Source organism: Ovis aries, chromosome 1 (assembly GCF_016772045.2).
Source record: "Ovis aries strain OAR_USU_Benz2616 breed Rambouillet chromosome 1, ARS-UI_Ramb_v3.0, whole genome shotgun sequence".
In the NCBI taxonomy this organism is placed as follows: Eukaryota; Metazoa; Chordata; class Mammalia; order Artiodactyla; family Bovidae; genus Ovis; species Ovis aries.
In genome coordinates, this window is record NC_056054.1 from 143,800,439 (window position 1) to 143,944,264 (window position 143,826).

General features: G+C 37.7%; 1 protein-coding gene across 1 annotated transcript; it reads left to right on the forward strand.

Annotated features, from left to right (window-relative positions):
• The first annotated feature begins 13,552 nt into the window (after positions 1 to 13,552).
• On the forward strand, positions 13,553 to 69,974 carry LIPI (lipase I). Its single transcript, XM_027959102.3, has 9 exons — positions 13,553 to 14,870; positions 17,575 to 17,683; positions 23,829 to 23,930; positions 35,482 to 35,571; positions 36,662 to 36,829; positions 38,552 to 38,656; positions 46,001 to 46,112; positions 50,657 to 50,833; positions 69,508 to 69,974. The coding sequence occupies exons 1-9, from the start codon at positions 14,559 to 14,561 to the stop codon at positions 69,584 to 69,586; spliced, it is 1,254 nt and encodes a 417-aa protein (XP_027814903.2). The 5' UTR covers positions 13,553 to 14,558; the 3' UTR covers positions 69,587 to 69,974.
• Positions 69,975 to 143,826: the final 73,852 nt, after the last annotated feature.

Here is a 143,826-nt window from a genome sequence, read left to right on the forward strand (position 1 = left end):
AAGTAATATCATTTACTACTTTAGGTAATAAATAGTTCAGTAGAACTACTTGTTCTACTTTATGATAATAAGTAGCAATTTTACAAATCATAATGAATAGTTTTCTGTAGAGATTTTGCCAAAGAAGGCCATTTCCTTTGTTTAAAAACCTTTTAAAAAATTTGTTGAATGCATACTTGAATAACCTTAAAATATCAACTAAAAATTCAAATTATTTCTTGTTTCTTTTCAATTGTATATGTGAGCTTAAAAATAAATTCTGGAAATGTTTGTTTTATATTCAAATAGACTTTGAATGGTAATAATATACAGTTCATCATTTATATTTTACTTACTTGGAATTCTTTTGATAGATATTTTATGTTTTTGTAATGTACAGTGAATGTGAAAGTGAAAGTCACTCATGTCCTAGTCTTTGCGACCCCGTGGACTATACAGTCCATGGAATTCTCTAGGCCAGAATACTGAAGTGGGTAATCTTTCCCTTCTTCATGGGATCTTCCCTACCCAGGGATCGAACCCAGGTTTACCTAATTGCAGGAGAGCCAGCTGAGCCACAATGTACAGTAGTGGTACCTTAATTTGAAAGAATTCTGAAGTATAGACTCCTATCCTTTGTGTTATATCATAGTTGACATCATTCCACATCAATATCATGGTAGACTTTCTCAAATTGTTGCTTTGATTAGTAGATAGGAAGTTGTTCTCAATTGAGAAAACACAGATATAATTATAAAGTGTGTTTCTGGCTCTGTCAACAGAAATAAAATATCAGATCTTTTAGATATGAATAACAATAAATAAAAAATAAGAAAAATTAAAAGATTTGCTAAGTATTAGAATCATACTTAACCCATGCAAGTGTGCTCTCATTTTACATAAGTTCCTACATACCTAGGATATTTTGTGGAAATTTCAGTAATTTATTTCAGATAAATATGTTTTTATTCAATTATACATGCTCTTCCCTTCTCCACTAGAGGTTCTGAAATATATTTTTCAGAGAGCATTTCTTACACTCAACATGAGAATCATTACATCTGCCTTCAGAAATGGAAAAACATCCTGAAAAACTGGGATTAGTTAGATCATTTCAAAACTTTTAAATAGAATCAAATAGAAGTCGAGAAGTAGCTGAACAAACTACTGTATATACAAATATATATGTATATGCGTATATATTTAAATTATATGCACATGTGTTCTTAGTACACTTTTGAGTCCTAATATCTGCTGAAATGGTGGTTGTGGCTGTAACCATTATTACTATAGCAAGTATCAGCAAATATTGCTGTAAAGGGCCAGAGAGTGAATGTTTTAGGCTTTGAGGGCCCTACAGTCTTGATTACATCCTTTCAACTCTGCTATCATGGCATGAAAATAGCCATAGACAGTTCATAAACCAGTGAGTCTGGCTGTGTTCTAATTTAAATGTATTAATGGACACTAAGGGCTTCCCAAGTGGCTCAGTGAGTAAAGAATTTGCCTGCAATGCAGGAGATGCAGAAGGCACAGTTTTGATCCCTGGGTTGGGAAGATCCCCTGGGAGGAGGACATGGCAACCCATTCCAGTATTCTTGTCTGGAGAATCCCATGGGCAGAGGAGTCTGGCGGGCTACAGTCCACGGGGTCACAAAGAGTTGAACACGACTGAAGTGACTGAGCACGTATGCACAATGAGCGCTAAAAGTTGAATTACCAAAATTTTCATGTCACAAAATATTCTTTTTTTAAAAAATTTTTTAAAATTGTAAAATCATTCTCAGCTTGCTGGTCAGATTTAGCCCACAGGCCATAGTTTGTCAACTCCTATGCTCCAGTAAGTAACTAACAGAAGAGATGTTAAAGATAGATTAGTTCATCTTTCTCATTTCACAGGTCAGGAAAATTGAGATTCGGAAAGATGGAGTCATTTTGTTAAGATGATAGAATTTACAGCCCTGGACTTCTGGACTCCTGGGCATTGTGTTTAAAAATGCAGATTCTTCTTCACAGGATGGAGGGTGAAGCCCAAGATTCTGCAATTTTAATTCAATCCCAGTTGATGCCCATATGCATGCAGACCACATTTTTAGTAGTAAGAGTATATTTGTAGAACCTTACTGAGTGGACTGTCTACAGGGCAATAGTCATTCCAAAAGCCATGGAATTCTGAGCCCACTGACTCAACAAAGTCATCATTATTTTTCTCTAAACTTTATAAAAATCTTTCTGATGTGACTAGCAATCTATTTCTATTGATTTACTAACATCAAATGTCTACAAACAACTATGTAATTTATAGTACCAAAGTTTCTTTCAGGGTGTTATGAAAGAAGCTGGGATTTACAGTTAAAAGACTCAGATTCAAGTCTGGTGGATGTTCTCCCAGGCCAAATCATTTAACCTCCCTGAGCATCAGTTTCTTCATTTTTAAGTGGAAGTAAAATTTATAATACCATTTCAGTGCATTTTCAGGCTCAAAGGAGATAACATAAATGAGTGATTTGGTCAATTATAAAGCAATATAAATTAGGTTAGAGTAATCTACTGTTTTCTTGCAGATGCATTTTCTCTTTAATTCTCTAAGATTGATTTCCAGCTATAAGACTTCATGCTGTATCTACCCATGTACAGTTATGGTAGACTTGTATGTACTATGTATATCAGAATTCCCTGAGTTGTGCCTTTAAAAATATAGATGTACCTTCCAAATCAGAATCTCTGGGCATGGCTCAAGAAACCACATTTGAATAAACTCTTCTTGTCATTTTTTTATACCCATTTTTAAACTCATGCTTAAGAATTCCTGATCAAAGTCTTATCAGTCACCTACTATATTTTGCTTGTTTGGTCAACTGTTAGTGTATTTTCAACAGCTTTTCAAATATTTGCACAGTTGAAAAGTTACTGATTGAATATCTTGATTTCTTATTACATGTTAAATAAATGTAGTTTTAAAATGTGCTTTGTTTGCTCCAGAATCATAAAATTAAGCATACTGTGGCACTCTCTCCTGGAAGCCTTCAGGGGTTTTAAAGTTCTGCCTAAAATTTTGTGTCTCAACTGGCTCTATAGCCATGTAAACCTCTGACTTCAGTTTGGTCAATTGGCTCATAGTATCAAGTCGGTGATCAGTCATTTGTATCTGGAATTCTACTGGCCCCTGAAAGCCTTCATTCTTATCACACATGAATAAATAATCAAGCTAGTGAACTCCTGGTAGAGTTTTATTTATGTTGCTCGACAGTTTACATAATAACTTACACCATAAATAAGCTCATGCTTTTCAGATCTCTCCCACAAATGTTCTGTTGCTTCTGTATATTTGTAGTATATATACAAATTTACATTTGTATATAACCTTCCACAGGTTATTTAATCTTTTAAAATTTCACTTTCTTGAGGAAAAAGATAGCAAATATAAAACAGTACAGTGCCTGGCATGGAGTGATTGCTGAATAACCGTAAACCATCATTGATATTATTGATGTTATTGTTATTGCTGTTAACAAGTACAGTTTTGCTTTTAGAAATGAAGAAAGAAAAAGAAGTACACTTTTCTTTTAGAAATGAAGAAAGGGAAGGAAGGAGGTTTTCATGCAGGTTTTTTGGGATGAATGTAGGTTTCAGAGGATTATCAGAGGAAGAAGTAAATCTTTACAGAGTGTGTTTGGATTGGTAGTTTTTTATGACTGGGTTTTGAGGACTCTCTGTTATTCATTTTGTCAGTGCTTAAATTAGCACTGTGTGCAAGTGGGTTTGAAATCAAAGAATATTAGAATAATAGAAGTCATAGGGGACCATTTATTTCAACTCCTTCCATTTAAAGAAACCAAGGCCTATAAATGAGAGCAGAAAAACATTTGCTCAAATTCACAAGAGAAGTTGGAAAGAAATTGAAGACATTTGGGTCTCAGTGGTCCATGTCCAAGGTGCTGTTCACACCTCTGAACTCTGTCGGTTTGGGTCTCCTTATTCTCTTCTTCACAACCATTGCAACTATAATGGAAATATACTTCAGTTAGAGCCGAACAGCCTAGAATCATTATTCCTGATGTCATATGTCTTTGATAGTTTTTAAAAATTTACTGCTTCTATAATTTGAAACCTAGGAAGATTTTCAGAATTCTTTCTCAGTGCACTGCTCTGTTGAAATTATTGCTAGAGTCATTATCTTTCTACATATTTGATAATGAAATCCAGTATTGTGCCCTTGCTACTGAATTTCTAATCGGAGTAATTTAGACTAGTCCCAAGAACCTCAATTTGTTAAATTTTCAAACAACATCAATACTTATTTTTCTGTTCTAAATATCTTTATCTTTCAGCCAATAACATTATTTGTTATCATTTTTTAATCAACTCCAGTCTATTTAAACCATTTCTCCTCCTTATAACACTCACAAATAAGTATGTTAGATTTAAAACATTGAGAAAATATTAAAATTCAGGGGGGAGAAACAGAGAAAATATAAAAAGACAGACAAAAAATCTAATATTACCATCACCACAAACTACAATTATGATAGTGGTTTATTTCCTACCAGTTCTAATACAATAGATATGTGTGTATGTGCACAAATGTGAGTTAGAGTTTACTGCATATATACTATTATAGCTAAAATTAGGACTATATGTATATATTTATAGACTATATAGATTTCTTACTTGCTGCATTACTATGGATACATCATAATTTATAGACTCTGCCATGTATTTAGTTGATTCCTAAATAACCACTTTAAAAATGATGTGATATACCTCAGTGTTAATGGTCATGGTATAATGGTAAAAACGATACAGTGATGTTATTTGAATTAATCTTTACTAGTTTTTAAGAATATTGAGCACATTTTGATGCATTTATGTTTGAATATTTAATTTTGTAAAATGTCTTTATATTCTTCACTTGGTGTTCACTTGGGGCATTCTTTTTCTTCATTAATAGTTCTATATGTATATTAATTCCTCTTCTACTTTGTATTGAAAATATTGTCCTAAGTTTTTTTTTTTTCATTTGGCTAGTTTATAGTGTTTATGTTGTTGTTGTTTAGTTGCTAAGTCATGTCCAACTCTTTTGTGACCCCACAAACTATAGCCTGCGAGGCTTTTCTCTCCATGGCGTTTTCCAGGCAAGAATACTGCAGTGGGTTGCCATTTTCTTCTTCAGGGGATCTTCCTGACCCAGGGATCAAACCTGCATCTCCTACATTGGCAGGTGGATTCTTTACCACTGAATCACCAGGGAAACCCATAGTGTTTATGTACAGAATTTTTAAATTCACCTGCTGTGAAATCTGTTGGTCTGATACTTTATGGTTTCTTCCTTTTTTTAATGCTAAAAAGTCATTCCTCAATCTGAGATGATATATGTATACATTAATTGTATTCTTCTTCTAGTTCACATAATTTTACTTTTAAATGGAATGTTTTTATATAACTCAAATCAAATAATTATTGTAGTAGTTATTATATTTAAAAATCCATTACCTTTGACTACTAATGATGTTGAACATCAGTTTTGAGCCTAGGGGCCATTAGACCACTCTTTCTGTGAAGTGCCTTCAATTCTTTTGTCATTTTTTTTAAAAGTAACTTTTTAATTTTACATATATGTATATGTGTACTGGAGAAGGAAATGGCAACCCCCTCCAGTATTCTTGCCTGGAAGATCCCATGGATGGAGGAGCCTGGTGGGCTACAGTCCATGGGGTCGCAAAGAGTTGGACACGATTCTCTATGTGTATACAGGGCTTCCTAGGTGGTGCATTGATAAAGAGTCTGTCTGCCAATGCAGGAGACACAAGAGATGCAGTTTCGATCCTTGGGTAGGGAAGATCCCCTGGAGTAGAAAATGGCAACCCACTTCAGGATTCCTGCCTGGAAAATTTCATAGACAGAGGAGCCTGGCAAGCTACAGATCATGGGGTTGCAAAAAGTCCAATATGACTGAGTGACTGAGCACACACAGCCCATATGTGTATACATACATAAAACATATGCACATAATATATATAATATATATACACACACATACATACATACACATATTTATTTGGGATATAGGTACTTTTTCATATGTACATTTTACAAACCTGAACATTCACATTCTTATCTGTGTCTTTTTAGGAGCAGACATTTTTCACTATGGCAGTTTCCAATTTATTATCTTTATGTTGCGTGCTTACTGTGTCATATCTGAAAAATCTTTGCTTACCGCAAGATTATTAATATTGTCTCTCAATATTTCACACGTTGTCTGCCAGAGAATGAAGCCAAATCAAAGCAAGCAGAGCTGAGAGAATGAGGAGAAAGGATGGGCCTTAGTTCTTTTTTAATCTAGAGCTAGTTTAGCTCCATTGCAGTAAAGTCTGACCCTTCTAGAGTCTCCACTGAATGTATGTGATATTCATTACGTTTTATCTACTCTGGCTGGTCAGAACTGCAGTGCCTCCTAGCAGGCTGTGGCCTTTGAAGTTGTTGAGCTTACTGCTCTTTGTGGAGTTTCACCCTATGTAGGCACAAGTTTGTCTTCAGCAGTGGATTCGAAGGGACTCCTCTCAGAGTTTGGAGCTCAGTCTCTGCATAGCCCCCTCCTTTGTGGGTACACTGTGATACAAATTCTAGTAGATACAACTGTTTCAAACTCCAGTCTTTGTCCCCAACTTGGCAAAACCGCCATGTTTTGTTGGGTTCAACCCTCCTGCACTGAAGACTGAAAACTGCCTCCAGGTAGAAAGGTATTAGATACAGGGTTCAAACCATTTGTTTACCTTTGTAAAGATACCGTAGCTGTATGCTTTTTGTTGTCCAATGTGTAAACTTTTTTTTCATATTTTTTTTCAAGTGTTCTAGTTGTTTACAGAGGTAAAGTAAGCCTGGAATCAGATATCCATATTATAATGATGGGAATTGGATTCTGTAAGATGTTTTTGTTTTATTGTGTGTGTCTGTGTGGTCACATAGTCATGACCAACTCATTGTAATCCCATGGCAGGTCACTCATTGACCCTATTGGGCTTCATTGACCCCAGTGTAGCCCTCCAGGCTCCTCTGTCCATGGGATTTCCCAGGCAAGAATACTGGAATGGGTTGCCATTTCCTTCTCCAGGGAATCTTCCCAACCTAGGGATCAAACCCCGGTCTCCTATACTGGAGGCAGATTCTTTACTATCTGAGATACCAGGGAAGCCTTTTCTATTTTGGTAAGACATGTATTAAAAATTACCATTTTAAGTGTATTTTAGTGAAGTCACTCAATCGTGTCCAACTCTTTGTGACCCTGTGGACTGTAGCCCACCAAGCTCCTCCGTCCATGGGATTCTCCAGGCAAGAATACTGGAGTGGGTTGCCATTTCCTTCTCCAGGGGATCTTCCCGACCCAGGGATCTAACCCGGTCTCCTGCATTGCAGGCAGACGCTTTAACCTCTGAGCCATCCTCAGGCCCGTGTTCCCCGTCCCCCAGTGGATACTGTGGCCACGCCGTGGCACAAAAGAATTTCAAGCGACTTCTCCTTAGAGCTAGGGGGTCGAACAGCTTCCAGTTATCAAGGATGCATCTCAAGGGTGTTTGCCGGGAAGTGGATTGGTTATTTCCCATCTTAACTGGAGGTCTTCTGGGATCTGAGACTGGGCCGTGTGGGCTTTCCGCTGTTCTGGTTTCTAGCACGATGGGCCTTCCCCTGCGCTGGATTTTCTTCACATTCCATCTCTGCTGTGGGAGCTTCGCTGAGTTGGGCTCTGGCTGTGTTTGGCCTCTTCCACGAGGAGGTTGTTTCAGCCAGGTTATATCCGAGTCATGGCACCATAGATGTCATGCGAGTGTATGTTCCTCGATTCTTTGTCTCGTCACAACAAAGGTTTGGAGAGATGGACATTAAAGCCCCCTCGGCGTGTCACAGCTCTCAGGCCTTGCATAGACCATGTTGTAGCTCTCAGGTCTCAAATGGACCATGTTATAGCTCTTAGACAAATCAGTGTTACAGCTCAGTGTTACAGCTCTATTTTATTTAGAAGATAGCAGGAAAATCCATCTGTGAGGCGTGAGGGCACTTTGATCTAAAGACACGAGGAGAAGAGTGCCCCAGTGCGCGGGAGAGAGAGTATATTTAAGTGTATAGCTCAGTGTTATTAAGTGTATTCACACTGTTGTGCCACCATCACCATCACCCATCTCTAGAACATTTTCATGTTCCCAAACTGAAAATCTGCACCCCATTAACTCCACATTTACCACTTTTTTCATAGCCCTTGGCAACCATTGTTCTACTTTATCCCTTGATAAATTTGACTCCTTAGGTACCTCATTTTAATGAACCATATAGCATTTATATTAATATTTTTGTGACTCTCTTATTTCATGTAATATGACATATCTAAAGTTCTTCCATGTTGTTTCATGTATGAGATTTTCCTTCCTTTTAAAGGCTGTGTAATACTCCGCTGGATATATACACCAGGTTTTGTTTAGCCATTCACCTTTACTGGATACTTTTGGCTTTTGTGAATGATGCTGCAATGAACACAGCAGCTGCAGCTTTCAGCAGTGCACACAAGGTCCAATTTCTCTACATTCTTGTCAACAAATATTTCCTGTTTTTCGCTGTTTTTTTTTTTTTTCAATAGTAGCCATCCAAATGGGTTGGAAGTGTCATGTCTTCTTTATTTTTAGTTGATTGTTTTGTGCTGACACATTTTGATCTCTTTATCTTTTTTGGCTGTGTGTTCTATATATTGTATTTATCACCGGGATTATGTATAACATCTGAAGTTATGACAATCTATCTTAAATTGATACTAATTTAGCTCCAATAATGGCAATAAAGACTTCAGTAAAAACTTTCACTTAAAATACTCTACTCCATTAAGCTCTACTTCACTCATTTTATATTATTGATGACACAGTTATATCTTTATATATTGCATACCCATTGACATAGATTTGTAATTATTTCTATGCATGTGTCTTTTAAATTCTATGGAAAATAAAAAGTGGAGTTACAAATAAAAATTTCAATAGTATTTTTTATATTTGTTCATAATTTGCCTTTACCAGAAAATTTTACATTTTATATGATTTCAAGTTATTGTATAACACTCTTTCATTTCAACTTGAAGGGCTCCCATTTGCACTTCATATAGAGCAGTTATAGTGTTAATGAATTCTCTCAGCTCTTGTTTGTCTCATTCACACAAAAAATGTGTTGGTCGCTCAGTCATGTCTGACCCTTTGCAACCCCATGGGCGGTAGCCCACCAGGCTCCTCTGTCCATGGAATTCTCCAGGCAAAAATATTGGGGATCTTATTTTGGGAGGAGGATCTTCCCAACCCAGGGGTCAAACCCCTGGGTCTTCTGCATTACTGGCAGATGCTTTAATGTCTGAGCCACCAGGGATGTGTGTCTGGGGATGTCTTAATTTCTCTCTTATTTTTGAAGAACAGTTTTGCCTGATATAGAATTCTAGGTTGAATGTTTTCCTCTTTAACTACTCTACATATATTATCTTACTGCCTTCTGGTTTGCAAAGTTTTTGCTGAGAAACCCACTGATAATTTTATTGAGAATCCCTATAAGTATTACCTTACCGACAAAGGTCTGTCTAGTCAAAGCTGTGGTTTTTCCAGTAGTCATGTATGGATGTCAGAGTTGGACCATAAAGAAAGCTGAGCACGAAAGAATTGATGCTTTTGAACTGTGGTGCTGGAGAAGACTCTTGAGAGTTGCTTGGACAGCAAGGAGATCCACCATTCCATTCTAAAGGAAATCAGTCCTGAATATTCATTGGAAGGACTGACACTGAAGCCGAAATGCCACCTGATGTGAAGAACTGACTCATTGGAAAAGACCATGATGCTGGGAAAGGTTGAAGGCAGGAGAAGGGGATGACAGAGGATGAAATGGTTGGATGGTATCACTGACTTGATGGACATGAGTTCAAGCAAGCTCCAGGAGTTGATGATAGACAGGGAAGCCTGGCGTGCTGCAGTCCATGGGGTCGCAAAGAGTTGGACACGACTGAGCAACTGAACTGAACTGAACTGTTAAGTATTTGATTTCTAAAACTTTATTATTTTTTTTCCTATAATCTACCAGAGTTGAATCAGTTTGATATTCTTTAAGAGCTTTACAGTATACTAGTTTGACTTTTTTGTATCATTTGAAAAGTTTTGTTTTTCTTTATCTGATATTAATATTATTAATGAAATTGACTGTGTGCCTACATGTTAAGATGCTTCAGTTGTGTCTGGCTCTTTACAACCTTATGGACAGTTGCCTGCCAGGCTCCTCTGTCCATGGAATTCTCCAGGCAAGAATACTGGAGTGGGTTGTCATGCCCTCCGCCCTGGGATCTTACCAACCCAGGGATCAAACCAGCTTGTCTTATGTCTCCTACATTGGCAAGCAGGTTCTTTACCACTAGTGCCACCTGGGAAGCCCAAAATTGACTATACAATGTCACAAAAAAGCTAGACAAAATGAAAAACACAGACCCTCGGTAGTGTTTAATGTAATGTAGCTGCTACATTTATGGATTCAGGTGGGAATTGTACAGGCAGTGCTCTTCTTTGTTGGGTTTGCTGGCATGTTTGGCTTTTAATTGGGTGTCACTCAACTAGGGAGACTAGTACAACGTAGCTCTTTTACACCTGTCTCTCCTTTTCTAGCAGGCCAGACCTGGGGTATTCTCACTGTGATGGCAGAAGTGTGGGATGCCCAGCTCCAACGTGCAAGCCAAGTTCAGCATCTGTTTGCATTACATCACCAAGGTCCTACTTTCCAATATTATAAGCTGTAATACTTGCACCCATATCAAAAATTGGAGCAAGTCATCCCGCTTGTGATGGAAGAATACCTCAGAGTTACAAGCCGAATGACATAGATTCAGGAAACAGTGATGTTTTGGAGCCATGATTGCATCTAGTATATCAACCTAGTTTGTCTTTATTTTACTTGTGTGGAGTATACCTACCTATCCATTTATTTAAAATTTCCTGTGCACTTCTTTATTTTATAGCTAAGTTTCTTTTTTATGAAGCTGATTTTTTAATAGGAAGACTTTATTACAGTTACATAGCTTTATCTTTTGTGTAAGTTTATCATTTTGTTTGGTGCTTTCTACTTTCTATATTTTTCATTTTCTTTGTATTTTTTGTATATATACACATTTGCTATACTTTCATATGTTTTAGTGTGTAGAAAGTCATGTCTATTGTTTTACATAATATAATGGTTAACTGTTAAGGTAATCGATATTTTTTAAAACCCATAGTTATCTATTTATTAACATTTTTTAAATGGACATATTCTGAATCCCCCAGTTAAGGAATTTTCGTACCACTTTATCTATACCCCTTTTAACATGAATTCCCATCTTATATTAGTATACGTTGAGGCTTCCCTGGGGCTCACACAGTAAAGAATTTTCCTGCATTGCAGGAGACCCACATTCAATCCCTGGGTCAAGAAGATCCCCTGAAGAGAAGGCTTCCTACTCCAATTTTCTTGCCTACAGAATTCCATGGAGAGAGGAACCATCTAATTAGTATATATTGACTTATACTAAACATTCTTATTAAACATTTGAATAAGAATAATTTCTGATATTGCATTTATGTTTTACTCTGCTTTATACTGTTTACACTTAATTGGTATCTAACTTGTTTCTATGCTCACTTTCTTTTTTACTGTGAGTTTCTATGGATTTTGTCTTCAATAAATCTCTCATTTATTTAATAGTGATGATGTCAGGAACTTTACTTAGTCAACTTTGGGTGGTGTACTTTAGGAAAAATATAAAATTATTGGGCCACAAACTTTTGTACTTATAGTCTTCATTTATTATACTTTTATATGTCTGATGTATTATTTTGGAAGACAAATCTGAAGTCATCATAAATTCATTCTTCTATCTGCAACCTGGATTTTCTGCCTTAATATGTTTAGGATATTTTTCTTTTTCATTGAAACCAAAACTGATTCTAGGAGGTCTCTTAGTGAGTCTGATGAACTAAGTTTCTCCAGATACTGGTGAACATTTTTCAGTTTGCATACCCTGGTATGCAGATATTTCCTTAATTGTTTTAACTGCTACCCTCTCTCTCCCCATTTCCTCCCTACCTGCCAAGGGAATGATGATTTTTAATTTGAATCTTTACTTTCTATCCCATGTCTATGTTTACCTTCATAATTTAAATATCTTTTCTCCTTCATGTCTTACTATATATAAGGTGAGATTTTCATGTTTTTGCATCTGTAAAATGAATTTTTATTCTGCAGTTGCATTTTTCCTTTTTGTGAATTGGAGTATATTTTTATTCCATTTTAACCTTAAGCTGTTGTTTTTGCCTCAGTAAATTTTCTCTTAATGCCCTCCTGTTTTTGAGATGTGTTTTTTCCTTGCATTCTAATGAGAGTTCTAAAGCGTTTCCTGCAATTACTTCTGCAACTGATAATAGACAATAGACTTTTCTGTTGTTTGTTTTAGGTGATTTCTTTCCCTTGTTTCATTACAGGGATTTTGTTTATTTATTACTCATTCCAGGGCCAGGTAAAACCTACCTTGGCTTTTAGTGGGCCAGCAGTTTGAATATATCAATTGCATTTTGAATTCTCAGAGTTCCAGCTGGTGGGAAGTTGGATAAGCACAATTGTCTACCCTATTTGTACTCTGTTAAGCATTGATATTGCCTTGAGTTTTAATTTATTCCTCCTCTCCACTTCCTCATTCCTTTGTACTTAGAACAAATGAGGTATCAGTTTTTCAGCTGTTAATCTGGGAATTCAATTTCACTTCCTTCCTTCTTTGTCTTCTTCTGAATAATTATGATAATATCACATATATAAGCTCCCGACAAGAATGATTGCAACTAGTGCATATTATTATGTCTTTTCCAAATATATTTGTGTATAAATAGATGTATCATTTTAAATGTGTATTTATAATTGTTAAAAGAGGTACTTAAATTTATCAAATACATATAAATGTATGTAATGACTTGAGCACATTATTTCTGGGCATTTAAATTACCTCTATTTCTCTAATATTCAAATAATACATATTCATTTTTTATGTATTTTCAGACTATTGGTGTAAATTCTTAGACGTGTAATTACTACATAAACTTTACTAACACTTTTGTGAATTTTTGCTATGTATTGACAAATTTTCTTCCAACTCTTCTTACCAAGTTAAATTTCCAGAAGCAGTATAAGCATATGCTGTCATTAAAAAATATTTTGAGATTGTATCCTCATTTAAAAAAAATTACAATTCTTAAAAATTATGAAAAGATAAAACAACCATGTTTCACTGCCTGGTAATCACCCTTGCATTGGTTTGGCTTAGATATTTCATTTTCTGCTCTGCTTTCATCTAGGATGGATGGATGGATAGATAGATATGTAGGTATATAGATGATAGATAAATAGGATCCACAGATTGATGAAATTACATATGATGATAACTAAGGTGTTTTAAATTTTTGTGTGATTATGCATAACCCCATAATTAATATATTTATATTTAACACAGTGCTCATTTCATTAGTGTAACTCTAGCAAGAAAATCCGGAGAAGGCAATGGCACCCCACTCCAGTATTCTTGCCTGGAAAATCCCATGGATGGAGAAGCCTGGTAGGCTGCAGTCCATGGGGTCGTTAGTAGTTGGACATGACTGGGCGACTTCACTTTCACTTTTCACTTTCATGCATTGGAGAAGGAAATGGCAACCCACTCCAGTGTTCTTGCCTGGAGAATCCCAGGGACTGGGGAGCATGGTGGGCAGCCTTCTATGGGGTCGCACAGAGTTGGACACAACTGAAGCGACTTAGCAGCAGCAGCAGCAAGAAAATCAGGAAGATTAAATATTTTTAATATTTTGTATGTGTGGTATACACATACACACATACAATTTCAAAATGAAGTATCAACTTTTGCTCTGAGCATCCATATATATGAATCTTTGTTACATTTACCCTTATAAATATTACATATTAAAAGGATTTTTTCATTGTGTTTAATTTGATAGGAAGAAGTTGATATATTTTTGTTTTTATTTGATCACTATTCAGGTAAAATATATTTTTCCTGATGCTTATTATCTATATCTTGATATTCTTCTACAAAACTGTTAAAGTTCATAATCAACTTGTGGACTTTTATTGGTGTGTATAACACTTTCCTTATTAACAGTATTAATGATTTCAATCACATCATTGCTATTTTGTACTGATAAAACTAATTCTTAATTTTTAGCCAGCCACATTCATTTCTATATTTTATTGTAATTTTTGAATACATCTACTTCAAAAAGTCTACTTAAGTAATCAATGAATTACTTTCAACATTGCAGATGCTCAATATGTTAAACTGCTAATAAAATGAAATACTCCACACCCTCCAAGTTCAGTTATTTCCTTTGCAGCAGTGACAAGAATAGAATCAAATAAATACTATCCCAATACTCAGCTTGACTGACTTTTTTTTTTTTTCAATTTCAGAGAATAAGGCACCATGCCTTGAATTCTCTCATCTAAGTTTAAAGGATTCCTTCAGAGATCTGTTTAATCCCAAAATGGAGATATCTTTGATGTTGTATACAAGGAACAACCCAACTTGTGCTGAATCACTGTTTGAGAAGAATGATGCACTTAACGTTAATTTCAACACAAGCAAGAAAGTAGTCTGGCTGATTCATGGATACAGACCACTGGGCTCCACTCCTTCATGGCTTCAGAACTTTGTGAGGATTTTGTTGAACCAAGATGATATGAATATAATTGTAGTAGACTGGAACCAAGGAGCTACAACTTTTCTTTACATTAGGGCAGTTAAAAATACCAGGAAAGTTGCTGTCAGTTTGAGTAGGTACATTCAGAATCTTTTGGTAAGTCTGGAATTTTATGGGTTATATATGTTATACAATAAATGGCGGTTTTATAATACTACAAAATGGTGATAAAGTAAATACTATTTACTTTATTAAGACTTTGTTAATCAAGAATTACTGCACAAGTGTGAAGAATTACTGTGTTGATGTGCTTCACATATGCAGCCATTTTTCTTTTGTGTTAATGGATAATTCTATACCTAGACATGACCTATCTTATTTTTTAAAGCTATCTTAAAGACTCAATTATCATATTTTATCTTAAAATATTTTAAGATTTTTGTTTTTTTAACTCTGCCTATGCTGACTTCAGGATTAGTTAGTGATTTTATGTGGAGAGAGGAAATAAACTATTTAATTATTAGACTTTTTAGATATATTTTCTAAGATATGTCTAAAATGACAAAGTGTACATTGGTCAAAATGAAAAACAACTTGAAAAGTAGCATACTTGCACCACCTTGGAGGCAGGTCCCACTTCCTTTTAGGCTTATCCAGTTTAAATGAAGTCCAGTTAAGTAAATTCAGGCCAGTTCTAGGTTCATCTGTGTTTCAAATGATCTTTGAGTCAATGTATATGGAGATCTAGAGATCTATGTCTGTTATAGAGAGAGGTCATGGTAATGGTGCTCGAGAGAAAGAAAGGTGATAAAAGACTTGGGGTCATTCTTGAGCTTGAAGTCCACCTTCGAGTTGTATTTGCTGAACTTCCAAGCCTCTGCTGAAATTCAGCAAGCATCATAGATCCAAGAAACCGTTGTGTGTAGTTGTTAGAAGTCAGACTAGAGGGATTCAAAGACCACCATATCCACACCACCAGTGTGAGTCTGAGCAATAGCTTAACCATTCTGCTTCATTTCTGTCTATTCATTTGGGATAACAAAACTTTATAACAATATTTTATTTAAGTGTTATGGAAAATTAATTCTTAACCAGTGCTTGTTATGTAATAACCTTTAAATGAAATCAGCTGTCATTATTATTTTTACATCTACAAATTTGGACAACACCAAACCATCCCTCTGGAGACAGAAGGCTATTGATTCACTTGTTCTTACTGATAGCCTGAAAATTGCATAATTAGTTTTTCCTTTTTGCAGTGGTCTTTTCTATACTTAATACATATGTACTTCAAAGTGTGGAACTTGTGAATATTAAATACAGAAGTTTAGGAAAAGTCTAATGTTAGATAAATTTCTAACAGTGCTTTTCCTTGCAATGGCTCCATATTAATAAGGAAGGATGAAAAATTCAGTAGCACTAAAGTTGACAGTAATATTCCCTGGAGGTTGCAGGTACTAGTCTGAGAAATGTTGAAGAAAGTTATCACCCTATGCCTGGGAAATCAGAATCTAGTTTCTCATTAGAATAAATGTTCCACATCTTTCTATCAGCCATCAGATGTGTGATTGTGCGGACTGGACCATGACCTGCTTCCTGAGAGTGTAAGAGAATATAATAAGAGAAATTCTCCCTTGTTTAAGCTCCTAATGTCCCCATACCCCTCTCCTGGGCTTCGAGTCTAGGAGGTGATCAAAACTTGGGCTTTAAAAATTAGACTCCATTGCTCTCCAGTTTGTAATCAGGCTAAGTCACTTAAAATCGCTGCATCTCATATTATCATCTCTAAAGTAAGAGTGGATATTCACATTGTTCAGTCTTCTTCAAGTTTTTGACACAATTTACAGATAAAACAAAGAAGCAGGTTAGTTTATATTTTGAAGTTAAATAGACCTGGACTTGAAGTCTATCTTTTTCCCTTAGTCAGTTCAGTTCAGTTGCTCAGTCATGTCTGACTCTTTGCGACCCAATGAATCGCAGCACGCCAGGCTTCCCTGTCCATCACCAACTCCCGGAGTTCACTCAGACTCACGTCCATTGAGTCCGTGATGCCATCCAGCCATTTCATCCTCGGTCGTCCCCTTCTCCTCCTGCCCCCAGTCCCTCCCAGCATCAGAGTCTTTTCCAATGAGTCAACTCTTCGCATGAGGTGGCCAAAGTACTGGAGTTTCAGCTTTAGCATCATTCCCTCCAAAGAAATCCCAGGGCTGATCTCCTTCAGAATGGTTGGATCTCCTTGCAGTCCAAGGGACTCTCAAGAGTCTTCTCCAACACCACAGTTCAAAAGCATCAATTCTTCGGTGCTCAGCCTTCTTCACAGTCCAACTCTCACATCCATACATGACCACAGGAAAAACCATAGCCTTGACTAGATGGACCTTAGTCGGCAAAGTAATGCCCCTGTAGTAATAAGTATATATGACTTTGGGCAACTCACTATAAAACCATATTTATTAAGCGTTTAATAGGTGCCAGGGAAAGTTTTAGGCAATGGATAAAAATAAATAGCTCATAGGACTTTGTGAATATTAAGTATGAGATTTATAAAGCACTTATCAAGGTCACTAGCACAAAGTATTCAAATATGTTTTATTTTTATTATTACAAAATACTTAAGTATATTATTTTACACCTGCTTTTCTAGATAAAAATTTAATGGTATTAATATGTAAAGAAAAATCAGATATTTTATTAAAAAGTTGAATGAAGATATGGTTGTTTGAAATTATAAAATTGTATTCCCTGTCTCCCAGAAGTGGACTAAACCAGAAAAAATAATGATTTTTAGAACAGTGATGCAACGAGGCATAATTTGTGACTTTCTGAAATGAAAATTGTAACACTGCATTTTGAATTGCAGAAGCATGGAGCATCTCTTGATAATTTTCATTTCATAGGTGTGAGCTTAGGGGCTCATATTAGTGGATTTGTTGGAAAGATATTTCATGGTCGAGTTGGAAGAATAACAGGTAAAATATTTTAAATTATATTTATTTATTTTAAATATTTTTGATAAAATTAATGTTTTAGTATACTTTTAAGTTTCAGAAATTGTTATTTTATTTAACAGGGGCAATATTTAAGCAATGGAAACTGCACGAACGTTTATCATTTTTCTATCTTATATTCAAAGGCTGGTCTCTGTTTTAGTTAGACTCTTAAGTCTTACTTATTTCTTAACCAAACTTAAGTTACCCATATAGAAATGGAAGGGAAATGATTTATTTTTGCATGTGAATTAATTTGCATGTGAATTTTAAGGAGACAATTGTAACAGTTGTAACAATCCTGAGGAAAGTTTTACCCATTAGAACTTTTACACATGCAAAACTTTTTTCAAGTATTAACCAATAATATAACGTGTTATCATATATTTAATTTTTAGAAACTTTGATATAATTTAATTCTTTTGAATTTATTTTTCATTTTTTAAATTGAATACCTGAAGAGAGAATCAGGAGTTGGTATTTATACCTGGGAGATTCTGGACCCCAGTTCTCATTGTATTTCCTTAACAAAGTTATTGCCTTCACAAAGTTTAGTAACCAAATAATGCTGACATGGATTTTCAGGCCTCCCTTTAGGAATGGCAGTGATTTTAAAACTAGAAGGATAATATCCTTTACCAGTTAATTTAGCTTTATAGAATTATTGAGATCTATTCCAAGAATTATAATAATTTCAAATATTAATACTAGAGTCTTAAGCAAAGGGGGAGGGGAGAAGTAAATAAATTGTTTATAGATATTTTACTGCAGCCATGAAATTAAAAGATACTTACTGCTTGGAAGAAAAGTTATGACCAATCTAGATAGCATATTGAAAAGCAGAGACATTACTTTGCCAACAAAGGTCTGACTAGTCAAGGCTATGGTTTTTCCAGTGGTCATATATGGATGTGAGAGTTGGACTGTGAAGAAAGCTGAGTGCCAAAGAATTGATGCTTATGAACTGTGATGTTGGAGAAGACTCTTGAGAGTCCCTTGGACTGCAAGCAGATCCAACCAGTCCATTCTGAAGGATATCAGCCCTGGGATTTCTTTGGAAGGAATGATGCTAAAGCTGAAATTCCAGTACTTTCGCCATCTCATGTGAAGAGTTGACTCATTGGAAAAGACTCTGATGCTGGGAAGGATTGGGGGCAGGAGGAGAAGGGGATGACCAAGGATGAGATGGCTGGATGCCATCACTGACTCGATGGACATGAGTCTGAGTGAACTCTAGGAGTTGGTGATGGACAGGGAGGCCTGGCGTGCTGCGATTCATGGGGTCGCAAAGAGTCAGACATGACTGAGCTACTGAACTGAACTGAACTGAATTGAGTCTTTAAAGAACTTAAGTATACCTTACTTGCTTTGATCAGTCTTAATTTTATCTTCCTTATAAAGGATGTGAAAATTGAGGTTAACTGAGTAAATTCTGGAAGGTCAAGAATTTAGTAACATCTAAGCCAGGACTTATACAAAGATCTCTGGCATCCAAAGCCTATTCTGTTTCAACCACCATACTAGTGCAGTTTGAACAGTTGGTCAGCCTACTTTATTTTAAGATGTGTTTATTCACATATTAGATTAGTTAGAATGGCTTCACATGCCAAGCAATCATCAGGGTTTAAAAGCCAGCAAATGTGTTGGATCTACATCAGGGCAGTTTACAGGAAGAGAGAAATTTCTGCTTCATTCAGTCATGTCGGATCTAACAACCACTGGATCATAGAAAAAGCAAGAGAATTCCAGGAAAACATCTACTTCTGCTTCGCTGAATATGCAAAAGCCTTTTTCTGGATGGACACAATAAACTGTGGAAAATTCTTAAAGAGATGGGAATACCAGACCACCTTACCTGTCTCTTGTGAAACCTGTATGCAAGTCAAGAAGCAACAGTTAAAACAAGACATTGAACAACAGACTGGTTCAAAATTGGGAAAGGAGTACGTCAAGGCTGCATATGGTCACCCTGCTTATTTAACTTATATGCAGAGTACATCATGCGAAATGCCAGGCTGAATGAATCACAAGGTGGAATCAAGATTTCCATGAAAAATATCAACAACCTCAAATATGCAGATGACACCACCCTTATGGCAGAAGGCAAAGAGGAAGTAAAGAGCCATTGATAAAGGTGAAAGAGGAGAGTGAAAAAGCTGGCTTAAAACTCAACATTCAAAAAACTAAGATTCAAAGATGGAGAAGCTCTATACAGTCAGCAAAAGCAAGACTGGGAGCTGACTGTGGCTGTGATCATGAACTCCATATTACCAAATTCAGACTTAAACTGAAGAAAGTGGGGGAAACCACGAGACCATTCAGGTATGACCTAAATCAAATCCCTTATGATTTACAGTGAAAGTGAGAAATAGATTTAAGGGACTAGATCTGATGGACAGAGTGCCTGATGAACTATGGACAGAGGTTTGTGACATTGTACAGGAGACAGGTATCAAGACCATCCCCATGGAAGAAAAATGCAAAAAATCAAAATGGCTGTCTGAGGAGGCCTTACAAATAGCTGTGAAAAGAAGAGATGTGAAAAGCAAAGGAGAAAAGAAAAGATATAAGCATCTGAACGCAGAGTTCCAAAGAATAGCAAGGAGAGATAAGAAAGCCTTCCTCAGCAGTCAATGCAAAGAAATAGAGGAAAACAATAGAATGGGAAAGACTAGAGATCTCTTCAAGAAAATTAGAGATACCAAGGAAACATTTCATGCAAAGATGGGCTCGATAAAGGACAGAAATGGTATGGACCTAACAGAAGCAGAAGATGTTAAGAAGGGGTGGCAAGAATACACAGAAGAACTGTACAAAAAAGATCTTCATGACCCAGATAATCACAATGGTGTGATCATTCACCTAGAGCCAGACATTCTGAAATGTGGAGTCAAGTGGGCCTTAGAAAGCATCACTACTAACAAAGCTAGTGGAGGGGATGGAATTCCAGTTGAGCTATTTCAAATCCTGAAAGATGATGCTGTGAAAGTGCTGCACTCAATATGCCTGCAAATTTGGAAAACTCAGCAGTGACCACAGGACTGGAAAAGGTCCATTTTAATTCCAATCCCAAAGAAAGGCAATGCCAAAGAATGCTCAAACTCCTGCACAATTCCACTCATCTCACATGCTAGTAAAGTAATGCTCAAAATTCTCCAAGCCAGGCTTCAGCAGTATGTGAACTGTGAACTTCCAGATGTTCAAGCTGGTTTTAGAAAAGGCAGAGAAACCAGACATCAAATTACCAACATGCACTGGATCATGGAAAAAGCAAGAGAGTTCCAGAAAAACACCTATTTCTGCTTTATTGACTATGCCAAAGCCTTTGACTGTGTGGATCACAATAAACTGGAAAATTCTGAAAGAGATGGGAATACCAGACCACCTGACCTGCCTCTTGAGAAACCTATAGGCAGGTCCGGAAGCAACAGTTAGAACTGGACATGGAAAAACAGACTGGTTCCAAATAGGAAAAGGAGTATGTCAAGGCTGTATATTGTCACCCTGCTTATTTAACTTATATGCAGAGTACATCATGCGAAATGCCAGGCTGAATGAATCACAAGGTGGAATCAAGATTTCCATGAAAAATATCAACAACCTCAAATATGCAGATGACACCACCCTTATGGCAAAAAGTGAAGAGATGCCTCTTGATGAAAGTGAAAGTGGAGAGTGAAAAAGTTGGCTTAAAGCTCAACATTCAGGAAACTAAGATCATGGCATCCGGTCCCGTCATTTCATGGGAAATAGATGGGGAAACATTGGAAACAGTGTCAGACTTTATTTTGGGGGGCTCCAAAATCACTGCAGATGGTGATTGCAGCCATGAAATTAAAAGACGCTTACTCCTTGGAAGGAAAGTTATACCAACCTAGATAGTATATTGAAAAGCAGAGACATTACTTTGCCAACCAAGGTCCATCTAGTCAAGGCTGTGGTTTTTCCAGTGGTCCTGTATGGATGTGAGAGTTGGACTGTGAAGAAAGCTGAGCACCGAAGAATTGATGCTTTTGAACTGTGGTGTTGGAGAAGACTCTTGAGAGTCCCTTGGAGTGCAAGGAGATCCAACCAGTCCATCCTAAAGGAGATCAGTCTTGGGTATTCATTGGAAGGACTGATGCTGAAGCTTTAACTCCAGTACTTTGGCCACCTCTTGCGATGATTGACTCATTGGAAAAGACTCTGATGCTGGGAGGGATTGGGGGCAGGAGGAGAAGGGGACGACAGAGGATGAGATGGCTGGATGGCATCACCGACTTGATGGACATGAGTTTGAGTGTACTCCAGGTGTTGGTGTTGGTCAGGGAGGCCTGGCTTGTTGCGATTCATGGGTCGCAAAGAGTCGGACACAACTGAGCGACTGAACTGAACTGACTTATGGCATCTGGTCCCATCAGTTCAGTTCAGTCACTTAGTTATGTCTGACTCTTTGTGACCACATGGACTGAAGGATGCCAGGCCTCCCTGTCCATCACCAACTTTTAGAGTTTGCTCAAACTCATGCCCATCAAGTTGGTGATACCATCCAACCATCCTATCCTCTGTCATCCCATCCTATCCCCTTCTCCTCCCTCCTTCAGTCTTTGCCAGCATCAGGGTTTTTTCCCAGTGAGTCAGTTCTTCACATCAGGTGTCCAATGAATATTGAGGGTTGGTTTCCTTTAGGATTGACTGCTTTGATCTCCTTACAGTCCAAATGACTCTCAAGAGTCTTCTCCAACACCACAGTGCAAAAGCATCAATTCTTCGACACTCAGCTTTCTTTATAGTCCAACTCTCACATCCATACATGAATAGTAGAAAAACTATAGCTTTGACTAGAGACCTTGGTCAGCAAAGTAATGTCTCTGCTTTTTAAAAGGCTGTTTACGTTGGTCATAGCTTTTCTTTCAAAGAGCAAGCATCTTTTAATTTCATGGCTGAAGTCCCCATCTGCAGTGATTTTGGAGCCCCCCAAAATAAAATATTTCACTGTTTCTCATCACTTCCTGTGATCTGGTCCCGTTACTTCATGGCAAATAGATGGGGAAACAATGGAAACAGAGACTTTATTTTGTGATTTCCTAAAGGAAATCAACCCTCAATATTCACTGGAAAGACTGATGCTGAACCTGAAGCTCCAATACTTTGGCCACATGATGTGAAGAGCTGACTCATTAGAAAAGATCCTGATGCTTGAAAAGATTGAGGGCAAGAGGAGAAGGGGATGACAGAGGACCAGATGGTTGGATGGCATCACCTACTCGATGAACATGAGTTTGAGAAAACTCCCAGAGATGGTGAAGGACAGGGATGCTTAGTGTGCTGCAATCCATTTTGTCTCATAGAGTTGGACATGACTGAGTGACTGAGCAACAACAACTGTTCAATCATGTGGGCCAGATAAACTAGGGTTAATAGAAGATTGAGATAAGCAACATTATATTTTATTTTAAAAATATCTTTTTAAGATAATTATTGCCCTATTGAATAGATGTTCTCAAGGCATTTCATTTCATCTCTTCCTCTGCCTTTTTTTTACTCTGCAGCAGATCATGAGCTTAGAATTTTATTTAGAATTCTGAATACACTAGAAATAATATTATCTAACACTTTTAATATATTTTTTTCTTTTTTGTGTGCAGTAAATTATTCTGAGAAATGAATGATAAGCTAATAATATATATGTTTTATCCCACAGCTCAAATTGCACTTAAAATCATTTTAGACCTTTCAGTAGACCTAGGATGAGATGGTATGGAATGAGGTTGTAGATAGGATCAGGATAATATTTATTATTTTTCCCCCCTCAGGAGGAGTAGTAGTTACTTTCTATTAAATAGAATTTTACTACCAGCATATTCATAATTACTTGTTAAATGAATGTCCTAAAGAAAGCCACAATATTTTGTCAAGGTATGTGTAGTGTGACTTAACACTGCATCATTGATAAACTCAAGATTGGGAATAATGTTATTCAAATAAAACAGATACTTGCGATTCATCAAATTCAATTTATCTTTAGATATGTTTTTTGACAGGTTGAAACTTGTTATGTTTATAATTAATAATAATGCAAGTGTGTGGTAATAACTCTGTAATATAACTTGATTAATATATTAATAATTTCTTTCTTGAATTTCAGGTCTTGATCCTGCTGGGCCACAATTCTCTGGAAAACCTTCACATGGCAGATTAGATTACACTGATGCAAATTTTGTGGATGTCATCCATACTGATATCAATGGTAACAACGCAGGATTTATTTCTTACTTATTTGAAAATGCAAAAAGTGATGTGGACACTGGGGAAGAGGAAAAGGAAACAGTAGTGGATGAAGTGTTAAGTCTGAAATTATATGATTATTATATTTCCCACAAACAACATTTCTTAGAGTTAGTTTATTCTGTGGTGTAAAATGATACTCTGCCCTTAGTTTTTAGGAACTGTCAGATCATCCTAAAAAACGGAAATTTGATAAAAAAAATTATACTTCATCCTTTCATTCTATTACCAATTTTATTGATTTGATCACAATTTCCCCCATGCTTAATATACCTGATATATTTAGGTTACTCTTCTCTCTTCTCATTTTATCACTTTGTTGTATGATAACTCAAACTGAGCACATATATTGAAGCACAGAGAAACAATAATTTTCCCTAAAGATTTTAAATTATTTTTCTCTAAATGTCTAACTCACTATTGATAGTTTTGCCCAGAGTACCTTGGACAAACACTTTCCAGAAATATTTTAGATGGCCCTGCTCTCCTTCCTGTATTGAAACTGATAGTGAGTACTTCCTATATACTAATCACTTTCAATTATTTATGTGGATTAATTTTGGAATGTTCCTAAATCCCCATGAAATAAGTAAACATTCCCCCTTTCTGCTAATGGAGAGGCTCGGGTCTAAGTGACAAAGTCAGTAAGAGGCAGTCACAATTTGAAATAGTGTCTTTTGATTCCGATATCTTCACCTCACCAGTATGTTGCTCAGATTAACTAGTAATTTACATGTGTTATGGTTGGTGGCATGGGAAAGATATAGTGCCATGATACAGACAGGAGAAACTGACCCAAAGATGGTTCCCAATTCCCTATTTCTTCAGGTCGATTTTCCCTTTGACCCAGGTAATTTATTTTCTCCTATATTATCCTGAATTTACTCTAGGAGAATCGATATAAATGATTTTGTGAGATATAAATACCATTAATGCAATAGGGGACAAGTTTTCAACTTCTATGCCTATATACCAGTGTGCTGAGCCTATAATTAGAACAATTATGCTCTTTATTTGGAGAAGGCAATGGCAACCCACTCCAGTACCCTTGCCTGGAAAGTCCCATGGATGGGGGAGCCTCGTAGGCTGCAGTCCATGGGGTCGCTAAGAGTCAGACACGACTGAGCATCTTCACTTTTACTTTTCACTTTTATGCATTGGAGAAGGAAATGGCAACCCACTCCAGTGTTCTTGCCTGGAGAATCCCAGGGATGGGGGAGCCTGGTGGGCTGCCATCTATGGGGTCGCACAGAGTCGGACACGATTGAAGTGACTTAGCAGCAGCAGCAGCAGCAGCAGCATGCTCTTTATTTGGAATGTAAGTTCATCTACATCATACAGAGTCATTGTCTAAAGTTTCATAATTCTAATATGATACCCTCAGCCTTTTATGTCTTCCTAATCTCGAGCCCTTGATATCACCTTAACGTTTCCACACACGACAACACACCTAGTGCCCAGGTACTCTGCAGTTTTTTTGAAATTCCAGCTTCAGTTCTGCTTATGGCCTTTTGAATTAATGTTTCATACAGTTTATTGCTTTTTGTTTGCATTTTTTAGTTTTCTTAATAAAATTTTTGGATTGTCTTATATTCTTAGTATCTTTTGATGACTCAGTTTATCAAGTACGACTTGCCACTAGGTGCCATAAATTGCCACCTTTAATTGATCTTTGTATGACTCTCACCAATGAGGAACACAGATTTTTGATACTGCATATTCACTGGTTTCAAAGAATCCCTGAATAAGATATTTGAGGTCAGCACATAAACCTGACAGATTTCTCTTTCCTGAAATACTAACCCACAAGTGCATTTTCTACTTGTCAGTAATTCTTGTCTTTATTCAGATGTTAATGTTAGAGAAGCTATGTTGCCTTTCATAATTGTTGATTAGATAAGCTGAATAAATATTCTTTCTGGGATATCAGGGAGAAAATTACAAGTTCAATATCCAGAACATTAAAACAACAACAACAACAACAACACTCCAGGGAGGTGAACTCGTCATTTGGAGTTGCTTGTCTCATGGATGGTTTTCTGATGTAGAGAGTATAAAAAGTGTTTTTGTAACCCTCATAAGATGTTGTAAAACATCTTATGCTATTTTTTTAGACCCCAAAGGGGAGCACTATAGCAGTAACAATAAGCTTGAAACAAACCAGACTCTTCATAGTCTTTAGCAAGCTTTTAGTAATTCAGTGTTATCCAGAAAAAACTCACATATTAAGTTTTGTTTAAGGAGTTCTTACATTATCAGACCCTATAGGTATCTGATGGAAGCAAATGATAGTCCTTTATGTACAAGGATCATGCCATCTATGGCCTCAAATTATTTTTATAAATATATTTTAAAATGTCCAGCATCTGTTGGAGATAGCCAGGTACACATGAAGCAAGAAACACATTTGAGAACCAAGAAACAATTGTCAATAGAATTGACAATAGAAACAGACCCATAGGTCTCTGACTATTGGAATTATTGTACACCAGCTAAAAAGTGCTTATTATTTTCAAAGAGATAGATAAGATTGGAAATATCAGCAGAGAATGATATTTAAGTATAAATATGACCTATTCTATTTGATAGAAATAATAATAGTTCTTAACCTAAGAAGTAAGTTAATTGACAATTATTGAGTGGGTTTAACAAAGAATTTAAATCAGGTACAAAGAGAAAGCATGTGACTTGGAAAATCGGTGATAGTCTATTTCTAGAATGAAGAAAAAAGATCCAATACAGAGCAAAAAGCAAATAAAATAGACGATACAGAGAGGTAAGAGGTTCATAGGATACATAGCAAGAAGGTCAATCATATTTCAATTTCCAAATAAAAAGGGAGAAAATGGAACAGAAGTGATATTTAAGGATAATATCTCAGAATTTCTAAAAACTCAGGAATTATAATCAATCAAAAAATTGAAATGCACAGTTAATTCCAATGTGAATAAATAGACAAACTCATTGAGACATATGATGATAAATTTACAGAAAAGACCACATCAAAGCATATAACATACAATTAAATGAATAAAATGATCTAAATTACAACTAATTTCTCAAGAGAAGCAGTGGAAGTTAAGAAAGAATAGAGTTATATTTTCAATATGTTGAAAGAAAATAGCTTCCTAGTATTGCAGTGTGTTTCAGGAAAAAAAATGAAACTATACAGTTTCAGACAAGTATACACTGGGAGAAATTATCATCAAAAGAGGGAAAATTATCCTTTTATGGCTATTCAGGAAGGAAGAGCACTGAAAATGGTAAAACACACTTCAGTTTAAATGAATATTGACGGCATAAAACATTGTAATTGTTTTATAGAATTTGGAATACATAGAGAATTAAAATACATCACAAAAATAGTATATTGTTAGGGTTGTTAAATGAAGTTCAAGCATTCATTGTTCCTTAATTATATGTAAGAAAGTTTAAAAGTAATTGTAATTAGCCTCCAATTAAAATTAATAAATTTAAATTAAAAAAAGTAATTGTCAACATTTGGTGTACATAACCTTCAGCAATAAGTGAACCATGAACTTCCAGATGTTCAAGTTGGTTTTAGAAAAGGCAGAAAAGGGAGAGGAACCAGAGGTCAAATTGCCAACATCTGCTGGATCATGGAAAAGGAAGAGAGTTCCAGAAAAACATCTATTTCTGCTTTATTGACTATGCCAAAGCCTTTGACTGTGTGGATCACAATAAACTGTGGAAAATTCTGAAAGAGATGGGAATACCAGACCACCTGACCTGCCTCTTGAGAAACCTGTATGCAGGTCAGGAAGCAACAGTTAGAACTGGACATGGAACAACAGACTGGTTCCAAATAGGAAAGGAATATGTCAAGGCTGTATATTGTCACCCTGCTTATTTAACTTCTATGCAGAGTACATCATGAGAAACGCTGGGCTGGAGGGAAGCACAAGCTGGAATCAAGATTGCCGGGAGAAATATCAATAACCTCAGATAGGCAGATGACACCACCCTTATGGCAGAAAGTGAAGAGGAACTAAAGAGCCTCTTGATGAAAGTGAAAGAGAAGAGTGAAAAGTTAGCTTAAAGCTCAACATTCAGAAAACGAAGATCATGGCATCTAGTCCCATCACTTCATGGGAAATAGATGGGGAAACAGTGGAAACAGTGTCAGACTTTCTTTTTCTGGGCTCCAAAATCACTGCAGATGGTGACTACAGCCATGAAATCAAAAGACACTCCTTGGAAGGAAAGTTATGACCAACCTAGAGAGCATATTGAAAAGCAGAGACATTACTTTGCCAACAAAGGTCTGTCTGGTCAAGGCTATGGTTTTTCCAGTGGTCATGTATGGATGTGAGAGTTGGACTGTGAAGAAGGCTGAGCACCGAAGAATTGATGCTTTTGAAATGTGGTGCTGGAGAAGACTCTTGAGAGTCCCTTGGACTGCAAGGAGAGCCAACCAGTCCATTCTAAAGGAGATCAGTCCTGGGTGTTCATCGGAAGGACTGGTGCTAAAGCTGAAACTCTAGTACTTTGGCCACCTCATGCGAAGGGTTAACTCATTGGAAAAGAGTCTGATGCTGGGAGGGATTGGGGGCAGGAGGAGAAGGGGACAACAGAGGATGAGATGGCTGGATGGCATCACCGACTCGATGGACATGAGTTTGGGTGAACTCTGGGAGTTGGTGATGGACAGGGAGGCCTGGTGTGCTGCAATTCATGGGGTCGCAAAGAGTTGGACACGACTGAGCAACTGAACTGAACTGAACTGGTGTTCATAAATCAAGGCTTTCTGTCAAATCTCTAAGTATTTAAAAAGATAAAAAACTATATAAGAATACCTGAAAGTGAAAAGTGAAAGTGAAGTCGCTTAGTCGTGTCCGACTCTTTGCGACCCCATGGACTATAGCCTACCAGGCTTCTCGGTCCATGGGGTTTTCCAGGCAAGAATACTGGAGTGGGTTGTCATTTCCTTCTCCAGGGGATCTTTCTGACCCAGGGATAGAACCTGGGCCTCCTAAATTTTAGGCAGATGCTTTACCATCTGAGCTACCAGGAAAGCCCCCATAAAATACATAATGTACATTCATATGCTGTTCCTAAAATATTTACTGAATATATACCTCACTTCCACGCTAATGGAGGACAAAAATGAAATAGCTGTGTTTAAGTCCAAAAGAAAGCAAGGAGAGAAAGAATCACATAGAGCAGGCAAATAAATAAAAGTAAATAATGAGAAATTTAAACTGAGCTATACCATTAATTGTAAATATTTCATGGAGGTGGCAGCATAAAGAGTAATAGTCTCTATAATGAAAGAAATTAAACTATAATTAGATAAGAGAAATATAAGTTGAAAATCCAAATATTTATAGAACATGGTTTTAGATAACTAATGAGGGAAGAAAAAATAATAATGGAAATAGAAAATATTTTAATTCAATAATATAAAAGTTACTACATATTAAAATATGTTGGAATCATGACTAGAAGTAAATGTCCAGCTTTTATACAAATATTTTAAAAGACTAAAAAATCAATAATCTAAGCATCTATCAAACCTAGACAGTGTGTTAAAAGCAGAGACATCACTTTGGTGACAAAGGCCCATATAGTCAAAGCTTGGTTTGTCCAGTAGTCATATATGGATGTAGTGTTGGACTATAAAGAAGTCTGAGTGCCCAAGAATTGATGCTTTCCAAAGGTGGTGTTGGAGAAGATCTTAAGAGTCCTTTGAATAGCAAGGAGATCAGACTAGTGGATCCTAAAGGAAATCAAGCCTTAATATTCATTGGAAGGACTAATCCTGAAGCTGGAGCTTCAATACTTTGGCCACCTGATGGGAAGAGCTGACTCATTGAAAATGACCCTGATTCTGAGAAAGATTAAAGGCAAAAGGAGAAGGCGACAACAGATGTTTAGATAGCATCACTGACTCAATGGACATGAATCTGAGCAACTCTGGGAGATAGTGAGGGACAGGGAAGCCTGGCATGCTGCAGTCCATGCAGTTGCAGAGTTGGTCATGATTTAAAGACTGAACCACAACAACAAAAAGCATCTATCTTCAGAAATTAAGAATTAATCAAATAGCACACCTATAGATATTGAGAAAGAAACTAATGAAAGTGTATAAAAATGGAATAAAAAGTCAGTTAGAAGTGATTTAAAAAGCCAAAAATTTGTACTTTACTTCCAGATTAAGTGGTCCTTGTAGAGAAAAAATAGAAAGGACAAGGAGAGAAAACACAGTATCAATACAGGTAAAGGAAATAGTGTTAAAGATACTATAGGTATTAAAATCATTGTAATACAATATAATGAACAACATTTACAGATAAATATGAAAATATATGACCATATGCTATGATATGTAAAGTAGAAAAATTCTTATGAAAAAGCAAAAGCATTTTCTGACAAGTGAAAAGGGAAAATTTGAAAAGTTTTATAATTATTGATGAAATAGACACTGCAGTTTAAAGCCTTCCAACTAAATACCCAGGCAAATTTTTGTTCTCTACTAAACAATTAAGTAATAAATAAGACCACTTTTACACACACTTTCAGGTAATAAAAAGTAAATAGGAAATGGTTTGTAAATGTTTGAGAAGGCCATCACAAACTTAATGTCAAAAGAAAGACACTGCAGAAAGATAGTTTGCTGGACATTCTCTGTTAAAAACAAAGATGCAAAAATTCTGTATAAAGTATCACACTAGTAAGCCAGCAACATATAAAGTTGGTATCAAATCACATCCAATTTGGATTTATTATTAAGAAGCAAATTTAGTTTACCATTCAAAAATCAACTTCTTAATTCATCTCATCAAAAGAAGAGAACATTCATTTAGTGATCTCATGTAAATGCAGAAAAAGCTCTAGGGAGGATTTATGTACGGGAAAAATTGGCAAATTGGAAACAAAAGTAAAAGTCCACAATCTGGTAAAACATATCTATTCAAAAATCAATAGAAAATGTCACATTGCCAATGGGATATGGAAGACTTTCTTTTTGAGACTGGGGACTGGACAAGGATACCCGACCTTGTCATTCTGCAGCAACATTTAACTGTATGACTTCAGTGTAGTAAGGGGAGAAATGAATTAAAAGATATGAGTATAACATCATTTTCAGATGATATGTTTGCATGAACAGATAACCCCAAAGAATCTCCAGATAATTAATTAGAATTCACAGGAAAAACTAACAAGGTTGTTGAATATAAGTTATATATACAAAATTCAATTCTTTCTAAAAACCAGCAATAGGACTTAGCAAATAAAATTCTAGAGTTATGCCATTGTAATAAAATATGGCGTACCTGGTAATAATGCAATAAAACTGCTTAAACACGTTATGCAGAAAACCGCTAAATATTGCAGACCAAAAACTGAGGAAAAGAAAGCAAACCACATGTACAAACATGAATATTATATACGTGTCAATTTTTTACAAGCTAACTAGCAGCCCTAGTGCAATTTTATTAAAAGCCAATCATTAAAAGAAATAACCTCACAAGCTGATTATAAGATTAACGTGAAATGCAAAGGGTCAAGTACCATTGAAGTATTCTTGAGAAAAAAAAAACACAAAGACACGCTCTTCCAGTTTTTACATCTTGTGGTAGTAATGAAGACAGTGTCATATTAGTGTAAGGGTAGACAAAAAGTCAGTAAAACAAAATACAGAGTTATGGACTTATTTAGATTTATTATGATTTTGATACTGCTGGACAATATGAAAATGATTCTCATTTTTTCTGGGTTTCATTTTTTAAATTGAAGAAGAGTTGATTTACAATATTGCGTAAGTTTCAGATACACTTCATAGTGTTTCTGTTTGTTTGTTTTACAGATTATATTCCACCATAGGTTATTACAAGATATTGGGTATCATTCCCCATGCTATGCAGTAAAGCCCTGTTGCTTGTCTGTTTAATGTATTAATCCCATGCTCCTAGTTTGTCCCTCCCCCTGTTTTCGCCCCTTTGGTAGCCCCTTTGGTAGTTTTGTGTTCTATATCTGTGACTCTGTTTCTGATTTTTATATACATTTATTTGTATTATATTTTAGATTGCACCTATAAGTGATATCATATAGTATTTGTTTTTCTTTGACTTATTTCACTATGCATATTCTCTAGATCTATCCACGTTGCTGCAGATGGCAGTATTTAACTTCATGGCTGTCTAATATTCCATTCACTTCTTAATCCAGTAGTCTGTTGATGGGCACTTGGGTTGCTTCCTGTCATGGCTCTTGTACATAGTACTACTGTGAACACTAGAGAGCATGTATCTTTTTAAATTAGTATTTTCATTTACTCCAGATATATACCCAGGAGTGGAACTGCTGGATCAATGGTAGTTCTGTTTTTAGTTTTTTTTTTAAGGAATTTCCATACTGTTTTCCTTAGTGGCTGCACCAATTTATATTCCCATCAATAGTGTATGAGGGTTCCCTTTTCTTAACGTCATCTCCAACATTTGTTATTTATGGACTTTTTAGTTAGTGGTTCTGTGTCAGTCAACTGAAAACTCTAAATGAAATAATATATCTCTAATGCCCATAAAACACAAAATAGGAAAGTGTAGGAAATATATAGGAAAATTTTTTTCCTATGGTGAAAGAAAAAGCAATAAACATATTATGAACTATTATTTTAAAAATATTTGTAACATAACATTTTTCTAAAGTGTACATGAAAATCTGTAACCCAAATTGAAACATTAAGATGTCTGATTATATTAAAATTAAGAACTCATTAAAGAACCTCATGAAAGCTAACAGCAAGCCAAAACAGGAAAATAGGTAAGTCCTATACATCAGTAATAAAGAAAAATTGAACTTAATTAAATCAAGACTTGATCAGACATTTTACAAAAGGGAAATTCCAACTAGGCACTGGAAAGTTCTTAAAATCTTCAGTAAGCAGAAACATGTAAATTAAAACCTCATGTAATACCACATGCCTACCAGAATGACTAAAATTAAAAAGCCTGGCAAGACCATCTATTAGAGGGTATGTAAAACAGCAGAGATACTTGTATGTTGTTGGTAGTGGTATAAATCGGTACAACCTCTTTGGCAATTTATTTAGGATCATTTATTAAAATTGAATATACGCACATTCTATAACATAGCAATTCTATTCCTAGGTATGTGACCAACAGTTATGCTTTCAAATATGCATTAATGTATGTGTTCAAGGATGTTCATAGTATTAATATATATTAACCTTAAATTTGAAACAACATATGTCCATCAACAGAAGAATGGATAAATAAGTTGTGGTAGGTGTGTCAATGAAATACTGTATAGCAATGAATCATTGCAAATGAGTGACTACATTTATACCTGACAATATGGGCTAATATCACAAATATACTGATAACTGAAAGAAGCCAGACACAAAAGCATGCTTGAAATATGAGTCAATTTAAACATATTTCCACAATGAGCTAATATAAAATATATTGTTTTGGAAGCATCCTTATAAGGTAAAGAATAGAAGTAGGAAAAAGTATGAAAAGAAAAAGTGGTTTTTATTTTTATAGAAAAGTAAGGTGCTGGTTATTGGGTTATTTCCTGACATTGGTTTGGTAGCTAAGTGGCTGTTGGCTTTATATTCATTAATTAATCTTTAGTTTTATGTCTTATATTCTTTTCTGCATGTATGTGTTATATTTTACAATAAAAAGAAAATTAAAAAAAAAAAACATATTTGCTCTCCCCACCCTTCTTGAAACCAAGAGAATGAATGGCCCAAGCAGACTCAACTGCCCTGCCCCTTCCATCTGATACAAGGGAAAACACATGCCTGAATCAAGGGCTACTTGTAAGTTAATAATAAATATCTTTTGCTTCTTCCTGATTCCTGAGCAGTCTTCTTAGTTTTGATTCTACTTCAGATGCAGATTGGAGAAAATGATGGCTCTAAACCTGAAGCCCCCTAGTTTCAGAACTCTTATGATGAGTTCAAATATGAAGAATTTTTAAAGATCTCCAAAATTATTGGGCTTCTTGGGGGTTACATTTAGAAGACTGTTCTTCCTTACTAAAATTCTACAAGCTAAGTGGGGGATGGAATGGGAGGAGGAGTTGGTTAGTTTATCCTCCCCACTGACACAATCAGATCCTACATGCACTTCCCTAGATTCCAGGGAATTCTGAGGAAGTCACCCAAGTTGCCTTTTGTCTCTCCTTATACCCTGTATCCCCTTCCCTGTAATGCTCATGCCCAGTGTCCCCATGCCCTGGTAATGCAGGGCTGTTATCTTGTCCTGATACTAACTAGAACTAAATCAAGTAGCTGCATCTTGATCCTTACTGTCAGACCCAAGTATTTATCTTTGCTGTGCTCAATCTATTGCTGATCTCTCTGAAGAGTTCATTATGTTGTAGGAAATTTCTTGAAACCCAAGCCAAAGCACTGTTATCTTACTTGGCAGTTAGATCACAGTCCCAAATATTCTGAGCTTGCTACCTATTTTTTTAAAAAATTTCTATGGCTCCCCTAGGTTACAGACCCCATATTGGTTAATGTACCTAGAAATTGCACCTCCCCTAATGTCCCAAGGTTCTACAGATACAGTTGGCTGTCCATATGCATGAATGTGGAACTTGTGGGCAAGGGGGGATGACTGTGCTATACCATTTTGTATAATGGACTTGAGCATCCTCAAATTTTCGTGTCTGTGGGAGAGTGGGAGATGGAGGGGAGTTCCTGGAACCAATACCCCATGGATGCCAATGGATGAGTGTATACAGACATTCTTAAATCATAGCTACATGTTTCATGTCACTCTGGCCCAACTTGTTCCAGTTGAAGTAGCATCTTTTGATTTTTCCAGTTAGTGAGTCTAGCATCAAATGCTATGCATTATTATCCAGAATGAGAGTGAATGATCACACCTAAAAAGTCCTAAATGACTTAGCTTCATTTCCTCCAGTGCTCTCTCTCACATGTTATACCAGATAAACTGGATTCTTTAAATAGCCCGTATGCACACAGATATCTGCTTGATTCTGCCTCACTCACATCCTTCACACTTCACATCTTTGTTCAATTCTCACCTCATCAGTATGAAATTTCCCAAACTATTTAAAAGTGCAACCTGCCGCATTCACTGTCCCTTATTCTGCTTAATTTTTCTCTGTAGCACTTATTATTATCTGACATACTGCATTTTTACTTGTTTATGATGTCTTTCTTCCACTAGGATGTAATTTCCACTACAATGAGTATTTTTTTGCTCTTCCTTTTTCAGTTGTATTGATATGTTCATAACACAAAGAACTGTTATGGGCCCATAATACACTGATCACATGTAAATGTATTAAATTAATGAAATATAATTTGCATGAGATGTTAAATTGAGGATATGATACCAAAAAAGTCATCTTTTGAAAAAGAGATTTTTATTTTCAATTCACATTTTGAATTACTGTCAATGAATTTTATAGGAAGCTTTGTTTTATATGTGTTGCTGAACTGATTATACATACTTTGTGATTCTTGGGTCTTTTCTTCTCAGGTTTAGGCATTAAACAACCCTTGGGACATATTGATTTTTATCCAAATGGAGGGAAAAAGCAACCTGGCTGTCCTAAATCAATTTTTTCAGGTATACAAAAAATGTTTTAAAATAAATTGTACATGCTTCAAAAGAATGAAAGAAAATCCATTTTTTTTCCTTTTTAATCTGTGGTCAAGTTTTTCACCACTGCTCATCATTCAGGAGTTACTGGTGGAAATGGTCGAATTTGACCCTTCTGAGTTCATAAATGTTGACAGTAGACATCTCATTTGATTGTGGATGAAACCTATTATCTTATAGTCTCAACATTTTGAGTTTATCAGTTTAAACATTAGAAGTTATGTCAGTGAAGAAGCACGTGTAGCCAAAGTATCATATAACACAAGTTTGGTTTCAAGATTTAATTTTTACCATTGTTGTTGTTGTTTAGTTGCTAAGTTGTGACTGACTGTTTTGTGACCCCATAGACTATAACCCACCAGGCTCCTCTGTCCATGGGGTTTCCCAGGCAAGAATACTGGAGTGGGTTGCCATTTTCTTCTCCAAACATTACCGTAGTTTTATTGTGTGTTATTCACAGATTGTGAACTTTTGCACTTGGTCATTTTGTACATAAAGAGCTAAACAACTGCTCTCTGTGTGGAATTTGGCTTACTTTAGAGCCACAGTGAGAAATGTCCTGAGATCTACAGTGGGATCTGGTCAAGAACCACATCTTTAAAGGTCACAAAAACTAGAGTAATTTAATCAAAGGAACAGGAATGTGAGAAGTTAGGAAAGGAAAGGGACATGATAAATCTTTAATGTCACCTGTTTGCATAGGTATCTTTGACACCGAGTAGGAATGTTAGGGGTGAGAGTTTAGAAGGGAGTGATGTGTATACTAATAATTAAATATGGTAGCACTGTGTGTGTAATTTGTCAAAGTACTGAAATTAAACATTTTTGCTACTTTAATTACTTTAGAAAATTTTCTTATATATTTCATGTACAAGGCATACTATATTTAAGCTTTCAATGGTACCATTTATTAAATTGCCTGAGATAAAACTGCACTGTAGTCAGCATTGTGATATTCATACAGTGCACAGAATTAGGTATTAGGTAGAATTTAATCTTTAATTTTTTCTCTAATTTACTTGAACTTGATCTAACTGCTTGATTTTTAACACTTAAGGACTTGAATTTATTAAATGTGACCACCAGAGAGCAGTTTACTTATTCATGGCAGCTTTGGAAACGAACTGCAATTTTATTTCATTTTCTTGTCGTTCATACAAAGATTATAAGACTGGTTTATGTGCGGATTGTGCTGATTTTAAGGAAAAATCATGTCCTAAACTAGGTAAGCGAGATTGTTATAATTACTCTAATTCTTTGTGGAAAGTGAACAACATAATTGTGTTATTATTTTCTGCTGGAAGCTTTCATGTTTACTTGTTAATATACTAACATTTGTTGGAAAAGTCTTCTGTAGGACAGAGGAAATAATTCATTTCCTAGTAAATGTTTTTAAGGTTCTTAGTGAGAGGAACTCGGTCAACCTCTTTTCCATGCTGCGTGTAGTGTATGCGTGTGGTGGCCTCTTGATGATCCTTGTTCTTAACACACAGAAGGATCTATCATCCACCTATATTTCCACTAAAGAAAGAAACTTATTCTTATTTAGTGATGCTGTTAGTTTGTATTTTTAAGGGAAGTCTTATGAAGTGAAGTGAAGAGGTATGAGCCATGGTTAGCTTTGCATTTGTTATTTAGCAAGTAGATATGAATCACACATGGTTTATACTTTCTAAATCAATAAACTTGGTAAGAACAGTTAAGTATGGCAACTTTTGATTAACTGAAGTCTGACTGTGGGAAATTATAGACAAAAAAGAATCCACATAAAAATAGAATTTTAAAGCTGGAAATGAATCTCAGAGGCTGCTTGTTCAGTGTTTGCCAAAGACAATACCAGACCCCAAGTGTGTCATGAGCGTGTAGACATCTAATTGTATGATGACAGGTCTACTAGAAATGTTCCCAAAGCCAAGTAGCTTCAATTAAATGGGTAGCAATGACAAAGTCTGAATTAAACAGCCTCTTGTGATTTTCTTTCATAGGAGGTATATACTAACAAATGTAGAGAATCACTAGAAGAGGCAAGCAATCTGCAGGCTTTGCTAGACTTATTTCCTCATAGACCTCTCTGTCTAGAATATATTTTAGTTTATATAATATATCTTAGCGGGATTGGTTTTCTTCAGCCCTCATGTTGGGGGTTGCTTTTCTGGTCCTATTGCTTTTCCAAAGTAAATTGTGACCCAGTGTGAACATGTGGATTGCTTAAGGGCACAAGTGAAAACTAGAGTTAAATCTCTGAATTTTCAATTCAATATTCTGTCTACTGCATTCAGATTTCAAATTTGGGGGTAGCAATGTAGAAATAGACACATGCATGAAGTAGGAAGCATCTTAGATATGTGTGTGTATATTACATATTCTATATGTACCAATAAGAGATTTATATCTAAAATATATATTATACATACAATATATAGTATTTTATATATATATATATAGCGTAGATGATATATATTTCACATATAATAGAGGTGATATCTATACTATATACCTTGTATGTATAAGGTGTACATATACATGCTATATCAGCATGAATATGTATATAAGAGAATTGGAGTCTGTGCTCATGGAGCTAAATTTTATGTTCAAGTTTTATCTAATCAGTTTATTCTGCTGAATTCACTAAAAGGAGTTTCAGATAAAGTTACCAACTTATAAATAAAAACTTTGGCAAATGGACTTTAACCATATGGAGTATGCAAAGATCTGATATGATTTCCAGTGTGTAGATTTATTTGTGAATCTTCAATCTAAGAGTTGTTATAGTTGAAATAAATAAGATGTGACATTATTTGAAAAGTGATTTTAAGTTATAAAAATCCATAAATTGTAATTATTATTATAATACATTGATCCTTTAGTTCTTTTCAGTAATTAGATATTTTTATATTTTATATTTGATGCAAATTCAGTGACTAATATTCTATTTCTCAAATCTCAGGTTATCAAACTGAGCTATGGAAAGATATTTTGAAAGAAAGGATAGAAAACACAACTCTCAGGACGACTGTATTTTTGGATACTGTTGGAACAAATCCATTCTGTAGTAAGTTAATATTTTTTTTAACAAATGAACTAATTATTAGTTTTTATACACTAATTTCAATTTTTATCCAAAATTCAAATTTCATTATGTGCTTTCAAGAAACTTTAAAATTTGCTAGAGGGTCAGTTGTACAAATTCAAATAAAATGAGCATCTGCTTTGGGTAATATTCGTCCAAAAAACAACTGATGTCTTTTGTTTTCCCCCTCAATTTCCATGATTATTCTCCCATGTTTAGTGTTATGTCAGCATATAACAACTCACAGAGTTTAAGACGTCTATCTACACTATTAGCTCCCCTTTGGAAACTGAAACTAAATTATATAAATACAAAATGTGCAAGTAAATAATAATCTTCCCAATTTATTTAGAGTTAAGTAAGAGAAAATTTGGAGAACAGGAGAAAATCTCAGAAACTTATTAAATAATTAGATTTATGAGGAAGTATTAAAAAAAAAGTAAAATTATTCTGTTTAGCAATCAGGAGCTTAAAGTGGTTTAAATAAAGCACACACTCTTATAATGAAAATATTATGAAATACGTTTCCATAAGTTTGCCGTTGATTCTGATTCCTGAGGAATAAATATTTGAAATAGACCAAATAAGATATTTTTGATCAGTTATTGTAGATATGGGTTTCCCTGGTGGCTTAGAGGTTAAAGCATCCGCCTGGAATGCGGGAGACCCAGGTTCGATCCCTGGGTCGAGAAGATCTCCTGGAATAGGCAATGGCAACCCACTCCAGTACTCTTGCCTAGAGAATCCCATGGAGGAAGGAGCCTGGTAGGCTACAGTCCATGGGGTCGCAAAGAGTCGAACACGACTGAGCGACTTCACCTCACCTCCATTGTAGATATTTTGCAGTCAAAGTTGTTATCAATTTTTAAGAATTTTAAATGTTTGTGAGGTGTCCTGTTATTCAGAATTGTTCAGTCACTAAGTCGTGTCCAACTCTGCAACCCCATGGGCTGCAGCATACCAGGCTTCCCTGTCTTTCACTATATCCTGGAGTTTGCTCAAACTCATATCCATTGAATCAGTGATGCCATCCAACCATCTCATCCTTTGTCACCCCTTTCTCCTCCTACCCTCGATCTTTCCTAGCATCAGGATCTTTTCCAATGAGTTGGCTCTTCCCATCAGGTGGCCAAAGTACTGAAGCTTCATCTTCATTATCAGTCCTTCTATGAATATTCAGGGTTGCTCTTCGTTAGGATTGACTGGTTTGATATCTTTGCTGTCCAAGGGCCTCTCCCAACCCTAGAGTTCAAAAGTATCAATTCTTTAGCTATCAGCCTTCTTTATGGTGCAGCTCTCTCATCCAGACATGACTACTGGAAAAACCATAGCTTTGACTACGTGGAGCTTTGTCATCAATGAGGTCTTTGCTTTTTGATCCATTGTTAGGTTTGTCATAGCTTTTCTTCCAAAGAGCAAGTGTCTTTTAATTTTGTAGCTGCAGTCACTGTCAACAGTGATTTTGGAGCCCAATAATATAAAATCTGCCACTATTTCAGCTTTTCCCTCATTTATATGCCATAAAGTGATGGGACCAAATGCCATGATCTTAGTTTTTCTGAATGTTGAAATTTAAGCCAGCTTTTTCACTTTCCTTTTCTGCCCTCAGGAGGCTCTTTCAAATTCAGAATTGGGCTCATCCATTTTTTTTCATTAAAATTTTTGTTGAATTAAATTTAGATTCACATGCAGATGTAAGAACCAATGCAGAGGGATCCAGTGTACACTTTATTCAGTTGTAAAATTTTGTAACGCTATAGAATAGATATACTATCACTCAGTTCAGTCGCTGAGTCATGTCCAACTATCACGTGATACTGCTACAATCCATCTATCTTATTTATATTTCCTCACTGGTGTGTGTGTGTGTGTGCGCGTGTGTCCGTGTGTGCGTGTGTGTGTGTGTGTGTGTCTAGTTCTCTATAACTTAATCATCAAATATAGAGCTCTGTATCTATCATCCCAGTGAAGATATTGAACTGTTTCATCACTATCAGACCTCTTGGGTGGCACTTTTATAGCTATAAATATTAATACCATCTCCATATCCTGCTGTTTCTAATCCTTGACATCCATTAATATATTCCTTAAAATTTGTCATTTTGAAAAATGTTATATAAAAGGAATTATTCACTATGTTCAGAGAAGGCAACGGCAACCCACTCCAGTACTCTTGCCTGGAAAATTCCATGGACAGAGGAGCCTGGTAGGCTGCAGTCCATGGTGTCACTAAGAGTCAGACATGACTGAGCGACTTCACTTTCACGTTTCACCTTCATGCATTGGAGAAGGAAGTGGCAATCCACTCCAGTGTTCTTGCCTGGAGAATCCCAAGGACAGGGGAGCCTGGTGGGCTGCTGTCTATGGGGTCTCACGGAGTTGGACACGATTGAAGCGACTTAGCAGCAGCAGCAGCAGCAGCAGCATTCACTATGTTACTTTTTAACTGAACTTTTTAAACTCAGCATAATTTCTGGAGGTTCATTTGTATTGTGCCAAGTATCAGTAATTCATTCCTTTTTATTGCTGAATAGTATTCCATGGCATGTATGCACGAAAGTTTGTTTAATTATTCATATGTTGTAGAACATTAGGGATGTTTTTAGGTTGGGCTATTATATTAAAGCTACTTTGGCTATTTGTATACAAGTTTTCATGTGAACTTATCATTTCTCTGGTATAAAGTCTCAGGAATATAAATACAGAATCAGAAGTTAAATTCACGTTTAGCCTTATAAGAAATTGAGAATTTTTTAGCATGGCTGACCATCTTATATTACCCGTAGCAAAGTATGAGTGATCTAATGAGTGATTTCTTACTAGCATTTGGTGTTGTCATTATCTTGTTAAGGTTTTAATTTTTGTCACCCTAATGGCTTGTGAGTTTACATATCTTCTCTGTATGGTGAACTGTGTTTGAGTCTTTTGCTCATTTTCCAATTGGATTTTTTAAACTATTGGCTTTTGAGGGTTCTTCATATATTTTTATTGGTAGTCCTTCTTTCCTTGTTGAAGATTTGGTCTGCAAATATTTTTTCCTAGTTTGAAACTTGAGCGTCTTTTCATCTTCCTCACAAGGGCCTTCACAAGGGCAAAAGGGTTTACTTTTGATGAAGTCTAATTTATCACTTTTTCTTTTCAAGGAACATTCTTTTGACATCTAAGAACTCTTTGATGAGCCCTCAGTCCTAAAGATTTTCACTCAATTTTTTTTCTAACAGTTTTATAATTATATGTGTTCCTTTAAACATAGACAATCTTGTTTTAAATTTATGTTGAAAAGCACATATCTTAGAATATCTAAAATAATTATTACAAAGAAGAATAAAGAAGAAGCAATCACTTTGACCATCCTGCTGCATTGCAACTCTTTTTCTGATTCTCTTCTTCTGTCCTCCTCTTCCACCTTTAAGGCTTGGTGATTACAATCTTTGGAACTGTATTATGCCCACTTGGGTAATTCAAGATAACCTCTCTCTTCTAAGGGCAGCTTATTAGCAACCTTAATTCCATTTGCATTCTTAATTATTCTTTGCCATTTCAGGGAACATATTCACAGGTCCAGAGATTAGGACATGGACATATTTTGGGAGGTCTACTACCATTAAATATACATACGTGAGTTTTCACAGTCTACTGGTATCAATATTTACCACTTCAAGTGAAATGTGAGAACTTCACTTCCATTTAGGTTGCTTTACATTCTCCACTTTTTAATATTATTATCTCGAATATCGGATCATGTGATAATATTTATTTCAAGTATCAAATGTAATATAAATTCACAAGGGTAAGGATAATTTATTGTGAAGGTGCTAGTCACTCTGTCCTCTGCGACCCCATGGTCTGTAGCCCGCCAGGCTCCTCTGTCCATGGAATTCTCCAGGCAAGAATACTGAAGTGGGCTGCCATTCCCTTCTTCAGGGGATCTTCCCAATCCAGGGATCTAACCCAGGCCTCCCTCATTGCACGCAGATTCTTTACAGTCTGAGCTACCAGAAAAGCCCACTTTATTGTGTGTACCCATATTTTTTCTTTTCCCATTTTCCCCTTTTTGTTTCTGATACTCCAGAATTATTTACTTCATCAATTCCTCTGTGTTGTTTCTCACAATATGTAAGAATGAGTCTGCTAAAGAGAAATTCTTTGTTTTCTTAGAGTTGAGTTCCTTCTTTCAGCACTTGAAAAGTGTTGTTATCACTTCTTTTTGGCCTCTGTGGTTTCAGACTCATTGTAACTCAACTGGTTGTTCTGTAGATAACACATCATTTCTCTTTGGCCGCTTTCAGGATATTTTTCTGTTTTCTTTTAGTGTTCTGAAGCTTGATTATAATTTTTTTTGCTATAGTCTGACAGGTCCCTGGGGCTCTGTCCATTTTTTTCCCAGTCTGTTTTTTCTCTGTTTTCAGGTTGAGCGGCAGATTGATCTGTCATCCAGTTCACTGATTTCTGTCCTCTATTATTTCCACTCTACTACTGAGACTATCCCACAAGTTCTGAGTCCATTATGGTAGCTGTCATTTATGTAATGTCTACTTTATTTTCTTTTATAGTGTCTGTTTCTTGGCTGAGATTTTTCTATTCCTTCATCTTTTTTCAGCAGCCTCTGACTCTGAAGCATTTTTACGATGGTTCCTTTAAAATCCTTGTCAGATTTTCCCAGCATCTAATTCATCTCAGCGCTGGCATTAGTTGTTGTCTTTTCTCACCAGAGTTGTGATTTTCTTTGTTCTTGGTATAACAGATAATTTTCAGTCACATCTTGGACGTTTTCTCTATGTGGCAATTCAAATGCTGTTTAAATCTTTTATTTTAGCAGGAGTTACATTGTTTGTGTTTTAGCTTTATGTATTCTGAAGCTGTGAGTTTTAGCTATATAGTTTCAGGATTTTCATATTTTCATGGTGACTTGCTTTTTTTTTTGCTTCATAATTAGAAATGCATCATTTTTTGCCTCACAGACATTTATCAGATTCTGACACAACAATTTGTTTCATAGAGCCTTTAAATCTTGTGCTTTTTTCCATCTTTAATATATATTCTGTAGTATTTTATTTCACTTATTTAACAAAGAATAATTATTATGAATATTATCATTAATCAGATGTTCACTTATGTTTACCATTTTCAGTTTTCTACATTTTAACTTGTCCTTTTTTCCCTCCTCATCTCCTTCCTTTTGGACTTAATCTTTATCTTGCTAAAGTAGATCCTTAATAACTTTTCACTAAGTAATGTCTCTCAATTTGCTTCCCTGAAAATGTCCTTATCGTTTTCTTACTCTGAAGTGTAATTTTAGTCCAGAATAGAATTCTACACTGAGAGTCATTTTCATTGAGTACTTTAAAGATACTAATTCTCTTGCTTTAATGTAAGTTTATATTTTCATTATTAGTAATCTAATGGAGATAATCTACAGTTTTAGTCTTGTTAAACTTATACGGGTGTATCTGTATTTATTAATCTGTTAATTTAAATAATCTATTGTTTTCTTCTGGTTAAACTTATATATGTGTGTATATTTTTATTTATTCATCTAATAATTTAGTCATGATTTATTATCATTTTCTAGTCTCGATGTTCAATCCAAGTCTCTATTAAACTTAAATGAAAAATGTTTATGTTATTTCAAAATAAATATTCATGCCACATTTTATCATAGAAAGCTCTCATCACTCTTCAAAATTCTCCCTTCAAAACAAGGTGGATTTTTTTTTTCCAGAATTTATGTACCATAACCCTGGAGGATTTTTCATGTAAATTTATGGAGCTCCTTAACCAATAGAGACTTGTAAATTTAAATTCTGTGTTACCTGGAGTTTATTTTAGTCTCAGGGATATTTTTTTTTCCACTTAAGACTAATATACAACCAGTAGGAAGAATTTTCCAAGTTTCTCTTTCAATGACAAAGTAGAGAGTTAAGGTCCCTGACTCTGTGCAGGGTTTTTCATTTCGGCTCCATCCCTCAGAGTTGCATGGAAGTTGACACTTCCGTCTCTGTCTCCATGCTACAACCAGTTCTCAAGTCCTTTAGAGACCCAGGGCTTCAATTCTTGAGACTTGCCTTTAATTTCTCTTCATTGCTGCCTCCTAGTATTTGGTCTTTCTTCATCTGTGCTTTGTTATATATTGAATTTATGAATTTTAACCCAGAATTTCTATGTAATTATACCAGGAGTCAGGGTAATTATGTAACATCTCAATATATCATACTTCCAGGAATCATCTGAGCAATATGAGTACCCACTTTTTTGGGTGAGGGGACCAAGATATTTTATCTAATGCTGGGCAGTCACTGCAAAGTAAAAAGTGTGCCTTTATGTCTTTTGTGCTATCAATTGATAAGGGCCAATTACTTTGAGGTGTACTAAGGATCTAAGTACTCTTAGCTGTTTAATAGAAACATTTAACAGCTAACATGCACAATTTTTGTACATGTGTATCTCAGAAGAAAAGTTCATCTATTCCATATTCTGTTTATATACATTGTCTTCCAAGAGTTTTGCATAATACTTGGGAAAATTCACAGAGAGTAGGAAATTTCTGTGTAGCCCAGACAATAATGGGTAAAGGGATGAGTTCAGCATCTTTTCCTCTGAAAGTTACATCAATTTTTGTAATGACATTTTGAAAAAGAGATACTGTGATCTCACTCTGTATAAGATTGTCTAATTTTATTGTCTGGCTTCCCTGGTGGCTCAGTGGTAAAGAATCCATCTGTCAGTGCAGGAGATGAGGGTTCCATCCCTGGCTTGGGAAGATCCCCTGGAGAATGAAATGGCAACCCACTCCAGTCTTCTTGCTTGGAAAATCCCATGGACAGAGGAGCCTGGCAGGCCATGGTCCGTGGAGTCACAAAAGAATTGCACATGACTTAGTGACGAGATAACAATTTTACTGTCATTCCTAAACAGCCAGTGAAATTTAGGAATTATATTTGTCAAGCCAAATATAGGTAGGACTATTAATCATATAATTAAGGAACCTTATAATACTTACCTTAGATGTACTGATAGAGAAAAATTAATTGACCTAAATTCTGATATTTTTTGGTTTTGAGACCAGTTAGTATTTACTGATTATTTGACCAACTTTTCACTATACTCATGACTGACTGGCAAGCTTTCATTCCTCATTTTTTCAAGACTAGTGAAAATTTAACAAGAGGGAAAGTCTATTACTTGTGTACCAAATGAGTGCCTCTCAATATTATTTGCAGATATAATATGTGCCTGGATTATATAAATATATATTTACATGCATACCTGCACCAAAATGAAGTTTTAAAAATAACATGAATTGCATTCCACATTTTTGTTTTGTAGCCTATTATTTTGTTCTCAGTATAATTGTTCTGGATAAAAATATGAAGGATGGCTATGTTACATTTAAATTATTAAACCAACTTGGAATCATTGAAGAGCCAAGGCTCTATGAGTAAGTATGATATAGTGTCTCTTTCTTTTGTAAGATATATTTTCTCAAGCATCCACTTTGCAAGATAATCCAAGCAATATAAATTTTCTATGCAGTGCATCTTAAATTGTTAAATATTAAATGGATCTCTGGTTGTCATATTCTAATTCACTCATTCTATGAGTGGAGATACCAAATATGGAAGAAATGAAATAATTTGTTCATGTTATACATCTAGCTACTGCAAGAGTTAAAAGAAAAAAACTTTCCACCTAATTTTGAACACTGCTAGGATTTTTTATAATAACTATTGATATTATTCCATAATATTGAGTTGGCCAAAAACGTTCTTCCAGATTTTTCTGTAACACCTTGTGGAAAAACCCAAGTGAACTTTTTTGACCAACCCAATAGTTTATTACTTTAAATTGCTTAAAATTGTGTATATATGTATATACCCATGAACACATATATTTGTGATTCATTACTTATTCTTATCAGACACATGCTCTGTTAGCTTTTAAATTTACTTATTTAACAAGTGTTATTTAGCACCAAATGTATTCAGGTGTTTCACTAAATAATGGGGATCCAAACTGAAATAGCAATGTGACCATTCTCGAGGAGGTCACAGAATACTGAAGTAGACTAATGCATAATTACAGGCTTCAGTAATGAGTCTTAGAGTAACAGAACACTCATGAGCTATGGGAGTCCAGAGGGAGAAGCAAGGAAATGTTCAAAAGGATGGTATTATCATCAGAGAATGGATGAGGGTGCTTTCAAAGGCATGCAGATAGAAAATGGCTGAGTTCAGTAACAGCACACAGACTGCGGTCCTAGAGCAGTTGTTTCAAGCTTGTTCAGGAGGCAAACACATTATGAGTCTTGATTTCAAAGAATCATGTTCTGTGCAGAATACTATTTTAAATACTGATGCATTTTATTCAAACACCTGATGAGTACATTTTTCATGAAAAATGTAAAAATATGAAACCCATACGCAAGGTAAATCTGTCCTTCTAAGCCTGACCAATGGCCTTCATGTTTTTCTATTAATAATTCTTTGCTAATGAATTTAGTCATGCTTTGGGATATTAACTGTTTTAGATGCCATTGGAGTAAGAAACTTTTAAATGATCTTTTACTTCCCTTTTCAAAATTAAAATAAGAGTATTTTCTTGCTGGAGAAAATATGCTATACAGTAGAAAGTGAGAATAATCTATAATTACATCATGCAGGGATACTCCCATTTACCAGTTAGTTTATAACCATTCCTCTTTCTCCTTCCCCTCCTCCTCCTGTTTCTCCTTCCCTTCCACCCCAATCTCTTCCTTTTCCTCCTCTTTCTTATTCTTATATATGGCCCTGTGCATGCATATGTTATTTTTTCACTTAGGAAAATTAGGATATTTTTGCAAATGTGTTCTGCTTTCTGATTTTTATACTGAATGATATAGTTTTTTTTTTTTTTTACCATGTCACTAAAAATCACTTACACATTGTAATACAATGCCAAATATATTGCTATGCCAATATAGGATTTAAAACCGAGTGTCAATATTGTGTATTCAGGTTAGATTGACTCCTCACATGATGAGTAATGGGGAGATTAGTGTGAAACAGGGGCAGAGTGGTGGCTATCATAATTTATATGAAAGATAATGGGGGCTTGGATCAAGTCAGTGGAATTGGGATTTTAGGATTTAGAATAGATTTGTTTTTGTGATTAATTAAATGTGAAAGTGAAGGGAACAGTGATTAGGAGTGACTTTGAGCTTTAAATTTGGTGCCTATTTGAATTATGGTGTCATTCACTGAGCTAGGAGATACAAGGAGAGAAACCAATATAACCATTCAATAACATTTCTTGAACTATACTAGAAATTAAGGACAAATTTAGGGAAAATTAGATTTCTGTTCCTTCATACTTTTAGTCTAGAAAGCAGATAGAGTTTACAAACACAGTAAGTTCCCTACATATGGATGAGTTCCATTCTAAGAGTGTGTTCATAAGTCCGACAAAGTTAGCCTAGGTACCCAACTAACACAATTGGCTACCTAGTACTGTACTGTAAGTTTATAATACTTTTCACACAAATAATACGTAAAACACAAACAGACAAAAAAATAAAGACATTTTTAATCTTACAGTGCAGTACTTTGAAAAGTACAATAGTACCAGCTACGTCTCTGCTGCCTTTACACTTGCTTTTACATCCTGCTTGAGATAACGATGCTGGGCTCCTGTACTCTACACAGTGCTTTTGTGTATTTTATTGGGCACAGCTACTTGTAGAAGATTAATGCATGGGGCAGTGTACACCAGACACATGAACTAACATGTGACTGGACATGAGAACACATGTTCACATCTTTGAAACTTCACAACTTGAAGATTCGTATGTGGGGAACTTCCTGTACACAATACAAATACAATAATGATATTCACTATTTCTGTTTCCAAACAACTTTTAATATCTATATTGAGCTCTGGAGAAGGAAACGGCAATGCACACCAGTATTCTTCCCTGGAGAATCCCATGGACTGAGGAGTCCATGGGGTCACAAGAATTAGACATGACTTAGTGACTCAACCACCACCACCATATTGAGCTAGGCACTGTACTAGGAGCTGAATATGCTAGGATGAGAAAAACATGATACTACCCTCATTAAATTTATAGTCTAATAAAGGATATAAAATAAACGAGTAGTGATAAAATTATGTAAATAAGATCTTTCTGTGAAAAATGTCTAGAGGCAAACCATAGAACGTATGGGAACATAAAATAGTGGAGCCACTAAAGCTTTTTCTAAGGACTTTTTGTATTTGTTGAGACAAACTGAGGAGCAGAAGTTAATCTGCTCTGCTGATTCCAGGCAGAAGGGCCAACAAAGGCAAAACTCCTGAAGCAGGAGGAAGTGTAGTCCATTTCAGGAGCTGAAGGAACTTTAATATGTCGGAGAACAGAGGCAGGGAAAGGAAGAGAATGATGAGACAGAAAGCACCTAGATTTTGTAGGAATTAGAATTTGTAGGACATGTTCAAGGGTTTTTATTTTAGTCACTGAGCAAATGAAAACCAATAAAGTATTTGCTTTGGGGCAGTCTGGATAAAGCCAGGCCTGGGGTTTTGTTTTGGAAAAACAGTTTGACCAGAGTGGATTGGAGAGTGAAAAGACAGGATGCTGTTGCAAGAATAAAGGCACAGAACAATGATGCCCTGAGATAAAGTGTTTTCAGTGGAAATGAAAAAATGAGGATGAGGATGGATGCAAAGAAGATTCAAGATATCCCACTGAGTGTAGGCACATAGGATAGATTAGATGTAGGAGTTGAAAGAGAGGATGATCTGAAGGGTGAAGTCTGGTTGTCTGGTATGGACAGTGCATTGTGGTTCCATGTAAAATTATAAGGAAATTTCTAAGCTTATAGGGTTTTTGGTGAGAGGTGAGTGTTGGGGAAGATGTCATTAAATTTGAACTTACTGAGCTTTAGGCATTCTTGAGATATCCAAGTAGACATGGTGAATAACAGTTGTCTGGGTCTCATTAGACAGGGCTCAGCTGGAGGTAGAGACGTGGTGATCAGGAGCAAACAGTTGGTATTTGGAATGAATGGAGTAGATATGAGTTTTGTGGGGGAGACAACATGTTTCCATCTGGATACGCTGACTCTGAAGTATCTCTGAGAAATCTAGATAAGTTCTTGGACAGAAGTTAGAGATGTGACCAATGACATGTTCTGTGAAAGAGGAGGTAGTCACCCTGACAGGGTGGGTTTTGAGGGGAGTGATAACAACCTTTTTAGGGTCTAGATGCTTTGGGAATCCAAAGGAGAAGGCAACAGGCCAAATATAAGGTGGCACAAGTGCTGGGTGTGCCGCTGGTTGCTTTTCAGCCATTCTGTGTGTGACAGTTGCCTCAAACAAAGAACTTCTTTAACAGATTTAAAAAAAAATTTCCGGTCCTCTACTTTTCCTTTCCCTTCCCTGCTCCCCTTTTCCTTCTCTTCTCTCCTTCCTTCCTTCCTTCCTCCTTTCCTTCATGTCTCCCACCCATCCTCTCTCCCCTCCTCCTTCCCTTTCTTTCTTCCTCCTCTTCTTTCTTATTTTTCCTCCTCCTCCCTTGTTCTTTCCTTTAGAGGCAGGCAGACCCATGATATGACAAAGTGGCACAGAGCAGGAAAGGAATATTATCTGTGGGTCCAGTCCATTCAAAGAATGGTGATAGCTGTTCAGGGGCTTATAAAAAGTGGCAAGATATGGATTCTCTAATCTTAGACAAGTGTAGAATCTAGACACCGAGATGGAAAGACAAGAAATCCCAATTTTTCTCCAAAATATTTTCCCCAAATATTTGAATGTGGGATTACATATCTTTTTACTTTATCTTGTTTTTAATTAGTTTATATTATTTTAATAAATGTCACATATTTTATTGTTTGGCCTTTTCACTATAAGATTGGTATTTCTACCTAACACTGATAAGGTTATATTGATTTTAAAGTTGTATTACATTTCAAATTACTAATATGATGAGATATCAAATTTTATATTTAGGAGGCACAAAATATTTTACAAACTTCAAGAATTCAAGATTCTTGGTCAATTTTTAAATGATGTTGCAAATATTTCAAGCATTGGTTTGGCATATTTTCAAAGCTCAAATCAACAATGTTCCACGTGCAAATACACTATTCAGCTTCTCAAGCTAAAATCACTTACATATCCAGAAAGGTAAGAAAACTAAACTCTAATTCCAATGTTATCTTTTAACCTTGAAAATATTCCTTTGCTAAAGAGTGGTTTAAAAATTCATGTACTCAAATGTTTACTGTATATTTTAGATTATTTTAGAAAAACAGTAGACAATCTAAAAGGTATATAAATTTTTTTGGCTTAAATGAGATTTATTTTGGAATCACATTACCCAAGCAGAGAAAAAAGATATATAATTACTTCATGAGACACAGTATACATGAAAAAAGTTAAACATATACCTGCCTTAGAATTTTAACAGTTATTTCAATAGGGTTCTAGATTGCTAAAAATGTCTCTTCCTTTGTTGACTGCAACACTTTCTCTTTATGTTCCTATATTTATATACTTTATTTCCCAATTACCTTTTCGTGAATGTTGAACATAGTAAATAAGAACTTTTGGAGAATAAAAATGATAAAAATGGTAAGTGGTAAGAATATTCATTTAGATGAGGTCTATATTCACAGAGGGGGCTGGAAAATTCTTTGAAATAATTTATAAATTATTTTGTAAGCTTTGGGCATGAGAATATTTAGTCATTCAAAAGTTAATGAGTGAAAAGTTATTGTAATGGAAAAAAGAAAAAGGGTAATTTTGCTTTTGCTGTTGACTGAAATACTTACAAAAATATCAAATATATGGACATCATCAGTTAGGAATATTAGCAACACCATTGCCTGACAAATACATCAGAGACAGAAAGAAACTTTGGTGGCGGGGAGGGCAATCATATATAAAGGACTAGAGCTGCAAGATTTTTAATCTTTAACTGATCTCTGTATCTATTATTTTAACTATGTAAAGTCTGTACTAAATATAAGAGTAGAAGCTATATTTGTAGTGCTCAAAAAATAGATCGTAGAGAGGTCAAGTTTATTGCACCATCATATTCCCCTGGTCTCCGCCATTAATATCTCTCTGAGCCTCAGGATGGTAAATATAAATAAAGAAGTGTAATTGTTGTAGTTTTACACGCTCTGTTTCTGGCACTTAAATGGTATCAATACACCCCCACTGTACAGATTTCACCGAATAACTTGCTCATTAAAGATCTCCCACTCTTCAAAGGTAAAGCAAAAGGCCAGCTCCCTCCCTCTGCCCCCTTTGTCTAACTTATTCATTGTTGTCATTGTGGTAAGAAAACTTCAAGTGAGATCAACTTTCTTGGCAAAGTTTTAAGTGCACAATACAGTGTTTATAATAGGCATGAAGTTTATAGCAGGCAAAAACAAGCAAACGAAAACCTATACAGGGCTTTCCTGGCAGCTCAGTAGTAAAGCATCCGCCTGCCAGTGCAGGAGACCTGGGTTCAATCCCTGATCCCTGATCCCGTGGGATTCCGCATGCCTGGAGCAACTAAGTCTGTATGCCACAACTACTGAGCTTGTGCCCTAGAGCTTAGGAGCCACAACTACCGAGCCCATGCAACTACTGAAGCCCGAAGCCCTGCAACAAGAGAAGCCACTGCAAAGAAAAGCCTGCACAGGGCAACTAGAGAGTAGCCCTTGTTCACCACAACTAGAGAAAAGCATGTGCAGCAACAAAGACCCAGCACAGACATTAGTAAATTCGATTTTTTTTTTAAAGACCGTACTCCCACTGTCGGGGGTGAGGGTTCAGAAAAAAAAAAAGAAAACTTACAAAAGACAGAATATCCAACCCTAAATTCCTAAAGATAAAGGGGATATGTGCATGCTAAGTTGCTTCAGTCATGTCTGACTTTGTGACCCAATGGACTGTAGCCAGCCAGGCTCCTCTGTTCATGGGATTCTCTAGGCAAGAACACTGGAGTGGGTTGCCGTTTTCTTCTCCAAGGTATCTTCCTGACCCACTGATCAAACCTGCATCTCTTTTTTCTCCTGCATTGGCAGGTGAGTTCTTTATCACTAGGGCTGCCTGGGAAGCTCAAGGGGCTATGTAGCCAGTTGTAATAGAAACTCCCGTGGGAGATGTGGCTTCTGGCTTGGCTGCATTTAGAGGATGAAGGATTTTTGCAGGGTATCTCTTGGCTCAGGCATTAACATTGCTTCATTTTCAGTTTTCATGGTATCAAGTCAGTTGCCCATACCTACTTGATTCCAAGTTCAAATCCCACAGGAAAAGAAATAAAGTTTTAAGATCCCACTGCATCTCACTGGTTTTCATTGGGCAAATTCATATCTCTGAACCTCACACTGTGTTCAGGGAATTTGATTCTTTTGATTGTCCAGGGCAATAAGTTCCTTCATTGGTTTATGCTTAACTTTGAGACAAGATGGGATCAAGTTTATCCAAAGTTTATAGACTGAGGGTAGAGTAAAGAAAGATGAGGGTATTATTACATGAAAGGGATAGATGGTTGGTGACAAAAATCACAGGCCATTACAGAGAGACTGAAAATATTTTGATGTCAGGCAAAACATTAATTAAACATTGCTGGCGACGGAATGAAACACCAACACTGCAGAGTGGTTTGAATCTTTATATTTTAACACTTGCTTCTTACAACTGGTTTATTTTATATCCCTTGCACAACAACCTACAGGGCAAGTTGCCAAGCACTATGATTCAGAGACTATACAGTGCGAAGGCGCAGGGCAAGATAACCTTTACCTTGACTTATTTACTGCAGCTAAGATGTTGTTTTGGGGAACTTCCTTATCAACGTAGAATCCATTTTGTCCCTGGGTCTGTTCCTTTTGAGGAATCAGAGAAACATCCTTGTGTGCAAGAAATGTTCTTTTCCCACGGGAACAAATAGAGGATTCTTAGCTGAACATCTTGTTTGCAAGAATGTCAGCCCTGGTTGAGAGTCTCGTTTGCAAGCACTTCTCAACTTTCCTTATACCTAGTTCCCTACACTGGGCAGAACATCTCATTTGCAAGAATGTTCAGCCCTGGTTGAGAGTCTCGTTTGCAAGCACTTCTCAACCTTCCTTATACCTAGTTCCCTACAAAACATAGGTTGTCCGCCTTGTAATATATCCTGTGTGTGTGTTAGTCACTTAGCCGTGTCTGACTCTGCAACCTCATGGACTATAGTGCACCAGGCTCCTCTGTCCATGGGATTTTCCAGGCAAGAATACTGTAGTGGGTTGCCATTCCCTTCTCCAGGGATCTTCCCAACCTAGGGATCAACTGAGGTCTCCTGTATTGCAGGCAGATTCTTCATCATCTGAGCCGCCAGGGAAGTCCAATATATCCTACTAAAGTTAAATATTGATTTTACTATAAACCATAATTTTGACTGGCTGACACAGTTAACTTGTAAATGAAAGCAATAAATGAATAGGTAAGCTAGAGAATGCAAATTAAGATCATTTAAGATCTGAGTACTTCAAACAGTTGGGGGTTAGGTTTCTTAAATAGGTATGTTTATGTTCCTGCATGGATATAATTTAATATTTTGACTGATAAGATAGGTAAGAATAAACACTGAAGTAACTCCTCAAATAATTTACTCCAGTGACATAGAGCGTTTATGTACAAATTTAGACATTTTTCTTTTATCAAATTAATTAAACATTTAAATCTAATTTTGTAGCTTTGGCCTCTATGTTTTACTTACTTTAGAATAACTTTTCTTGTTAATTCAGTATTGGTTTCATTAAATGTTTTCAAGGTTCTTTTGAAAAATATAAAAATATTGAATTTATAATATTAAAAATGTTATAAATGAAGCTTAGATTTAATGAGGTTAAGTATTTGGCTAAGAAGATCCAAAAACTATCTTTAGAGAGTAACCTCAGAAAACCAATTCACAGTTACGCTATTTGTGCTGAAGTCATTAACACTTCATTTTGTCTTTTAAACTTCCCAATTAAAAGTCCAAGGTACCCTGGGAGAATGTGGGAATTGAAACTCTAGAATTCTGAAGGGTGTTTAAAGGAAGCAATTTTGGCAAAACTATTTTACATTTTTAACAAAGTTTGTTCATTCATTCTGAGACTTGTCCACCATCTTCACTGTCCACACTCCATTTTCTTCTCGATCCTCAAATGATGTTCTAGGTCAGTGTAATGTCGACAGGTGATACAGATTAAGAACTCTAAACAGTGTTGACAGTGTGAACAGCCACTGTGTGTTTCTATTTATATTTGCAGTGTAAGCTATGCCTCATATATGAATTATGTGGTTTTAGGATGACTGGGAGAAGGCAATGGCAACCCACTCCAGTGTTCTTGCCTGGAGAATCCCAGGGACAGAGGAGCCTGTTGGGCTGCCATCTATGGGGTCGCACAGAGTCGGACACAACTGACTCAACTTAGCAGCTGCAGCAGCGGCAGCGGCAGGATGACTGGATATGAGCTTTTTTACATACCATTAGAGTATTGAACATGATGGTTATTATACCTAAATGTTTTTAGAAATCCAGTATTTTAATTGCCCTATTAAGGGACAAGATATTATTTTCTACTTCTAAAATTGTTTTAGATTAAAGCTTTGTTGTGATTAAAAAAAGTGTATATGATTTTTGAAAAAGTTTGGTAATTAGGATAAGTGATTATCTTTTTAAATTGTCTAAAATTATGACATAATTTTACTTGATAATTGTATAATTGGATAATGTAAGCAGGAAGTTTCAGGTTAAAATTATTGTAAAGTAATTAGCCTCCAATTAAAATCAATAAATTTAAAAATTCTAAAAACTACAGCACATATATTTTAAGTAACTATGCTTAGTAACTATGCTCAGTAAGTAAAGAGTCCACTTGCAATATAGGAAACCTGGGTGACATAGGTTCAGTCCCTGGGTCAGGAAGATCCCCTGGAGGAGGGAATGGCAACCCACTGCAGTATTCTTGCCTGAAAAATCCCATGGACAGAGGAACCTAGTGGGCTGTAATCCAAAGGGTAGCAAAGAGTTAGACACAACTGAGCAACGAAGCATGCAATGCTATAAGATGCAATTATACTTATATAAATACCAAGTAATCAATACATACCTTAACAAAGTTTGATTGAAAGTACATTATATAAATAAATATATAAATAAAATAGTAACTAAATATAAATGTATTTTACAATCAATCCTCATTCATAAAATAGTTGCTTTTTAAAAATATTTTTGCCTTGTAATACGTTCCATAGCTTTTCAGTGTCATTTGTAAAATATGTATTTGATTTCTAGCAGATGCTTGACTGGGGGCTTCCCAGGTGGTGCTAGTGGTAAAGAACCTGCCTGGCAATGCAGGAGAGATGAAGATTCGATCCCTGGGTTGGGAAGAGCCCCTGTAGGAAGGCATGGAGAATTCAGTATTCTTGCCTGGAGAATCCCATGGATAGAGGAGCCTGGTGCGCTACATCCATAGGGTCACAAAGAGTCGGACACAACTGAAGTGACTTAGCACTCATGCACAGATGCTCAATTTATAGCAGTCCTTTCTTTTCATTTTCATTCCCTTCTCTTGTTGGTCCCCAATTTAAGTTTTCTTATACTCATTTTATCTATACATATATTTTTCAAGCAACAGACTGGACAAGTCAATAATTATATGAAAAATATTGGTCTGTTTAGCCAAAATAACTCATCAATAAAATGCTTTGTTCCTCCAAATTCTGTGAAGCTATGTCTCATTCTGCAACCTCATAAACACCTCTGCTAAGTCGCTTCAGTCGTGTCTGACTCTGTGTGACCCCATAAACGGCAACCCACCAGGTGGCCCCGTCCCTGGTATTCTCCAGGCAAGAACACTGGAGTGGGTTGCCTTTTCCTTCTCCAATGATGAAAGTAAAAAGTGAAAGCGAGCCGCTGAGTCATGTCCGACTCGCAGGGACCCCAGGGACTGCAGCACCAGCCTCCTCCATCCATGGGATTTTCCAGACAAGAGTACTGGAGTGAGGTGCCATTGCCTTCTCCGATAAACACCTGTACCTTTTTGTAAAAGTTTCATTCATTGCTAATTTGTAAACTTCTTATCCAAACACTATATTCACTTCTACCACACTTCTCACTCTTTTAATTTAGTGATTGGAATAATCCTCATCCATCAGAGTTGTTGGGCATATAGGAAGACTCTGAGCAGAGTTAAGAACTTCAGAAAAAGAAATATGCATTGATTAAAAATTTATCTGATAAAATGGAATTTATCTTGTGAGTTATTTGCCCTAAATTCAATTCAAGCTTCTCTTTTAGGGAACAAGTATTTTAAAAAGTGTTGGAGAAGACACTTGAGAGTCCCTTGAACTACAAGGAGATCAAATCAGTCAATCCTAAAGTAAATTAGTCCTGAATATTCATTGGAAGGACTGATGCTGAAGCTGAAACTCCAATACTTCGGCCAGCTAATGCGAAAAACTGACTCCTTGGAGACCCCGATGCCAGAAAAGACTGAAGGCAGTGGGGAGAAGGAGACAACAGAGGACGAGATGGTTGGGTGGCATCACCAACTTGATGGACATGACTTTGAACAAGCTCCGGGAGTTGGTGATAGACAGGGATGCCTGGTGTGCTGCGGTCCATGGGGTTGCAAAGAGTTGGACATGACTGAGCAACTGAACTGAAATGATATAAGAAAGATTTTTTTATTTTTTTACCAAGGTGTGTTTTTTGGATGATGTATATGATTTAAGGAAAAATTATTGTATATAGAGGATTGACGACTTAATTGAAGGTTTAAGCATTAAAGGGAATCCCAGAGAAGTTTGGCTTGTTTTACTATTAGTGAACTTCTTATAAGGTGAATAATAGTGGTTAAATTTATTTTGAGTTGTTGTTCAGTCTCTCAGTCCTTGTGACCCCATGGACTGCAGCATGCCAGACTTCCCTGTCTTTCATCACCTCCCAGAGCTTGTTCAAACTCATGTCCATTGAGTCAGTGATACCATCCAACCCTCTTGTCTCTGTCGTCCCCTTCTCCTCCAGCCTTCAGTCTTTCCCAGCATCAGGGTCTTTTCCAGTGAGTCAGCTTCAGGTGGCCCAAGAATTGGAGCTTCAGCTTCAGCATCAGTCCCCCTAATGAGTATTCAGAGTTGATTTCCTTTAGGATGGACTGGTTGGATCTCCTCTCAAGAGCCTTCTCCAGCACCATAGTTCAAAGCATTAATTCTTCAGCGTTCAGTCTTCTGTAAATTTATTTAGCATCTACTACATCTCAAATACTATTTTTACAATCTTTGCAACAACTCTATGAGTTAAGTATTTTCTTTGTTTTGTTAGTAAAGGAACAGAAACTCAGAGGTTTAAAATAACATATCTAAGGTCTCTTAGCTGAGAATTGCCTTCGTCATGACAGGAAGCCAAACTTTTCTTGGTTTTTTTCATTTGTTGTTTCCTTCACTTTTAGTTGCTGCTATTTTTATAGGAATAAAGTTTTTCACTAATTAATATAGTCAGTTATTCTCATTGTGGGACATTTGGGAAATTAATTTACATGTAGTCCTATAACTAAGAGATAATACCATTAATATTTTGTCATGTTTACTTATAATCACACATGCTATGGTTGAATCATGAATCTAATTATTTGATTCACTGTCTTCTTAATCGTGTTTTACATAGACAAGTGTTACATACAACCCCATTGCTGGTTCAGTAGAAATAGAGTAAAGTCATTAGGATATGCCACAAAGGAAAAAATAAGCATGTGTGTTATTTTAATTTTTATATAAAAATCTAATCTTTTTTTTACATAAAAATTTAATTTCTATGTAAAATCTAAATAATTTTAATTTTTATGTAAAATCTAAAATCTACACTCTAAATAGTGTCATTTTAAGTTTTATGTATATTCTAAACAGAAAGTCATTAGGATATGTCACAGAGGAAAAAAATAAGCATGTGTGTCATTTTAATTTTTATGTAAAATCTAAGCAGAATTTTAATGTAAAATCTATCTAAATACATAGACTATGAAAATTTGCTAAATTTATCAAATTTAGATGCAGTTACTTGTACTCAGGGAAAAAACTAAAATACATTTTGTGGGTGGTTAACAGAACTCTTAACATTCCCTGTTGACTGTGGATGCTAACAGATGCTTGAATGAAATGCATGCTTTAAGTTTAATTATCTAGATAATTGCGGTAACCATTTAGTTGCTTTTCCTGTTTGGATCTGTCCATACCGATAATGTGCAATTAATGGGAATTAGCACTGCCAAACTATTGGGAGTATGAGTGATAAAAATGCGATGCCTTATGGTCCAGAATAAACTGTGTATCTAACTCAGTCAATAATTAGCTGTCCGTAACAAACAATGATGGAGACTACACAAACAATATAGTTCTTCTGAGCATTTCCAGTAGACTAGCCTTTCAAACTTAGGGACTGAGAGGAATAGTTGTAGTGAAGGTACCTGAGTGACTTCCTGAGAAAAGTTGAATTAGATCTACTTTAAAAATGTTTCCTTAATGAGTAAAATCTTTTCGGCATATAGTTCTATGAGTGTTAGTAAGCACATAGAGTTGTGTAACCACCACCACATTTAATATACAGAACATTTTCATCAATCACAAAAAATGCCTTGTGCTGTCCCTTTATTTCCAACTCCCCACCCCTGCTCTCTGGCAACCTCTGCACCTAGATTTGCCTTTTCCAGAACTTTATATTGCCTTTTAAATATCGCTTATTTCACTTAGCTTTAGACATTTAAAACTCACCCATGTTGTTGCTTATATCAATGGAATGTTATTGATACATAGTATTTCATTGTATCCTAGTTGGAGCAAAAATATAATTTGTTCATAATTTTTTATATCTGTCCAGGATAAAGCCAAAATAAATATTTACCTGCAGCTTTTTATGTGAACCTAAGTTTTCATTTATCTTATGTTCCTAGAGATTGTAAGGTCATATTGTGAGTGTCGGGGCTTCCCTGGTGGCTCAGATGGTAAGAATCTGCCAGCAATGCAGGAGACCCAGGTTTGATCCTCGGGTTGGGAAGATCCGCTGGAGAGGGGAATGGCTACCCACTCCCGTATTCTTGCCTGGAGAATTCCAGGGACAGAGAAGCCTGGTGGGCTACAGTCCATAGGGTAACAATGAGCCAGACATGATGGAGCGACTAACATGTTCACTTTTCACTTTCATTGTGAGTGTATGTTTAACCTTATAAGCAACTGCCAGGCTGTTTCCCAAAAATATTTTGCATCCCCATTGGCACTTACCAGAGTAACATTGCTCTGTTACACCCAAAACTGCACCTTCACCAGTTTTTTTGTTGTTGATTTTGCTATTCTAATACTTGTGTAGAAAACAAAACACTTCTGTTCACTATGTTTTTAACTTGTATTTCTCAAATGACAGATGATGTTGATGACCTCTGCCATTTAATTGAGGGTATCTGCATCTTTAAATTTAATGTAATTGTAGGTACCACTGCTGCTGCTAAGTTGCTTCAGTTGTGTCCGACTCTGTGCAACCCCACAGTCGGCAGCCCACCAGGCTCCTCCGTCCCTGGGATTCTCCAGGCAAGAACACTGGAGTGGGTTGCCATTTCCTTCTCCAATGCATGAAAGTGAAAAGTGAAAGTGAAGTCGGTCAGTCGTGTCTGATTCCTAGCGACCCCATGGACTGCAGCCTACCAGGCTCCTCCATCCATGGGATTTTCCAGGCAAGAGTACCGGAGTGGGGTACCATTGCCTTCTCCAATTGTAGGTACAGTTGGGGTTAAATCCGCCATCTTGCTATTTTGTTTTCTGTTTGTCCCATCTTTTCTTTGTTCCCATTTTCTCATTGTCTGCCTTTTGGATAAATTGAGTCTATGATTCCATCCAGAGGAGGACATGGCAACCCACTAGAATATTCTTCCCTGGAGAATCCCAAGGATAGAGGAGCCTGGCAGACTATAGTCCACAGGGTTACTCGGAGTCGGACATGACAGAAGCAACTTAGCACGCATGCTTATGATTCCATTTAAGCGTCTTTATCAATGGAAGAAGTTGATTATTAGTGGTTTCTATGGAGTTATATTATAATCTTCATTTTATCACAGCCTGAAAGTGAACGTGAAGTTGCTCAGTCGTGTCCAACTCTTTGCGACCCCATGGACTGTAACCTACCAGGCTCTTCTGTCCATGGGATTTTCCAGGCAAGAGTACTGGGGTGGGTTGCCATTTCCTTCTCCAGGGGATCTTCCCAACCCAGTGATGGAACCCGGGTCTCCCACATTGCAGGCAGACGCTTTACCGTCTGAGCCACCAGAGAAGCCTGCAATCACAGTCTACCTCAAGTGAATTTTACCACTTCACTTGTAACATGAGGACCTTACAGTAGTATACTTCCTTTTCTCTCATACATGTGCTAAAATCTCTATAAAGTGCATCACTTTTTTTAAAAGAGATATTTCTATTAAAATACATGAATAATTAGAAAGTCTTTACATATTTTTTCATACATTTACCATTCTGGTGTATTTCTAACCCTTGTTAGATGCATATTTTAGCCTGGTGCAATTTACCTTATGACAAAAGGAGCTCCTTTAAGATTTTTTTGTAAGATCTGATAGTTGTGAATGCTTTCAACTTTTGTGCATTTTCATGATGTCTTTATTTTTAAAGATAGTTTCTCTGGGTATAGAATTCTAGTTTGACAGTTGTTCTTTTGCTTTCAATACTTTAGGGATGTTACTGTGCTGTCTTAAACCATGCATTGCATTTAATGAGAAATTTATTACTATCCTTCCTTTGTTGCTATGAACAAAATAATACTCTTTTCTCTGACTGGTTTTAAGAGTTTCTCCTTATCACAGATTTTAAGCAGCTTAATTTGATGTGACTTTTTGAAAATTTTTCCATACCTCTTGTGATTAGTGTTTGTTGACCTTTTTTGGATCCATGGGTTTATAGATTTCATCAGATTTTATCTAAACTTTTCACTTATTTTGAAATATCTCTTGCTGTGTCCCTACTGTCTAGTAACTCTTTGAGGATTCTAGTTTAAAATTTGTTAGGTTATTTGAAGGTGTCCCACTGTTCACAGATGCTCCATGAATTTTTAAATTTAATTTTCTCCCTGCATTTCATTTTGAATGTTTCTCTTGCTATGTCTTCAAGTTCATTACTCTTTCTTTCTGCAATGTCTAAGCTGCTATTTAACCATTATAGGGCATTTTTCATCTCAGATATTGTACTTTTCACCTATAGATGTTTCATTTTAATCTTTGAATATGTTTCATGTCTCTACTTACCTATTTGAACACAAGAAATACAATTAGAATAACTCTTTCAATACCTTTACTGTTGGAGCCACCAGGGAATTGCCATCTGTTGGAAAACAGAAAAAGCAAGAGAATTTTAGAAAAACGTGTACTTCTGCTTCATTGACTATGCTAAAGCCTTTGACTGTGTAGATCACAACAAACTGGAAAATTCTTAAAGAGATGGGATTATCAGACCACCTTATCCATCTGGGAAACCTGTACGCAAATCAAGAAGCAAGAGTTTGAACTGGATTTGGAACAACAGACTGCTTCCAAATTAGTAAAAGAGTATGTCAAGGCTGCAAAGAATATATTCAGATTTCGCTGTTGACCATCTGGGTGATGTCTATGTGTAGAGTCTTCTCTTGTGTTATTGGAAGAGGATGTTTGCTATGACCAGTGCATTCTCTTGGCAGAACTCTATTAGCCTTTGCCTTGCTTCATTCTGTACTCCAAGGCCAAAATTGCCTGTTACTCCAGGTGTTTCTTGACTTCCTACTTTTGCATTTCAGTTGTGTATAATGAAAAGGACATCTTTTATGGGTGTTAGTTCTAGAAGATCTTGTAGGTCTTCATAGAACTGTTCAACTGCAGCTCCTTCAGCATTACTCGTCGGGGCATAGGCTTGGATTACCATGGTACTGAATGGTTTGCCGTGGAAATGAACTGAGATCAATCTGTTATTTTTGAGACTGCATCTAAGTACTGCATTTCAGACTCCAGTCATCCTGGAATGTGAAGTCAAGTGGGCCTTAGGAAGCATCACTATGAGCAAACTAGTGGAGGGGATGGAATTCCAGTTGAGCTATTTCAAATCCTGAAAGATGATGCTGTGGAAGTGCTGCACTCAATATGCCAGCAAATTTGGACAACTCAGCAGTGGCCACAGGACTGGAAAAGGTTAGTTTTCATTCCAATCCCAAAGCAAGGCAATGCCAAAGAAGGCTTAAACTACTGCACAACTGCACTCATCTCACAGGCTAGTAAAGTAATGCTCAAAATTCTCCAAGCCAGGCTTCAGCAGTACATGAACCGTGAACTTCCAGATGTTCAAGTTAGTTTTAGAACAGGCAGAGGAACCAGAGATCAAATTGCCAACATCCACTGGATCATCGAAAAAGCAAGAGAGTTCCAGAAAAACATCTATTTCTGCTTTCTTGACTATGCCAAAGCCTTTGACTGTGAGGATCACAATAAACTGTGGAAGATTCTTCAAGACATGGAAATACTAGACCACCTGACCTGCTTCTTGAGAAACCTATATTCAGATCAGGAAGCAACAGTTAGAACTGGACATGGAACAACAGACTGGTTCCAAATAGGGAAAGGAATATGTCAAGGCTGTATAGTGTCACCCTGCTTATTCAACTTACATGCAGAGAACATCATGAGAAATGCTGGGGTAGAGGAAGCACAAGCTGGAATCAAGATTGCTGGAAGAAATATCAATAACCTCAGATATGCAGATGACACTGCCCTTATGGCAGAAAGTGAAGAAGAACTAAAGAGCCTCTTGATGAAAGTGAAAGAGGAGAGTGAAAAAGTTGGCTTAAAGCTCAACATTCAGAAAAGATCATGGCATCCAGTCCCATCACTTGATGGGAAATAGATGGGGAAACAGTGGAAACAGTGTCAGACTTTATTTTTTGGGGCTCCAAAATCACTGCAGATGGTGACTGCAGCCATGAAATAAATCGCTTACTCATTGGAGGAAAAGTTATGCCCAACCTAGACAGCATATTAAAAAGCAGAGACGTTACTTTGCCAACAAAGGTCCATCTAGTCAAGGCTATGGTTTTCCAGTAGTCATGTATGGATGTGAGAATTGGACTATAAAGAAAGCTGAGCACCAAAGAATTGTTGCTTTTGAAGTGTGGTGTTGGAGAAGACTCTTGAGAGTCCCTTGGACTGCAAGGAAATCCAACCAGTCCATCTGAAAGGAAATCAGACCTGAATGTTCATCGGAACGACTGATGTTGAAGGTGAAACTCCAAAACTTTGGCCACCTGATGCACAAAACTGAACCACTGGAAAAGGCCTGATGCTGGGAAAGATTTAAGGCAGGAAGAGAAGGGGTGACACAGGATGAGATGGTTGGATGGCATCACCGACTCAGTGGACATGAGTTTACATGCGTAAACTCTGGGAGTTGGTGATGGACAGGGAAATCTGGTGTGCTGCAGTCCATTGAGTCACAAAGAGTTGGACACAACTGAGTGACTGAACTGAACTGATATCAAGGCTGTATATTGTCACTCTGCTTGTTTAACATATATGCGGAATACATCATGCAAAATGCCAGGCTGGATGTAGCACTCCCTGGAATCAAGATTACTGGGGGAAATATCAATAACCTCAGGTATGCAGATGATATCACCCTTGTGGCAGAAAGCAAAGAGGAACTAAGTAGCCTCTTGATGAAAGTGAAAAAGGATAGTGAAAAATTTACCTTAAAAGCCAGCATCCAAAAATTTGAGATCATGGCGTCAGGTCCTGTCACTTCATGGCAAATAGATGGGGAAATGACAGAAACAGTGACAGACTTAATTTTCTTGGTCTCCAAAATCACTGCAGATAGTGACTGCAGCCATGAAATTAAAAGACGCTTGCATCTTGGAAGAAAAACTATGACAAACCTAGACAGCATATTAAAAAGCAGAGACATTACTTCATCGACAAAGGTTTGTATAGTCAAAGCTATGGTTTTTGCAGTAGTCATGTATGGATGTGAGAGTTGGACCATAAAGAAAGCTGAGCAATGATAAATTGATGCTTTTGAACTGTGGTGTTGGAGAAGACTCTTGAGAGTCCCTTGGACTGCAAGGAGATCCAACCATCAACCCTAAATGAAACCAACTCTGAATATTCATTGGAAGGACTGATGCTGAGCTGAAGCTCAAATATTTTGGCCACCTGAAGGGAAGAGCTGACTCACTGGAAAAGACCCTGATGCTGGGAAAGACTGAAGGCAGGAGGAGAAGGGGACAACAGAGGATGAGTTGGTTGGGTGGCATCACTTTTTCAATTGACATGAGTTTAAGCATGCTCCAGGAGACAATGAAAGCCAGGGAAGCCAGGTGTGCTGCAGTCCATGGGGTCGCAAAGAGTCAGACACAACTTAGCAACTGAACAACACCAACAACAATAATGTCGTTGCTGATTCTCACATCTGTGCTAGCTCTTGGTTGATTTCAATTGGTTGCCTTCATATGGGTCCATTTTCCTGCTGTTTTGCATGCTTGATCATTCTTGGTTAGATGGCGGACACTGTGTATTTTATCATGTTAGGTCCTCCATATTTTTGTATTCTTATAAATATTCTTCTTTTATTCTCTAGGTACTGTTTAGTTACTTTTAGGAAGATTGGTTCTTTCAAGTTCTGCTTTCAAAGTTTTTTAGGTAGGACTGGAATCATGCCAACTTTATGGGTAATAATCCCCACTACTAAGCCAAGATCATTCTATTCTCTTTACTCAGTTACCTGCAGGTAGGAACAGATACCTTTGTTAGTGGTAGGAACCTTATCTTAAGTAACTATTTAAAAGAACACTAGATGCATAAATGTGATATGATGTACAAAAGCTTAGGGGAGACATTTTAGAAATAAAGAAGTGTGTGTATTTTTTGTATTTTGTGAAATATAGATGGATTAAAATTAAAAACTATTTATATTTGAATTTTAGAGATTTTTTAAACCCTTGGGTTTCTTCTGTATTTTTACTATAGTTTATACTTTATCAATGTACTGTGCTCATTTCTGCTAATTTGTGGTAAACAAAGCTTTAGAAATGCCACATCCAATGCTTTTTTTATTTGAAAAAACACTAAATATTCTTATTCCCATAATATTTCAACATATATCACATATATTTTCTAATTATACAGTTTAAAATTTTTTTATCCTGGGGATAAGGAGCTATTAATAACATAGGATAAATGATCTCAATATTAGAGTCTCCTGGCAATAGAACTATATAGGCTTTCACAGTGTAAAAACAGGAAAATTAATTTTCCTCATATATTTTGGTAAAATTTAACTTTGGAAGCTGTAATAACCCTGACCAAATTGTTTTATAATGCTTGTGGAAGCTTTATAAAATGTGGAATATTTAATAAAAGATATGCATTTAATATATTGAAAATATGTCAATCATAATAGGATTGTGAGCTTTCATTTTATTGTAGAAAATAAATGAAAACACACTTGCTTGAAGGTTGTATTAAAAATATATTAGTAGGACAATTACTTGATGACAGATACAATTTATTATTAGGTTGGTGCAAAAGTAATTGCAGTTTTACATTGTTGAACTTTGCCATTTGATATTGGAATACATTCTTAAATAAATGTAATTATGTTATACAACATTTTAATGCACATTTCTCACCTTATTTATATTTTTGCTAATAATTTAATACTTCCTGTTTATTTTATATTTATTTTAGACTAGGGAAATTATGTTAGACAGAAAGCAATGTGAGTGATTTGAGTTCAAAATGGGTCAGAAAGCAGCAACATCAACAACATGTTTGGCCCACGAACTGCTAAGGAACATATAGTGCAGTGGTGGTTCAAGAAGCTTTGCAAAGGAGACGAGAGCCTTGAACACGAGGAGCATAGTGGCCAACCATAGGAAGTTGACAACAACCAACTGAGAGCCATCATCAAAGCTGATCCACTTACAACGGCACAAAAAGCTGCTGAAGAACCCAATGTTGACCGTTCTATGGTCGTTTGGCTTTTGAAGCAAATTGGAATGGCGAAAAAGCTCAATAAGTGGGTGCCTCAGGCTGACTGAAGGTCAAAAAAATTGTCCTTTGAGTGTTATCTTCTTTTATTCTATGCAATAATGAACCATTTCTCAATCGGATTTTGGTGTGCAATGAAAGGTGGATTTTATATGACAACCATTGATTATCAGCTCAGTGTTTAGAACAAGAAGAAGCTCCAGAGCACTTCCCAAAGCCAAATTTTCACCAAAAATGGTCTGTTTGGTGGTCTGCTGCCTGTCTGATCCACCTAAGGTTTCTGAATCCCAGAGAAACCATTACACTTGAGAAGTATGCTCAGCAAATGGATGAGATGCATTGACAACTGCAATGCCTGCAGCCAGCACTGGTCAACTGAAAGGGCCCAGTTCTCCATGACAGTGCCTGACCACACATCACAAAACAAATGCTTCAAAATTTGAAGGAACTGGATTAGAGAAGTTTCGCCTCACCCACTATATACACCTGACTTCTCGCCAACTGACTGCCACTTCTTCAAGTGTCTCAACAACTTTTTGCAGGGAAGATACTTCCATAACCAGCAGGAGACAGAAAATGCTTTCCAAGAGTTCATCAAATACTGAAGCATGGGTTTTTATACTACAGGAATAAACAAACTTATTTCTCATTGGCAAAAGTGTGTTGACTTTAATGGTTCCTATTTTGTTTAATAAAGATGTGTTTGAGCCTAGTTACAGTGATTTAAAATTCACAGTCTGAATCCACAGTTACATTCTCACCAATAATGTATTTATAATTATAACCAATAATGCATTTTCACCTGATAATAAATCTGACACCCTTGTCTGACTCTGACAACTTAAAACTGAGGTGGATTAGGGACATCCATACCATTGAGGGCTCACTCAGTGAAAAAGTCTTTAATTTAGCAGGCAAAATTAAAAATTGATATAAGAATATATGCATTTGTTAGGGGAAGTGTTAAAGTCATTCTTCCACTTAATAATAGAGAAAGGATTGTGTCTGATTTTTCAATTACATTCTGGTCTCTGACAATTTACCAAAAAGCTACTTTTGCTAATATCTAAGAATCTTTTAAGACTGAATTATTGATATTTCACACTTCTATACTATTAAATTTTCAAATGCATTTATTACTTCAAGTAGAAAAATACTGTAATATTCTATATCAGCTTTCATAATTGAAGATAAATGTGTCCATATTTTATTACTTTTCAAATATTATCAGATGTAGGAAGTTGATTTAAAATGGAAGAATTTAACCTAACAATATTGTTGAATATTTTAAAATGTGTTTAGTCATGTCTCAAGATAGAAGAAGATGGGGAGCAATATATCTCTTGATCTAGAGCAGTGCACATGTCAAATAAGGGTGAGCTACCAGCAGAGACATTACTTTGTCAACAAAGGTCCATCTAGTCAAGGCTATGGTTTTTCCAGGAGTTATGTACAGATGTGAGAGCTGGACTATAAAGAAAGCTGAGCACCAAAGAATTGTTGCTTTTGAACTGTGGTGTTGGAGAAGACTCTTGAGAGTCCCTTGGACTGCAAGGAGATCCAACCAGTCCATCCTAAAGGAGATCAGCCCTGGGTGTTCATTGGAAGGACTGATGTTGAAGCTGAAACTCCCAATACTTTGGCCACCTGATGCAAAGAGCTGACTCATTTGGAAAGCCCCTGATGTTGGGAAAGATTGAAGGCAGGAGGAGAAGGGGATGACAGAGGATGAGATGGTTAGATGACATCACCAACTCAATGGACATGAGTTTGGGTGAACTCCGGGAGTTGGTGATGGACAGGGAGGCCTGACGTGCTGTGGTTCATGGGGTTGCGAAGAGTTGAACACGACAAAGCAACTGAACTGACTGACTGACTGACCAGCACCTGTGCAGTTGAATTGTCCCCTTTTCCTTGATTAAATTAGTATGGCTGATACTGGGAATTTCCATTTATTTCTGCCATTTTTTCCTTTAGCTCCTTTCCTCAACTTTGACCAATCTTTGTTTATTTTAGTTGATTACTTTTTTGAGGGTTTCAAGATATTAACAAGAAGATAAATTATTGGACATGATTGACCACAGTGACTTGAATTCTCAGAAATCTTGAAATACTGAATACACAATTTCTCCAAGATATAGAATGTTTAAATGTTATTATTTCCATTTTAGCAGGTGGCAGAGAATTGATTAAACATTTTGGCAAAATTGTCTGTGAATTCAGTCCAACTCTTCCGTTGTGGCTATCATGATAGAAGTGGCCTAGCCACTAAGAGTTGAGTTCAGTTTTTAGCTGTTTCAGTATCCCAAAATAGTATTCCAGTGAAGGAGCAAGGAGAGAGGATGTTGAAGTACAGAGAATTTTTTCTTTATCACAAACACTATGTCTGTTCATCTTTACATAGACAAATGAGATGGAGCAGAAATGATCCTATAGGTTTTTTTTCAACTCCCTTCTTTTAGAGAACTTGTTAGTTATAGGTATGTGCTATGCTTAGTCCATGTCCTACTCTTTGTGATCCCATGGACTGTAGCCTGCCAGGCTCCTCTGTCCATGGGGATTCTCTAGGCAAGAATACTGGAGTGGGTTTCCCTACCCTCCGCCACAGGATCTTCCCAACCCAGGGATCAAACATAGGGATGGATCACACATTGCAGGCAGATTCTTTACTGTCTGAGCCAGTTATAGGCATAGGATATTCTAATATTTATGAAAATAAAATAAACTTTGCTGTTTTACTAACAGTTATTTTTTTCTCTCTCTTTTTTTTCTCTTTCACAGACCACCACTATGCATCTATAATTTTGTACTTAAAGAAAGCAAGGAACTATTTCTCACTCCAAGCACATGCAAACCATAGGAAATAAAAAATGCCTTCATCCATCAAATGTAACAGCTTGTTTGTGAATTGAAAAACTTGTAAATGGAAACAATGCAATTAGTATTTCTCTTAGACTGCACTGTTCAATCTGGAATTTGTATATTTCTTCTTCTTGTATAAGTTTTTAAGAATCAAAGATATAGAATATTTTAAGATACGTATGGTAAAGCATTCTGAATATATTTTAAAGCTGTTTATTTCTGTTTACCTTAATCAAATGTTTCTCTTTGAATATTTTCCTTTTTTATTATTAACAGATAACATATCTTTAGGAAAAAAAAAGAAGCTTATTGCTTCAACACACTGTCTAAATAGTATCATTCTCCATTTAGAATGCAGTAATGAAATAAATGAATGTTTAAAAACTGTCTAAATTTTGAGAAGTTCCTTGGATTCATGTAAATCCTGTAAACAGAAATATACCTGTTTAGTGATCCATTTGGCATTTTACATGAAAGTGCTGCACTCAATATGCCAACAAATTTGGAAAACTCATCAGTGACCACAGGACTGGAAAAGGTCAGTTTTCATTCCAATCCCAAAGCAGGGCAATGCCAAAGAAGGCTCAAACTACCACACACTGCACTCATCTCACAGGCTAGTAATGCTCAAAATTCTCCAAGCCAGGCTTCAGCAGTACATGAACCGTGAACTTCCAGATGTTCAAGTTAGTTTTAGAATAGGCAGAGGAACCAGAGATCAAATTGCCAACATTCACTGGAGCATTGAAAAAGCAAGAGAGTTCCAGAAAAACATCCATTTCTGCTTTCTTAACTATGCCAAAGCCTTTGACTGTGAGGATCACAATACACTGTGGAAAATTCTGAAAGAGATGGGAATACTAGACCACCTGACCTGCCTCTTGAGAAACCTATATTCAGATCAGGAAGCAACAGTTAGAATTGGACATGGAACAACAGACTGGTTCCAAATAGGAAAAGGAGTACATCAAGGATGTATACTGTCACACTGCTTATTTAACTTCTATGCAGAGTACATCATGAGAAATGCTGGGCTGGAAGAAGCACAAGCTGGAGTCAAGATTGCTGGGAGAAATATCAGTAACCTCAGATATGCAGATGACACCACCCTTATGGCAGAAAGTGAAGAGGAACTAAAAGCCTCTTGATGAAAGTGAAAGAGGAGAGCGAAAAAGTTGGCTCAAAGCTCAACATTCAGAAAACAAAGATCATGGCATCTGGTCCCATCACTTCATGGGAAATAGAAGGGGAAACAGTGGAAACAGTGTCAGACTTTATTTTTGGGGGCTCCGAAATCACTGCAGATGGTGATTGCAGCCATGAAATTAAAAGACTCTTACTTCTTGGAAGAAAAGTTACGACCAACCTAGATAGCATATTGAAAAGCAGAGACATTACTTTGCCAACAAAGGTCTGTCTAGTCAAGGCTATGGTTTTTCCAGTGGTCATGTATGGATGTGAGAGTTGGACTGTTAAGAAAGCCAAGCACTGAAGAATTGATGATTTTGAACTGTGGTGTTGGAGAAGACTCTTGAGAGTTCCTTGGACTGCAAGGAGATCCAACCAGTCCATTCTAAAGGAGATCAGTCCTGGGTGTTCTTTGGAAGGAATGATGCTAAAGCTGAAACTCCAGTACTTTGGCCACCTCATGCCAAGAGTTGACTCATTGGAAAAGACTCTGATGCCTGGAGGGATTGGGGGCAGGAGGAGAAGGGGACAACAGAGGATGAGATGGCTGGATGGCATCATCGACCCAATGGATGTGAGAATGAGTGAACTCCGGGAGTTGGTGATGAACAGGGAGGCCTGGCGTACTGGCATTCATGGCGTCGCAAAGAGTCAGACACAATTGAGCGACTGAACTGAACTGAACTGAATGCTTTGTAAATAAAGGCTTTGTTTCATGGAGCACAATAATCTATGGCCCATAATCGTTAATGTCAGATCTGGCATCTACCACTTATTCACTTACTAATGGCATGATCATGAACAACAAAATTTATCTCACCATATATCAGACACCTAAAAATGTCTGTGAATACTGATTCAACACTTTGACTAGTGTCTGCCCATAATGATAATAAAAATGATAACAGCTAACACTTGCATCACTGTATTCTTGGCCCAGTTTAATACTGGGCCAATTTAATCCCTAAAGAAACCTTCTGAGATTGGCCTTGTTATCTCTACTGATGAATAAACTGAGACATAGAAATGTTAACTAACCTACCCAGGATTGTGTACAAAACCAAAATTGAAACCTAGGTCTCTTGAGTCTGTGGTTTTTATCCCCTATTCATGTTTCTCCAGGCTTCCCTGGTAGATCAGTTGGTAAAGAATCTGCCTGCAATGCAGAAGACCTGGATTTGATCCCTGAGTTGGGAAGATCCCCTGGAGGAGGGCATAGCAACCTACTCCGTATTACTGCCTGGAGAATCCCCATTGATAGAGCCTGGTGGCTACAGTCCTTGGGGTCACAAAGAGTCAGACATGACTGAGTGACTTTCACATGTTTCTCCAAAGTTCAATACATGTTAATTGTGATATTTATAAATGATCAGTTTTGAAATACAGTCATCCCTAGTTGTCCTTGGGGGATTGGTTCCAGGACCCACCACAAACACCAAAATCCACTGATGTTCACATCCCATAGTTGGTTCTCATTATCTGTGGTTCCACATGCATGGATTCAACCAAGCACAGATTACATAGTGCTATAGTATATATTGGGAGAAAAAACCCTCTGTAAGTGGAACCCATGCAGTTCAAACCTATGTTGCTCAAGAGTCATTGGTAATAATCTAAATGTCCTTGGCATTCTCCCATTTAACCATTCAGTCCAGGAATTCCTGGTCCTCAGCTCCCTCTCACTTATGTCTGAAAGCTCCCAAGATTTGTTTTATGTGAGTTTCTAAACTAATCTGTCAACTACAGTCACGGTCTCTATGCTTTTGATTTCCTGCTATATTAGTTTGCTGGAACTTTCATTAAAAAATCACTGATAAGATGGCTTAAGCAACACAGTTAATTTTCTTACAGTTCTGGAGGCTAGAAGTCAAAGGTCAAGGTGTTGGCAGGTCTGGTTTCCCTGAGACCTCTCTCTTTAGTTGCAGGTGGCCACTTCCTTGCTGTGTCCTAACATGGTCTTTCCTCTGTGCTTGGTTTCTCTTTTGTGTGTCTTGATTTCCTTTTCTTATAAGGGTTATTAATATCACTTTCATATAACACTGTATTCTTGCTACAGTTTAATACTTTATATGTATATATACATATATATTTATTTATATTTATTGATGTGTATACATATATGTATATATCAACTATCATATATCAATTCATTTAATCCCCTACAAAAATCCTATGAGATTAGCCTTTTCATCTCCACTGATACAGAAATGGAGGCCATAGAAATGTTGACTTAACTTACCCAGGATTTCATACAAAATTAGAATTGACTGGTGTCCTTATGAGAGTACAGCCTACTCTAATGAGCTCATTTTAATTTAATCACCTCTTTAAAGACCCTGCCTCTAAATAAAGTAACATTCTGAGGTACTGGGAATTCATCTCATAATACTGTCCATCACTCATTAGCACCACAATGATTGTTGCTGTTGTTCAGTTGCCCAGTTGTGTCCACCTCTTTGTGACCCCACGGACTGCAGCATGGCTGGCCCTTCCTGTCCCTCACCATCTCCTGGAGGAGTTTTTCCTAGTTCATGGTCATTGCACCAGTGATGCCGTCCAGCCAGCTCATTATCTGATGCCCTCTTCTCCTTCTGCCCTCGATCTTTTCCAGCATCAGGGACTTTTCCAATGAATCATGTGTGAGCAACAGATGACCAAAATGCTGGAGCTTTGACTTCAGCATCAGTCCTTCCAGTGAATATTCAGGTTGATCTTCCTTAAGATTGACTGGTTTGACCTCCTTGCTGTCCAAGAGACTTCAGGGGTCTTCTCCAGCACCACAGTTCAAAGGCATCAATTCTTTGGTGTTCTTCCCTCTTTAAGGTCCAGCTCTTACAACAGTACATGACCACTGGGAAGACTTGACTATATGGACCTTTGTTGGCAGAGTAATGTCTCTGCTTTTCAACACACTGTCTAGGTTTGTCATTGCTTTCCTGCCAAGAAGCAATCGTCTTCTGATTTCATGGCTGCAGTCACCATATGCAGTGATTTTGGAGTCCAAGAGAAAGAATATGTCACTACTTCCACCTTTTCCCCTTCTATTTGCCATGAAGTAATGGGGCTGAATGCCATGATCTTAGTTTTTTTTTAATATTTAGTCTTAAACTGGCTCTTTCCCTCTCTTTACCATAATCAAGAGGATGTGAAGTCCCTCTTCACTTTCTGCTATTAGGGCGGTATCATCTGCATATCTGAGGTTGTTGATGTTTCTCCCACCTATCTTGATTCCGGCTTGTAACTCACCCGGCCTGGCATTCCTCATGATGTGCTCAGGGTATAGGTTAAACAAACAGGGTGACAGCAGACAGCCTTGTACTTTTTTCTCGATTTTGAACCAATCAGTTGTTCCATACAGGGTTCTAACTGTTGCTTCTTGACCTGCATACAGGTTTCTCAGAAGACAGGTAAGATAGTCTGGTATTCCCATCTCTCTAAAAGTTTTCCACAGTTTATCATGATCCATAAAGGTGTTAGCATAGTCAATGAAACTGAGATAGATGTTTTTCTGACATCCCCTTGCTTTCTCTATAATCCAGTGAATGTTGGCAATTTGATTTCTAGTTCCTCTTCCTTTTCTAAACCCAGTTTGGATATCTGGAAGTTCTTGTTTCGCATAATGCTGAAGCCAGCTTGCAAGATTTTAAGCATAACCTTACTAGCCTGGGAGATGAATGCAATTGTCTTATGGTCAGCATATTCTTTAGTACTATCCTTCTTGAAAACTGGGATGAGGACTGGCCTTTTCCAGTCCTGTGGCCACTGCTGGGTCTTCCACATTTGTTGACATAATGAATGCAAAACTTTGATGGCATCCCCCTTTAGGGATTTGAATAGTTCTGCTGGAATTTCTTCACATCCATTAGCTTTATTAACTGCTGTGCTTCTTAAGGCCCACTTGTCTTCATACTCCAGAATGTCTGGCTCTGAGTGACTAATCACACCATTGTAGTAGTCCAGTTCATTAGGGTCCTTTTATACAGTTCTTTCATGTATTCCTGGAGAAGGAAATGGCAACCAACTCCAATACTCTTGCCTGGAAAATTCCATGGATGGAGGAGCCTGGTGGGCTCCAGTCCATGGGGTTGCAAAGAGCTGGACACGACTGAGGGACTTCACCTTCACCTTTCATGTATTCTTGCTATCTTTTCTTGATCTCTTCAGCATTTTTCCTCTTCATGGATCACTTGTCATGGTGAAGGGGCTTGTGTCTCAATGAAGCTAAGAGCCATGCCATGCAGGGCCACCCAAGATGGAGAGGTCATAGCAGAGAGTTCTGACAAAATATGATACACTGGAGGAGGAAATGGCAAAGCACCCCAGTATACTTGCCGTGAGAATCTCGTGAACTGTATGAAGCACCGGAATGATCATCTTTGCCTAATGTGGCATTTGAAGGTGAATTGGCACCCTTATTGATACCTACCTGAAAAACTGATATTAGAAATGCGTTCCAGGCAGAAACTTCTAGAAGGCTTTCCACATTTTGCTTAGGGATTTTAGCAGTCTCCCTGCATCCCTGCTGTTGGACATTTCTTCTTCAGTGTCTGCCTCAGCCGCTTGGTCCATAGGCCTCTGACTCCAATCAATAGAAACACATTCTCTCTCCTTTCTGACACTTAGGCATTGGCTCACAAACTCCCCCTATTCTAAAACAAAACTAGAAACCCTTTTGTAATTTCACTTTTCCCACACCCCTCAATTAGTTTTCCAGATAGCCCCAGAAATTCTAAATCTTAGTTTGTGATATTAATGGCATTTAAAATTAAATGAAGGGCATTAGAGATATCTTCCTAGGGGGAGAATTCGCGTATTTGAGACTGCTTAGGGACTTTGGATAACAGAGAAACAGTACCTGAGCTGTCTCATAGCTTATTAAAGACCCTGTAACTCTCATAACAAAATTTCCTTGTCATAGGTGATGGGATCTTTCAAGGATAACTTGAAGATATAAACTTATGAAATGTTTATAGGTTTCCATACTGCAATATCTGGGAGAAATATCAACAGCCTCAGATATGCAGATGATACCACTTTAATGGCAGAAAGTTAAGAGGAATTAATGAGCCTCTTGATGAAGATGAAAGAGGGGAGTGAAAAAGCTGGCTTAAAACTCAACATTCAAAAAACTAAGATCATGGCCTCTGGTCCTATCACTTCAGGGCAATCAGATGGGGAAAATGTGGAAACTGTCAGATTTCATTTTCTTTAGCTCCAAAGTCAACTTGGATGGTGACTGCAGCCATGAAATTAAAATATACTGCTTGGAAGAAAAGCTATGTCAAACCTAAACCGCGTTTTAAAAAGCAGAGACATCATTTTGCCAACAAAGGTCCACATAGTTAAAGCTATGGTTTTCCAGCAGTCATTACGGATGTGAGGGTTGGGCCACAAAGAAGGCTGAGCACTGAAGAATTGATGCTTTTGAACTGTGGTACTGGAGAAGACTCTTGAGAGTCCTTGGACTTCCAAGGTCAAACTAGTCAATCCTAAAGGAAGTCAATACTGAATATTCATTAGAAGGACTGATGCTGAAGCTGAGGCTCCAATACTTTGGCCACCTGATGGGAAGAGCTGACTCATTGGAAAAGACCCTAATGCTGGGAAAGATTGATAGCAAGAGGAGAGGTGGACAGCAGAGGACGAGATGGTTGGATGATATCATTAACTCAATGGATATAAGTTTGAGCAAACTGCAGGAGATAGTGAAGGACAGAGAAGCCCGGCATGCTGCAGTTCATGGAGTCGTAAAGAGTCAGACACGGCTTAGCAACTGAACAACAACAACAATACTGTAATATCTTCTCCCGCGTCCTAATTCCCCCTACTTTTTTTTTTTTTTTCCATGATGAACAATGAAAGGAAGACTTTGAAACTTGTCTTGGGGATGAGAGGAAGTAAACTCTCTGACCCACAACTTCATAGTCTTAAACAATGTTTTTAATCACATTTTTTTTCCAAATTTGTAGAAATCATAGATCAAAAATAGTAGTGAGAGGGAAAAGTGCAGTTTCTGGAGGACTGATGAAGCACAGATATTTTATAGCAATCATGTATGACAGCAGAAGGAACAGATAGCCATTATGCACAAAACGGGTTACACCTGGCTACTTTGAAGAAACTCTGTCTGGGTCAGATACAGAAAGCTGCAGAGAGGCACAATTATGTAGTAATACTTATAATCAGCTATAATCATGTAAGTGTTGTTGTGGGTCATAACATCTATGCATTAATCCTGCTTTTTCACATAATAATGATAACAGTAACAACAAATACGTAACGAGTAATTACAACGTGCCAATCTGTGTTTTAAGTCCTTGACTTTCAATATTTCATTTAGTCCTTACAAATGCCTCATCAGGTATGTAGCTTTTTCACCTTCTGTGACAGAGGGGAGAAGTGGAGAAGAAAATCTGTCAGACTATTTATTTCAATACCAGGAAGATATGTTTGTTGTGTTTTGATAGTTATCTGTTGAGTTTATATTAGGCATTCTGCAAATGCTTGCGAATGAATCAAGGGATGGATGGGTGAACAGGAAATCAGTTCCTTTGGATAAAAAGCACAGGACAAAAGGCAGACCCTGGCCCTGAGAAACCGTAATGTGGTTAGTGAGTGCCTGCCAACAGCCTTGGAGCAATAACCTGGAAACATCCTGGTGAGTCCTCAGACACATGTGCTGGTTTTCTGTGCTGTGCTGTCAGGATCTGAGGATGAAGACACTGCTAACAGTTACCAAATACCTGAAATTTTACCCAAGATAATATAACCTGCCTCTCCAGGTGGCATAAACAACATTGTCAGAGAACATTTGGGGATGACGGTGGCATTATGAAATGTAGGACTTCAAAGCACAGATAACATTTTCATTCATGATTTCTTTCTTCCCTATGAACATGCGTTACATGAAAAAAGAACGAAATACGGGAGGTGAACAGCTGGTTATGCAGATGGTGTTGATGAGTTGAATTTGGATTTCTGTACCATAACTTAAGTTTCTGGAATGTAGGTCTCTTGGCTAGGGGTAGGATTGTATATCTCACAGGGACATGGGAGAATGTGTTTGCATGTAGGCTAGCAGTCATGATTAAAGCGCTTTCACTGGAACATAACATTGCAGGAAGTGTTTGAAGATTCAAAGCAAGATCACTCACCCAGGTTCACCAGGGCCCTGTTGAATATTCTTCCAGATTTCCTATGGATCCCTGGCAGCGCCTCACAGTTCTTAACCCAGGTTTGCCCTCCCAACTTCCTTCCCATTTCTGCCCTTTCTTGGCCTTTTCTGTTGTTAATTTATTTCTCCTAAACTCATTCCTCACTTTGCTTTTGCTCCTCCTCTGCTTCTTAAAGGTGATATTTCATGTCTCTGTTAAGGCACTTTGCTTACTTGTGTCCACCACTAAAACATAATCTTGAGAGCAAGAAATTTTGTGTTATATACATATTTTTGTATTTTCACAGTCTAGATAAATGCCTGGAATATTCCATGGGCTCCAAAAACATTTGTTGAATGATAAATACAAAATTAAAAAAGTTAAGCAGCCTCTTTTTTGGCTTAGCTGTGGAAGAGTGGGCAGATACCAGTGACTGCTGGCTATTTAGAAGAACAAAATGTTTCAAGTGGTTCTGGTTTGAGATCAGAGAGCTCTCATAGTACAGCAAATTTAAGATTTTCCTTGTCTTACATTATTTTCTAAGAATGTAGTAAAACCAGATATGATTTTCATATTAGATGATTTTAGTCAAGACAGATATAGTACTGAAGAATAATTTGCATTTATAATTAAATTTGAAACTTCTTTTACATATATTGTTAAAGCATTAAAATGTTAGCATTCTAAACACAGATGAATTATAAATTTCAGGTTTTTCCTTAGTAATTCTCTGGGAAAATAAACAATTTGAAGATTGAAAAAATAAAGTCTACTGCAGGCATAGATTCTGAAATCATTGAAACTTTGTCAGTGGAGCTTGCCATCAGTTTTCAAAGCATTCTTTTTACTCTTTAATATTCAATGTTATGTTTCTCTTTAACACTGGGTAGGAGAGATGTATAGTTACGAAAATGTCTATAGAATGAACATGCAAATATGTGTTTAGCCATAAAACCTTGAGATGAACAAATGTATGGGAGAAAACAATGCAGTGCCTCTCTCACCATCACTGTTTTTTTCCCTGAAATCTCATCTTACAAACTAAGCTACAGAAGGGCGTTGGGCATCCTTCAGGACCTTCATGTCTTGAGCAGTTCTGAATGCATTTCGCAGGACCAGAGTATCTGGGGTTCTGACTTTGTTGGAAGATGGCTCCTGCAACAGGGATGTGGTGCTCAAGAGTGGTTTCAAATACAAGGCTGGGCAATAGTCCTCCTGAGTCCAAGTCTTGGATTTACCGTTGCCATCTGGGTGCTTTTCACCTGACTGCTTAAGTCCCCTGTGCCGCAGTTTCCTTAACTGAGAAGTGGTGGTATTAATTATGCTTTCTTCACAGGGTTGGTGTGAGGATTAAATAAGTAAAATGTCTAGAACACAATGACAGAATTCACAGAGCTATTGTAATTATTACAACTATTACCTGTATGCACAGTAGAGACCAGAAGCAGGACATTGGCCATTGGTGTCAGCTACTGCTGGAGCTATGGAGTAGTGGTCAATATATGTCAGGGTAAGATTCTGCTCAGACATCGCTGAAAGCTGGTCCTTCGGCTTTGTCATAAGCGAGGTGGTCTCAATTTGAATATTGCCTGAAAATTTTATTAAGACTTAACATTTTAAAAGCAGTTCAAGCTTCACAGTAAGACCGAGAGGAAGGTACAGAGATTTTCCACATGCTCCCTGCTCATGTACTTACAGAGCCAACGGCATTATCAACACACCCCACCAGAGTGGAACATTTGCTACAGTTGATGAATCCACACATCGTAAACACCAAAAGCCCGTAGCTTACATTGTGGTTCAATCTTAGCATTGTACATTCTATGTTTGGGAAAATTCCATAGCTGGACGTTTTCCAGAATGCTATATAGTTGGAATCATGCAGTATGCAGCCTTTTCGGATTGGCTTTTTCCCTTAGTTATATGCATTTACGTTTCCTCCACGTGTTTTCATAGCTTGGTAGCTCATTTCCTCTTAGTGCCAAAAAATATTCTATTGTCTGGATATATCACAGTTTATTTATCCATTCACCTACTGAGGGACATCTTGGTTGCTTCCAAGTTTTGGCAACTATGAATAAAACTGTTATAAACCCCCACGTGTAGGTTTTTGTGTAGACATAAGTTTTCTGTTCTTTTGAGTAAATATCAAGGAGCACAATTGCCGGATCATATGGTAAGAGTGTGTTTAGTTTTGTAAGAAAACCATAAAACTGCCATCTGAAGTGGCTGTGCCAATTTGCATTGCTACTGGTAATGAATGAGAGTTCCTGTTGCTACACATCTTACAGCATTTGGTGTTGTCAGAGTGTTCTGGATTTGGGCCATTCTTAGAGATGTGTGGGGCTTCCCTGGTGGCTCAGAGGAAAAGCGTCTGCCCGCAATGTGGGAGACCCGGGTTCGATCTCTGGGGCGGGAAGATCGCCTGGAGAAGGAAATGGCAACCCACTCCAGTTATTCTTGCCTGGAGAATTCCATGGACAGAGGAGCCTGGTGGGCTACAGTCTATGGGGTCGCAAAGAGTCGGACACGACTGAGCGACTTCACTTTCCCTTTCGCTTTCTATAGATGTGTAGTAAAATCTCATCATTGTTTCAATTTAAATTTTTCTGATGACATATGACGTTGAGTATTTTCAGTACCCTTATTTGTCATCCTTGCATCTTCTTTGGTGAGGTATCAAGGTCTTTCCCCCATCCATATTTTCTTATTGTTGAGTTTTAAGAGTTCTCTGTATATTTTGGATAAGTCTTTTATCAGATGTGTCTTTTGTAAATATTTTCTCCCAGTCTGTGGCTTATTTTTTCATTCTCTTGGCATTGTCCTTTGAAGAGCTGAGTTTTTAATTTCAGTGAAGTCCAGCTTATCAATGACTTCTTTCATGGATCATACCTTTGGAGTAATGGACATGAAAAAGGTCATCTAGGTTTTCTTCTACGTATCTTGGAGGAGTTTAACAGCTTTGCATTTCACATCTAGGTCTGTAATCCATTTTGATAATTAATTTTTGTGAAAGGTAAGGTTTTTGTCTAAATTAATTCTTTTGGATGTTGACGTCCAAATGTCCCAGTACTGTTGTTGAAAAATTGACCTTTGCTCATTGTATTGCCTTTGCTCCTCTGACAAGGCTCTGTAGACTATTTCTACAGATCTGTTTCTGGGATGTCTATCCTGTTCTCTCAATCTAGTTGTCCATCCTTTCACTGCACCATCTTGATTACTGTAGATTTATAGCAAGTCTTTGCTTCCCTTGTGGATCAGCTGGTGAAGAATCCGCCTGCAATGTGGGAGACCTGGGTTCTATCCCTGGGTTGGGAAGATCCCCTGGAGAAGGGAAAGGCTACCCACTCCAGTGTTCTGGCCTGGAGAATTCCATGGACTATATAGAGTCAGACACGACGGAGCGACTTTCACTTTCACTTTACACTTTCATAGTAAGTCTGGCAGTAGAGCAGTCAGTCCTCCAATGCTGTCCATTTCCTTCAGTATTGTGCTAGCTATTCCTTGAAATAGGTTTGAGAGAGTATATCCCTTAAGACTTGTATTTTCAGCTTTAAAATATTTCGAAACACTCATGTGTTCGTCATGTACCTGTCCCAAAAGAATGAGATTAATGTGTATTTGACAATGAGCCTTGCTCTAGTAGGACAGGTATTTGGAACATAGAAAAGAGAATAATTTGAATTCTTAGACTCAACGAAGTTGTATTCTATTAGGAAAGCTACCTGGTTGAACACATGTTGTCATACCCCATGATTATTGCAGAAATGATGATGATTCTGAGGGCTGGTATGGAACAGAGGCTGAGTATCAGCTGTAGTGGAAGTGTGTGACGGTCTGACTGGATAAAGACGATATTGGTTCCTGATGGATGTTTAGGGAGTAGCTCATGTAAAGAGGGAGCTAGAGAGGAGAATGTAGCTTTTTCTAGATGTTGAGTATGAGGAAGAAGGAGAACAGGTGTGACACATGTAGGTCAAATTATATAAAGTTGTGCATGTTGTGGAAAGGAGCTATGCTAGTCAGGAGCTATTTAAGATTAACAAGTGAGAACAGGGCATGAGCACACTTGTGTTTTTAAAAAGAGATATCTCTCAAATGCCTAATTGGAGAGGATGTTACCAACCCCTCTGCTGGTGTCCTGAGCATACCAAGGCAGGATAATAAGAAGAGACACTAAGTAAACAAGTGGAATAAGATGGAGAGGCTCAGCACAGAGACGCACCGGAGTTTTGCCTCAACAGCCTGGCAAAAACAAAGGAAAAGTTCATATGTTGCGTAGACGTGGCCCTTTAATGTGATGTAATTTTCTTCATCCCTTCTGTAAAACATGTTGAGACCCCCCTTTTGAGCTCCAAAGGAAAAACCTAGTAGGAGTCCAGTTAAATGTCCTGAAATGTAATGAGTAAAACCAAGAGAAATGATTGAGGATTGCTGCATACCATCCACTTGAAAATTGTATGAGTTTTAATCTGAAAAAGCACGTAGGCTTTTTTTTTTCCTGACAATAGCAGGGACTCGAGGAACATGGCAGATTGAGTTCACTTACATAATAAAGTCTGGATGGGACCTGCTATTTGAAAGGCTACTAATAGCAGTGCTTTGAAAAGCCATACCTGCCCAACGTAGAGATGCCAAAGGAGTTAGAGCTATACTCTCTAGGTCAAAATTGCATCATATTTCTGCAATTCCTTTTCCAGAACAGAGTAACTTTCATTTGCTCAGTTTTTGAAAGAAATCCTGATAATGGTTTTAAGTGTTATTTTTATTTTATCTTTCTTCCTATTAAAAAATCACACACACACACACACACACACACACACACACACACACACACACACTTATGTCCCTGTGAGGGGAAAGGGAGGGTATTAGAGGCATTAGAGATCTCCCAAAATTTCCCACTGAGAAGATCTGTTTTTTCATGTGAACAATATTGAACATGTAAATTGAATATAGAAGTTACACTGTACAGAAAAGTTAAATATCTAAGATTTATGAATTATATACATTATGTAGAATGACATGCTGATTTAGAACTTCTCACATTTTATGGACAATTTACCCAAGCTCTTCACATGCACTTTTTATATAAATATATCTTTTAAATTAATTAGGCCCTCTTTAAAGTTACCTAACAGAGTTTTCTAGGCCATAGTTTTTCTGTCTTCTCTAAGTCATATAAACTGCAGAACTTTTGGAACCTATACATAATGTTATAGGGAATTTCCTATTGCTCGTTTAAGGGTTTCTGTCTCAATATGATGAAGAATAAAAGAGCACTAGAAGGACATATATTTAGAATTCTTTCTCCAGAGACAAAACTATTACCAATTTCTTATATATCCAGCTGTCTTGTATCTGGAGTTAAAACTAATCATTTCAATAATCATGAAGTGCCGTGTTAAATTGCAATTTTGATTCACACTATTAGGATTAATTATCAAGTCTTTGGTAAAATTAATTTACTCCTCTTTTGACTCTGAGAGGGTCCAAAATATCTTCCAAATCAGTCTTCCAAAGAAGTCACATCTTTTAGGCCCACATGACCAGTCCTTGGCTATGGGCTGTCCATGGGAAGGGGCTGTGAACTTAGATGAGATCACTTTATTTATCTGGGGGCATTATTGCAAGGAGTCAGCTGTCAATGCTCCCATGAGCAAGAAGAATGGTGTGTTAGTCTTGAAGATGGCATGAGGTGGCAGAGCATAGCCTTGGGGAGCAGAGCACGGGGATCGGTGGTGGGTAGGTATTTAGTGCTTGGCCATCTGTCCACACAGTCTGCTGGCCCTTTCTTCGTCCATTCCTACATGAGACATTTAGGACAACCAGCTCAGGTTATCATAGTTGGAGTGCAAAAATCCTCCATGAGTCACCCCATGGCCTCTTCTACCTACCCCTTCTACCTTGTTGGTGTCTTTTTTTTTTTTTTCTTTTTCTGGGAACTTTACATATCCTAGGATATTTCTAGACAGCTACTCTTAGATCTCTATGGTCCATCAAGAGGCGCCTCTGTTTTCCCTCATCTGAACTACGGGGAGAGAATGTAGAGATACGGAAACTGAATTTTTTTCCTAATCTGGGGACAGTCTTTCTCTTTTCACATTTATACAAGTCTTTCTCACTCAGCAAAATACTTATCCCCACCAGTTTCCTGATGCTTCTAAATTCTCCATAAGGCTTAGGATTCAAGATGTCAAAAGACAGAAAGAGTTGCAGGCTTTTCTTTCTTTCCATGAAATTCTTCCTTCTTTGCTATTTGTCTAAATCAATGAGCCCAAAATAGTTTTGCTCCTAAAACTGGGGAAGAAGACCTAAACCAGGAGATGGGTACCATTCACCATTCCATTAGTGATGTTTACTGATTAACTGATTCTTTAATCTGGAGGCGACATTTACAGTTACAGTAAAATTGATGATAAGTTATTAAGTTATATGATGTGTGCCACTGATGCATGATCTAGAGTGAAATTTATTTATTTATTTTTAAACAGAAGAGTGGTTTACCAATGTTAGAAATATATCCGTTACGTAAGTTAAATAATGAGAGAGGTTTAAACCTTTAGTTCCCTGGAACATCTATGTAATCAGAACTATCCATTATCCAAAATTTCCATATAAACAAATATTTTTAAAATATCCCCGAATACAATCAAGTTTTATTTCTTTTTAATACTACTATAAATTGATTTTTAAAGGGTATAAGGTCAAGTTTTACCAACGAAACATACAACACATTGTCACAAGAGGGCAGCCTTTTAACATGGATTGTTCCTCAGTCTGAAGCCATTCCTTGATAATTTAAGACAGTTACTCTAATCCATGTAACTAAATAATGATAAAACAATACAAAATATTCAAGCATATATTTTGCATTGTGCATATTTTGTTTTGTATTATTACTAAGAAAAATATTTAAAACCCACAGGGAAAATAAGAACTGAATTGTTTCATGTAGAAAGAAGGGTTTATATAGGTTGTATCTTTTAAATATCAACTGAAGGTCAGTGGCTGGGTTGAGTGCACCAAAATCTCATGTGATCAAATGTGAAATTCTCCTCTGAGCTACCCAAAATTCTAACCAAGAAAGGGCAAGCTGGAAGGATCCAGACTGATATATTACCCACAGGCAAATGAATGTCAGTGGATGTATGTTTCCAATTTTTATCTTAGACACTGCCTAAAGAAACAGTGCTATTTGGACATATTGATAACGAGTACCTTTTCTTGGTGGATGGCTGGTCTTGTTTGTAAGACACAGAGAGGGCACCCTCAGATCAGCAATGTCATATTTCTCCCAGGCTGGCTGTCTGCCCTCGTCCGAAGCTGACCAGTTACTTCTCTTAAAGTCAATGTTCTTTTCAGGAGAAGCCCACAGTGCTATAAATGTCCATCTTGCCCCAACTTGCTCCAATTTGGGCTTCTTACAGAACCGGAAACCCTCCCAGCCAACTGTGGTTTCACAAGCCCTCCAGGTAACTCTGATTGAGAACTACTGGAAGCTGCTGGCAGACAGCAACAAAGACCAAATAGCCCTGTGGCGTTTAAAGACTGAATGAGTTTTTAGCGTTAATACCTTCTATGCTTAGCCTCAGTTCTTTGGCGAATTCTTTGCTGAAGGATTGAATCTTTTGAACTGTGGTGTTGGAGAAGACTCTTGAGAAAAGACTCCCTTGGACTGTAAGGAGATCAAACCAGTCAATCCTAAAGATCAGTCCTGAATATTCTTTGGAAGGACTGATGCTGAAGTGGAAGTTCCAGTACTTTGGCCACCCGATGCAAAGAACTGACTGATTGGAAAAGGCTCTGATGCTGGGAAAGATTGAAGGCAGGAGGAGAAGGGGACAACAGAGAATGAGATGGTTGGATGGCATCACTGACTTGATGCACACGAGTTTGAGCAAGCTCCAGGAGTTGGTGATGGACAGGGAAGCCTGGCGTGCTGCAGTTCATGGAGTCGCAGAGAGTCAGACACTAATGAGCTACTAAACTGAACTGATCCATAGCCTGGTCTCTGCTGCTAATACACACTTGTCCATAGATTTTCTCTCTCTCCCTGTCTCTAGGACCAATCCAGGGATTTTATTTCTGCATCAACTCTGACGTTATGGAGTTTTCCAACGATGTTCTTAGGCTGCCCCATTTATTTCCAGTCTTCTTCTCTTCCCCTCTACCACTTTCTACCTTATAATTATCTGAATAATTTGGCAAGTAAGTTTCTGTCCCCAAAGAATCTATATTCCTGCACTCATGTTTTGGTAATTGGCTTAGTAGTCCAGTCATTCTCACTGCCTGGAGGCCAGGCAGAAAGCCTTCTGCCTTGGCTGCTTCTAAATTTTCGAATTATATATCTTTGTAGCATCTAATTTTATTCTAAAGCTGGATCTCTGCTTTTTTCCTGCATGTTTCACTAAATCTAAAGGTCTAAATTCTTTCTGAATTTCAAGTATTGACTACTTTAAATGTCCTTTTGTGGGAGATAGACTTTTTCATCTGAGACACTGTTGCTAATCCACTTTTCTTGGATGTAATTAATTAGTTTACTCTGTATCATTTTCCAGTAGGGGGCTTTCCTGGTGGCTCAGAGGTTAAAGCGTCTGCCTCCATTGCGGGAGACCTGGGTTCAATCCCTGGGTCAGGAAGATCCCCTGGAGAAGAAAGGAGAAGCCTAGTAGGTTACAGTCCACAGGGTCGCAAAGAGTTGGACACGACTGAGCGACTTCACCTCACCTATTTTCCAGTAGAGAGGACCTTGTTTCCCAAACCCTGGAAGTGTACATGCTGAATCACTCAATTGTGTCAGACTCTTTGCGACCCTATGGGCTGTAGCCCACCAGGCTCCTCTGTTCATGGAATTCTGCAGGCAAGAATACTGGAGTAGGTTGTCATTTTTTCCTCCGGGGGGTCTTCCTGACCCAGGGATTGAACTCAAGTCTCTTATATCTCCTGCACTGACAAACAGACTCTTTACCACTGTGTCCCCTGGGAATCCAACTCTGAAGGTGGGGAGGGTTGAGGGGGGGGTGGTTGTCTATCTAACAACATATAACCTACTCCTTGTGCGGACTTTATATCAGAGCAAGGCCTTTCCCTCCTTACCTAGCTTGTCTCCCAGTAACTAGATCTGCCCCACAAAATTCCAAGATAATGCTCATGAGTCTACACAGTTCCTGGGGTTAATACAAACTGAAATAAGCCTTCCTTACATATGGAATTGTAGTGTAAAGGGGAGGGAAATAATAATTTTTTTCTTTCCTGATAGATCTTTAATTGTTCAACTATACTCACTGGCTTGTGAGTTTTGAAAGCTTTTTTTTTCCTTTTTTCCTTTAATGAGTGAAGAACTATTCTTCCTCTTAACGTTCCTTTTTTGGACTGCAAGTGGAAATTGTAGATGACCTTGATACCAACTAAGCCAGTTTGAAAGAATTTGAGTATTACTCTAGGATTTCAGATAAAACATCCATTCCTTGAGAGGAAACTAAATTTTATCACCGTTTATACTCAGACAGTAAAGAATCTGCCTGCAATGCAGAAGACCAGGGTTTGACCCCTGGGTTGGGAAGATGCCCTGGAGAAGGGAATGGCTACCCACTCCACTAGTCTTGCCTGGAGAATCCCAGTGACAGAGGAGCCTAGCAGGTTACAGTCCATGGAGTCACAAAGAGTCAGATAGGACTGAGCGACTAACACAATGTGTTTAAAAATATATCGTAGGAAGAAGGCATGAACTTTTTCCAAAATAGGAGACAGAAATACACTACAAACTTCACATAACTGTGAAGGCAAATGTTATTTCATTTGAATATGGATGACACTGCGTAGGGCAAAATAAGAGGGGAAAATAAGACAGTCAAGTTTTTTTTCAGGCTCTTGGGTTTTAAAACCTAGGTCAGGATGCAAATATTTTGGTGTGATAGATGTCTTCCCCTTGATTCCCTGGGTTAGGCTGTGGGTAAGGAAGAGAAGCCACATAGAAAGCAGTTTCTAAGAGCTTAGAAATGGATGGTGAGGACCTCTCTTCACTTCAGATTGAAACTGGTATTCAGGAGTGATGGTTGGAAAATGGAGAATTCAAAAACAAAAACAAAAACAAGCTCCTAAAGTTCCCCTGTACCAGCTGTTATAGGAGCGGGAGACGTATCTGCCGTGTGGTGGAATCAGATCAGCCTGAGGACACTTTATGCCCTTGTTCTGGACACTGGCTCTCAAGAAAAAGTGAGGCATCTCAGCCAAATTAGTGCACTTGGTGCAGTTGGTGGAGTGACAAGGGCGCTTCATCACAAGCCAGTGGACCTGATCTCAGAAATACGTGTTCCACTGACCTGGCAGGTCTGGAGAGGTCTTACGGTTGCGTTTGGAACAAAGTGGACACAGCAGTGATCCTCATGGACTAATGACTGAAAACCTAGTAAGAGTAAGTCTATCTAGGTGGTTAACACTTTGTACTACTTCCCACCCACTGCAAAATCTCAGCAATATAGAAAACACCTTCCATGGTCCTTGGAATCTATGTTCAATTCTGAGGAGAGGGTAAGGAGAACATGACAGATTTTCCTGTCTACTGGCTGTGCACGTGACTGTACATGCCTCAGCCACCGTCCCCATTTGGTGGCAATTTACACCAATTCTCAGCCTTGTCACCAGGAGAAAATAACTTTCTGAGTATAATGTGACCCTCACCTTTATAAATTTAAAAATGATGGGAAACTTTACATACTTGTTAAGGCAGATTTAAGCATAGAGCACAGGATGTTTTTTACTCCTAAAGACTGACGCCATGTACACAGCTAATGTTTAGGTGAGATAGAGCAGAACATACTTAAACGAGTAAGATTTAAAAATCTACATTTTATCTCCTGATGATAAAAATCATAGTAACTCATCAATTTTCAATCAAAAACATAAATATTTCAATGCATTTTGAGCTTCATTAAACTTATTTTGTATCGGGGGAAAAACTCATTAAATTCTAAAATAACTAAAAGTGAAAGTTTAAAATATAATTTACGAGGGATCTTGGATAGTATATCTGTGAAATATGTAAAGCATTTAATCTAATCACTACAGTCAACTTTGGTCTCAAACTAGAACAACTTTGACTAAAGCAGAAGAGAATTATTAATGATAATAATTTTAAATATGTATATATCTATATCATGTATGTTATGAACTTGGCTAATTTTTGAAAATCTCTATTTTATAATCCAAGCCTGTGCCACTTTAATTAGCATTTCATAACTTGAAAATAGATAATCATTTATGCACTTATGAATGAAGGATTTTTAGACCAGCAAACTCCAAAAAAAGCATCTATAAATAAAATATCTTTAAAAGGCATTGATAGAAATTTTTTAATGCTTGAAGATTATTTACCTAAAAGTTAAACCATTTCTATGTGGCATGGTGTAGTCATAATCTTGTTTATTAGCAGAACTTCAGCCCATATTATAAAAGCAGTTGGGAATTTCATGGAATAATGTAGTTCTATTCTTGGAACTTTACATTTCTTTTTGATAAACTGAGTATATCTCTCTTTTTATCTTTAAACCAACACAAAATAACTTAGATAATTCCTAACTCCATTTCTGGGTCTAACATATAACTGAAAATATAGTCAGTTGTCAATGTTTGTTGAATAAATGGATGTACTGTAGTTGCAAAGTAACTAAATGGTCAAGTTTATGGTCAAAATTGGCTTTCACATAGAAAAGAAAATTTAATTTGGAAAAAATGAATGAGGTGCATGTGGTTGAATAAGGCAGAGCTAGACTGCATAGTGGAATCACTGGGGAACTGACAACAACAAAAATTTAGAAGCCTGGGTGTTACCCTCCAAGAGACTAATTCAGTGCTTACAGATGTATCAAAATTTTCAAGCAAATCTGCTGTGGTTTGAAAAGCACTGGATTTTAAGTGAAGAGAGTTGCAAATGATATGACAATGAACATTCCAGTCGATTTAAGAAATTACATTCCATTATTTAGAAAGTGTAGAATTTAATTAGTATTTTCCCCTCTGTATTCTTCATATTGGAAATTCCTCTTGACCTGTCTTCAAGTTTACTGATATTTTCTTCTGATAGCTCTGGTAAGCCCATCAAAGAAAATTTTCATATCAGATATTGTATTCCTCAGTTTTATAACTTCTATTTCCTTATTTCTCCACAGTTTTTATTTCTTGCCTGAAATTCCTCATATATATGTATATATATATATATGTTTATGACAACACATTCTTTTAATCTTGAACATACTTATAATAGTTAATTTAAAGTTCTTGTGTTCAAATTCCAACATGTACACCATCTCAATGTCTCTTTCTACTGTTTGCTTTTGTTAAAATATCATATTTTCTAATTTCTTTTACATTTGGTTATTTTCAATAATATACTAGATTTTGAGGCTCATATATTGTAGAGACTCTGCGTTCTGTTATTTTCCTTGAAGAGTGATCCTTTTCTAGTATTATCCATCTATCTGTACTCAAACATCAGAATTTTGTTCCTTTGTAGTGGGTAATATTGAAATCTCTGCTCTAATTCCTGAGCTATTGGTTTCTGTTGGGGTCTAATGGCATTTCCTCTATGGGTGTGCAATTTAGAAGTTACTCATAATTTGAATGGTGCATAGATACGTAGTTCAAATCTTCATTCTCCTTTGTGACTTTTATTTGCATGGTATCCTCTCCCACCACATTCAATTTCCCAGCTCTTCTGTTCTTTTAATCTGGAACTATGTACTTATTCCTCAAACTGGAAAAACAGCGCTGTTTCATACAGTCATTCAGTTCTCCACAGATTGCAGAACATCATTAGATGATAAAACTGAATTAATGCATACTTATCCAACACAGTTATCTCCCTTTGTACTCTGAGAAGTTCTATACAGTCAGCAAAAACAAGACCAGAGGCTGACTGTGGCTCAGATCATGAACTCCTTATTGCCACATCAGACTTAAATTGAAGAAAATAGGGGAAACAGCCAGACCATTCAGGTATGACCGAAATCAAATCCCTTATGATTATACAGTGGAGGTGAGAAATATATTTAAGGGACTAGATCTGATAGACAGAGTGCCTGATGAACTGCAGACTGAGGTTCATGACATTGTATAGGAGACAGGGATAAAGACCATCCCCAGGAAAAAGAAATGCAAAAAAGCAAAATTGCTGTCTGAGGAGACCTTACAAATAGCTATGAAAAGAGGAGAAGTGAATGCAGAGTTCCAAGAATAGCAAGGAGAGATAAGAAAGCCTTCCTCAGTGATCAGTGCAAAGAAATAGAGGAAAACAATAGAATGGGAAAGACTAGAGATCTCTTCAAGAAAAGTAGAGATGCCAAGGGAACATTTCATGCAAAGATGGGTTCAATAAAGGACAGAAATCGTATGGATCTAACAGAAGCAGAAGGTATTAAGAAGAGGTGACAAGAATACATAGAACTGTACAAAAAAGATCTTCATGACCCAGATAATCATGATGCTGTGATCACTCACCTAGAGCCAGACATCCTGGAATGTGAAGTCAAGTGGGCCTTAGGAAGCATCACTATGAACAAAGCTAGTGGAGGTGATGGAATTCCAGTTGAGCTATTTCAAATCCTGAAAGATAGATGCTGTGAAAGTGCTGCACTCAATATGCCAGCAAATTTGGAAAACTCAGCAGTGGCCACAAGACTGGAAAAGCCAGTTTTAATTCCAATCCCAGAGAAAGGCAATGCCAAAGAATGCTCAAACTACTGCACAGTTGCCCTCATCTCACATGCTAGTGAAGGAATGCTCAAAATTCTCCAAGCCAGGCTTCAGCAATACGTGAACTGTGACCTTCCAGATGTTCAAGCTGGACTTAGAAAAGGCAGAGGAACCAGAGATCAAATGGCCAACATCCACAGGATCATGGAAAAAGCAAGAGAGTTCCAGAAAAACATCTATTTCTCTTTGTTGACTATGCCAAAGCTGTGTGACTATGTGGACCACAATAAAATCTGGAAAATTCTGAAAGAGGTGGGAACACCAGACCACCTGACCTGCCTCTTGAGAAATCTGTATGGAGGTCAGGAAGCAGCAGTTAGAACTGGACATGGAACAACAGACTGGTTCCAAATAGGGAAAGGAGTATGTCAAGGCTGTGTATTGTCACCCTGCTTATTTAACTTATATGCAGAGTACATCGTGAGAAATGCTGGACTGGAAGAAGCACAAACTGGAATAAAGATTGCCTGGAGAAACATCAATAACCTCAGATATGCAGATGACACCACCCTTATGGCAGAAAGTGAAGAAGAATTTAAGAGCCTCTTGATAAAAGTGGAAGAGAAGAATGAAAAAGTTGGCTTAAAGCTCACATTCAGAAAACGAAGATCATGGCATCTGGTCCCATCACTTTATGGCAAATCGATGGGGAAACAGTGGAAACAGTGGCAGACTTTATTTTTTTAAGCTCATAAATCACTGCAGATGGTGACTGCAGCCATGAAATTAAAAGACGCTTACTCCTTGGAAGAAAAACTATGACCAAACTAGACAGCATATTACAAAGCAGAGACATTACTTTGCCAACAAATGTCCATCTAGTCAAGGCTATGGTTTTTCCAGTGGTCATGTATGGATGTGAGAACTGGACTCTAAAGAAAGCTGAGCACTGAAGAATTGATGCTTTTGAACTGTGGTGTTGCAGAAGACTTTTGAGAGTCCCTTGGACTGCAAGGAGATCCAACTAGTCCATCCTAAAGGAAATCAGTCCTCTGTATTCATTGGTAGGGCTGATGTTGAAGCTGAAACTTCAACACTTTGGCCACCCGATATGAATAGCTAACTCATTCGAAAAGACTCATGCTGGGAAAGATTGAAGGCAGAAGGAGATGGGGACAACAGAGGATGAGATGGTTGGTTGGCATCACCAACTCAATGGACATGAGTTTGAGTAAACTCCAGGAGTTGGTGATGGACAGGGAGGCTTGATGTGCTGCAGTCCATGGGGTTGCAAAGAGTCAGACACGACTGAGTGACTAAAGTGAACTGACTAAACTGATCTCTACCTATTTTCTTTTTCATTCCGTTACATCAAATGTGTTTTTAAAATGGTTTATCAGAGTTTATCATTTTTTCTCTGCATTTGAGTTAGTCAGATATGAGCTATTACTACATCACTGTAATTTAAACATTTGAATATCATATTTTGAAAAACTTTTCTAAAATTTAATAAAGTTTCCAAGTTGTCAATCTCTCTGTAAATAGAATCAAGGTTTGAATTACCAACATCCCTTGTAGGCAGATGTGCACACGAAACTTAGGGTCAGCTAATCAGATATGCCCATACATTTGAAAGTAAGAAAAGTGATAAAAGATATTGTTCATAGATATTATTTTACTTGATACCTGGAATGACAACAATAATTACCTTTCACCAAAGAATTCTGTCTTCAGTGACTATGAATAAGAGGTTAACTTCATGGTACAGAATTGAAATTGGTTTTGTGGTAATGATTGATTTTGGTAACATTCTGTTTTTTTTCTTTTTTGTATCCCTGCTACTTACTCTATAATCAATCCCTCACATATGATTCTATTCTAGCTTTTTTTCCCCAGTTTACACTCGATATTTATGGGCAAACTTTTCACTTTTGAATGAAAAAATGGTTTTGGTTGATATCAGAGATAATAAAAGAAAAAAAGGAAATATGGCATCTTATTATGTTAGTGCAACAGTGAAAATTCTACAATCCTCTTATCTAAAAAATGGAAAGTTTCTGTTTCTCATCGTCTTAAAATGTATATCATTAAATCATGAAGAATTTTCAGAAATGTGTTATACTTAGTGGCATCCAGATCACTGAGGGGGAAATGAAGAGAAATATGAAAGAGGTAGCACTGTGCAGTTATCTAGTTGGGACACAGGTATGCATGGAGCCGTAATACTTCCCATCATGGCATTTGTAAAATTAAAGTTAGGCTCCCATGAACTTACTAATTAGTATGACTTTCACAGACATTTCATTAACCTAAAAAGTTTAGATTTCCTGTAGACAGACTGCATGTATTCTCATCTTTAACCTTTTCATAATGTTCCCTAATTATAGATTTCATTGATTCTTAATAGCAAAGGAACAGCAGTAGTTTATAAATTTATGTTCTACTTTGTTTTTTACTAATATGTGAAGTGGTTTTTATCTTTCTTTTCACCTCTAGAGCTAGTTAAGCATTCTAGGTTAATGAAATTTCCTGATGATGCTAGCATTGATTTAAACTTAATAATGAAATCATTATTTCTGTGTATTACTTGCTTGCATTATGGTGATATTTGGCTAATGAGTTCTCAAACTGTTGTCTGAGAGGTTAAACAGTCCTCAAATGAATGCCAACATTAATTTATTTGTGTGAATTTTCAAAAACAAGTTTTCTTTTTAACTCTAAATGACACTAATGGAGTTAGGGTATAAGCACTCTCTGGTTAATGAAATTTAAAAAGTTAAAGTAAATTATTTCATTTTTTCCTTCATCCTCTGATGGTTATATAATTTCTTAAAATAATTAAAATATTTAATTTTAAAGGCTGTCTAGTATTTTTATTCAAAGGGATAAGCTTTTCAGTTTGGCTGGTTGTTGAAATTTGAGCAATCTTTCTTTTGTTCAAATATAATTATTGACTAGCCCAGGCCTCCAGAGTTACTGGTATATATAAAATTATATAAACAGTTATTAGGCACATGTATATGGAAGACAGCTTTCTGTAGCAACCTTTGTGCTTATATTATAAATCCTATGCAAGGAGATCCAACCAGTCCATTCTGAAGGAGATCAGCCCTGGGATTTCTTTGGAAGGAATGATGCTAAAGCTGAAGCTCCAGTACTTTGGCCACCTCATGCGAAGAGTTGACTCATTGGAAAAGACCCTGATGCTGGGAGGGATTGGGGGCAGGAGGAGAAGGGGACAACAGAGGATGAGATGGCTGGATGGCATCACGGACTTGATGGTCGCGAGTCTGAATGAACTCCGGGAGATGGTGATGGACAGGGAGGCCTGGCGTGCTGCGATTCATGGGGTCGCAAAGAGTCGGACATGACTGAGCGACTGAACTGAACTGAACTGAACTGATGCAACTGGACACTGATTCCTTCAATTTTTAACTTTGAAATACAAGTGGAAGCATGGTATAGTAACAATAGCAGGCAATTTAAATTTTGTAAAACTTCTAATGTTAAAGGAAATTCTTCAAAAATGCATATAAATAGCATATGGAATCTATAAATAGTTATCTATAGGTGAACACATCCAGACATCCATGAACGAAGCAGAGTTTAATAAAGTGCTTTTCTCCCTATGTCTGTTTATGTTGAAGGGTTTCCAGAATACTTAAGGCTATAAGGCCCAGATCATGAGGTAAAGGCAGGAGGCAAAAGATGGGGTGGAAGTGAAAACGAGGAAAAACAGAAAGAGGCCTTCAAGTGGATATGTTCTTCTAAAAAATTATCAGAGGAAAGGTAACTTCAAAACTTGACTTTACCAGGTATGGCTTTCTGAATATACCACAGAATATGGCTCATCTTTTTATGCAGATCATGCCAGTGCAACAAGCAATAAGCACTGTTTATTGCACTCTTCGAAGCGGTTGATAGTTAATGAAGTCATTATATTTATGTTAAAATCAGTAACCTTGATTTATGGACAATGTGATGACCTCCTGAAAATATCCCCAACAGATTTTTGAGGGTATCTAATTTGCAAAAGCTCAACTTGAAACAGCTACCTCTATCAAAGTGTATATCACACTTATAGTTGGATTTTAAGCAAGTTTCAAGTTCTAACATTCTTGCAGGTTTTTAAGAGGAATGCCTACCAGAATAAAATATTAAGTGGCAAATTTAATTGGCTCTTACAAGTGAAAAGCTAGGTTACAAAAGTTCTTCCTTTGTAATTATTAATTTTCCTAAGTCTAGTCATTTATGCCTTGTAGATGGAGCAACACTTATGAGACCTTTTTGTGAGACTCATGGCCACCAATATAACGGTGATGTATACTAACTAGCCCACCTCCAGGGGTCTGGTTAAATTAAATTGAAAGTAATCTCCCAATTGGCATATCCTAATATGACATAAAAATCTAATAAAAGCATTTGTAAGAGTGTAAACATAAAAGTGAATGCATTTGAGCAAACCACAGGAGACAGTGAAGGACAGGGAAGCCTGGCATGCTGCAGTCCACGGGGTCTCAAGAGTTGGACACAACTTAGCAACTGAACAATAACAACAAAGCTTAAAAATATTTTTACCAAATTTTATAAAACACAAAATATACATTTTGGTCTCTTGTTTTGAAGTCTGATGGCGTGAATGTGCCCATGTACAACAGTTGTTTAATAAGCAAATTTATGCAAAAGCTTTGGGACAGGTCCAGCTCTATGTAAAGCTGATGCTTGCTTTCAGAGTTTTTCTTCCTTAGAAGTAACTCACGTATCGAAAGATATATGCACTGTGGGTAAAGCGTCTCGAAATTGCTGGTGGGAAATGTGCCTTGCATAAGCAAACCTCTGTAGCCAGCGTTTTGATCTCATAGGCAACAAACACAACACTGCAGGCTATCTATCTCTGCACACTTCTGTACAAAGCAAGACCAAGAAATATGCCTGGTTAAGATGTGCCCAGCTTACAAGATATATTTATTTGTTACAAAAGAAATGTATTATTCTCACTATTGAATTCAGTAAGTCAAGTATTGATCTAACAAGAATCAATAAATAAGCAGAATCTTAACAACTGTTCCTTATCAAGGCAAGTAAAGTTTAGGGTTTAAACTTAAATTAAATAATTGGAACACACAACTATAGATAAAGGCAGTCAAAAGTACAGAATGAGGTTATCAATATTCAGTATTTTCTCTACATTTAGTAACTTTAGCAGTGGAAAGTGTAGCCCAGATATATCTGGAACTGTTGATGAGGCATAAATAACAATAGCACTTTGAATCTATTTAGCTTTGGATTAAGCAGGAGGCTGGGTAGCCTAATCCTTTATTATTTCATTTTTATCTATGGACTGTCCCATTTCAGTGTGTTCTAGATGGCTGCCTTTGGCGTTGGTAGAATATGGTGTCATATATAAGCAATACTTCACTGGCCAGCGCCTACATCACATCAATGAGTGAGACCCATTTTTTGTTGCTCAAGACGGCATGGTGACATTATCTGAATCAGTAGTTAGGACATTAATGTAAGAAGCTTCTATAACAACACGCAGAATGATGGAATCAAATGTGAACAGGTGAACATACAGGAATGCTGATCGGACAATTCATTATCAGTAGAGGTAATAAGTGAATTATCTGGGAGATGTGATCTTACAACTGTGTTTTTATGGGGATTCTTATCATAAACAAGACCTTGTTTCTATTTGTGATGGAGCTCTAGTTACCATTTCCCATGAGGTTCCCATAATATTATCTTATAATGAAATAATTAATGATAGCACTGAAGTGCCCGTTGCAAAATCAACAAAGGAAGGGTGCTTGCTAAGTTCTGATTACCTGAAATGGGAGATGACTTTCTTCCTTCCCTCATGGCTTCCTCTTGAAATGTCAGCTTCCTGAGAAACTGGAATCTCACACATTCTAGAATTCTCTATTGCTGCCTAATGTTTACCTGGTATCAAATAAGATAAATTTTTGCATTTTAAGAGTGTGCACTTTCTTTTTAATCTCTAAACAGAGGAGGCATTGATCTCTCTTGAATGTTTTGGCAGTCCTTATAGACTAAGCTTGGGTCATGACTTTGTGGCTATTTATCATGAAAGACAATGCTTGATTTGAGGAATGTTGTTTTGATATATCATGTGGATAGTAAGTACCATTTGTGAGAGTCTTTCAGTCATTTTAATAGTTAAATTTGATGTAACCAATAGGCATGATTAGAGGCCTTTACTAGCAACACTATAGCATAGAGATCTCTGTATATGATTGGGCAGGGTTTTAGCCTTTCTCATAGATTTCTGCGTTGGGGAGCTGGGGATGTGTATTTCTTTTACATCTTTCCAAATAACCTTTATGTATGTTTTCTATGGGCTCACATTTGGAAATAACTGATGAAGGAAATAATTAAAATTTCTATGTTCAGGACGATTTCTATACCTTTTCATATATACAATGGCAATTTCCCAGACCAATGTCTAATTTTTGAAACTATTAATTTTTGGAACTGACTAAAGAGTGTAATTCCCTAAGGCAATAATGTTTGACTTAGGTGAACTGTGTTTTATGCTAAGGTTGTACAGGCTCTGAATCACCATTTACTCATTTGCTGGTCCTTTGTTTCCTAAGTTTCAGAACAATATGAAGTCTCTCCCCTATGCTGCTGCTAAGTCATTTCAGTCGTGTCCGACTCTGTGCGACCCCATAGACCGCAGCCCACCAGGCTCCCCTGTCCCTTGGATTCTCCAGGCAAGAACACTGGAGTGGGTTGCCATTTCCTTCTCCAATGCATGAAAATGGAAAGTGAAAACTGAAAGTGAAGTCACTCAGTCCTGTCCGACTCCTAGTGACCCCATGGACTACAGCCTACCAGGCTCCTCCGTCCATGGGATTTTCCAGGCAAAAGTCTCTCGGCTATGCTGCTGCTGCTGCTGCTAAGTCGCTTCAGTCGTGTCCGACTCTGTGCGACCCCATAGACGGCAGCCCACCAGGCTCCCCTGTCCCAGGGATTCTCCAGGCAAGAACACTGGGGTGGGTTGCCATTTCCTTCTCCAATGGGTGAAAGTGAAAAGTGAAAGTGAAGTCGCTCAGTCGTGCCCGACTCTTCGCGACCCCATGGACTGCAGCCTACCAGGTCCTCCGTCCATGGGATTCTCCAGGCAAGAGTACTGGAGTGGGGTGCCATTGCCTTCTCCCTCTCCGCTATAGACAGTCATAAATCAGATAGTTTGTGCAATTATTCTATTTATTAGAAACACATATTCAAATCTCAGTGTCTAAGATATGACAGCCATTGAAAAAGTATCAATGTAAGCTTTACAGTATTTACAACTAAATTTATACTCACGTTATTGCTGTTCATAATATTTAAATACATCTCTACATATAATGACAAGAGAAAATACTGCGTATATTAGAGAACAAGTTAGGCATCCTTGGCAAACCTACACTTCAGCTGGTATTAGCAGAAATATGTGAATATAATAGCAAACTTGCTAGCCAAAAATGTTAAGTTTTTCAGACTGAAATGTATATTAATTCAGGAGCTATATAAGCAAAGATTAGTTAAAAGATCAAGTATCTGGCCTTTTTAAAACAAAAGTTTTACTTAGATTTCCACTTAAAAGGAAATATAACACTCCAATAATTTTCTCCTTACTTCGCTGGCTGTTACCGCTCTATCGTTTGTGAAAGTTACTGCTAGACACTCGGTTATCCACCTTTAGCCATGGGTCATGCTCAGCATTTTTTCCTTTTCTCCTACGCACTTCCTCCATAGTCTCTCTTTCAACTCTTTAGCTTCTATGACCTGCTCTTTCCATTTCCTCTGAGGGTACCTGATTTTAGAATCTCAAGTCATTGGAAGTTTTTCCTCCTTCCTCACCACCTTCCACGCTGCTGTGTGAGTGCTCGAAGACACACGTCTAAGCTCAGCTTTCTTGTATATCAAGTTCTTCTAGGTCTTCTTACAGCCATAAAGAAGTCCAAATAGCTTGGCATTTTATGTAAACCCTGGTGTCATAACATTTAATTATCTGTATATCCTCCTCTCATGATTTTCCTTTCACAAGCTTTCCTCCAGCCATATTATGCTAATAAACTTTCTATATGTTCTCACACCTGTCTCATCTCCAAGGTCCTTTGGCCTACATGGACGTCCTTTCCCCACACTGATGCCCATATAATCCTCTATTTCCATTTACTTCTGTCTTTATTGTTCTTCTGGTCACAGCACATTATCATCACTTTTGAGAATTTTTCCTTAATATTCTCAGTCTCAACTGGGTACATGCTCATCAGCTTCTGGAGATTTACCATTCTGCATTTTCATTTCTTGTCAGTATTTTAGAGTGGAAACTAGCTGCTTATAGGCAGAGGCTAGGATTTATTGTTACTTTATAATGCCTAATATAGGGTCTATTGTCATAAATACATTGTGGGGCCGTAATTCCTGAGGACATGTACACATTGTAGGGACACATGGCTTGGAGTAAATAAAAAAATGTGATCAGTTAGAGGGTCAATAAATTTTGCATTTGTAAAAAGCAGGAGTAGAAGAGATAATAGGTGATATGCAGAACACTGGGAAAGAAAGTATAGTCAGAAAGCAAGAAATTGATTCTAGGGGCTTAGAGGTAAAGTTCAGAGAGAAATACTTAAAGACATAGCTCAGGAAATGGAGTGGGAAACAGAACCAAGTAACCACAGTCACTACTAGAAATACAGTCAAGAACATGCATTGCAGGAGAGGACCGACACAGGACAAACAGAATTCAGGATTAAACAGAAGACCAAGCAAGAGGCTGATGGTCTGTGGATGACAGACCTAAAAGGTGTAGAGATGCCATGATCTTCACAGAAGATGTTTTGCACAGGAAGAAAGAATGTCTGGAATGTGACAGAAGATAAATAGCTACATTGTTATACGCACTGTAATGTGATCTGACAGGTCTTTCCAGGTGGTGCTAGTGCTAAAGAACCCCCCTGTCAATGCAGGAGACTTAAGAGATGTGGGTTCCATCCCTGGGTCAGAAAGATCCCCTGGAGGAGGGTGGGGCAACCCTCTCTAATATTCTTGCCTGGAGAATTCCATGGAGAAAGAAACCTGGCAGGCTACAGTTCATAGGGTCTCAAAGAGTTGGACACGACTGAAGCAACTTAGCATGCCCATGACTTGAGAACCCACTCAAGGTAAAGCTGTCGGTGGTAATCCCCACTTTACTCACTGACAACAGATTTTTAAATCTTAAAGGTGGCATTTAAAGACGATTTCGCCTTAGCTGTAAGGGTCTCCTCAGCCCTGGACAGAAATTACTGATACCTCTGATTAGATGTGATTGGTATTCTGAGGCATAGGCAGTTGATCTCACATGGCGAGGTGACACAGCGGTAGCTGTATCAGCCAGGAAATGATCCTGTAATCATAATAACTTACATGTAACAGGTTTTACACACGTTGCCCTTTAGAAAGCACTTTAAGTATGTTATTACTTGTTTCCCTTACTGCATTTGTCTTGCTTGTGATTGAATTGTCATATCTGCTGACTTAAGAAATGTCTTTTCCCAACACTGTTCAATCATCTTTTTTCCTCTGTCAAAACTTTTAAGTCTCATGGTCTCTAAGAGATTATTCCAGACAAGCCTGGTCAGTTTCCAGTCACTGATTCCCAACTGTGATCTCATCCTTAAAGGCTTTCCCTTCCCCTTCTCAATTTAACAAGCTTTCAATAGCCTTTCCAGTAAAATGTAGTTGTTTATATGGTTTTATATTTCCTCCCGTTGCCTTTATAAGCATTTATCCATATTGACATTGATTTCTATCAGGCCATAAACTATTCAAGGTAAAGAAAATGGTACAAGATGGCTAATCTTTATCAGGAGCCAGGCATGGTCTGAGTGTCCTGGAAGCATAAGCTAGTATAATACCCACCAGCTCACAGAAGAGGCACAAACTGATGTGTATGTAAAGCTAAGACATAGAGAAGTAAGGGAACTTTCCCCCAAATCATACAGATACTAAGGGAGATCGTCTAGAATTTGAATCCAGAGCCCATGCTCTTATCCATCATTTGTATTTCTTTCCTAAGTTAATCTCTAATCGTTGATGACTTTGGGCCTCAACTATGCTACTGATTATCTGGATGTCATTACAACGTACTCTGTATAAAGTCAGTGTATACCTCATAGCTTTATTGTAATTATTGCCTGAAATAACATGTACAGGATTTAGAAGGAGCTGAAAGATGGTAATCTTTTGTTTTCTCAGTAGTATATTGCTGTTGTCTATGGCTGGTGTTACGTATGTTTTGGCTCAGAGAATGAAATGTTAATGCTTAATAATGCTAAAATATTATTAACATAAAGGTAATAAATGTAATTAGTTGTTGACTAATACTTATTTTCTATTTCTTTTTATTTACTTATTTGCCAGGCTATGCAGTTGTTAAGTTTGATAGAAAAATTCTTAGATAATCTAATTTTACACTTTCCTTAGTAAATGCTAAATTCCATCACATAGGAGAAAGTTTTGTTACTGTTGGTACAGTGGTTTAATATTCACTTTTATTCCCTGTGTGGTGGTTCTGATTTAACTGGTGTTTAAAATAAAGCTTGCTACTTATTATGTTTTTATAATTGCAAATGTATATATTAATCACACCTATATATAATATATATACATATATATACTGTGCTTTCTTTTGTTTTCCTTAAATCTTTTACTGTCTCATAATCATAGCATTTGAAATCTCATAAAACATTATTTGGGGACTCGCTAGAAATGTCATCTACATAGTAATGGCTCAAGTTTGTAGCAGTCTGAAAGCATAATAGGAGATGGAATTCATAGCAGATTAATAAACATCTCTCTTTTAGGGTCTATATTTGTGGCTGGTATGAATTTGTTCCTAGAGGGCCGTTAGCAAAACAGCATTATGACTGTGTGCAGAAGCATCAAACAGACAAAGAAAAAAAAAATCTCTGAACTGGGTGGAATTATTTTTTGTTAGATTCTGAAGTCTGTGACTGTTACACTTGTAACCTCTTAGTTTAGCTTTATAAACAGGATTTTCAGGGTTTGCTTGGATGAATAAATGAATCTGAAAGAACATTGTTTGGACACATCTTCAGAGATTGCTCTAGCTTGGCTGTATCAAGCGAAGTATCCCTGTTGGGTGCTGGGTTTTCCATCCCTTCCTATGGAAGCAGCTCTGCTTATACAGGTAGAAAGCTTATTACACATCGCCTACAAAGGAAGAGAGTTTAGAAGAAAGTGCTGAATTAATCCAGAGGAATGCCAAATCAAAGAACAACTAGCTTTCCATGTGTTCTTTTCCCCAGGGTCCTACTCTCAAGATGGCTTGTGTTTCTTGCTCAGTCATGTCCAACTCTTTGAAACCAACATTCAGAAAACGAAGATCATGGCATCCAGTCCCATCACTTCAGGGGAAATAGATGGGGAAACAGTGGAAACAATGTCAGACTTTATTTTGGGGGGCTCCAAAATCACTGCAGATGGTGAGTGCAGCCATGAAATTAAAAGACGCTTACTCCTGGGAAGAAAAGTTACGACCAACCTAGATAGCATATTGAAAAGCAGAGACATTACTTTGCCGACTAAGGTCCGTCTAGTCAAGGCTACGGTTTTTCCAGTAGTCATGTATGGATGTGAAGAGTTGGACTGTGAAGAAGGCTGAGTGCTGAAGAATTGATGCTTTTGAACTGTGGTGCTGGAGAAGACTCTTGAGGGTCCCTTGGACTGCAAGGAGATCCAACCAGTCCATTCTGAAGGAGATCAGCCCTGGGATTTCTTTTGGAGGGAATGATGCTAAAGCTGAAACTCCAGTATTTTGGCCACCTCATGCGAGGAGTTGACTCATTGGAAAAGACTCTGATGCTGGGAGGGATTGGGGGCAGGAGGAGAAGGGGACGACAGAGGATGAGATGGCTGGATGGCATCACAGACTCGATGGACTTGAGTCTGAGTGAACTCCGGCAGTTGGTGATGGACAGGGAGGCCTGGCATGCTGCGATTCATGGGGTCACAAAGAGTTGGACATGACTGAGTGACTGAACTGAACTGAACTGGACTGTATCCTCTGTCCATGGAATTCTCCAGGCAAGAATACTTGAGTGAGTAGCCATTCCCTTCTCTAGGGGATCTTCCCAACCTAGGGACTGAATCCAGGTCTCCCACATTGTAGGTAGATTCTTTAAGGTCTGAGCCACCGGTGAAGCCCGAAATAGCTTAAATGTATTCAAATTCTATGAATAGTTACAAAAAATCTTCATTAGTGACATCTTAGCTAAAGAAATCTCTTTCTTTGTGAGCCCAAGCACATGGTACATAGTTTCCCTTGGATGTCAGGAAGTTTACAAAATAATCAGTTGATTTTCCTCTTTATGTTTATATGCCCATGTTATAATTTAGAGATGAGCTTCCCTCATAGCTCAGTTGGTAAAGAATCTGCCTGCAATGCAGGAGACCTAGATTCTATTCCTGGGTCAGGACTATCCCCTGGAGAAGGAAATGACAACCTGTTCTAGTATTCTTGCCTGGGAAATCTCATGCAACAGAGGAGCCTGGTGGGCTACAGTCCATGGGGTCACAAGAGCTGGACATGACTTAGCAACTAAACCACAACCACATACTTTAGAAACTAGAACTACTCAAAGCCAAATCATTGCAACAAGTTTCTTAGGATCTTGAATAATTGAGTATGCCTGGATTTTTGCATGAAAAATCAGGATCTTCACCTAGTTAAGAGAAAAGAAAAAAAAATCCTATTCTCAAATTAATCTAATCAGAAGATTTGGCAGGTTTTAGTCTTTAACATATTATATAATTCTCATAATAGCAGAATACAAGTAAAGGTAAAGGATTTTGATTAAATTCATAGAGAAGCCAGAAATTATTTCCAAGACTAAAATTTATAAAAGAAGTGCTGTACTCAGTCACTCAGTTGTGTCTGACTCTTTTCGACCCCACAGACTGTAGCCCACCTGGCTTCTCCATCCATGGGGATTCTCCAGGCAAGAATATTGGAGTGGGTTGCTATGCCCTCTTCCAGGGGATCTTCCCAACCCAGGGATCAAATCCAAGTCTCCCATACTACAGGCAGATTCTTTACAATCTGAGCCACCAGGGAAGCCCGTGAATAGTGGAGTGGGTAGCTTATCTCTTCTCCAGATGATTGAATGGGGGTTTCAGGCATTGCAAGCAGATTGTTTATCAGCTGAGCTACAAGACCTCTGGTATTTAGGATAGGTCCTCAATGATGATACAAACTGTAATTGAGTTTAGGTTGGGGAAAGATAATGTTCTATCTTCCTTGCTATAAAATAATTCAAATGGAAGATAAATACACTATCAAGAAGTCTTCTAAGAATCTTACTGGAAAAAGTGTTGGTGATTTTGAGAGACTCAAGGAGAGGGTTTGGGCTATTAGAACCCTGAAGATACATAAGTATCCCAGGTTTACTGAAGAAGCAAATGGCGAATTCCAGAAATGCTCTATCAGAGAACTTCATATTGATTATGAGCACAGTTTCAGGAAGGTTCATTAAATAGGTGTTTTGTGAGCACTTATGATAAAAAGCTGGCAGCAGAGATTCACTAAGAGTGAGTCATGACAAGCTTACCTCATTTACATCACTACCTGACTGATAGAAAAAGGTAGACTTTAGATATTGATGGTCTGAATATTTTCAGAGTAAAGTTATTTATGGGGCTGCAGTTGCCTTCTGCCCCTGTCCGTAGCTTCTCTAGAGCTGATTTCTGAGGAAAGAATGATTGCCTTTTTTGATCTAGAAATCTGTGTTGGTAGGCAAGTAAATACAATAATAAACTATCCTTTAAGCTGTTCTATGCTGTTATAGATCACATAAATGCTCCTTAACTGGAAGCAAAAAACGTTCACATGGCGGACAAACAGAGAAGATTTTCTTACATTCTCTTCTGGTTACTGTTTGTCAAAAGATCTGTTATTTTGCTTCAGCAATCAGACTGCCAATTACGTGAAAACAGAGACTATATTTTTTTGTTTCAAAGTACTTATTAAATGCCTTTCACGTTATGAGGCTTTAGACGTGCATAGGTTATAAGTCACAGAGGATGAAAGTGAAAGTATTAGCTGTTCAGTCTTCTCTGACTCTGTGATCCCATGGACTGTCCATGGAATTCTCCAGGTAAGAGTACTGAAGTGGATAGTCATTCCCTTCTCCAGGGGATCTTCCTGACCTAGGGATTGAACCAGGATCTCCCATAATGCAGGCAGATTCCTTACCATCTGAGCTACCAGGGAAGCCCAAGAATACTGGCTGTGCTTTGCTTAATCACTCAGTCATGTCTGGCTCTTTGCAACCCCATGGACTGTTGTCCACCAGGCTCCTCTGTCCATGAGAATTCTTCAGGCAAGAATACTGGAGTGGGTAGCCATTCCTTTCTCCAGGGGGTCTTCCTGACCCAGGGACTGAACCCAGGTCTCCTGCATTGCAGACAGATTCTTTACCATCTGAGCCACCAGGGGGAGGCCCATTGAGGATATACTTGTTACTTTCATAAGAGACATTCTCTATTCCTCTGGTTAATAGAATTCCTATTTTGTATAAGATTTGGATACCATGTGCTTCAGTGAGCACTCTTTGGCCTATACCCATATTTGGACTTGCTGCGAATGCAATACAATATAGTGATGCATCTCCGTTTCATTGCAGAACTCAAAACCTGAAACTTCCATCTGCATTTTTGACATGATTGATCTGGACTGGCACCTATGAGATATTCTATGTGCTCCTTATGCTGAATTGTACTTCACACTTTACTCCATTTCCGTCCAAGTAGAATGATCAGTGAGGTCCCTTGCTCGTTGGCTTCTATCCGTGTTCAAGACATTAGTGAGAAGGAAGAGAGAAGGGTCAGGGGTTATCCACAAGCTCTCTGCCTACTAGGTCCCTTGGCCAATCTGTGTCTCCTATGAAGGTCATGTTCCCTTTCTATCTCAAGGTGGCTTCTTCCCCAGGATTCTCTGCTGTGAGTAAAACTCAGAGTTATACTACTGTGGTGCGTCTTCTGGGTTGCTTTATCTCTTCTCCAGTGGATCTTCCTGAACGAGGAATGGAACCAGGGTCTCCTGCATTGCAGGCAGATTCTTTACCAACTGAGCTATCAGTTGTGCCTTAAAGGTTTGCTAAGTTATTTTAATTGGAGAATGCTCTTCTTTTTGTACTCATGCAATACAGATATTTATTTGAGATAATTATTTTGTTAGGAATCATGTAAATTGAGCAGACATTCTGCCTGAACCTACAAGGACATTTCTTCCCTTTTACCTGCAAAATTACCATGACAATAGCTTTAATAATCACTTTGCATGTTTATAAAATGTTTTGTATGTCACATTATACACCCAATATTGGATTATATTAGCTAGATATATATTGTTTAAATCTATGATGTTCTTAAGTATCGATTGCGAAACAAAACACATTTATCTGGCTCCTATTGATTTTTAATTTTACAAAGATTATATGTATGAATATATTCAACCTTTTCTGAATTTTCAGCTTTTGATATTAAGATTATGGAATCTTATGATTCTGATTACCCATCCAACAATGTCTGTGAACTTTTCTCTACATTGTGCATGTATGTAATGTTACATTGAGTACACTGAGTTAGGAAAAGCGCGTCTTTTGAAACATGTTTATGAAATTGCCAATCTCATTACACCCTGGTATTTTCTTTTTAAACCTTGTCTCTCCTAAGAGACAATTATTGATAGCAGACAAAAAAGAAAGGTTTACAAAGAGAAAAATCTCCTAAAAGATGAGTAAGCAGTGAAAACAGGAATAGAACATTAATCTAAGTAACTAGCTCCCCTATCTCAAGAACTTTTGTTTCAAATAACTAATTTTCCTTTTTTTGAAGTTTTGTTTTTCTTTATCCTTTCCAACACCAGACTTTCTCATTTGTCTTCTATACCTTTTCAAAAGACACCTACAGTAAAGAAAAAATACACTGGCATTTCCAATGCAGCTGCAAATTTTACACGGCTACAGAAAAGTATTATCTTCTTAAAAACGGGAAAAAAAAAAAACCAATAAAAACATGAACCAAGAAAGCACCAGAAGGTAGTGATCACATTTAGTTGTTTATCATGGAATCATCTTTATAATCCATCTGTTTTGATTTCACAGAGCAAGTTGCGAGTAATTAGAAAGATTCTCATTTTATAGATTTAGGCTTGGAAGCTTGTAAAGTCAAGAAAACACAAATTTTGCAGTTTTTTTTTTTTGCTAATTGAATTTCAATTTGGGTAAATGGCCAACAGGTGTGTGATGGACCCTTACAGGACCTACATATAGCCTTTCTATAGCTTTGATGATATAAACACTATAGTGTATTCTCCAGTCTTTTTTTTTAATTTAAAAAAGGATATTTCATTTAAAAAAAGATAGCATCATATCAGCAACTCACAAAATTTAAGGCACAAGTGTTACCGAATCAGGTTCCTTCTGCCCAACCCATAGGAAGCCAAAACGGCGAGCTGCCGAGGTTTGCAGCAAAGATAGGGCTTAGTCGCAAAGCAGCCAAGAGAGGAAAAGAAATCTCAAAACTGCCTCCCTGAAGGCTAGGGGTTCTGAGTATTCAGGAGATAATGCAAAAGCAGCAGGGCTATCTGAGGTTTGGGGAGTGCTAAAGCCTAATTGGAAAAAGTGCAGTAATTGCCCTCTAGGCTAGAGGGTCCTATGCGTGGAGGTCTAGGCCCTCTGAAGTCAAGAGGTCACTGAGCGGACACTCAAGCATGCCCAGTAGAAGGTTTGTGGGGTCCTATTTGGTTTTAACCAACTCCATTCAAACTAGATGCAGCTGACTCCAAGTTCCTGAAAAATAATTATTGGGTAAACATCTTATTGTTTAAGCTAGATGAGGCTCAGAGGGCATCCAAGTCTTAAAATGACCTTGATTAGTGTGCACATGTGATGTGTGCTCAGTTGCTCAGTCGTCTGACTCTTTGTAATCCTATGGACTGTAGCTCACCAGGCTCCTCTATCCATGGGATTCTTCAGGCAATAATACTGGAATGGATTGCCATTTCCTCCTCCAGGGGATCTTCCTGACCCAGAGATCAAACCTGCATCTCCTGGGTCTCCTACATTGCAGGCTGATTCTTTACCCACTGAGCCACGGCAGGTGAAATGGATTTAACCTACAGTATCACAAGAAGATCAATGTATTAAAAAATAAGTTTCTATTACCATTGTTGTCTTCAAAAATTTTTAGCCTTTTTAAATGTAAGACTTGTTTTACCCCAGGTATGGGGACCTGATGATATTATACATTTGAAACCTAAAAATCTCTATTGGGCATTGTCTACATATCTTTCTCTAGATGCCAAATTTGTATATTTGGCCATTGTGATGGTAGAAAATCAGGGAGTCAGGAACTCTAGTTTCTTATTGGGCTTGATTAGTCCTAATTACGTTTGACAGTGATGAGAGCTCTGGCAGGATGCATGATAGGTAAGATGGGCCTGAAACTGACCTGCTGAGAGGTTGCCTGGAAGTTTAACTGGACAAGAGGAGAAGGCCTGGCAAAACGGCAATTATTTTGAACTCTGGGTTGTCGTTAAGTCAAGCTTCCAACACCATGAAGCACCACCGTGAGACAAATAAAAAGGATGGTGAGTTACATACTTTACTTTTTTTGTCTTGGTAGTTAGGTTAGGGAAGTTTGGGTAAAGAGTTTTTCAGTCTTTATTCCTCTGTCTAGAAAGTGAAAGCATTAGTTACTCAGTCGTATCTGACTCTGTAATACTACGGACAGAAGCCTGCCAGGCTCCTCTGTCCATGGGATTCTCTAGGCAAGAATACTTGAGTGAGTTGCCATGTCCTTCTCCAGGGCATCTTCCTGACCCATGGATTGAACACAGGTCTCCCGCATTGCAGGCAGATTTCCTGACCATCTGAGCCACCAGGAAAGGAAGTTTGGGTAAAGAATTTTCCAGTCTTTATTCCTTTGTCTAACTTGGGGCCAATTTGGGATGTGGGCTTAATGGAAAACAGTGTTGAGCGTCAGCAGAAATGCTTGGTCAAGCTTAGGAGACAGTCTGGTGGCCCAAATGGTGCTTATTTTCTGAAACTTTGTCACCTAGAGTGGGATTTCTTCATGCTTCCCCTCACCCCACCCCAGGAGTTGGGGAGAAGTGAAGCTGGCTATATTGGAGAATGTTAAAGAAGGTCTAGCAGAAGTGGAAATGAGCTGAGAGCCACAAAGCTGTCCCTTTGTGGACCAGGGGAGAGGGCTGTGGAAAGCAGAGGAAGAAGGCCAAGAGAACCTCAGCGCTTTCTCTACCTTGTGAGAGTGAACTTGTCAGCAATATATATATCAATAATTAATTAGAGGCTTTTTAGAAAGTAAGACTACTAATAGATACTTTAATAGCTAAAGTCCTCCTCAGTATTACACATGACCTGTGGACAGGTTTTAGTCACCATTAATTATTCATTTATTCAACAAATGGATATTAAGTTCAAAGTCCTAAAGCATGCGGGGAATTAAATTTAAAAGAAAAATTGAAGGCTCTCCGTGGCTCTGAGGACATTAAAATCCTAGGTGCTAACAGAAAAAGAGGGATCCCATGTCATATACGTGGGCTCTAATTATGACTGGAACTCTGTGGTGGTCTGTCCCCTTGCTCTGTGACCTGCCTGTCCTTTGGCTCACTCCCTATCCCTCACATGGCCAACTCACTTGTAGATTCACGTCCCTCACTGTAACTACCTATCTAGATACTTGTTTTTAAATTTCTAGTTAACTTAAAGCCACGATAGTGTGTAGTTTGGAACATAAGATTTAAGGATAAGTAATGGCTGAAGTTGTCTCAAGTCAACGTCCTGTGAAAGAAGGAACTTAGTAGCCACACTGCTTTGAAATTTTCTGTCTTTCATGCATCTGGGGCTGAAAAATTAATTTCTACATCAGTGATACTTTAATAGGCATTCATGCAGGTGGGAGCTTCTCCTCCTCCTCCAGTAACAAGTATACATTCCTTACTTCAGTTCAATGTAAGGATAAATTCCAGATGGTATATAAAATTATCTTTTTGAATTACAGCTATAGAATATTCCAGACCGTGCAGGTTTTAGAACAATCCAGGTGCTTTTCATGCACTTTAACCTTTTCAGGAAAGTGTTCCTTTCATTTCAGTTTATATGACTTTAAAACTTGTTTAAGTTGCCATCTACTAGTTGGAACACTGGCTTGTTTCATCATGCCAGAGTTTAATTTCCTGTTTATCAATTTATCTAGATGCTTCCTGTGTCCCTCTATGGCTTTTTGAAAATAATGGAGAAGTAATGTAAGAATTGTGTTTAAAACCAGAATCATAGTGTGGGAGAGGGTGTATATTTTTTTCAGGTGTTCATAATGGATACATTACATTTTCAGTGTAATAGTTTGTCAGTAAAGTCACTCAACACGAGTTTTCGTCTAAAAATGTTATATAAGGTAAATTTAGGCAGTGAGAGGGCATATGGCACCACCTATATTTTACTAGAATGTGCCGGTCATGAAACTTGAATGTCTATCCCTAAACACGGAATATTTTCTTTAGTTGCCAGGAATTATCCCAGATTTTGAGGTTGGATCAAGAGCTAATTTGGTATTTGTTCATAATGATAAACTACCTGGCATTTGAATGTATTAATAAGACATCTAGAGTCGTTCAAGGATGCTTAATAATTTCTGCCCTCTCAAAAACGTGTATCATTTCCAAGATATTTCACAGTGAACTGTCTTAAAATTTCAAACAGTAAATTGAGTCTCCAAGGTGGCCTTAGAACTACCTATCTCAATGGAAGTGTCTCCAGAAAAAGAACCATCTTTCAATCTTTAGATGTTAATTGGTAAATTCTGATTTAAATATGCATGGCATTCCACATCAGTTTCTCTCTCTACCACATGCCTTTGTGAGTAAAACATGATAGCAGGAATGGTGGCCTTCATGGGGCAAGTGGTTAATTAGATTTTTTAGTATCAAAAGTCCTTTCATTACTAGAATATCTGCATAGTCTTATAATAGAGAGCTGGACTATAAAGAAAGCTGAGCACCGAAGAATTGATGCATTTGAACTGTGGTGCTGGAGAAGACTCTTGAGAGTCCCTTGGGCTGCAAGGAGATCCAACCAGTCCATCCTAAAGGAGATCAGTCCTGGGTGTTCATTGGAAGGACTGATGTTGAAGCTGAAACTCCAATACTTTGGCCACCTGATGCAAAGAGCTGACTCATTTGAAAACACCCTGATGCCAGGAAAGATTGAAGGCAGGAGGAGAAGGGAATGACAGAGGATGAGATGGTTGAATGGCATCACTGACTCAATGGACATGAGTTTGAGTGAACTCCAGGAGTTGGTGATGGACAAGGAGGCCTGGCGTGCTGCAGTCCATGGGGTTGCAAAGAGTCAGACATAACCGAGCACCTGAGCTAAATAATAGTAAACATAATCTGTTGCACACTTGTCTATTTTGATCCCTTTTCGTAAGTTAATTTTAAGTGTAGAAGTTCTATGCCCTTGGTTCACACACATGGCTTATTTATAAAATCATGCTTTGACTTGGAGAAGGATATGGCAACCCACTCCAGTATTCTTGCCTGGAAAATCCCACAGACGGAGGAGCCTGGTGGGCTACAGTCCATGGGGTCGCAAAAAGTCGAACATGACTAAGAGATTAAACAACAACATCTTTTTTGAAAATGTAGCTATCAAGCTATTCATGTTTTTCTTTTTTTGTCAGAAAAATAATCAAATATATCTCTATATCAAGAAATGCTTGATATAACTTTTATTCTTATGACCCTTGAATGTTTTTATCAATCTATGTTTATTTTTGAATACTTGTAAATAATAGCTATTTCTACTAGTCAGACATGAGTGTGGTTAACATTTAAAAGTGCATTGTAAATGAAAATATATTTAAGTATAAACAGTATTCTGCAAATATTGCCCTAATTAAAACTGCTGATTTCCCAAGGATTGGAGATCCTAGGTCTGTTGTTTTCTTTCAATTTTGGATTATAGGAACATTATAATGAGCTAAGGGCCTGCTGGATAATAATAATATTAATGCTTCTGAATAACTGCTTAGGACACAGCTAATTTGGAATAGGATTTTGAAATGAAAATTGTATATTTCTCTTTAAATAATTGAAGTAAAATATGGACAGTATCCACTTACACAACTAACTTAAATCTGTCTCTAGAAGAAAGCTTTAATTTTGCAGGTCCAGTCCACAAAACAAAGTGTTAACTAGCTTCATATTTATTCTCATTTTTAATTAACTTCTTTTTAATCATAGTACAATGTCACTACAGTTTGTATGGAAACAACTTTTCATGGTTCCTTAAGGGTGTCATTTACTTCAGTCATATTCAGGAGATATATATAGTGAATTCATAGCCATTAATTACATTACACAGCCCTTCCTGAAGATGTCTCTAAAATTACATTTTCCTTATTACATAGCTAGTTTTCATGTATTTACAAATAAGGAACATTGTAATTATTAACATAAAAGCATCGCATAAAGTTTAGAGTATAAATAGTTTCACTTGGACAGAGAACATACTGAATGAATTATCCGAGCAATTTTATTGGTTCTTAGATTTACCATAGAAGAATCAAACACCCTTATTAAAATTTCCCAGCACTTAAGTCCATTTAAGCTCTGTTTCCTATGCCCTTAAGTTCTTCAGTTGTTATTGCCAGTAAAAGGAGAGTACCTGATGAAAAAGCCATTCCTCTCTCATCATCTTCTAATGAGTACGCAGAAGACTGTCTCCAATCTGATGGGAACACTGCCTCTCTGGCTCTTTAGAGTTTGTGTGGATATGAGGAGAAAATATTGGTTAATTTTGCTTCCTATGATGGTCTCAATGGTTGAAGATCGGTCAACAAACTTTTAGTTTCATACTAATGTCTTAAAATTGCCAACTGGCTTCTATTTAGGTGTCGTGCTATTGTGATTTACTGCACATATATATGTGCGTGTGTGTGTAGGTCTTTGCCCATGGTTCCTGGCTCACAACTCCCCCAAACCCTTGGAATTTCCTGAGCAGTAACAGCATCTTTTATATTTGGTCCCTTGTCCTCAGTTCCTGAAATTGCTTCAGCTGCACCTGAGTTTGTTAATGACGTGACTTCTGGAAATCCCCTTAAAGATGCCAGGGGATTTAAAGTTAAATTTAAAGATTAAAGTTACCAGGAGAACCTAATCAGGAACAGAAGGTTGAAACTTTCAGCCCCATACCCTGATTTCTGGATTTGATTCAATCACCAAAAATGGCCACTAGAATGTCTATGTAATGAAGCCTTATTTAAAAAAAAAAAATCAATAAAGGAGAAGGTCAAAAAGATTCTGGGTTGGCAAACACATGGACATTTGGAGAGAGTCACTGACTCGATGGACATGGGTCTGAGTGAACTCTGGGAGATGGTGATGGACAGGGAGGCCTGGTGTGCTGCAATTCATGGGGTCACAGAGTCGGACACGATTGAGTGACTGAACTGAACTGAACTGAGTGCATTTGGAGAACATGGAAAAGTGAAAGTGAAGTCGCTCAGTCGTGTCCGACTCTTTGCGACCCCATGGACTGTAGCCTACCAGGCGCCTCAGTCCATGGAATTTTCCAGGCACGAGTACTGGAGTGGGTTGCCATTTCATAAACATGGAAGTTCCAAGCTTTTCCTCATAACTTCTACATCTCTTTATCTGGCTATTGATCCACATCCTTTGATATTGTTTGTAATAAACCCATTATCTAGTGATTGGTTTCCTGAGTTTTGTGAGCTTTTCTAGCAAATTAAGGGAAACCAAGGAAAGGGTCATGGGAACCTTTGCCTTATAGTGAGTTGGTCAGAAACACGGGTGACAATGTTCACTTGAAGTTGAAGCTAGGGGATAGTTTTGTAGGACTGAGTCCTAACTGCTGAGATCTGAATCTATCTCTGGGTAAGCAGTGTCAGATTTGAGTTGAATTATAGGACACCTAGCTGGTATCGGGCTTCCATGCTAGTTCAGTTGGTAAAGAATCTGACAGTAATGCGGGAGACCCTGGTTTGATTCCTGGGTTGGGAAGATCCGCTGGAAAAGGGATAGGCTACTCACTCCATATTCTTGGGCTTCCCTTGTGGCTCAGCTGGTAAAGAATTCGCCTGCAATGCAAGAGACCTAGGTTCAATCCCTGGGGTGGGAAGATCCCCTGGAGATGGGAACGGCTACCCACTCCAGTATTCTGGCCTGGAGAATTCCATGGACTGTATAGTCTATGGGGTTGCAAAGAGTAGGGCAGGACTGAATGACTTTCACTGCTACTAGATGGTATCAGAATTGCTTGGCCTGAGGGGAAAAGCTCACATTTTAGGGTTGGGTACAGAATCCTTAGATGCTGAAACATAAAATAAGAAAGCTAAGGCTTCTAAGGACTGGCATATATTCCAGAAATTGTATTGATCCTATTTCTTTTAATTAACAAACTCTTTTCCAATTAGTGTAATTGTTTCTGTGCTTTGAAAGGTTCACTAACTAGTTGTAGGTTTCATAGCTCACAAGAGGAAGAAACTGCAGAGAACTCTGGTTTGTGGAACTTTCTCTGTTGGACTCTAAAATTCACTTTTGTATCTCCACTGATCACAGAAGAGAGAAACAACTCTCCTGCAAGTAGAAAACCAAAATCTCCAATCTGAAAAATGGAAATCCTGTTTAAACTTTTAATTTAAATCCTCTTTAAACTCTGAAGATAAAATCTCAAGTCATGACTAGATTTCAAAGTAGTGACAGGGCTAGCTGGGCATATGTCTAGAGCTGTAGTATCATAAGGTTGGTATGAATACCTGATGAAAATCTCCCTCATGATTCCCAAATCATATGTACAGCTGCATTTAATAGTTACATGAGTCATTAATATTGGGCTATCAGGCCCTGAAAGCTGAATTGTCAAAGATTAAGGTTTTCAACAACAAAGATCTTGTCTAGATAGTAAGAAACATACATTAATCAGAGAATTCTCTAGGCAATTTAGTTAATAATTCATCTTGTTCAATAGTATAAAATATGACAACTGAGAAAATTATGAAAAGTCTTCAGAGTGCTCAGTATAGTTGCCCATACTTACTCTTGGGAATTATAAGGGCAAATTTTCTGTCAAAGGTTTTTGCTATTTTCTTCCCGTTTAACTTCTGAGGAGATCTAGATTGAGGATGACTTAGATAGAATAGCAATTTAAAATTTAAAGTCAAAATGGAAGCAACTTAAGAAATTTTTAAATATCCAAATCCTAAAACCACTGAACCCTACCTGTCATATCCAATCACCTCTCTCTCATATATTAACAGTTTTTAATCCTAGCTCAATGTAACCCTCTCCCACATATTCCTGTCTTAATTCTAGTTTTATGCATTTTGTCATAGATGACCTCTCAGACTCAGTTCCTCCACCCTAATAACAATGTTGCTACTTACATTCTTCTGATACTGGATACATGGGTTTTCTTTTTCTTTTTCTCACAGCAACCAATTCTCTCCTCTCCAGACATCAATGATGTCCTCCATTTCAATTCAGTTGAAACTATTTACTTGCGATTAGTGTCATTTCTACAAAACTGCCCTCTATTTTAGACACCAATGGTGAGTTTAGAGCCTCTGTACTTCTGGCACACCTGCTAAAGATCAGGGGTTCCTACAACTCCCTCCACAAATTTGATAATGCCTAGTCTTGGTGTATTATCAACCCAGAAGCTCTCCAAACTCCATTGTTTAGGGATTTTCATAGTTTTTAGTACATAGTTTTGTTTGATTAAATCATTGCTGCTGCTGTTGCTAAGTCGCTTCAGTCATGTCCAACTCTGTGTAACCCCATAGACGGAAACCCACCAGGCTCCCCTGTCCCTGGGATTCATCAGGCAAGAACACTGGAGTGGGTTGCCATTGCCTTCTTCAGATTGAATCATTGGCCAAATGTAAATAACTTAATCTCTAGCCCTCTTCTCTCTCCAGAGGACAGGGGGCAGGAGTGAAAATTCCATCCCTGTTAAATTGTGCCTTGGCCTTTCTGGTGACTATCACCTATCCTGAAGCTATCTAGAGGCCCCCCAGTTAAACTGCTGCTGCTGCTACCAAGTCGCTCAGTCGTATCTGACTCTGTGCGATCCCATAGATGGCAGCCCACCAGGCTCCCGCATCCCTAGGATTCTCCAGGCAAGAACACTGGAGTGGGTTGCCATTTCCTTCTCCAATGCATGAAAGGGAAAAGTGAAAGTGAAGTTGCTTAGTCGCGTCCGACTCCCAGCAACCCCATGGACTGCAGCCTACTAAGCTCCCCTCACCATGGGATTTTCCAGGCAAGAGCACTGGAGTGGGTTGCCATTGCCCTCTCCTCCCAGTTAAATTAGTCAACGCATTAGATGTAAACTTAGAATAAATTCATTTACAGTTGAAACACTCCTCTCACCCTATCAGTCGGGAAGCCACAAGGTTTTAGGGTCTCTGTGCTAGGATCTAAGGACAGAATCCAAAGATATATTTCTTATTATATCACACCACTCTATCTTGTTCACTATCCCTTACAGGACTTACCCTAGACCTGTGGTTCTAATTACTCTGTGTGTGTCCCTGAAACTATGTTGAAATAGAGACTCCTTGACCCTGTGTGTGGACTTTCTGGGTCAGTGGATTTTCTTTTTGGGGGGGTTTGTCTGAGAATATGCAATTCTAGCAAGTTCCCAGATGATGTTGATACCGTAGGTCCAAAAGTCACACTGTTCAGAATGACTAGCTGAGACGCTGTCACCTCAGCAACTCACCATGCTCACAATTTCATGTACCCTATTTTGTAAAGTCTTCCTTTAATCAATTTTAAAAATATTTATTTATTTATTTGGCTGTGTCTGGTCTTAATTGCAGCATGCAGGATCTTTGATGCTGCCTGCTGGATCTTTCGCTGTGGCACACGAATTCTCTATTTGTGGTGGGTAAGCTTCAGAGTGTGTGGGCTTCAAAGTAGTCCTGGCAGCTTAGCTGCTTTGCACCTTGTGGGACTCCTGTTCCCTGACCAGGATCAAACCAGCGTGTTCTAAATTGCAAGTCCTCCCAGCCCCACCCCTGCCAAAAAAGCCACACTTTTCAGAATGACTAGCTGAAACATTGTCTCAGTAGTAACTCCTCATGCTCACAATTTTATATGCCCCATTCTCTGAGCTCTCCCTTCAATCATTTCTTGTAATGCTAACTTTGCCATCGTTCAGTCTCTCTGGGACTTCCAAATTACTTTTAACATCTTAACACAAGACCCTCATACCTTTAATGTCCCCTCTAGCTTCTTTTCCTGCCTAAATTCCATGATCAATCATTTCTTTGCCTACACCTTCAACTTCCTTGTTTCTTTTTCACTTTGCTGAACCAGCTTGGAAAATAATCGATCCTAGCTAGTTATAGATTTCCAGTTAATCTTCAGTTATTCCAGAGAAACTGGATGCATCAAGTAAAGCATGCTGTCATCTTCCATTTACACTTATAACCGAGAACCTCAGCACTGCCTCTCTTAATCATCCCAGTTCAGCTCAGTCGCTCAGTCGTGTCTGATTCTTTGCAACCCCATGGACTGCAACATGCCAGCCTTCCCTGTCCATCACCAACTCCCAGAGTTTATTCAAATGCATGTCCATTGAGTCAGTGATGCCATCCAACCACCTTATCCTCTTTCATCCCCTTCTCCTCCTGCCTTCAATCTTTCCCAGCATCAAGGTCTTTTCCAATGAGTTGGTTCTTCACATCAGGTGGCCAAAGTATTGGAGCTTCAGCATCAGTCCTTCCAATGAATATTGAGGGTTGATTTCCTTTAATACTAGCTGGTTTGATCTTCTTGTAGTCCAAGGGACTCTCAAGAGTCTTCTCCAACACCGCAGTTCAAAAGCATCAGTTCTTCAGTGTTCAGCTTTCTTTATGGTCCAACTCTCATATCCATTCATGACTACTGGAAAAACCATAGCTTTGACTAGATGGACCTTTGTTGGCAAAGTAATGTCTCTGCTTTTTAACATGCTGCCTATGTTGGTCATCAGGTTGGCTCAGAGGGTAAAGTGTCTGCCTGCAATGCAGGAGACCCGGGTTCGATCTCTGGGTTAGGAAGATCCCCTGGAGAAGGAAATGGCACCCCACTCCAGTATTCTTGCCTGGAGAATCCCATGGACAGAGGAGCCTGGCGGGCTACAGTCCATGGGGTCGCAAAGAGTCAGACACGACTGAGCAACTTCACCTCAGTACTTCAGGTTGGTCATGGCTTTTCTTCCAAGGAACAAGTGTCTTTTAATTTCTCAGTCATCTAGATATGCCCCAATCCATTCTCTCTCTAATTCATCTAGGTAATAGTTTTGTATCTTTTCCTATTTCTTACACATGACACCTCCCCAGAAATTTTTTTTTTTCAGTTCTTACTTCCCTAGGAACATTGAATCAAGCAGAAAATAACTTCCATGGACTCCTGACACCATTTATATCTACTTTACTGTGTCTGCACCTATGAAAATTGCCTTCTCCTCATTATTACACATGAACTACATGGCCCTTACCTGGACATTCTCTGATGATCCTTAATTTACAGAAAAAGGCAGTGAGAATGGAGTGAATTATTTTCTTATAACACAGCTTAAATGTGTTGTTTCTAGAGCTGGGACTGAAAATCAGTGTATTTGAAAGGGGTGGACCTATTAGAAAACCAGTGGTGGAAAAATTCTAGATGAATCTGGCGACTGAGAAAACACTTTCACTACTATGATACCCTTGAAATAGACCTTCAGCATTCTCATCTGGAGCAAATTCAGTCACTCCAGAGAGCTCACTAGGGTTTGAGATTTCTGAGGTCAGTGAACAAATACTGTCTAGAGAGAAAAGACTTACCAGGTACATTATCTTAAGGACATTTAATTTAAAACACACTTCATGGGATTGACATACACTACTGATACTATGTATAAAATAGATAACTAGAGAGAACCTACAGGATAGCCCAAGGGCCTCTACTCAGGGCTCTGCAGTAATTTAAACGAGAAGGATATCTGAAGAAGAGGGATATATGTGAACAAATCACTGATTCACTTTGCTGTACAGTAGAAACGAACACAACATTATAAAGCAATTATACTCCAATGAAAGTTGAAAAAATATTAAAGCACTGGCTGATTAGGTCAGGCTCACCCAGAAAAATAAATACAGAAAACCTACTTCATAGTCAAATGCAGTCTTAGTAACTATCCGCTACCTGATCATTTCCACTCTGTAGCAGTGGGAAGAGTGGAAAGAACCCAGAACTTTCTCAAATGCTTGAAATTAGGGAACATTTTGTATCCTTGGAAGAAAACAGCTCAGAAAGGTAAGCTTGAAGATGTAGAAAGTAAACCTAAAAAAATGTTATCTTTTTGAGAAAATGTTGAATCTCTGTAAGAACAATAGTGTGAAAATCACTGTCTTTTATATCTGTCAATGTGTTTGGCAATAATATAGATAATGTACATGCTCTTTTTTTAACACTAGCTTAAGAGAAAGCTTTGTTTCTGAGAAATTTATCTATCAAAATCTTTAAAAATATCTTTCATCCTTAAAATGCAAAAACTGTAAAATATTGTCAGACAACTCTGCATATAAATAACTTTATATAAGTGTGCATAATAGGTGACAGCAATGCCACTGGTGGCTGGTGTTTTTGCTTTTATTTCATTTTATAAAGATAAATCCAGTTAAAATCCAGCTTCTTAACTGAATTTCAGAATGAGTGTCTCAGAGATCAATATATATGTAGTCTAATCTTTAGAAATAAATCTTTTCTAGTTTCTTGAAATATCACATAGGCTCTGACTTTGGTTATACTCTGAAAAAGTACCTAGATTTATCTACATTTAATGGAAGTTGAACACTTTGAGTGTCTGCTCTGTTTTGGTGGCTCTTTAATTACAATAAAATACTTATAAAATATATTGGTTAACAAATGGATAATTTGAACATTATATAGTTAAATTTTTACTTTGTGTTTTCAATTCTTTAGATTGGTGCATACACTTGGAATGATATGCATTTTACTATATCATGTTTCAGGCTTTTTATCTTCAGCTACAAAATTTTTTCCATCCTTTTAATTATGTTAACAGCCTTGAGTCACCCAGCATTGCCCATCCACCTCCACTAATTCACAACTGTATTATGTTTCTCCAGAGGATGCATTTCCATAGTTCTGCCTTGTTATAAGGTTTATTTTTCTTTTCCTTCTTTTTTTTTTTTTTTGACTGCCATCCAAATTTTTTTGGCTTTCTCTGGGATTTTCAATTTATTGTTTGTCACTTCCTTTTTTCCCCCTAGCTTTTAGGAATGTACTGCCGTTATATCTGCTTCTAAAAGGAAGCTTTTAGTTTCCTTACAGATTTGTTTTTAAGACTTCAAACTTTTTCGCTTTATTTTTAGCTCCTGAAACTTGCAAAAGTCTGTACCCTTTTGATTTTCACTTGCTTCATTGACACATTCTTGTATTTTGTTTTCATTTTAAAATACCAGAAAGTAAAATGTCTCTGAAGCTTGATGTGTGGAATAGTTTATTTATAATTCTAAATTTTTTTTACATTTTGTGAGATATTTGCTTATAGGTTAAAACCTTAGGCATAAATTTCTTTAAAAAAATTTTGTGGAGTTGTCTGACTCACTTTTACTGTACAATACAGCCATTGATGCAATATTTTTATTTTGCCACTTGGGGGATAACTAACAAAGATGTGTTGCTATTAGTTGCATCCACCTGTCAATGTGTTCAGTTAGATACTATTAAAACTCCTTGGAACTTAAGGAGATATGGAAAAGTTTCAAAAACAAGGAAAGTATATATTTAACTTTATTCACATTAGACTTCATTTCTCTTCTGGAAATAAAGAGCAATCAGTGGTGTACTGGCAAACTGGCCAGGAGAGGAGGAAGTGAAAAGTCATAGAGCTAGCCCATTTCTGTGGTGTGAATACTATCACCACACCCAATTTGAAACTACTGTCAATTTAACAACGAGCTCACAAATTTTCTGAAAATGTAATATCAGCTGACACAAGTGGGGATAGGCCAGCACAATCCAGGTCCAACACAAAACCGTTACTAACTTTTACTAGGGCACAGATATCTTTGAACATACATTGGAGTCTGTGACCCTCAAACAATAAAAATGGTTGTAAACAGATTTTGACAAAACTTTGTTCTACAAATGAATCCCTGTGTAAAAGTCCCTTTTCTAAGTGTATTTGTAATTTAAAGGGTTTAACCATTATGATTTATAAATGAGAATTTACTATTTAATCTCAACAGTTTGCCTTTCGTATTTTGGGAGCCAGATATTTAACTGTGCACTGAACAACTGTACTTCTGCAGAGAAACTAAGGAATTGTAAAAAGAAAGGGGCCTTCCTCTCCAAATAGTATATTCCTATTCTTCCTGAAGCTCACCATGTAAAATATTAATATCCTTTCAAGGATTATATGTGATTTTTGTACTTCCAGTTTCGGGACTCTTTTTGACTAATTTCTATCAGATAATATGACTAAGAGAGCAACTGCTGGTATATTGGAAAAGCAAGTTTTTCTTTTCATATTTTGATAATTTTGTCAAAGTACGAAATTGTAAGTTAAATTAAGTGAACATCTGAGAATTTCGGCTCTACTGTTCTAAAAGTAAATTTTAGATGCCTTCCATGTAAGGAATAGCCAAAAAGAATAAAATAATTCTCAAATGTCACTTCAATGATTCTTTGCTTACAGTGTATCTAATTAAAAGGCAAAATTCTCCATTTCAAGTTAATTGATTAGAAAGTAAATTCTCATTAACCATATAAATCTGGAGTCAATAAACTTGTAAAGAAAACACTTTAATTTCATTGCTGATAAGTTTGAGAATTTAAATCTCAACTTACTGTGATACATTTATTTACTTTGTGCTGACAGGACAGTATCTTGGGGCTTTGTTTTCCAAGTCATTTCTAAATCTGCAGTGTATCAAAGTCTCTTCATTATGCTTTGGATGTTACGGTAGAAAAATGGTATCTTCACAAAGATGCATTCATTCTCCTATTGAAAATGCCTACTTAAAATTCTGTGTGGATAGTTTTATTGAAAAAAATATGTAGGCAAGCCATTAATTATATGCAAAGACTTGGAACAAATTCTTATAAGAAATATAGCATGCCTTCCATTAAATGTATACATTTTTTACAAAGTTACTGAAAGTCTTCCTGAGATTATACAATAAATCTTAGAAATGTAATCACTCTGTTCTCTCAAAGGTAATTTGTTTGTCTCTATGACAGACACACAGGGCACACACTCAGATCTCAGCCTAGTTTAACTCGACAGTATTTTTCAGTGCATTTTTGTTTCCTAAAAATCTAGTTGCTGAGGCTAAGTTATTCAGTTATTGTGCTCAGTTTCTTTTTGTTTTATTTTGTAATTATTGTTCTATTTTGGTTCTCCTTTAGAATTGTGAAAAGATCTAAACAGGAAATGCAGAGCATATATAAATGAGTGAAAATGCATCCTGCTATTAAGCTGAATCTGGAAAAAGTGTTTTGTTATAGATTACCTTGAATTTTAAGCACCATTTTATTCAAGGCACATGAAACATTTTCCAGATCATATATTTCACAACCGTATAGAATTTACTGCTCTTTTTTTCCGGGGGGTGAGGGGGGAGAGATTCAGCAGATAAATCATCACTTTATTTCTTACATTTATAACTTTGATATTCTAAACTCATCAATTTGTATGGGATTAATGAAGAGTCTTTGCATGTAAAATCAACAAATCTTTTTTTCAGTTTAAAAATGCAAATAGTAACTATATGGGGACAAGTAAGTTTAAAAGAAACTAAAAAGCATGATTAATTGGTCAAAAAGAAACCTATAAACATGCTTTGAAATTCTTAATATCTTGAGGACCAAAATGGATTGAAACAAACATTTCAGTGGGGGGAGTTGCTAAATAGCTGAAATATATGACAAATAAATGTATCACTGTCATCAGACAGAAGACTTAGCATGGCATTTTAATAAATGCTGTATTTCTCTGAAAATGTACCAGATGGTAGGATTTCAAATGTCATTCATATGATTGGTGTGAAAGAATTGTCTTCCTCATTTATTGTAGTGGGCTCCAGAAATCAGAGTTCAATTCTTACCAAGAAGTCTTAGAGAAGTTTCTTATGTATAAATATATGAGCCTTATTGCTTGTTCAAGGAGAAGGCAATGGCACCCCACTCCAGTACTCTTGCCTGGAAAATCCCACAGGAGGAGCCTGGTGGGCTGCCGTCTATGGGGTTGCACAGAGTCAGACATGACTAAAGTGCCTTAGCAGATTGCTTATTCAAATTCTAATTAGACAATTCTCTTTATTCCCTCTGTCACATGAAACACGCAGAAGCACTTCACTTTCTAGGCAGGTAAATCTCACATCACTTCAGAACCCTAAGACCGGGAATATGTGATTCCCTGGCTGAAGCTTCCAAAACAGATTTTTCAGGATGTAAGAATGAACCTAACATGAACTGCCTATGGGGCTAACACTTTGGACCTATGATTTTGGCCATTTCACTGTGCCATTAAAAAATATGTATTAATGTATTAATCGCTCACCATACGTCAGGTGTTGTGGTATATATTGAGAGAATGTTATTGTGTAGTGGCTAAGTCATATTTGACTCTTTTCCTACCCTGTGGAAACCACAAGGTTCCTCTGTCCATGGGATTTCCCAGGCAAGAATACTGGAGTGGGTTGCCAGTTCCTTCCCCAGGGGATCTTTCAGACCCAGAGATCTCTCAACCCCTGAGTCACCAGAGAAGCTCACTGGGGGAATAGGAAGGAAAAAAGAATAACTGAAAAATCATTGACATCAGTTTGCTTGATCTCATGTGCCCTGTAGCTGAATTCCTGGTAAATGAGGAGACAGTTTCAACTTATATGAATATTGTCCCTCCCAGGATGTCAAATGCTGGCCTTGAAATGTTAGCTAAACTTCATTCCTGGCTTCATTGGTTTACAAACTCAAAGTTTTGTAAGTAAATAAATGGATGTTGGCTGCTCATTTAAATTCTCTCACGTTTAAGCCTCTGTGATGCCCCTTTGGTTTGGCTTCCTTATGTCTCTAAATTTACACAATATTCTTCTTTCTAGCTTTCTCTTCCCTCATCTAGTCTTTCATTTCTGACTCCCTGAACCCTCCTCTCCAAGTCCCCCTCCACATATGCTGCCCAAGTTTGGTTACTCCTTTCTTACTCTTAGTGACACGTACTCCCCTTGAGTGAGGTTATCTACATCCTGCTCCCACACCCTGTGATCCAACTGGCTTCCCTTCCTTCTTTCTTCAGGCTGCCTTTTTGAGATCACACAGCTGGTCACCAACACAAGGCACTCCAGCTTCCTCCTATTGTTCGTGTCAGGCCCCGCCTCATTGCATTCAATGCACCACCAAATACTCTGGATTTCACCTGTGAGATCTATCGCCCTCTCTGTCCTCATTACCCTGCTATTGCTATATCCCTCATAGCCTCTCACCTGGACCCTGTCATATACTCTTAACAGATCTGATTCCCTTATCCATTTTTACTCCTCTCCAGAAGTTTAAGCTGGATTTAGAAAAGGCAGAGGAACCAGAAATCAAATTGCCAATGTCAAAAAAGCAAGAGAGTTCCAGAGAGGTGTAAACTTCTGCTTTACTGACTATGCCAAAGCATTTGACTGTGTGGATCACCAGAAACTGTGGAAAATTCTGAAAGAGATGGGAATACCAGACCACCTGACCTGCCTCTTGAGAAACCTGTATGCAGGTCAGGACGCAACAGTTAAAACTGGACATGGAACAACAGACTGGTTCCAAATTGGGACAGGAGTATTTCAAGGCTATATATTGTCACCCTGCTTATTTAACTTACATGCAGAGTAAATCATGAGAAATGCTGGGCTGGATGAAGCACAAGCTGGAATCAAGATTTCCGGGAGAAATATCAATATCCTCAGATATGCAGATGACATTACCCTTATGGCAGAAAGGGAAGGAGAACTAAAGAGCCTCTTGATGGACGTGAAAAAGGAGAGTGAAAAAATTGGCTTAAAATTCAATATTCAGAAAACAAAGATCATGGCATCCAGTCCCATCACTTCATGGCAAATAGATGGGGAAACGATGGAAACAGTAAGAGACTTTATTTTGTGGGGAGCTCCAAAATCACTGCAGATGGTGACTGCAGCCATGAAATTAAAAGACACTTACTCCTTGGAAGAAAACTTATGACCAACCTAGACAGCATATTAAAAAGCAGAGACATTATTTGCCAACAGAGATCCATCTAGTCAAAGCTATGGTTTTTCCAGTCATCGTGTATGTGAGTTGGACTATAAAGAAATCTGAGCACCGAAGAATTGATGCTTTTGAACTGTGGTGTTGGAGAAGACTGTTGAGAGTCTCTTGGACTGTAAGGAGATCCAACCAGTCTGTCCTAAAGGAGATGAGTCCTAAATATTCATTGGAAGGACTGATGCTGAAGCTGAAACTCTGGCCATCTCATGTGAAGAACTGACTCTTTTGAAAAGACCCTGATGCTGGGAAAGATTGAAGGCAGGAGGAGAAGGGGATGACAGAGGATGAGATGGTTGGATGGCATCTTTGACTCAATGGAAGTGAGTTTGAGTAAACTTCAGGAGTTGGTGATGGACAGGGAGGCCTGGCGTGCTGCAGTCTATGGGGTTGCAAAGACTCACATGACTGAGTAACTGAACTGAATTGAACTCGACAATCTACCATTTTTCACAATGTATATTTTTCTACAAATCTTCATAATAAAACCAAGGCTCTTATTCTGACATTCATGTTTTAGAGCTGGCAGCTAGCAGCTTTGGCTTTGCATCCAAAACACCTGAATTTTTTTTTTTTTAGAATTGCAGATTCCAGGCCACTCTTCTTGAGATTCTGGTTTAATTGGTTTGGCATGGTTCTGTGCACCAATATTTCTAAAACACATGAGAGATCCAAATGAGTATAAAAAGCAGAGCAATTCGGATTCAGGCCTTTTCACCTTTCTCACCTGCCTCCCTTTACCTGGGGAGCGCCATGCTCCTCCTCCACTTACTCAGGCTCCTATGACAGTGCCCACTCGATACTTTGCCAAAACAGCCTTTCTTCTTTCTTAACCCACTTCTTGTCCTTCTTCCTCAGTAACCTGCTTAGAAAAGTGAATTGAAAGTTGTTCAGTTGTGTCTAAGTCTTTGCGACCCTATGGATTGTATCCTGTCAGGCTTCTCTGTCCATGGGATTCTCCAGGCAAGAATTCTGGAGTGGGTTGCCATTATCTTCTCCAGGGGATCTTCCCAACTCAGGGATCTAACCCAGGTCTCCTGCACTGCAGGGAGATTCTTTACCATCTGAGCCACCAGGGAATCTGTTTAAACTGTGCTCAAAACAGCTAGAGAGTCATATTAACACAGCTCCATATGAGACTATAGAATGCCCTCGACTTCTTTTTTTAAATAGTGAAGAATGCATGCTTCATTGTATTTGTTATGTCTCTCTTCTGCTGGGCTGTGAGCTCCTCTTTAAGAAAGAGGCCTGTTTGTGATTTATTTTGCCCTGAGGTCCTCATTGTATCCTATTGACCGAAATGGAATAGAGACTCATTAAAAGATTTTTAAGCTGATTTTAAGGTATTACATCTGTATTTGATCTTACTTAGGGTCTTACTATTTCTCCTGCTCCCTTTTAGTCTGCATATAGACTCCTAACTGATCTATCTGCTTTCAGTTCCTTGTTCTGCAGTCTTTTCTTGATGCCACGGCAGAGTTATCTTTTATGATGAAACGTTCCAGTGATTTCCGATCAAGATGGCAAGGCTCTGTTTGGCTCTACCCTTGCTCCCTGAGCTGCAGCCACACTAGTTCCTGATTCTTCTTCATACCTCTTGTGCTGAAGATGCTCCACTATCCTCTCTCCCATTCATTACCGTTTTCTCCCTTTCACCTGCAGGCTGTACTTTGTGATTTAATCACCTGGGTTCCTTTGCCTTCTGGTTTTCTGTTAAGTTCAACAAATAGAAGCCCAGAGCAGGATACTGGAGGACTGGACAGGAGGGAGACTGGGGTATTTGTCCCCATTCTTTTCCACCATTACCTCACTCTAGCATGGATGTGTTTCTTCATAGCTAAAACTCTTGGACAGGATTCTTCTTCCAAGGCATTGACTCTTGCCAGATTCCAGTGAACCTGTTTCTCCTTTTGTTCCCCATTATATGTAGAGGTATTAAGTATTTCCTGTGGTTGCTAGTCCCTTGGTGTCCCTCACCAAACCATATTAGTCTGTCATAGCTCTTTCATTAAATTCATTAAAACGTTTCACGTGAACCGCCTGCTTCCTACAGCATGCTGATCATATACATATGGAGCATGCTTCTCTCTCAAGGTCTTTCCACTTGCTTTTCACAAAATCTGATAGGTGCTTTCCCTAAATATTCTAATGGCTCATTCATGCGCACTCACATTGTTTACATCTCTGTTCAAATGAAATCTCAGAGGGGCCTTCCCTGGTCACCTTATTAAAAATAGCCCCTTCTACCTAATCTCTATCCTTGCTCTGTTTTCCCCATGGAATATGTTACAATGTTAAACTGTCTTATTTATATTCAGTTACTTGCTCATCCATTCACTCACTTCTGCTCTGTAATGTAAAGTTCTTGAGAGTGATGCTGATCCTAAAGTAGGTGCTCAAAAATTTAAAAATACATACATTACCTTCATAATTAAAATCTGAATCCAGTAAAGTTCTGACTCACTTTTAATCATATACATTGGTTAGATTAACAAATTCTTTGCTCATTTTTATTTGCACTATGTTCATCATAGATTATTTTACTCATTGGCAAGATTTACGTATTAATGCTTTGAACCAAACAACAGTCTTGTAAATATCAATTGCTTATAGCTCTTTTTTCCCCAAAAAATCTAGTTCAGTGTATTTTATTATATTTCACATGGACATAAATGCCTTTAACTTTTGGTACATGTCCTTGGGAGGAGATCAGCATTGCTTCTTTGATAGAGTAGAAGAAATATCAGACAGACAGATACAAAATGCTTTATGTCATGTGCTTGGTATGCCTAGCCTCTCCATTCTCTCAGGAACCCTGAACCTCTGCTGCCTTGGTGCTGCATTTTTCTTGTGCTTGGTATGTTGCAAGAGGGCATCAGGGGGCAGACACACTGAAACCATACTCACAGAAAACTAGTCAATCTAATCACACTAGGACCACAGCCTTGTCTAACTCAATGAAACCAAGCCATGCCTGTGGGGCAACCCAAGACGGGTGGGTCATGGTGGAGAGGTCTGACAGAATGTGGTCCGCTGGAGAAGGGAATGGCAAGCCAGTTCATTGTTCTTGCCTTGAGAACCCCATGAACAGTATGAAAAGGCAAAATGATAGGATACCAAAAGAGGAACTCCCCAGGTCAGTAGGTGCCCAATATGCTACTGGAGATCAGTGGAGAAATAACTCCAGAAAGAATGAAGGGATGAAGCCAAAGCAAAAACAATACCCAGTTGTGGATGTGACTGGTGATAGGAGCAAGATCCAGTGCTGTAAAGAGCAATAGGAACCTGGAATGTCAGGTCCATGAATCAAGGCAAATTGGAAGTGGTCAAACAAGAGATGGCAAGGGTGAACGTTGACATTCTAGGAATCAACGAACTAAAATGGACTGGAATGGGTGAATTTAACTCATGTGACCATTATATCTACTACTGCGGGCAGGAATCCCTCAGAAGAAATGGAGTAGCCATCATGGTGAACAAAAGAGTCCGAAATGCAGTACTTGGATGCAATCTCAAAGAAGACAGAATGATGTCTGTTCATTTCCAAGGCAAACCATTCAATATCACAGTAATCCAGATCTATGCCCTAACCAGTAACACTGAAGAAGCTGAAATTGAACAGTTCTATGAAGACCTAGAAGACCTTTTAGAACTAACGCCCCCAAAAGATGTCCTTTTCATTATAGGGGACTGGAATGCAAAAGCAGGAAGTCAAGAAACACCTGGAGTAACAGGCAAATTTGGCTTTGGAAAACAAAATGAAGCAGGGCAAAGACTAATAGGGTTTTGCCAAGAAAATGCACTGGTCATAGCAAACACCCTCTTCCAACAACACAAGAGAAGACTCTACACATAGACATCACCAGACGGTCAACACTGAAATCAGATTTACTATATTCTTTGCAGCCAAAGATGGAGAAGCTCTATACACTCAACAAAAACAAGACTAGGAGCTGACTATGGCTCAGATCAAGAACTCCTTATTGCCAAATTCAGACTCAAATTGAAGAAAGTAGGGAAAACCACTAGACCATTCAGGTATGACCTAAATCAAATCCCTTATGATTATACAGTGGGAGTGAGAAATAGATTTAAGGGACTAGATCTGATAGATAGAGTTCCTGATGAACTGTGGACTGAGGTTCATGACATTGTACAGGAGACAGGGATCAAGACCATCCCCATGGAAAAGAAATACAAAAAGGCAAAATGGCTGTCTGAGGAGGCCTTACAAATAGCTGTGAAAAGAAGAGAAGCAAACAGCAAAGAAGAAAAGGAAAGATATAAGCATCTGAATGCAGAGTTCCAAAGAATAGCAAGAAGACATAAAAAAGACTTCTTTAGCGATCAATGCAAAGAAATAGAGGAAAAGAACGGAATGGGAAAGACTAGAGATTGCTTCAAGAAAATTAGAGATTCCAAGGGAACATTTCATGCAAAGATGGGCTCGATAAAGGACAGAAATGGTATGGACCTAACAGAAGCAGAAGATATTAAGAAGGGGTGACAAGAATACACAGAAGAACTGTACAAAAAAGATCTTCATGACCCAGACAATCAAGATGATGTGATCACTAATCTACAGCCAGATATCTTGGAATGTGAAGTCAAGTGGGCCTTAGAAAGCATCACTACGAACAGAGCTAGTGGAGGTGATGGAATTCTAGTTGAGCTCTTTCAAACCCTGAAAGATGATGCTGTGAAAGTGCTGCACTCAATATGCCAGCAAATTTGGAAAACTCAGCAGTGGCCACAGGACTGGAAAAGGTCAGTTTTCATTCCAATCCCAAAGAAAGGCAATGCCAAAGAATGCTCAAACTACTGCACAATTGCACTCATCTCACATGCTAGTAAAGTAATGCTCAAAATTCTCCAAGCCAGACTTCAGCAATACGTGAAACGTAAACTCCCTGATGTTCAAGCTGGTTTTAGAAAGGGCAGAGGAATCAGAGATCAAATTGCCAACATCCACAGGATCATGGAAAAAGCAAGAGAGTTCCAGAAAAACATCTATTTCTGTTTTATTGACTATGTCAAAGCCTTTGACTGTGTGGATCACAATAAACTGTGGAAAATTCTGAAAGAGATGGGAATACCAGACCACCTAACCTGCCTCTTGAGAAATCTGTCTGAAGGTCAGGAAGCAGCAGTTAGAACTGGACATGGAACAACAGACTGGTTCCAAATAGGAAAAGGAGTACATCAAGGCTGTATATGGTCACCCTGCTTATTTAACTTATATGCAGAGTACATCATGAGAAACGCTGGACTGGAAGAAACGCAAGCTGGAATCAAGATTGCCAGGAGAAATATCAGTAACCTCAGATATGCAGATGACACCACCCTTATGGCAGAAAGTGAAGAGGAGCTAAAGAGCCTCTTGATGAAAGTGAAAGTGGAGAGTGAAAAAGTTGGCTTAAAGCTCAACATTCAGCAAACAAAGATCATGGCATCTGGTCCCATCACTTCATCGGAAATAGATAGAGAAACAGTGGAAACAGTGTCAGACTTTATTTTTGGGGGCTCCAAAATCATTGCAGATGGTGACTGCAGCCATGAAATTAAAAGACGCTTACTCCTTGGAAGAAAAGTTATGACCAACCTAGATAGCATATTCAAAAGGAGAGACATTACTTTGCCGACTAAGGTCCGTCTAGTCAAGGCTATGGTTTTTCCTGTGGTCATGTATGGATGTGAGAGCTGGACTGTGAAGAAGGCTGAGCACCGAAGAATTGATGCTTTTGAGCTGTGGTGTTGGAGAAGACTCTTGAGGGTCCCTTGGACTGCAAGGAGATCCAACCAGTCCATTCTGAAGGAGATCAGCCCTGGGATTTCTTTGGAAGGAATGATGCTGAGGCTGAAGCTCCAGTACTTTGGCCACCTCATGCGAGGAGTTGACTCATTGGAAAAGACTCTGATGCTGGGAGGGATTGGGGGCAGGACGAGAAGGGGACGACCGAGGATGAGATGGCTGAGTGGCATCACGGACTCGATGGACCTGAGTCTGAGTGAGCTCCGGGAGATGGTGATGGACAGGGAGGCCTGAGTGCTGCGATTCATGGGGTCGTGGAGAGTCGGACATGACTGAGTGACTGAACTGAACTGAACTAGCCTCTGCTCCCTTGGTGCTGCATTTTTCTTGTGCTTGGTGTGCCTAGCCGCTCCATTCTCTCAGGAATCCTGAGCCTCTGCTCCCTTGGTGCTGCATTTTTCCTGTTCTCCTACTGCTCTCATGTTCACTTCCTTTTTTTGACTGAACCCTGAGTTGTCATGTTTTGTCACCACGACGATGCTATTGCATTTACTGTCATCATTTCACAAGATTCTGGTCTCAGCCACCTGATAAATTCAGTGTCACTCACTCCTTGGCAATTTGGACAGTAACGAGCGAGAGACTGACTTCTCCAGGTTCACCTTTAGACTCTCCCTCTTACCAGTCTTCAGACACTATTTACTTGAACCTATGAGTTCTAACACCGGATATAAAACAAGGAAGTTATATCTCTCTTACCCCTTGTTAGAGGCACCGCTGCTTTGATTTTTTTCCCCCTGCTTGGTTACTAGGGTTTTGTGTGCCTGTTTTATTGTTTCCAACTTTTTTTCTTTCCTAAGCCTCAACGTTTAATCAATCACTTTTCTTGTTTTTCTTAGTGTCTATTCTAATCTTTCTACCTTTTTCCGTTATCACCATTCACATGTAAATCTTGGTCACCTATTTCCTAAAAGACTACAATGATGGTAAGGAAAACTAGTACTCTATTATGTACTTACTATGTGCCATGCAGTATCCTAAGCATTTTGGGTGTCGTTTCAGACTCGGAAACATAAAACTTAACCTAGCAAGATTTGTCAGTCCTTATTTGGTCTTTAGTTGATACTGAATAAAATTAGTCAACTGTAATGTGAAGGTATAGTAAAAGATGAGACCTAATGATTGAAATAGTTTTTATAATATCATTTGAGATTCAGTCTCACGTTGTATTTCTCTTAGTTTGCACTTCCTTCCCCACATGGGTTGTACACCTCAATGTAATACTACAGTATACTATTATCCTGGTGCCATGTTCAAAATGTTCAGTCACAAAACAGTGGCTTCCCGGGTGGTCTAGTGGTTGACTTCACCATTCAATGCAAGGGGTACAGGTTCAATCCCTGGCCAGGGAGCTAAGATCCTACATGCCTTGCAGCCAAAAAAAACAAAACGTTGAAGTAAGGATACATGTGTCTTTTTGAATTGTGTGTGTCTCAGGGTCTATGCCTAGCAGTTACTCCAAAGATCACTGCAACACTATTTACAATAGCCAGGAAATGGAATCAACCTACATGTCCATCAGCAGATGAATAGGTAAAGAAGTTATAGGTCATGTATATATATATATAGAGAGAGAGATATTAGATATGTAATGGAATATTACTCAGCCATAAAAGGAACAAATTGAGTCAGTTATAGTAAAGTGGATGAAACTAGGGCCTGTTACATAGAGTGAAGTCAGAAAGAGAAACACAAATATTTATATTAACTCATACGTATGATATCTAGAAAAATGGTACTGATAAACCTGTCTGCAGGGAAGGAATGGGGATGCATATGTAGAGAATGGACTTGTGCACTAAGCAGGGAAATAGGAGGGCGGGACAAACAGAGAAAGTAGCACTCATCTTTGTACAGTACCATGTGTCAAATAGATAATTAGTGGAAAGCTGCTATATAACATAGGGAGCCCAGCCTGGTGCCCTTTGATGACCTAGAGGGGCGGCATGTGGTTGGGGTGGGAGGGAGGCACTAGAGAGAGAGGAGATATATATATATATATATAATATATATATATATATATTATATATATATATAGTTGTGACTAATTTGTGTTGTTGTATGGCAGAAAGCAATACAACATTGTAAGGCAATTATCCTCCAATAAAGTAAAATAAAGTAAAAATAAAAATTGAAAAAAAAAACCCAACAACATAACACAGAAGGAATATTGTAACAAATTCAGTAAATGCTTTAAAAATGGTCCACATAAGAAAATCTTTAAAAAGTAATGGATATTGCTTGATTTTCTGCTTTTATTCTTCCTCCTGGTTAGTTCCGTGCATCCACAGTAGAATAGTTTTACCATCTTACAATTTACCACTTAAAATTTATTGCATTCCCCAACTTATTAACTTGATCGCATCTCTGTGTAAGGTCCCATATTTCTGGCCTTGCATCATTATTTGTAGGTGCATAATACTTCTTATCCATAACTTTTTCTTATATTGAAAACTCTTCCCCAAAGCTGTTTAACCATGTTCTCTTCTCTTACACACACGTGTGCATGTGTGTTAAATCACTTCAGTCATGTCCAACTCTTTGCGACCTTATGCACTGTAGCCCAAGAGGCTCCTCTATCCATGGGCTCCTCCAGGCAAGAATACTGGGATGGGTTGCCATTCCCTCCTCCAGGGGATCTTCCCAACCCAGGGATCAAACCCATGTCTCTTACATCTCCTGTATTGGCAGGCAGATTCTTTACTACTAGCGCCATCAGGAAAGTACAGCAAATAATCTGTTGTCTTCATCTCACAACATTTAAGTACCAAAGTTAACCATAGGCTGTAGAATGAATTAATTAGGATTCTATATGTTAATACTTATTCAGATCATGAAATAACACAACCATGAATATGGAATTCAGTTCAGTTCAGTTGCTCAGTCGTGTTCGACTCTTTGTGACCTCGTGAATTGCAGCACGCCAGGCCTCCCTGTCTATCACCAACTCCCGGAGTTCAACCAAACTCTTGTCCATCGAGTCGGTGATGCCATCCAGCCATCTCATCCTCTGTCGTCCCCTTCTCCTCCTGCCCCTAATCCCCACAGCATCAGAGTCTTTTCCAATGAGTCAACTCTTTGCTTGAGGTGGCCAAAGTATTGGAGTTTCAGCTTTAGCATCAGTCCTTCAAATGAACACCCAGGACTGATCTCCTTTAGTTGGAAGGCCCTAAAATTCATTTCGTAGAAAACAGATCTCCCCTATGACATTAGTGAAAGGTAGTCTGTTTAAATTCTATTAAAACTATGCAACTTTGTTGAAATAGTGGATATAATTGCTACTAATATTATTTATGAATTGACTTTGATATTTTGAGATTAATTGACTTTTGGATCTACCACATTCTAAAGCTTTGTGGTTGAAATATGCCAAGACCAATTGCCTTTACATATGTGTGGACCAATTTCTTATTTTTTACTTTGAATTAAATGTAGAATACCTTAAAGTTATGTACGCCTTTTATGAATTTCAAAGCACTCATAATATTTTGAAGTATATTCACTCTGCATTTTGTTAGCATATCCCTTGATAGAGGGCCAAAAACCAATCATAACATTTGGCTTGGGGTCTGAATATGTATTAACATGTATTAACTTTTTAATCACTCTTTTAAAATAAAACATTTCTATTTTTCTCACTACAATTTCATCTTTTAATACTAAGTTTAGTATATTAGTAGAAATTTAGCTTATGGTGAGCTAATTCACTGTGGTCTTTGCAAAATAAAATACTTTTACATTCTATATTAATCTATTCATGAATGCATTAATCCATCCAACATTTATAGTTGAACAAATTCTAGGCAATAATTTCTATTATAGCTGCTAGGTGTACTGAGAAAAACATAAATACCTTATATTAACTGTATAGAGGGAGAGAAAGACAAAAGAACCAAAACCTATACAATACAATGATACGTGTTTCCAGTTTGGGTATCTTAAATACTTATGTTTGTTAAACCTAAATATAGAACTCAATGGTTGTTGCTACTAAATTTAGTTTTATATACTTAGGCATATTATTTTTGAATCTTAGATTAAATAACCTACATAACTTATGTTTGCTGTTCATAGCTTTATACATTCTACTGATAACAATAATGAATAAGAAAAGTTGAAAGGAAAGTGACATCCTGAGATGTTACTAGAAACCTCTCTCCAAGCTGAAAAAGGAATAAACGCAAGGACTTAAGACATATGTTCCCAATAAGGCAGGTGCATTAGTCTGGGTTCTCCAGAGACACAGAATCAATTAAAATATATAAAACATGTTGAGTTTATTATGAAGACTTGACTCCCTTGATCATGAAGGTGAGAAGTCCCACCATGCGTTACTGCAAGCTGAAGATTCAGGAAAAATAAAAGTGGGGTATTTACTGTCTTGAGTCTCAGGACGTTAGAATCAGGCAAGCTGATAGTATAAATCCCCACCCAAGGGCAGGAAAAGAATGAGAACAGTGGTGTTCCAGCCCAGTCAGACAGGCAGAAAGGGAGTGAATCCTTCCTTCCTCTGCCTTTTCTTTGACTTAGTCCTTCAGTGGATTACTTGATGCCCACCCACAACAGGGTGGGCAGTGCCCTTAGTCCACAGATGCAAATGCTACTCTCATGCAGAAACCCTCTCACAGACACACTCAGCACACATCATCTGGGCAACCCCGTAGTCCCATCGAATTGACACACAAATTAGCGATCATAGTAGGTAAAACCAATATGTACTTGAAACCCTTTCTCTATAGTTTACTTTTTCACTCTACCTTACAGACAAAATTATAATATTCCTTTTAGCAACAGTATTTACAAAAATTTCTTTTATCAGGCCTATTGTGATGACAGTATGCTATCTCTCTCATATCCTGACCAGTATTCAAGGCAAATTGGTATAGTGATCAAGAGTGTCAGTCATATTTCTGGGCTCACTCCAACTTGATGGTTGCCAAGCCCCACTTCCAGAACATGAAATGAACAGGAAGGCAATAGTTGTCCCCAAGAGAGAGGGCTACCTTGGTGGCTCAGCTGCAATATGGGAGACCTGGGTTCGATCCCTGGGTCAGGAAGATCTCCTGGAGAAAGGGAATGGCTACCTACTCCAGTATTCTTGCCTGCAGAATTTCATGGGTAGAGAAGCCTGGTAGGTTACAGTCCATGGGGTTGCAAAGAATAAGACACACCTGAGTGATTAACATGTTCGCTTTCTTTCGAGAGAGAGAAAGCCTCCACAATCAGTAGGTCCCTGGAATCGAACTCACAAATCTTAATCCAAAGATCTAATTCTTACAAATGTTAGCATAAGTGACTCAATTCTTGGTCTATTGTCTTTTATTTTTTTTTTTTAAGGGTTGTTATTTCCTTAAACTTCAATGAAGACAAAGCATAGAAGTTGAATCAAGATAAGGCTAGAATGGTGCTGAAGTTGGGTCCCGTGAGATAAAGTGAAAGTTGCCCAGTCGTGTCTGACTCTGTGACCGCATGGATTATACGGTCCATGAAATTCTCCAGGCCAGAATACTGGAGTGGGTAGTCTTTTCCTACTCCAGGGATCTTCCCAATCCAGAGATCAAACCCAGGTTTCCCACATTGCAGGCAGATTCTTTACCAGCTGAATCACAAGGGAAGCCCAAGAATACTGGAGCGGGAAGCCTACCCCTTCCCTGTGAAGTAAAGAGTCATGATAATTCCTTTGGCAGATGAAATCCTAAAGTAGAATCTTGGTGCTCAAAATCAGTTTTCAGAGCAGAGAGATAATGAAAGCTAGAAATGGCATAAAACTATCCAGGAACTCTCAAGAGTTTTCTTCTAAGTTTATAACTTAAAATAATCAAAGGAATTAGCTTTTCTTCCCACAGGAGTCTATCTTTGTTAAGCCATTCTGCATGCAAATTCCTTTGAGTTTCAACGTAAAATATTGATGTTATTTACCTGGTCTTTCCTCCAGGTTGACACAAGGTCATTCAGTACCTCAAATTAAAATAAATGTATGGAAATATAAAGCAATTTTTTCATGATTGATCAAAAGTGAATTTTCAGCCTGATGTGATTGCATATACAGATCTCTGTATACTTACTGGTTTGAATAGGATACCTTAGAGTTTCTCTTAAAAAAAAAACTTTTAGATTTTGACTATTAATAAAATTCAAACTACTACCACTGGGTCATACATAATCAATCAAATAGACTAAAAAGCTATTTGAAGTAATTTTCTGTCACTGAGCTACCTTTCGGGAACTGTATAATTGGCCTGCTTCCCATGATAGTCAAATGCATGCAAATGTGTTGAATGTTCCTGATTTTCTTGCAGGTAGTCCCTTGGGTTCACACTATCAATGCTTTTATGCTTTTGTAGGTAGATGACTTTATATATTTTTAGGCTTTCTTTGTATAATAATAGTGAAAGGAAAAATATTCATCAGTTAATGATAATTCTCAGGTCACTATTTTAAATGATATTTAACCACAAGGACTATACTGTTTGAGTATTAAAAAACATTTTCAATAATTTCCTTTTCTTCAAATACTTTCAGAGGTTGAATATATTTTTTGTTAACTATCAGTTAAAATATATTTTGCATTCTCTCTGATCTTTGGGTTTTGATGTTGTGTGCAGTGAACTGAAATGTTGCATTACAAAAAGAAATCTTTATACAGTTGACAGCTTGTAGGTCTCTGAGGAATCTATTCAATTAGTGTTGTGTCCTGGCTCCCCACAGTATCAAAAATTCACACAGAATTGCAGATGTCTTAGAAATTTTATTTAATAAGCTAGGGAAATATCACAAAATTATTTCCTTAAAATAAAAGAAAAGAAAATGGCTTGCTATATAATGTACATAAAAGTTATAGCCTAGTAACTCGGTGTTTAGTTGACTCTCTGTGAAGGTATGTTTTCTGAATGGGCTCACCAAGACTATATGGCTATAATTTTATTAGATATGTCAAAGCCTACCCAGGCAGACTAGGCCAAAGTCAAATTTTCCCTCAAGGGCAGCTTGGAAACTCTCATTTCTGTGGGAGGAGATTCTATCCATTAAATATAGATTGGAGTCCATGTTCACAGGGTCATGTAGGGCGGGACAGATTCCCAGTGTGACTCAGACCTTCTGTGTGTCAACTGCTATACTTGGAAGACTAGAGAAGTTGAAATTATCATCAATATTGAATGATTAGCGAAGAGCTATGAGTAAAATTAAATCTTACCATGAAACGGGGTCTACAGGTAAACACAGACATAAGATAGGCAACAGGAGCAAAGTAGAAGCAATCCAGGAACATTCTAGCTTTGGGCTCCCCAAACTCACTTTTACTGACTGCTGATTGTGTGGTATGGGCTTCCCTCCCTGGTGGCGCAGCAGTAAAGAATTTGCCTGCTAATGCAGGAAACGCAGGTTCAATCCCAGGTTGGAAAGAACCCCTGGAGAAGGAAACGGCAACCCACTCCAGTATTCTTGCCTGGAAATCCCACGGACAGAGCAGCCTGGCAAGCTATATAATCTGTGGGGTCACGAAAGGGTTGGATACCTCTTAGAGCCTAAACAACAGCAACCCTATAATAAAAGGAAATATGGGGACTTCCCTGGCAGTCCAGTGGTTAAGATTTTGTGCTTCTAGTTCAGGGGGTGTGGGTTCCATTCCAGGTGTGTGGTTGAAAAGGCTTAGTATGAAAGCATAGTTTCTATGTGTACAAGTTTCCTTTTAAGGCTGATATGATGGCCTGTCTTCTCACACCGGTTGGCTAGGGGCTCCTGCTCTAGCAGAATGAAGAGCAGCAGGTTGTTGCTTTCAGTACACTGATGCCCAGGTGGCTTGAATGGTTTCTGAGCTCTACCTTGATCTACCCTTTGACTTCTTTAGATCCTTGGTTTTTCTTTCTCCTGTCAGGGTCCTTCTCGTTTTCCTGATTTTTTGCCTTACTCGATATACTTCCTCTCATCTTCCCTTTCTGGTATAACCTCCATTCCTGCTTGCATGCTTGCCTTTTCTCCAGCGATGTCTTGATCTCTGCTAAGTCACCCATCTCTGAGTGTCGGTCCTAACTTTACACCATTCTGGTGATCACAATTTATCTACCACTTCATTGGTTGAATGTCTCTATATGTGGTTCACTCTTGGTTATTTATTCATTTAAAGGGGCTACTATGTACTAATTTTTATTATTATCTTACTATCCAATGAGGAAATAAATAGTTAAGCAGCAGGCATGAATTACATTCTTTCCCTTTCTTGGAATTTGTTGACAGGAAAAAAAAGTGACCCAATCAAACATACTTGTAAACATGCTACTGAGAGATATCCTAGCAAACTGATTGCATTCTCTAGTGGGAGAGTTCTTTTCTTAAGAATGCTTTTGGCAAGAATTGCTTAATTGTCTAGAATTGCCAATAGCAAAATAATACGGAATCTCTGGATTTGTGGGGCATGATTATCTGAATACAAAATGGTGAAATTATGTATAAAAATGGCTCCTGTGTAATTGGTTTGGCTGTCCTGGAAATATGTCCTGGAAATCACATATTTTGATCTGGTGCATCCTGATATGATAAGACCTGGATAATTTTGGTGGTCTTGGGATTCTTTGTTTTCTCTTTGTCCCATGATTATTGTTTCCTTGAAACCTAGATAAGTTCTGATTCATATGAAACTGACTATACAATCTAATGCTTTTTGCTTTATTGCACTCACCCAATATTTTTTAGTTATTATTCATCAGTGCCCATAGTTCTAGAGCTAAAAGTGTTTTTAAAAATATCAGGAGTAAGGTATTTTCATTATAAAGTTTGTGCCATGAGAAATAAATCACTGTGGATTTATGAAATAACTTATTTGAAGCAGTGCAAGTCAGATCATGGATATTATTTAAAGTTATTTAAGATGTAAATTCTATTATTTATTTCATAAAGATTCATCTAGAGAAACTACTTAATTAATATACTTTCTAAAAGCTACCTTTCCTTATTCTATAAATAGAGGAAAGTGGTGAAATAAAATTATTAAATGTGTTTTATGTAAATGTAACTGTACAGTGGTGCATACTTTAAACCAATGGTGCATATTTTAAACATTTTAATAATTTTTAATTTAAAAGAAAATAAATTGGTTGTGACTAACAGTTACTGGGTAGCTAGTAAATACCAGGATCATGTTGACGTTTTACGTGAGTTAGTTAAATTTCATAAGCCTCAAGGTTTTTCAAGGTAGCAATTCTTACTTATAAACGGGAAAACAAATTTAGAGATATTCAGTATTCCTCAGATGATAGGAATTCCTCATCTCAGTAGATGAGAGAGGTCAAGTTCAAATTCAGGTCTGTCTAATTTAATAGCTCTTTTTTTTTTTTTTCTCCATAGCATGCTACCTAATATAGCCAGATAGTACATATTATCATGGAGCTAAATTGGTAAGCTCTTGCTTTGATTCTATACCATTAATAGACCATTTAATAATAATTGCATACCAACTGATATTATTGATTTCTAGTTTAAAATTCAAAACAATGTGTTTCACTTTTAATATTTTAAATGTTATATATATATATATATATATATATATATATATATATATCTGTTTATTCAGTTCAGTTCAGTCACTCAGTCATGTCCGACTCTTTCTGATGCCATGAACCGCAGCACACCAGGTCTCCCTGTCCATCACCAACTCCAGGAGTTTACCAAACTCATGTCCATTGTGTCAGTGTTGCCATCTAACCATCTCATCCTCTGTCATCCCCTTCTCCTCCTACCTTCAGTCTTTCCAAACATCAGAGTCTTTTCAAATGAGTCAGCTCTTCACATCAGGTACCCAAAATATTGTAATTGCAGCTTCAACATCAGTCCTTCCAATGAACACCCAGGACCGATTTCCTTTAGGATGCACTGGTTGGATCTCCTTGCAGTCCGAGGGACTCACAAGAGTCTTCTCCAACACCACAGTTCAAAAGCATCAATTCTTCTGCACTCAGCTTTCTTCACAGTCCAACTCTCACATCCATACATGACCACTGGAAAAACCATAGCCTTGACTAGACGGACCTTTGTTGACAAAGTAATGTCTCTGCTTTTTATTTATTTATTTTTTAAAAAATATATTTTTAGTTTATATTTTACTTTACAATACTGTATTGGTTTTGCCATACAGCAACATGAATCTGCCACAGGTGTAGACATGTTCCCAATCCTGAACCCGCTACCCATCTCCCTCCCCATACCATCTCTATGGGTCATCCCAGTGCACCAGCCCCAAGCATCCTGTATCCTGCATCGAACCTAGAATGACGATTCATTTCTTATACGATATTATACATGTTTCAATGCCATTCTCCCAAATCATCCCACCCTCTCCCTCTCCCACAGAGTCCAAAATACTGTTCTATACATCTGTGTCTCTTTTGCTGTCACGCATACAGGGTTATCATTACCGTCTTTCTAAATTTCATATATATGCGTTAGTATACTGTATTGGTGTTTTTCTTTCTGGCTTACTTCACTCTGTATAATCGGCTCCAGTTTCATCCACCTCATTAGAACTGATTCAAATGTATTCTTCTTATGGCTGAGTAATACTCCATTGTGTATATGTACCTCAGCTTTCTTATCCATTCATCTGCTGATGGACATCTAGGTTGTTTCCATGTCCTGGCTATTATAAACAGTGCTGTGATGAGCATTGGGGTACACGTGTCTCTTTCAATTCTGGTTTCCTCAGTGTGTATGCCCAGCAGTGGGATTGCTGAGTCATAAGGCAGTTCTATTTCCAGTTTTTAAGGAATCTCCACACTGTTCTCCATGGTGGCTATACTAGTTTGCATTCCCACCAACAGTATAAGAGGGTTCCCTTTTCTCCACACCCTCTCCAGCATTTATTGCTTGTAGACTTTTGGATCACAGCCATTCTGACTGGTGTGAAATGGTACCTCATTGAGGTTTTGATGTGCATTTCTCTAGTAATGAGTGATGTTGAGCATCTTTTCATGTGTTTGTTAGCCATCCGTATGTCTTCTTTGGAGAAATGTCTATTTAGTTCTTTAGCCCATTTTTTAATATGCGTTCTAGATTGGTCATAACGTTCCTTCCAAGAAGTAAGTGTCTTTTAATTCCATGGCTGCAGTCACCATCTGCAGTGATTTTGGACCCCAAAAAATTAAGTCTGACACTGTTTCCACTGTTTCCCCATCTATTTCCCATGAAGTGATGGGACCGGATGCCATGATCTTAGTTTTCTGAATGTTGAGCTTTAAGCCAACCTTTTCACTCTCCTCTTTCACTTTCACCAAGAGGCTTTTTAGTTCCTCTTCACTTTCTGCCATAAGGGTGATGTCATCTGCATATCTGAGGTTATTTATATTTCTCCCGGCAATCTTGATTCCAGCTTGTGCTTCCTCCAGCCCAGCGTATCTCATGATGTACTCTGCATATAAATTAAATAAACAGGGTAACAATATACAGCCTTGATGTACCCCTTTTTCTATCTGGAATCAGTCCCTTGTTCCACGTCCAGTTCTAACTGTTGCTTCCTGACCTGCATACAGGTTTCTTAAGAGGCAGGTCAAGTGGCCTGGTATTCCCATCTCTTTCAGAATTTTCCACAGTTTATTGTGATCCACACAGTCAAAGGCTTTAGCATAATCAGTAAAGCAGAAATATATGTTTTTCTGGAACTCTCTTGCTTTTTTTATGATCCAGGAAGTGTTGGCAATTTGATTTCTGGTTCCTCTGCCTTTTCTAAAATTAGCTTGAACATCTGGAAATTCACAGTTTATGTATTGCTGAAGCCTGCCTTGGAGAATTTTGAGCATTACTTTACTAGCATGTGAGATGAGTGCAATTGTGCTGTAGTTTGAATATTCTGTGGGACTGTCCTTCTTTGGGATTGGAATGAAAACTGACTTTTTCCAGTCCTGTGGCCACTGCTGAGGTTTCCAAATTTGCTGGCATACTGAGTGCAGCGCTTTCACAGCATCATCTTTTAGGATTTGAAATAGCTCAACTAGAATTCC

Coding starts and splice junctions, on each gene's coding strand:
- LIPI (XM_027959102.3), top strand. CDS start 14,559: ATGGAGATATCTTTGATGTTGTATACAAGGAACAACCCAACTTGTGCT. Junction 14,871..17,574: donor GGTACATTCAGAATCTTTTG/GTAAGTCTGGAA, acceptor TTTGAATTGCAG/AAGCATGGAGCATCTCTTGA. Junction 23,931..35,481: donor CATCCATACTGATATCAATG/GTAACAACGCAG, acceptor TTTTCTTCTCAG/GTTTAGGCATTAAACAACCC.